Source organism: Giraffa tippelskirchi, chromosome 11 (genome assembly GCF_054371585.1).
Source record: "Giraffa tippelskirchi isolate mGirTip1 chromosome 11, T2T-mGirTip1v1.2.pri, whole genome shotgun sequence".
Classification (NCBI taxonomy): Eukaryota; Metazoa; Chordata; class Mammalia; order Artiodactyla; family Giraffidae; genus Giraffa; species Giraffa tippelskirchi.
In genome coordinates this window covers 117,401,100-117,522,995 of record NC_137285.1, presented here as the reverse complement: position 1 = coordinate 117,522,995, position 121,896 = coordinate 117,401,100, and the positions used below count along the sequence as shown (strand labels likewise).

General features: G+C 37.7%; 2 protein-coding genes and 3 non-coding genes across 17 annotated transcripts; all 5 read left to right on the top strand.

The window, feature by feature from the left end:
* The first annotated feature begins 288 nt into the window (after positions 1–288).
* Positions 289–44,842, top strand: IPO7 (importin 7). 2 transcript variants are annotated; one of them, XM_081540692.1, is made up of 25 exons: positions 289–484; positions 13,839–13,920; positions 15,855–16,008; positions 17,758–17,916; positions 21,206–21,362; positions 22,528–22,617; positions 24,824–24,918; positions 25,069–25,153; positions 27,056–27,190; positions 27,870–27,969; positions 28,748–28,824; positions 29,212–29,328; positions 31,919–32,008; positions 32,411–32,576; positions 32,734–32,894; positions 34,440–34,568; positions 35,544–35,610; positions 35,694–35,819; positions 36,273–36,370; positions 38,007–38,102; positions 38,554–38,774; positions 38,867–39,072; positions 39,843–40,049; positions 41,768–41,884; positions 42,699–44,842. In XM_081540692.1, the coding sequence occupies exons 1-25, from the start codon at positions 401–403 to the stop codon at positions 42,794–42,796; spliced, it is 3,117 nt and encodes a 1,038-aa protein (XP_081396818.1). In that variant the 5' UTR covers positions 289–400; the 3' UTR covers positions 42,797–44,842. The 2 variants fall into 2 exon arrangements, with proteins under 2 accessions (XP_081396818.1, XP_081396817.1); XM_081540691.1 differs by having other exon boundaries at positions 28,748–28,836.
* Positions 26,215–26,327, top strand: LOC145527991 (U5 spliceosomal RNA). The gene has a single exon (XR_014070071.1). It is a non-coding gene; the product is annotated as a U5 spliceosomal RNA (small nuclear RNA).
* On the top strand, positions 32,145–32,329 carry LOC145528068 (small nucleolar RNA SNORA23). Its single transcript, XR_014070140.1, has one exon. It is a non-coding gene; the product is annotated as a small nucleolar RNA SNORA23 (small nucleolar RNA).
* Positions 44,843–49,510: 4,668 nt separating the features above from the next.
* Positions 49,511–105,974, top strand: ZNF143 (zinc finger protein 143). 12 transcript variants are annotated; one of them, XM_081540705.1, is made up of 17 exons: positions 50,415–50,480; positions 60,608–60,715; positions 63,054–63,172; positions 63,488–63,580; positions 64,422–64,505; positions 65,040–65,120; positions 66,389–66,585; positions 67,640–67,714; positions 78,404–78,523; positions 79,747–79,822; positions 80,746–80,871; positions 82,574–82,753; positions 89,232–89,459; positions 92,510–92,658; positions 94,189–94,350; positions 104,212–104,358; positions 105,220–105,974. In XM_081540705.1, exons 3-17 carry the CDS (start codon positions 63,061–63,063, stop codon positions 105,301–105,303), a joined length of 1,914 nt encoding a protein of 637 aa, XP_081396831.1. In that variant the 5' UTR covers positions 50,415–50,480; positions 60,608–60,715; positions 63,054–63,060; the 3' UTR covers positions 105,304–105,974. The 12 variants fall into 12 exon arrangements, with proteins under 12 accessions (XP_081396828.1, XP_081396827.1, XP_081396831.1 ...); XM_081540699.1 differs by having other exon boundaries at positions 65,037–65,120; XM_081540698.1 differs by having other exon boundaries at positions 50,415–50,631; positions 65,037–65,120.
* A 5,481-nt stretch (positions 105,975–111,455) lies between these two features.
* On the top strand, positions 111,456–111,562 carry LOC145528007 (U6 spliceosomal RNA). The gene has a single exon (XR_014070087.1). It is a non-coding gene; the product is annotated as a U6 spliceosomal RNA (small nuclear RNA).
* Positions 111,563–121,896: the final 10,334 nt, after the last annotated feature.

Sequence of the window (121,896 nt, the reverse complement as noted above, 5' to 3'; positions counted from 1 at the left end):
ACACATTGCATCAGCCTTACTTTATGGTTACCAAAGGTATATTATTGTGTGACATGTTTGTAATTGATCGTTTTAATTTTCTTTCTGAGAAGTTGGAACTTTTTTTTTTTTCAATAGCAAGTACTGTCTGTAGGAGCGACAGCTCAGGGCCACGTGGGCTGCGGGTCGCACAAGTGGACTACATCTCCCAAGGTGCTCCACCGGCGCGCCGACAGGAAGTGGCCGGAGCATCTCCCGCCTCCACGCCGAGGAGGAGAGGTTCTATCCGGGGCCTTGGCGCTTCTCTTTCCTTTCGCGCCGGTTGCCGCTGCGGAGCGCGGCGGGTCCATGTGCGCAGTGAGCGGCGCTATTCCTGGCCCAGTAGCACCCGAACCCCGGCTTTGACCGCGTCCGCGCTGCGATGGACCCCAACACCATTATCGAGGCCCTGCGGGGCACCATGGACCCAGCCCTGCGTGAGGCCGCGGAGCGCCAGCTCAATGAAGTAAGGACGCCGGGGTGGCGGCGGCGGCGGCGGGCGGGCGGACTGTGGCAGGCCGGGCCCTCCCGGCCTGGCCAGAGGCGCGGACGAAGTCGCTGAGGGGCCCAGCTGGAGGGATGGGGCGGGGACCTGCCGACGAGTGCCACGCCGGGGCCCTTTGGCTGCTGCGGTAGTGGTGGCGCCGGCCACGCTTTGCGTCGGATCCTGAGCTGGGCCTCTGGCTGCGGTGGAGGCATGAGGGGCCGGCTGAGGCGAGGCGGGCGTGACGGGCTGGACACATGGCTGGCTCGGGTGGCCGGCCGCCCTCTGGCTCATTCCCAGCTTGTTCTCGCGCCCAGGAGGGGGCGAAAGTCACTGGGAGGTTTTCAGACGTTTCCGGGAGGAGTCTTGCTGGCGCCGGATTTGGAGGGGCTCCTGGGAATGCAGAGCGGGTCCACTGGAGGCTGCGCCTGTCAGCCTGTCCCTTTCCTGGGCTGATGGGTGACCTGCACAACTTTCTCCTCCCCGGCTGAGTTCCTAGGGACAGCTTTCAGAGGCGAGCCCCCACTCCTTAGGCAGGGTGAGGGTGGTGCGGGACACCCACAGGAGTCTGATTCACTGCTCTTCTACTCTATTATTGCCTCGCTGGGAAAGTGTCAGGTGAAGTGCAACCTTTTAGGTGGAGCTACACCACTAATTTCTGAACTGACCTTGGGCAAGGCACTTAACCTTTCGATGCTGAGTTTTTCCCATTCATAAAATTAGGCCAGACGGTCTGCTGAGAGGTCAAGGGAGACGATGTAAACAGTGCTTTGAAACGTGCCAAGGTCCATATCAACTCTCTGAGGATTGATTTATTTTTCTCCCCGTATTTTTGGAAGAGACCACTCTTTGGAAAGCAGCCTTATTATGTGGGTATTTAATTGTACTCTCTTTCGTTTCATTCTTTGTTTCTAAGTTTCTGCAACTTCTGTTGGAGTATTTTAAAGACTTTAGAAAGGATCCCTGTCACTTCCTGTGTCTCCCTATGAATTTGTCCAGCTTTAGTGGGGTTTATGTCTTTATTTTTAAGGTAGAGAGAATTCCTCTTTAAAATAGAAATTCAGTTAGTTTATGCTCCTCTTAGCTGGTAGGTAAATACTTCAAAAATTTATATTGACTAATATGAATTGAACATATTCCAGTGTACCATGCTGTTTAGAGATCCCTGGGCTCAGTGAACTTAAATTTTAAAAAGTTCATCCACAGAATTTAGACAAATTAAGTGTAAAGTTATTTCAAAATAAAAAGTTAAATCTATTTTATATGGAAGATCATTAGATCTTGCCAAAAATGACACTCAAATTCTTAGGCTGAAAGTCACCTTGGGAGGAGGATAGATTCCTTTTGGATATAAAATAGTGAGTTGAAAGAATTTCACTCTTTAAACCATTACTAAACTATGGAGAGAGTTATGAATCACTTTTTGATTTGTTTTGTGATAGACACATGTTAAGATGAACATTATTTTGTTTGTGATTTGCTAGACACACTACAAGTTCAGTCATAGTGATTTCTACCGTGACTTTGCCCTAAATCACATTATTTTGACTAAATATACTTGTGTGTAATTATTAATTTAAAAAGTTGTTATTTGAAAGAATTGGTTCCTTTGTAGGAAAATTGGGTAAGTAATACTTCCTGAAAATTTGAAATTTATTTATTCCTCAAGTAACTCAGTTCAGTTGTATGTACTAACACCTTGTAATAGAGACCTGGGGTAAGTATTTAACAGGCTAGTTTTTAGAAGATAAACAATCAAAGTAATATTCAAAACATTTATTACTTAACAGTTAAGCTGCTGTTAGGGTTTTGAAACTTTCTGGAGTATGAACACTGCTTATCTTTTCTTTCAAAAAAGATAAGCCTGTATTTCTGTAATTGTTAGCTACTTACATTTTGCACTTTTCTTTCACTTATTACACCTAGATTTTTTAGTAATTTTCCTAAGATAACTTTTCTGTTAATTAGCATATTCTAATTTCCAGTCTTGCTTGTATTTGAATACTTTTTGCTTCGACTTTCTTGTGGCAGAACCTTGATTTAGGAAGAAATAAATCCCAGATAAGTCTTGAAGAAGCTTGACTACAGTAAGAACGAGCAAGTAGCATCTTATTTCTGGCAAGCTCTTCTTGCTTTGGATGAAATAGGGTAAACCCATCATTCCATCATGATGATGGCTCTTTCAACTGAAGCTACATATTGGTTCATTTAGTTAGAAGAAAAAGATCATTGCCATTTGAATGAATCTCTTCAGCTAAGTGAAGTAATCAATAACTCTAAACATTTTTAATATTATCAAAGTAGATAGTTTAAAAACCAAACCAAAAGTGTCCCTATCTCAGAGATTGCACTTGACTGTTCCATTTGCCTGGAACCCCTCTTATTTGCCTCCCAAACTTGTTCTCTCACTTCCCTCTATCACTGTACCGCTGTGTCCATATCCCTAAGGAGTGACTTGACTACCATGCTCCCTGTCTCCCTTTACTTGTTTATTTTTCTCTATGTCACTGATTTATCATATGTATTGTACTTACTGTTTCCCCAGTATAATTTTTGAGTTTCATGAGGTCAGGAATTCTTATGTCTTGTTACTGTTCTTCTTTGGTTGTTAATAGTAGGCTTACTGACTTCCTGTTATAGTAGATAACAATATAGGCTTTAGGTTTCTTATAAGACCTCCACTTCAGGAATTTTGAGGGTATTTATATGTTTTTTATATTACATATCAAGTTCCAATAGATTGTTAAAGACCACTGTATGGACAGTCTTTTTGACAGATATTTTCAAAATAAATATGATTTAGTGTTCCTCACTTAACTCTGTAGTATGTTATGAACGTTGATCTTTTTTGAACCACTGTATAATTTGGAACCCATTGTTCATTGCCATGTCTCAGTTTGAAATATGTTCATGTAACAAGCTTTGCCTCAAAGACTAGAGAAAACCATTTTGATTTTTTTTTAAGTACTGAAGATTTCTGCACTAGCTGGAGGGTATTAATTTAACCTCTTTTTAAGCATCATTTTCCTTATGTTATTGTGGTATGTCATTGTGTTGTGTGGGTTGAGCAAAATGATGAATGTAAAAATTTTAGAACTACTAAGTTCTCTCCAGAGTATTTGAATTACTGTTTAAGTGCCAATTGATCAACCAATCCAACACGCAATACATTTCATTTCCTACCTAAGTTAGTAGTTGCTCATCTCAGTGGCAGATGATCAAAACTGATGGAGAGAGAACACATAACCTGTTATTTGGGCACTTAGCTCACTAGTGGATAGCATTATTATATTGCAGCATGAAAACTGGTACTCTTATAAGCACAGTGCCTGGCACATCGTAGGCTCTCAGTAAATATTTGTTGAATGCAAAGAGAAATAAAAACTTGAATAATGGAAATGTTAAGAATACTCATCCTTGAATTGTTAAAGTAGACTTGTGTTACAGGGATCTTGCAATTCTCATTTAAATTCTATACTATATAGTCGAATATATCTAGAAGTGCAGTTAAAAAAATTTGTTTAGGTTATCTAAAATGTGTGCATTTGGTATTCATTCAACATTGTTTCTTATATTCTAGAGACTATTTGTTTTTGAATACAAAGACTGTTCTTTCCTATCTGTACACACACACACTTAGAAATACTTGTTTTTTCATTTTCATTTGCAAGATAAAATATGTCTGAAGGTTTTTGGCAGATTATTATAACAGAGGACAACATCTCTGCTCTCTTACTTTAGCTGTCAGTGTTCCTCAGTGGAAACCTTTCTGTATGCAAATTTTTACTCATGCTGCTCACCCCTCTTGTTAAGCTCTATCACCTACAACTAAAGTTTTTCCTAACCATGGTTTAGTAGCTAAGTTGTGTCCGACTCTTGCGACCGCATGGACTGTATGTAGCCTGTCAGACTCCTCTGTCTATGGGATTCTCCAGGCAAGAATACTGGAGTGGGTTGCCATTTTCTAACCATAAATCTCTTTTCAGTCTCTTAAACCCACAGTTCCTAAGCTTAATGTGCTATCAAATAGTTATGTGGGCAGAAATGTTGCTTTTCACATGCTTTATGTGAATAAAAAGTAAGAGGACGTAGCTTTGGTAAGTTTCTTTTTTTTTAAAAAAAAGGTGAATTTCTTGATATTTTGTGTTTATCTTTAAAATTTATGAACTACCTAAGTCACATCTGGTATCTTCACAGATGGTTACTATTACAACTGTAAGTGATATATTTATTTATAATTGTTTATTTTATTTTATTTTATTAAAGGCTTATGAAATGTTTAAGGAAAATTTTAGGTCTGGAAAAGTGCAAAATGACAGCAGTTTGGCATGTCTAAAAATTCAGCAAATATTTTTGAGACTATGGTGTATATTTTTGGAAGATGGAATAGTTTGTAGTCTGAGCAGGTAACATTCCTTAATTAGGAATGTCACGAAGTAGGTACTGTTGTGAATTTTGTAGAGGGAAAGTCCCTGGATTCTTGGACTGCTAGACAGGAAGTTATTCAGTGACATAGCATGTTAAAGATCTGAAAGAAAAATAACAGTGTATTAGTAATACTTGTAAGAAAACTACTTTCTTTTTCAGAATTAGCGATTCATGCATATCTGTCAGTGGCACAGTAATGATGAGTTTGATTTAAAATTTGGCTTTCTTCTGTAAATTTTTTTTTGTCACTGAGAATTTGTAATTACGTTTTTTAAAACTTCTTAATTGGAAAGCATTACCACTATTTAATGAAAGGCAGGAAGACACAGTTAAGACCCTCAACCTGGTCCTGATTTTACCACTACACTGACTTACCGTTACTATGCCTCATATTTCATATAGGTAAAATAGATACAGTATTTGCCTTTGTCAACTTCTTTAGTAAAGCAGAGAGGGAAGAAATTCCTTGGCTCTTGAAATTATCTGGCTGTATTCAATTTATGTAAACTCTGATGTCAGAGTGCCCTTAAGACCTTCTCTTCCTTGTAAATGATATAAAGTACAGTAACTGAAGGTTTGTTTGGTTACATTCCAAAATGGCAAGAAATAATAAAAAGTTACCTATTAAAGAGTAAGCTTTAAAAGAGACTGACATTGGGTGATTGCATTGGAAAATGTGGGTCTAGAAGGGAAATTGACATTGAAGAAAGCAGGACTAAAAAGTTTTGTCTGATTTGAGGAGCAGTAAACCCCAAGGAGAAAATGTCTAGGAAGCAATTGGGAATGTGGAACTGAAGTTCAGGATAGAAGGCAGTAATAGAAAAGTTATTTTTCTTCTGCAAGTGAATTGAGAGGAAGGGAGTGTGATTCGGAGGTGTGGGGTGAACTGGAGTGCAGCACACACTTGGGCCATGCTCATTTTGGGGACTCTGAGAAACATGGAAAAGGAAATGGGAGAAATGTTCAGAAAAGTAGGAGGAAGGCAAGAAAAGGAATTTCAAGTAAGAAGATTGGTTTCCTTTTTCCTTAAATAAATTTCAAAAATTTTCTACCAGTGAGCATGAATTCCTTTTGCAATAAGTAAAAAGCTATTAGAAAAAAAAGATTGTTGACATTTTTAAATGAGAGAAATTAAAGGAAAATGAAGACTTTGCTGGGAGAGTCTTTTATTTTGACGTATTGATAACCTTGGAGAAAACAATATTTGATTACAGGATTAGTGGGTGAAATGCTAGTTCAGTTCAGTTGCAACTCTTTGCGACCCCATGGACTGCAGCATTCCAGGCTTCCCTGTCCATCACCAACTCCCGGAGCTTGCTCAAACTCATGTCCATTGAGTTGGTGATGCCATCCAACCATCTCATCCTCTGTCGTCCCCTTCTCCTCCTGCCTTCAATCATTCCCAGCATTAGGGTCTTTTCCAGTGAGTCAGTTTTTCCAGTGTTCTTGCCTGGAGATTCCCAGGGACAGAGGAGCCTGGTGGGCTGCTGTCTATGGGGTCGCACAGGGTCGGACACGACTGAAGCGACTTAGCAGCAGCAGCAGCAGCAGCCAAAGCATTGGAGCTTCAGCTTCAGTAGGAATAAGTTTGTAGGTTAAAAGGGTAGTAGGGTAAGGGGAAATGTGTTTATGTGATATATATGTCTTTCCTTTTTTTTTCCTTTTGTAGTCAGACTTATTTTGAGGAGTAAGGGAGCTGCCTGTGGAGTAGAAGATTTCAGGCTTATTATTAGCTTTTATAATGATAGTTTTCTGTCTGTAATGTTTTATAGTCATCTATCCTAGAATTACATCCTCATACTGCTTCGTGACCTTATCTTCCTACAGGATAGACCTGATCATGTAAAAACTTTCAAAAATAAGCTCACACTTAATAGATCTTGATGTGATCACAATTTGCCTATTCATTTTTGTCTTTCACTGTTCTCTCTCATTCTCCTAGTAATCTCTTTAACATAACCTGTACTTCTTTTCCTTTTAAAAATCTTTTCTTCTCGTTTCTGTTGGTTTAACTGCTTTAGGGTCTAACTGAAAAACTTACCTGTCAGTCTAATTAGAATTAATCTCCCACCCTACCTTGAAGTGGTGATCTTTTATCTCTATAGTCTATGGCACGTTGTGAAGTACTGGTAAGTGGAGTGGAGTTAAAGGAGATGGAGTTGAAGGAATTTTGTTGAGGTGGGTTAAGGGTGAATGTTGGTTATCTGTATTGATGACAAATAATGAGAAGGTAAGTAGTTGTCTAGAAAGGTAGTTCTGTGTTATGGTGAGCAGCTTTTAAACCTGAGTATTAGCAGGTTTAGCTGCATGATATATAATAACCTATTTGTTGCTTCACTTCTTCTGGTTCTCTGACTGCTGGATGCCAGGAGCTTGAGGAGGGCCCCTAATTAGTGTCAGCATCCAGAAGTTAAATTTATACTTAGACTCATATAAAAGATTTATTGTAGCATCTTCTGAAGCCTAATCAGTTTTTGCCAGACTTTGTGATTAAAGTTGATGCTAGTGATATTTTTACTTAAATTTATTTTTTATAGTATAAAATATAAAGATGTTTAAAATTTATGATAGTTAATATACTAATAGTTAACATGTGATAGAAATTCTTCTAAATATGTGATAGTTTGCTATATCCAAGAATCCAGAAAGTTGTTAGAGATTACCCAACTCTTGAAAGAGTTTTTTTCCTAACTTGTACAGTTAGTGTATATCTTTACTTGTTTATTTTATAATTGTACAGATCTGTGCATTTTTTCCCCATTTTTAAACTTAATTGAGGTATAATTTATATACTACAAAATTTACCTGTTTTAAGTGAAAATCAGTGATTTTTAGTAGATTTGAGTTGTATGGCTATTACAACAATCTAGTTTTGGAACCTTTCCATTATCGCAATGAGATGCCGCAATTCCAGCTTATAGTTAATCCCCATCCCACCCTCCAGTGATGATGAACCTACTTTCTGTCTCAGTTTTTTTCTTGAGAACCTGATGTTTGATATTTGGTACTAATTTAATTGAGACCATTTGGTACTTTCTTTGGGAGAAGATGACAAGGCTTCCTGCACTAGAGATTTCAGATGGATGGGACCAGTAGATGGATGTCCGAGGTGGAGATGGCTTGTGCTATTCCTGCTGATAGAAATACCCCTTCTTTCTTAACCTTAGTCTAGCTTAGTTGTCTGAACGTAACAGTTTTTTTGGTCAGTTGCACTTTTTGGATTTATGCTGGTGTGTTTCTGAAAGCATTCAAAGTGACAAAATAATAGAGTGATAAATTAGTAAGTAATTATTTTCAATGTTTAGTTTTGCTGGGTTTTTAAAATAATAAATTTATTGAATTCAGTCACTTTAGTATCCAGTTCAGGGGTTTTTTAGTATATGCGCAGTTATGGATCCATCACCACAAACTTTAGAGCGTTTTTATCACCCCAATAAGAAACCCATACTATTAGCAGTCACTCCCTACTTCCTCCTATACACCTCCAGTCCTCAGCTACTTTCTGCCCATAGATTTACCTATTCTGGACATTTGATGCAAATGAAATCATACAATCTGTAGGCTTTGGTGACTGGCTTCTTTCACATAGTGTAATGTTTTTAAGCTTCATACGTATTGTACTGTGTGTCAGTACTTCATTCTTTGTTATTACTGAATAATGTTACATGAATGAATGGATATGCTTACATTTTGCTTATCCATTGAAGGACATCTGAGTTGTTTCCACTTGTTTATGAATAATGCTGTGAATGTTCAAGTAATCTTGATTTTTTTTTCTTTTGAGGGATAATTTATATATAATACAAAGCTCAAAAATACGTACAGCTCAGTCAGCTTTTACCTAGGTACCATCCTCTGGATTAAGATAGATAGATAGATAGATAGATAGATAGATAGATAGATAGATAGATAGAGAAAACAGTTTCATTGGCCTTGAACTTTCCCTTGAGACTCTTCCTAATCAGTACCTTTCTTTAGGTTACTGTTACTCTGATTTCTATTAATTGTAGTTTGGATTCACCTGTCCTGAAACTTCATGGTAATAGGATCACATAGTATGATATAGTCTGGCATCTTTCTCAACATGTTTTTGAGATCTGTGTTATTGATTTCATAGGTTTGTTTTTTTTTTTAACTTATTGTATAGTATTTCATGTATGAATTATACCACAGTTTGTTTATATAGTCACATGTTACTGGACAGGTATTATTGTGAACATAAGCCCTTATTTCTCTTGAATATATAAGGGGGAAATTGCTAGGTTATAAGTGCATGTCAGATAATGCCAGTTTTCCAATATGGTTGTACCATTTTATATATCTACCAACACTGAATTCCATTTTTTTTCCCCCCTTGTCTTGATCAGTGCTTTGGTATTGCATATATTGTTTTGGGGTAGCTTTGTCTTGTCCACTTGATGTGTGTGTGTGTGGCCATGCCATGTGGCTTGTGGGATCTCAGCCTAGGATTGAACCTGGGCCATGGCAATGAAAGCCTGTAATCCTAACCATGAAGCCACTAGGCAACTCCTTGTGCTAGTTATTTTGTAATTTGCTTGCACATATTTGCTGATTTTTGTTTTGGAGTGATTAACACTTCCTCAAATGTTGAGATATTTTCCTTTTTTTTTTCCCTTCAACATTATTTATACCAAGGCAGGGCTGAAGCCTATGAAGCTTTACTTTTATCTACCTGGTACCAAAACTGTTTCATGTCTTTCACCCTTTAAAATGTTAGGCTTAGGTTTTCTCCACCAAGATGATAAAAATATTCACCTTGGTTCCCTTCAAGTACTCTTAAGGGTTTCTTTTGTATTGTTTAAACCTTAAGAAGTTAGAAATTGATGAAGGTCCTTTATTATTATGACATATAGTACCTATTGTGTTATAGGAAGATACACTGAGTGGCACATGCTCGCTTCTAACTCACATGTAGCTGTCTGTGTCCAACCAACAAAAACAGTGGACGTTGTGTGGTGGTTTTTGTTGTTATAAAGTGACTCCTAAATGTAAACCAACAACCTCATTTGGAGTTGCAGTCATAGAAAGCAGTCTTTTTCTACTCAGAAAGATAAACTGCAGAATTGGGACCTCAGGAGAGTGTTATATATAAATGAAACTACATGTTGTATTTTATGAGTGATTTAATGTACTGAAAAGTAATTTGGCAAAGTCAATTTATGCCCTACTGACTTTAGAACATACTTTCTGAGAAAGATGAGGTGTGGTTTTGTGTGTTTTGTTATTGTTGTCGTTTTTTTGCCACACTGCGAAACTTGCAGGATTCTTAGTTCCCCTATCAGGGATTACTCTGGCCATGGCAGTGAAAGCCTGGAATCCTAACCATTAGACCACCAGGGAACTCCCTCTTTGTTATGTTTTGATGTTTGCTGAAATACTTTTCCTGTTATGTCCTTATGGCTATCCTGTGAAGTAGATTTTGTTATACTGACTTTGTAATTAAGAATTAGATTTGCTGCAGACTTGTATATACTACTATATATAAAAGAGATAATAAGTACCTGCTGTATAGCACAGGGAACTCCATTCAGTACTCTGTATTGACCTATATGGGAAAAGAATCTTTAAAAAAAAGTGCCATAAATATTTGTTTAATAAAATTAATCTTCACAATAAAAAAATTAGATTTGCTGAATTAAACTTGTTCAGGAGTTAAAAATGTAGGACATGACATCACTTAGGTTTATAACCAGTACTGTCTTGAATTCTAGCAGTTCATTCGTAGAGTTCACAATTTTATGCAGGAGATAAGATATATTGCTGTAATATTAATGACTTAAGAAGTATCATAGTAGTGGTCTGTGTGTGCTTGAAGTGAAGTGAAGTGAAGTCGCTAAGTCGTGTCCAACTCTTCGTGACCCCATGGACCGTAGCCTATCAGGCTCCTCCGTCCATGGGATTTTCCAGGCAAGAGTACTGGAGTGGGTTGCCATTTCCTTCTGCAGGGATCTTCCCCACCCAGGGATTGAACCCCGGTCTCCCGCATTGTAGGCAGACGCTTCTACCATTTGAGCCACCAGGGAAGCCATCATAGTAGTGGTCTTTGTATGCTTACCAGTCTAAAAATACAAATTTGCTTTTTTGCTCCACACAACCTCTGTGTGATCACAACTGCCTCTAAGGCACCATTTGTTAATTCATTCAATTATTCTTTTAATAAATTTGTTGATTATCTTGAATGCCAAACATGAGGAACTGGATATAAAGATAGTGAAGTCTTTACTCCTAATGTATCTTGAGTCTAATAGGAGAGGCAGATATAAAGCCAGTCTACAAATATGTAATAATTATTATGAAGTGGAAAAAAAAACCTTGGAGCTTATAAGAGTAATTGGAAGCCCTACTTAGCCCTAGTGTGATCAGTGAGGAAATGCATCTCTAAGGAAATGTTTAAACTGAGACCTAAAGAATATGAAGGTGTGGACCAGGTAACTCTGGTGGAGCACTGGAGAGAACAGTGATGTAGGCAGAAAGTCACAGTTTTGTACAAAGACTCTGAAATGGGGTAATGTTTATTGTTACAAAAACCTAAGGTGGGGCAATGAGGGGGATGAGAAAGTTTCTTTAAGTGAGGCTGAAGAAATAAGCAGAGCAAGATAAGACAGGGCCTTTTAGGCCTTAGGAAATACAGTAGAAAATTGTTAAAAGATAGGTTTTAAGGGGATTACTTTACAATTTTAAAGATTATTGAGTACTAAATAGAGAATAGTTGGGGAGGCAAATGGTTACATTAAGAGATGATAGTCGCTTGGACTAGGTTGGTGTTAGTGGGAATAGAGAAAGTGGATATATCAACTATACAACCATTTTGGCTATGCAGTTGATAGGGTCTGATGTATTGAATTGGGATAAAAAGAGGAAAGTGGACTTCCCTGGTGGTCCAATGGTTAAGAATCTGCCTGCCAATGCAGGAGACATGGGTTCAGTCCCTGCTCTGAGAAGATTGCACATACTAAGGGGTGAAAAAGCCGGTGGGCAGCAACTACTGTGCCAGAGTGCCTTAAAGTTTGTGCTCTGCAACAAGAGAAGCCACTGCATTGAGCAGCCTGTGCACTGCAAGGAAGAGGAGTCTCTGCTCTAACGAAAATACGTGCACAGCAACAGAGACCCAGCACAGTCAAATACAAATAAATTAAAAAAAATTTTTTAATTTTAAAAGAGGAATGTATTAAAGATGTCATTCAGTTTTCAGATATGAATAACAGAGGATAGTGATGACAGGTTGGGAGGGGTGGTACAAGGAAGAGTCACACCTTTTAGGGAAAAAAATTATTTCATCATAGTAAGTCTGAAAATCCTGTGAGATAATGGAGGTAGGAATGTTAAATAGGTCTGTTAGTGTGTCCTGACTGGAAACTACATTTGATTTATAAAGATGGTATTTAAAGATAGTTGCATGAAATCAGCTGGGGAGCAGAAAAGATGGCCTATGACCGAGTTCTTGAACCATGTAGACAGAATGAGAAACAACCAAAGGAGCCTGAAAAGGTACCAGGAAAAGTGATGTAGCAACAATTTAGATGGAAGGGTGTTTCATGAAAGTGATAATGGTTAACTGTTCAGATCTATTTAGAGTACTGGGAAGGGTAAATTCTTCCCCTTTATCTATTTAACTGCTCCTGTCCAGGTCTTAAACTTAAATACTACTTCTGGGTTAGGAGATTCTACTTTTGATTCTTCTGTTGTGTTTTCTATTTCTTCCATTATATTGATACTTTATTACAGTTACCTGTTTGGCTATCTTGTTTTTCTTCGTTGTTCATTTTCCATGAGGTCGTGAAGACTTACTGTCTTGTTCAACCTTGTGTTTTCAGGTCCTGGCATAGTGTTTTGCACCAAGAACAACTAAGTAAATAATTTTTGGAGTGACTGAATGAGCAGAGTATCTCTTTGGGTCTTATGTGGAAGACATTTTATATCTGAAGGGAAATTCTTCTGTTTCTAAGAATGTGTTTGTAGAATGCATGGAAAAGTCTGTAGGGAGGAAACTAAAACTCACGAGTGTCCATGTGAACATGTGCAGAAAAATACTAAAACTTGGGCTGGAAGGACATTATAGGAGGTGTTTATATTGCGGAAGAGGGAATGAGAATACATAAGAGATTTCGGTTCTTTTTTAATAAATCAAAAGCAAATATGACAGATTTAGGAATTAACTAACTTTTTTGTGTTGTTAATGAAAGTAATCCAGGATCATGGCATAAAATTCGGCTAATAGAAAACCTCTATAATCCTACCTTCCCAGATATAACTTATTAGCATTTTTGGTGCATTTCATTATTTTCTGTATGTGTTGCATTGTATATTCATGTAAATACATTTACTAAGTCATGCAGTTTATATCCTGCTTTTGTTGTATGTTCAAAGCTATTTTAAATATAGCATGGATACAGAAAAATCATGAGGATACAGTTGATTAATTTTCACAACTTGACATGCTTATAAAACAGCTGTATTAAGATATAAAATGTTATTAGCACCTTGGAAACAACCCCCTCAGGTTATTAATTTTTGCTCATTTCGTTTTTGTCTAACCACTTAATAGAATATCCCTGGAGAAATTATTACTGAATTGAGGAAATAGGTATCACAGAGGAGACCATTTGTGAGCTGCTGCCACCAGTGTGGTTAGAAGTTCAACAGTATGTAGGCAAATGCAAACATGTGAGGGTTTTAGGAGTTAGGTTACTGCATTGTTGTGTGTGTGTGTGTGTGTGTGTGTGTGTGTGTGTGTGTGTGTGTGTGTTCGTGTGTTCCTTATATGTGAGTGATAGGAAATACTGGAACCAACTAGTGAAGGAGAGCCTTTTGTGCCAGCCTAGTAGTGAAATAAGAGTACTGAGAATATTTATTTGCAGAAATTTAAAATACATTTTTTTATTTGTAGGCACACAAGTCTCTGAATTTTGTTTCAACGCTGCTTCAGATTACTATGTCGGAACAACTGGATTTACCTGTGAGACAGGCAGGCAAGTTTCCTGAATTATTTTCTTGGATATATGTAAATAATGTTTGAAAGGTTCATAGTTGAATAGCAGAAGTGTCTTGGGAAGATCCTTCGGTGATTTTCTTCCCTGAAAATTGATCTGCCCCCCTTGTGTTTACTACAAACTGTCACAAGTACGTTGATATCTGGTGGCAGAGTTTAAAGGAATGTGATATTTCACTGAATTAAAAAAGAAGCTGGAAAATTGATGAGGTTTACTGCAAGATTCTCCATATTCTGTTTCCTTCCATGATGGATGATTCTAAGATACAAACCTCCAGTTATTTGCTTTTACTGTTTTATTTTAACCATTTAAAAGATACTATTGTTTAGTCCCAGTTTCAACAAAATATTAGTATCAGAGTCTATGAAAATGTGGCATACTACTTCTGATATTATCTGTTAGTCAGCAAAGTAATGGAATTTACATCTTTAATGCTTGTTATTTATTTGCAGGTGTATTTCTTATATGACATATAAAGTCCGAATAACTTTACTGTTCTGGAAAAACCACTTATATTCTGGAGTTACTTTTTGTTGTTCTTTTTCCTTACACCGATTTTGTTTTTTAAAAAAATTTTTCCACTTACTTTATTTAATGTAAACACACCCATTTTCTCTACATAGTGTTAATCTTAAAATTTATATTTTAATGACTAAATGATTTACCTTAATGTTCCGTATGCACTGAAACCTTTCTCAGTTGTTGGAATTTAATATCAGGTCTGTATGGTTAACAATTGTATTCCTAGTGCCTAAAGAATTGCCTGATACAGTGAAGGTACTCAGTAAATGAATGAATGAATGTAAGTTATGACTTTTTTAAAATTGGCATATAAATAGCACAAATTAAATGGGACTTTTGTGTCTATAAAATACAGTAATTTCACTGAACCCTGGTCAACAGTAAATCTTTAAAAAATTTTTCTAGTTAAATAGGAAAAGGTTGGTTTGACTATTTTAACTGTCATTTCTCTTTTCCTCATGAAGTTGATGTTTTCTCCTTTGGCTATTTTTTTAGATAAGAATCTTTGCCTTTAAATCTCAAAATTTTTATTAAGATGTTGAAAGCCTTTAGATTTAGGAAGGACCTTAAGCACATTAGAAACTTGATTATGTGTTTTAGCAAAATTAAATTCTACTAGAAAGTTTTTTTTAGTATGTACAAAGCCAGAAGCAACTGAACTGTGGAACTGGTCCTGATTTTTAAAATATCATCATTACTTTAAAATTTACATCCTTGTAATAACTGAATTATATTGTATAGTGCATGGTATATGGTGGTTTCATTTGTTAGACTTTGAAAGATACATTTACTATCTTTGTAGTAGATAGAGCTCAAGCATTCTGGATGGAGTAGAGTGAATCATGAGGCTCTTGCAGTGCAGTTCCCACTTGTTTATGTGTTTTGTTTGACCAAACACTTTTTAAAATACTGAATCAAAATTGTGCAAATAAGTACATACATCCACTTCTTTGGTGCATTATGATAGAAAGAAATACTCAGAGGCTGATTCTCCCAGTTCTGGAGTCCAAGATTAAGTAGAAACTTTATTGGTATGTGTATGCAGTTTCGTTTTTTAGAATTTTCATTTAGAAAAGAGACTTGGTAAAACAGCTTTCCTACAGAAAATAGGGTGAAAAGTGCTGTGTAAATGCATTGTAAAAACAATTTTGTTTTTAGTTTGCAGAGTTACTGCAGACTGTATGTTTAATAATGACTTTGTGGGTGATTACTGTAGCCAACATTAAATTTTTAGTGCTTTGTCAACTTTTTAAATTACAGAATACAGTATTTTAATTTTAAAAGGATAGCTTTACTAGCAGTGGTTGGTCTGAAAGAAATAAACTGAGGTGTAGACACAGGGATGGTTACAGTGCTTTCACATTCTTTTGTCAAATTGACCTATATTTTAGGTGTTATCTATTTGAAAAATATGATAACGCAGTATTGGCCTGATCGGGAAACAGCACCAGGGGATATATCCCCTTATACTATTCCTGAAGAAGATCGACATTGTATTCGAGAAAATATTGTAGAAGCCATTATCCACTCTCCTGAGCTCATCAGGTATGTATGTATTTTAAACTTAACCATTATTGAAGGTAATAATTTTCAGGGTTTGCAGAAAAGGGGATCTTTCAGAACATAAAAATTGGTTGTTTTGGAGACTTCCCTGGTGATCCAGGGGTTAAGAATCCACCTTACAATGCAGGGTGCGCGGGTTCAGTCCCTGGTTAGGAAACTTTGATCCTACATGTTGTGGAGCAACTAAAGCCTATGTGCCACAACTCCAGAGTCAGGGTACCGCGGTTGAAAGATGCAGCAAAGATCCCTAATGCTGCAACCAAGACCCAGCGCAGCTCCCCCCCCCCGCCAATCTGTCCTTTTTGAAGCGCAAAACTTAAATGCTGTTACAGGAAAATTACTTTTTTGTTGTATTTTCTCACTGCAGTTTAATTTTACATTTATTAAAACCCAAAACTTTAAACTTCATGTCAAATTTGTGAAACATACAAGATGAAAGGGAGCATAGAAAATCATACAATCCTGTCATATACTTTATATTGTATTGATGTTCTAAATGAAACCTGTCAGTTGATGGGGATGAAAAAAAAATACAATTACCTGCATTTGTAACATTTGTTGGGTTTCTTTTAAATCAGTAGTAATAGTTTTTGCTTAGTGACTTGTTTTTTTAATTTATTTTTGGCTGCACTGAGTCTTTGTAGCTTTGCTCAGGCTTTCTCTAGCAGCAGTTGGGGGCTATTTGTTGCGGTGTGCTGGCTTCTCATTGTGGACCACAGGCTCTAGGTACTCAGGCTTCAGTAGTTGCAGCATGTGGGCTCAGTAGTTGGCAGCTTGCATGCTGTAGGGCGCATGGGCTTCAGTAGTTGGGGTGCACGGGCTTAGTTGCTCTGCGGCTTCTGGAATCTTCCTGGACCAGGGATCAAGCCTGTGTCCTCCACATTGGCAGGGGAATTCTTATCCACTGCACTACCTGGAAAGTACAGTTCAGTCACTCAGCTGTGTCCGACTCTTTGTGACCCCATGGACTGCAGCATTCCAGGCTTCCCTGTCCACCAGCTCCCGAAGCTTGCTCAGACTCATGTCCATTGAGTCGGTGATGCCATCCAACCATCTTGTCCTCTGTGGTCCCCTTCTCCTCCTTCCTTCAGTCTTTCCCAGCATCAGGGTCTTTTCCAGTGAGTCAGTTCTTTGCATCAGGTGGCCAGCGTATTGGAGGTTCAGCTTCAGCATCAGTCTTTCCAATGAATATTCAGGACTGATTTCCTTCAGGATTGACTGGTTGGATCTCCTTGCAGTCCAAGGGTCTCTCAAGAGTCCTCTCACCACAATTCAAAAGCATCAATTCTTCAGTGCTCAGCTTTCTTTACGGTCCAGCTCTCACATCCATACATGACTACCAGAAAAACCATAGCTTTCACTAGACGGACCTTTGTCGGCAAAGTAACATCTCTGCTTTTTAATATGCTGTCTGAGTTGGTCACAGCTTCTCTTTCAAGGAGCAAGCGTCCTTTAATTTGTGGCTGCAGTCACCATCTGCAGTGATTTTGGAGCCCAAGAAATAAAGCCTGTCACTGTTTCCATTGTTTCCCCATGTATTTGCCATGAAGTGATGGGACCAGATGCCATGATCTTAGTTTTTTTAATGTTGAGTTTTAAGCCATATATATATATTTGGCTGCTTCGGTTCTTCTTTTGGGCATGTGGGATCTTTCCATTGTGGTGAAGGCTTCTCTAGTTATGGCATGGCTTAGTATTTCTCCCTTCTTATTGTTTATTTTTGACTTTCAGAGTACAGCTTACTACATGCATTCATCATATCATCAAACATGATTATCCAAGTCGCTGGACTGCCATTGTGGACAAAATTGGCTTTTATCTTCAGTCTGACAACAGTGCATGTTGGCTAGGAATTCTTCTTTGCCTCTATCAGCTTGTGAAAAATTATGAGTAAGTATCTCTCAATTCCTGTAGTTCTGAGAAGTAGAAGAAGCTTGGGAAATTTAAGCTAATTGGTTTGAACAACTTAAAATTTCATTTGATCTATATACCAAAGTTAGTGAATTACATGTTGATTTTAATTGTGTCTTCATTTTGAAATAGCATTCTTGCTTTAATTCTGCAGTCTCTTCTGTTGATTCAGCTGTGAAACTCCTTGTGCCCTTTTTTCTTAATCATCTGTTTCCCTATTCAAAACCTAAGTTATCTATAACTCCTCTATATAGACTCCTTAATTTGTGCTGATAAAAGGCCTAAGGATAAGCTCTTTTTAAGATATGAAAGGGGTCAAAATACACTGAGCTTTAGAGCTCTTTTTCTGGCTTTCTGTGAATTTTTATCTTAATTTGAGTTCTTGCTAAGTTTCAAGAACCTACCTCTAATTCTTTAAGAAGAATGTGTTAGAAATTTATTTGATCATTTTTAATCATTGTGTTTGAAGGATTCATAGTCACCTGCTTCAGTGTTGGTGTATTTGAGCAAATTATAGTCTGTGTAAGTACTTAGTATCAGTAAGAAAGATTTAGGGATCATTTTAGACCTGGGTTTAGGGATCAGGAAAAAAAAGTCTAACCTTGCGAAGTTGAGGTATAGCACTAAAAGTAGTAAGCTGAATGTTGTTGAGGTTTTTCTCTTAAGTGTGTGGTGAAAATAATGAAATTGGTAGGCACTTGAAAATTTTGGTGTTAGAAAATTAAAGAGGAAGAAACACTACACCATGATGGTGGCTTTATTTCTAGTCCTAACAGCTACACATTGTGAGCCCTCTAATTCTGGGGCTTGTAGTTAGCCTCTGATATCCTTTCTGGGTCCCACTCAAAGTAGCTGATGAACTGCTGCTTTTGTTCTGAGCAGGAAAGAAATATACCATTTACAGCATTGGTACTGGTGTTTTCTTGTGTTCCCACCAGCTACCCATCTTCCTGCTAAGGGATGTTCCAGCTGTTGCTCCAACCTCTGTCGGAGTGCCAGTTGTTGTAGTTCTGGTAAGTGAGTGACTGAGAGAGAATAACAATAACAAGCTGTCATTGAGAAGGTTCAAGTCTCTCCTGCCCTGTAATCTTTAGCAGGAGAAAGTATGATAGGGATTTTTTAAATGGAAGACATAGGAGACTGCTGCAGTGGTGGAATTTCAGTTTATTTTCAGCCAGTGTTTGTGGAGTTCACAAGGGATCTGTGTGGACTAAAGCTTTTCTAAGAAAATGGATGCAGAAATTGAAAGTTGTGACGGCCTTAGGAGCGTGGATCCTCAGGAAGTGCTTGTCAGTTGAAGGAGCATAGAAGGAACATTTGAAGAGAAAGGCATGTCACACCACGTGGAGTGAGCAAAGAAAGACGTGGAGGTAGAAATGAGACACTGTCTTTACTGGGTAGTGAGGAGACCACTGAATGGTATGGATAACTTCTATTGAGAGGTTGGGGTTCATTTTAAATTAGTAAATTGAGACCTTGTTAAAAGAGGGTTTTGAAAGCCAAGATGGGGAATTTGCATGTGATCTTTTACATGCAAATTGACTTTTTTCTTTTTTTAAAGAGGAAAGTGATTGGCTAGTTTTTGAGAATTCTCTATGAGTATGGTTCATCAGATTGACACTGGTAGTAGGCTTTTATTTGTGGCAAGAGGTGAGCTCCACATCCTATTCCTCCACCATCTTGATCGCTCCATAGGCTTTTATTAGTGTCACATTTTCATGCTTTCAGGAGCTTTCAGGTCTTATGGAATAGTATTTGTATCCTTCCATAAATTATTTTCATGCTCATTTGGATATTGTACCATCCAACTTCCAGGCCACCACTCAGTTTAGAGAGGGAGTTAGGAGAGAAGAATGTCTTAACATGGAATGGGTATTCAAACCATCATACTGTGGGTGATCACCTGGGTTGGATAATGGAGAGAGGGTTGCATACTATAGTTCTCATCTTTGTTGTTATAAGATAATATTGTCAGTAATTAATATAGCTTGTCTAATCAAATTGGAGAGTGCAAATGGCTTCCTTTTGTAAATTGTTACTGTTTTTATTGACTCAAAGAAATGTTCAGATAACCTTTAAATGTATACTAGGTGTAATTTCTCAGCATATTAAATAATATTTAAAATTGTCAGTTAATTGTTTAATCTCAAATCATTATTAGCATGAACATTGCTCTTGTTTTAATCTTGGCAGTTTACTTTGCTTCTCATTTCACCCAGTAGGAAAAACAATCCAGCCTTTTAGGAGTGTCTACCTTTACCTTTAAAAATGTGCTAACACACTCAATTCTTAGATACATTTTCTCCCTTTTGAAAAGCTACTGGTAGATAAAACTGGGGTCTGGTAGGGGAAATCAGTTACTTAAAATTAAAAAAAAAAAAGCCAATAGACCTTTTAACAGTACTGTTAAAATGTTAAAGATCTCTATGGGGGAATGTCTCAATTAGTGAGCACTTCTTTACACATATCTTTGAAGCAAAATGTAATTCAGAATTCAGGATTTTTCAGTTTAGAAAGGTTTAACAAGGTTCACATAATATATATTCTATTTAAATCTGTACCAGTATCCAGGAATCAAACATTTTTTATATATGCTATAAATGTATGAATATTTAGTCCAAATGGGATAAACAGAGATCATCAATATCCTGTTGAGGTCAGGCTTTGTTGCCAGAAAGGTTACCAAAGAACTTCTGATTTATAGTGCTTTTAGAAATAGAATATTTTCTGCTTTACAGATGCCATTTCTTCCTTAATGCTTTTGGTGTGTAAATCACTTAAGGATGGTAATACATAATTATTTTATATCAATAAGCTCCTAAGGTTTAAAAACCAAATCATTGTAGCTCCTCAGTTGTATCAGTATTCTCAGTTAGTGATAACATAGTGAAATGGTTAAAGGGCAGATCCTGAATCTGCTAAGGTTCATACCTAGATATATATATTGGGGAAAGTATTTAATTTCTCTGTACCTCAGTTTCCTCAGCTATAGAAGTGAGAATATTAATGAGGCCTTGAAAGTTATTTACCTCATAATAAATGCTCAGTAAATTTTAGATGTTCCGTTGTTATTTGAGGTTTTTCTCAAGTTGCTGTTTGCCTATGGTTTAATTCCATAATAGGTTTTTCATCTAGAACTATAAAATTGCTTAGAAAATATTTTGCTTTTATCTGTATAAACAGGCAAGTAGTTTAAATTTATATCTCATATTTATAAATAAAATTGTAAGTAAATTCTCACAGAATTAGTTTGTATTCCTACCCAAAGGTATAAGAAACCAGAGGAGCGGAGTCCATTGGTAGCAGCAATGCAGCATTTCCTGCCAGTTCTGAAGGACCGTTTCATCCAGCTTCTTTCTGATCAGTCTGATCAGTCTGTCCTCATTCAGAAACAGATTTTCAAGATCTTCTATGCTCTTGTTCAGGTAATTTTATAAAGTAGTTTTTAATATATAAAGTCAGCTATCATTTGACACCTTAAATGATAAAGAATATCTTTCCGCTTAAGAATTCACAAAACTGAAAATCAGTTCTTAGAGTTTACATCTAACACGTGCTTTGTCATGCCATATATGTGTAGGTTGTCCCACTAATTACAAAACCTATTCCTAAGCTTGACACAAAATCATTAATACTGTGGGTTTGACTTTGTATATTCTAAATCTTCCTGGGATAAAAGACCCAACTAAGGGAATGGTGGTATCTGTAGTCTCAGTGGACTGTAATTACGTATGAAACAGAGTTTTCAATTAGGATTAAAATTCTTGCTCTTCTTGTGCCACATGGCCAAAGAAAGATTTGTCTCATCTGCCAGGATCTTTGGTTCAATTCATACCATTACTTATTTTTTATAAATCTCATTTAAATAGACCTGTGACTTTATTTCCACTAAGGTTAGTATAACTGACTCACTGCCATTGTTTGGTTAGATTGTTCATGCTATTGCTAGATCTTTAAAGATAATCTAATATCTTTCTAATGACTCCTTATATAAATTTTAAAGAAATGAAAGTTCTTTTTATAAGTTATTCTAGGGCATAGAACCCAACTGACTTTTTGAGACTAGCATACCCTGAAATCAAAATATAGTACTGGCTCATTTGTGAAAATAGAGGTCCTGAAATGCTAAATAGGATATTGATTTTATGCTCCTATTAAGTGATATGATTTATCCCAGAAACATCAGAATATCAAGAGTGAAAAAGCAGTTTTTGTGATTAAGTTTTATATTATGCAAAAAGACCTGTAAACAGTCTTTAAGGATGGTAGATAAAGTATTTGATAAAATAATCATTTCTGCTTTAAAAAAATATAATAAGTATCCTCGAATAGAAATTTCCTTAACTCAATAAAAGATACCGTACCTTATGGTGAAAATTAGTAGAATAAGACAAGGATGCTCACTATCTTTGCCACAGTTGACCATTGTACATAAACTAACCAAATCAGCCAGATGAAGAATTTGCCTATCTACTAAAAGAGGAAATGTGGATTGCATGAAGTATGTTTTTTAGGTTTTATAAAGAATAAAAGGAAGTTGGATTTTCTTTTGTAAAGATTTTAAAATATTGATTCTTGATTTTAATTCAGTATACATTACCACTGGAGCTGATAAACCAACAGAATCTGACAGAATGGATAGAAATTTTAAAGACTGTTGTGAACAGGGATGTACCTAATGTAAGTGTATTTCCTATATCACTGAACTTAAATATTTAGTTACCTTTTGAGAATTGTAATTGATATTTCCTAAAACAGTTTGTGAATTTATGTATTTTGTGATGCAAATTTTTCTAAATACACGTCTCATTTGTTTATATATGTGAGTATATTAAGGAAAAATTATAAGTGCTTATAAAAAAATTTAAAGTGCTTATATATAGCTTGTTTTTTCCATCCTAATTCTCTGTTTCTTCAGTTTTTGAGCTCATAAAATGTATCACCTGACATAGTTAGAAATTTTTTTCTTGTAGTGAGAACTTTTAAATCTACTGTCTTAGCAGCCTTCAGATAAACAATATTTTTTTGTTATTTATCAAATCTATAGATACCATGTGCCCAGAATTTATCTATCATGTAACTGGAAATTTGTACCTTTATACCATCTTCCAAAACTTACTGTAGTAAACATTTTGCAGTTTATACATATATCAAATTATTCTGTTTATACCTTAAACTAATACAATGTTAGATATCAATTATATCTCAAAAAGAAACAAAGAGCCCATAGCTGGATTTTAGCCTAGTGATTTGTCAGACTTGGATGAACTGAAGGGGAGCTTGATTTACAAGTTGGTCAGACTTTGTTGTTAGTTATATTACTTGGTTTTTAAATAACAACCTCATAGAGATCTAACTCAAATACTATAAAATTCACTATTTTAGTGTACAATTCATTGGTTTTTTAGTCCCAAAAAACAGAATTGTCCATAAATAAAAAATGTTATTTTTTTCACATTTAATAACAATTTTTTAAATAACCACAATTTTTCTTTATAATCTAGTTTTCTAGAGAGGTAGCGAATTTTCAATTCCTGAATCCCTATTGTGTTTTAAGTACTTTTGCATACCTTGCTTATCTAATCTTAAAAAAAAAATCCTGAATTTATTTTAAACAGAGGAATAGAAGGGTTATGTAATTTACCAACATAATTCTTTTTAGTGGGATAAGTGAGACTGATCTCCTGTTTTGTAATTTATTGCTCAAATTTTTATTTTAAAAATATGCCAAAGAAGTAAATAGGACCTTCCTTCCACTCCATAGAAAAGTGATTTGATGTGTTATTTTCTGTATACATTTAAAAGGTATAAAATATAACTTTTAAGAGTTTTCATAACTATATTCTGCACCTTTTTTGGTATTATTTGTAACAATAAACATGCACATATAAGTAAACAGTTTGAGTTATAATAGTCATATTCACTCAAGTAACAATCACCTAGAATATTTGCTCATGGCTGGATCTAGTCATTCTACCATCACTATTCTAATTTCTAGCACCATATATTAATTTTGCCTGCATAGAATCTAATAAAAGGTGATTTTTTTGTATCTACTTTTACTTAATATACTTATGATGCATTCATGTTGTGTTACAGTAGTTATTTCCTTTTTATTGACAAGTGGTATCCCATTGTAAGGATGTACTATATTTATTTACAAGTTAATGTGTATCTGGGTGGTTTCAAGATTTTAGTGTTACCAATAAGGCTGCTATGAATGTGTATGTTTAATTTTATAAATAACTTCCAAAGTAGTTGTATCATTGCTGTCACTGGCAGTGTATGGAAGTTTTGGTTGTTTCACAGTCTCATTTCTTTGTCTTTAAAGATATGTCATGGCTGTCTTAGGTTAGTAATATAATGAGCCAGTTCATTCTTTCAATGGTTGTGTAGTAGTCTGTTAATGGATGTTCCATAGTTAAACATCTCCTTATTAATGAATGTTTAGTTCTTGGCATTTTTCTCTGTTACAAATAGTTTTGTAAATGAATATTTTCATCTGTTTATACTTTTGTATTTAAACTAGTATTTCTGAAAGTAGATTTTTAAAATGGAGTTTTTTTGTGCCCTTTTGATTTGTGCCCTTTAACTATACTGGTTTTAGTTAAGCTGCTTGCCCAGGCCTTGATTTGTATTATTTGGATCATGACTAAAATGTTTTTGAGTTTAAACTTTTATAAGACTTTGAAAAAGCATGTCCTTTGTAACTAAGTAGTGAAGCAAAACGCCTCTTATAAACAAAGGTTAGTACTTTTCCAAGTATAGCCTTTTATAATGAAAGGCCAATGTTGGAGGAGCATTCATGTTTTTGTGAATCTGTTCCGAACTCATACTATTCCTTTTAGATTATATTGTCTGTCATTAAATAAACGTCTCTTTAAAGGAAACACTTCAAGTTGAAGAAGATGATAGACCTGAGTTACCATGGTGGAAATGTAAGAAGTGGGCTTTACATATCTTAGCAAGGCTTTTTGAAAGGTAAACACTTCTCATTATGTGATAACTTAAGTTGTTTTTTTTTAATCTTCATGATTTGGGGCTTTTTTAATAAGTGCTGATATAAAACATTGTAAAGACATGATGGGCATTTTATTTTTTTTTATGATGGGCATCTTAATGTTCTTTTAGGTATGGAAGTCCTGGCAATGTTTCCAAAGAGTACAATGAATTTGCTGAAGTATTTCTGAAGGCATTTGCTGTTGGTGTCCAACAAGTAAGTTTAAGATAATTTTTCCATGTAAAAACATGGTGCTGTTAATTTATCTTGCTTATTTCTAGTTTCTTTGTCATCCAAAGATTGCATGTAGCAGTCTTTAACGTCTTGAACACTGTAGTTAGCAAATGTTTTGGTCTCAGGACCTCCTTACAATCTGGATTATGGATTATATGTAGTGATATTTACCTTTTTAAAAACTGAGACAAAATTTAACAATATTAATTTATTTAAAAGTAATAGCAAACCTATCACATATTAATAGAATACATGCTTTTTGTTGTTGTTGAAAATAGCTCTTTTCCAAAATGAAAAATTTTTAGTAGAAGGAAATGGCATCGTTGCACATTTTTACTAATATCTTTAATATCTGCCTTAACTAAAAGGTAGCCATATACCACATCTACCTCTCTATTCATTGTTTTAATTTGTTCTAATGGAAGTAAATAAAGATAATTTGATCTCAAAGATAAGAAGTTGAAAAACGAAAGACGGATTTAATATACTTTTCACATAATTGTGGAAATTTTTTCTATCATACCAACATTTGACAGTGGTATTTTCTTAAAGGTTAACTGCAATGTAGAGTTTGAAACTATAGCAATAAACATCTCATATTCCGTTATATTAGCATTCATTGGTTTGGTATTGTACTTTCAATGGGTCTTTTATCCATATATGATTTTATAATCCTGCCTTGGTCATTGGAAAATATTGACTTAGTGGGTCAGTGGCAATTTTCTGAATGTTAATTGATTTCATTATGTAACTTTAAAAATTTTCATTCATTCATATCACCATTGATCTTATCAGAAGTGTCTTTAAATATTTAAAAGCTGTCAAGTGGAACTAAAGTGGTGGGTGTAAGATTTTGAGAATTCTAGTTTTGCTTGAAGTCTCGGATTTTAACACCAGTAACATATTCTCACTTCAGTGAGAGGCTCATTTTCATTTTTGAGGGAAAAAAAAATTGCCATATACACAAGTCTAAATAACCATAATTTATCAATCAGTTTTTCTTTCAAGCTTATGATATTTGTTGGAAAAAACTTTTTCAATTCTGACTCTTGTTTCTCTTTGAAATGAATCTTTCGCCTTTTACTGAAGGTTCACCTGGGGAGGGGTAGGCAAGTGTTGCTTCATTTTTTTTGAGGCCTTGTGAGATAAACAAGGCCCCCCCAAAAAAGCTGTTTCCACTTTTCTTCCAAGGATTGTACTTTGGCATGTAGCAGAAGTGCTGCATGTATGCTTTCCATTTATTAATATTTATATTACTGGTTCATAAAGGACATTCTTAGGAAAGTTTGTTCTGTGATGATGCGGCTGTAAAGAACATGATGACCCGTTAGTGTGCTTCAGGGCCCCTCTGTTGACTCATGTTGGGCACCTGAAGTTTCACCACCACTGTGTATCATTGATGCAAGTGTCAACACAGTAAAAAGGGCAGATAATGTCTGAGCATTATTATGGAAGTAGTTTTGACTTGTCAGACCCTCCGAGGTCTGTGGACCATATTTTAACAACTGCTATTCTCAAATATCAAAGATGAATTAGAACTCTTAGCAGTCATTAATTGCTTTAATGGTCTGGGTAAGCTTTTCCTAAAAGCTGATTTTAACAATGTAGTGCTGTCTCAGTGGTGTGTTCATAAATAGCATATGATTTTCTCTTCTTGTATTTAATCAGAAACTCATCCTTTGATGTACAATGTTACTTCAATTTGTTTATTTTACTTTGGGAATAAATATAGTTCTCCAATACATAATTTTAAAAATTACTTCCTCTTTTAATAAAATCTGGTGGTTATTTTATGATGATCTGGGTAGTGTCAGATGTTTTTGCTAGCTTGTAAATGGTTAAACTCTGTTTAAGCTTTGGTTTTGATCAAAATTTTTTTCAAAGGTTTTATTGAAGGTGTTATATCAGTACAAGGAGAAGCAATATATGGCTCCCCGAGTTTTACAACAGACGTTAAATTATATTAACCAAGGAGTTTCCCATGCTCTCACCTGGAAGAATCTGAAGCCTCATATACAAGTAACAATTTTCTATCTGAACTATTTTTCTAGAAAATATTTTGGCAATAACATTAATTACCAAAAAGGATGAAAAAAAAAAAAAAACATTTTTTTTATGTGTGTTACTTGGTCTAGTTCTGGTAGTTTTATATTAGAAAAATAAAGTAACACCCTGAAAAACTTCATAAAAGGTATTTTGTGAATATTCATATTATTTGTTTAATCTGAAACTATTGCCTTAAAATTTGCCTTTAAGTTCTTACTGTTAGATCATGATTAGTTTAACACGACTAGTTAACATGTAATTTGGAACAGACAAAGGACTATTGCACCAAATTACTTTTGAGGCTAATTGGCTTATATACTCTTTCCAGTGTATTTGCTTTGTTTTTAACTGTACGGTTTGATGGACTAAAATTTCACTTTGTATTTTCTAAGAATACTTAATTGCTATCTATGTATACATGTCTTATTTTATGACATGTGCCTTACCCTTGTTGCACAGAGGGTAAGAATATACACGTTGGTGGTTGATCTGAGAATGCATTTTAATGCATTTATTTATATTTTACTGAAGTTTGATATTAAGCTTTAAAACACGTGCTGTAGAGTTATTTTTATTTTAGTACTTATTAGAAGTTTGAAAGTTTAAATTTGAAAACTGAATTAAGGTTACTTTTTTAACTTTTAAATTGCAGGGCATTATCCAAGATGTTATTTTTCCATTGATGTGCTATACAGATGCTGATGAGGAACTTTGGCAAGAAGACCCTTATGAATATATACGCATGAAGTTTGGTGAGGACATTTCACTTTTTTAGAAGCAAAATATGTCAGTAGTTAAGGTTCTATATGATAAACCTTGAATGTTAAGGCCTCACCTTTGGAACTGAAAAATCTTCCATTATTTTAATATAATTTATCCATTGTTAAGTCATTTGGGAAGCTTTTCATTAGTTTGGTGATTTGATAATGATAATTCTCATTTTTAGCAGCTGTAAATACAATAGTGTTAGTAGGTTATGACTGTTGGATATACCTCTGGCACATGCCAAAATTGTTAGAAATTCAAGGGTACACCCTAACACTAAGTATCTAAACTGCTTTTGGATCCCACGTCGGTCATCATGTATATGGAAATTGAGAAGATGCGTACTGGAAGCTGGAGTCATACGGAGTCTCTGCATGGAACTAAAGAATTGTAATTTGGCTAATGTTGAGTGTTAGTCTTTCTTCCTACCAAAATCTTATGTACTTTCAGTAGTTTGTATTTTTGTGACCCCATTGTGAAAATTCTCAAAGTAGTGAGGTTTCTTATGATAGAAAATAATCATTGGGAGAAGTTAATGGATTAAGATTTAATTTATACAGGAAAGACAAGGCATTAGGCTTTTGCAAAATTCTGTGGAGATCTGGGTTTGTTTTGATGCTCGTCTTCTGTGAAGAATTAGCAAAAATTTAAGGTCTTTTTTTGTTATCACTGAGCATCATTTGTAAATTATATGAAAATGTTCAATGAAAAATTTGACAGTACTATTTTTCTGTATTCTGTATTAATTTTAAACTTATTCTCCAGATGTATTTGAGGATTTCATCTCTCCTACCACTGCTGCCCAAACGCTCTTGTTTACAGCCTGTAGTAAGAGGAAAGAGGTAGGTTATTTAGTGTGTGGATAACTTTTGCTTTAATATTTAAAATATATTCAGATACACACTTAGGGTGTTTTTTTTGTTTATTTTATTGAAGTATAGTTCATCTACAGTGGTAATTTCTGCTATTCAGCATAGTGATTCAGTTATACATGTATATGTACTTTCTTTTCCATATTCTTTTCCACTATAGTTTATCATATGATATGGAATATATTTCACCCTGCTATACAGTAGGACCTTGTTGTTTATCCATTCTGTATATAATAGTTTGCATCTGCTAATCCTAAACTTTTAGTTCTTAATGGTTACTTAAGATCATCTTGTCATCAGTGTTTTAAAAGGATTTTTGGATATCCAGTAAAACAGTACTTTTCTCTCTTAATCTAGGTACTACAAAAGACTATGGGATTTTGCTACCAGATTCTCACAGAACCAAATGCCGATCCTCGAAAAAAAGATGGAGCCCTGCATATGATTGGTTCTTTAGCTGAAATACTTCTGAAGGTATTTGGGTGTGTGTGTGTGTGTGCGCGCGCACACGTGCATGCAATTAGTTTGTTTTAATAGTGGCAATTGAGATAAAACTGAATTGAGGTACAGTTTATATGCCAGGGAACCCCCTGTAGCTCAGATGGTAAAGAATCTGCCTGCAGTGCAGGAGACCCAGGTTCAATCCCTGGGTTGGGAAGATACCCTGGAGAAGGGAATGGCAACCCAATCCAATATTCTTGCCTGGAGAATTCCATGGATAGACCATGGGGTTGCAAAGAGTCGGACACAACTGAGCAATTTTCATATACCATACGGTTTGTCCATTTAAAGTGTACAGTTCGGTAGTTTTTCTTATAAAGAGTTGTGCCACCATCAACTCTAATTCCAAAGAGTTTTCATCATCCCCAAAAGAGACTTTTAGAAGTCACTCTCCGTTTTCTCCCAAATCTAGTCCTACCTGTAATCTCCTTTATGTCTCTGATATGGATTTTTCTATTCTGGAAATTTCATATGAATGGAATGATAAAATATGTGGTGCTTCCTGAGTGGCTTCTTCGACTTAGCATATTTTCACAGTTCATCCATGTTATGGCACGTGTAAGTCTTTATTGCCAAATAATATTCCATTGTATTGACGTGCCACATTTTATTTATCCATTCATCAGTAAATGGACATTATTTTCTACTTTTTGGTTATTATGAACAATGGAGTTGTGAACATTTCTGTACACATTTTTGTGTGGATGTGCATTTTCATTTCTCTTATGTAACTGAATTGCTGATCATATGTTGGGAGACTGCTGGACGGTTTTCCAAAATGGCTGTACCATTTTTATATATTAATTAGCAGTGTGTGACAGTACCAGTGTCTGTGTCTTTATCAACACTTGGCTAATGTCTGTCTTCTAAAGTTATAGCCATCCCAGTTGATATCAAATGGTAATTTTACTGTGGTTTTAATTTACATTTCCCTCACGGCTAATGATACTGAGAATCTTTTTTTATGCTTATTGTCTGGTCTTCCTCGGAGAAATTTCTGTTCAAATCTTGTCCATTTTAAATTGAGGTATTTATCTTTTTACTGTGATTTGTTAGAGTTCTGATATATATATATATATAAATTTTTTTCTTTTTTTTTAAATCTAATTTTTTTGGCCACAGTGGGTGGCTTGTGGGATCTTACTTTCCCAACTAGGGATCAGACCTGGGCCCTGGGCCATGAAAGTGTAGAGTCCTAATCTCTGAACCACCAGGGAATTCCCTGTATTCTGAATGCTATGCTAGAAAGCTTTCAAATACAGTTGACCTCTGAACAACACAGGTTTGAACTGTTTTTGGGTCCACTTAATATGTGGATTTTTTTAAGTAGTAAATACTACATTTGGTTGAATCCACAAATGGAGTTGATTGAATCCAAAGATGCAGAATCACAGATATGCAGGGCTAATTGCAAATTAAGTGGCAGATTTTCAACTGCACAGAGAGTTGGTGTGCCAACCACTGCATTATTCAAATCAGCTGTATATGATTTGCAAGTATTTTCTGCCATTCTATGGATTATCTTTATCTTTTCACATTCTTGATGGTGTCCTTTAAGGTACAGTTTCTTATGATTTTGAAAGTGTCTTGTATATTTCTTTGTTATTGCTTGTGCTGAAGGTAATTCTTTTTGCATGAGTTATTTTCTTTTCTTAGTGTATTATATTGTAGTGTTTTTTTCTTCTCAGAAAATTGGTTTTGCCGGAAATTTGTAAACCTGAGTATATCCCTTCACAGCCTAGAAACATCATGTTTTCTTCTACTAAAGAATGAGTGATTGGATTAGATTTATGTTTAGAAACCTCACCTTGTACACATTTTGTCTGATAATTTGTGAAGTCAAGATCTGAAGTTTGTTTTCATTTTAAAGTTAATAAATGATAACTATTTCCAAATGTACGTAAATAATTAGATAGAGTTCATCCAACTCCCAGAACCTTGGTCCATATGACGCTCCATTGAGTTAATCACCATTAATTTGTGGGTGTATTTTGTGTATCTTTCAGTTTTTATACATCTCTTTGCTCATTCTTTTAGTTTATAAAGGGTAAATTAAGTGGTTATTTCTTGTGTAGAAGGCTGGGAATCTTGAGTGGGTTCTCATGGCACTTTCAAGTTTCTGTTTTAACTTTATATTTTAAATTTTATATGTAGAAAAAATTTCAAAAAAAATAATTCCCATTATTACCTTGAGAGCAAAATATTTCTCAATCTATGCTGTATTGTTCATGTAGAACCTTTCCAGAGAGGTTCTTTCATTATAATTTTATAAGAGAAAAATGTTTTGTAAGATAAGGAATAAAATTAACCATTCTTCTATTACTTAAACACCACTGGTGTTAATGTTTGACATAATTGCTTTGTAAACAAACGATGTAAAAAGATTAAAAAATGTATAGTGATTTTGATGTTAATGTTTGAGAATAAGAAAATTGGATATGGATCTTAGGGTTCAAAATTCCAGAATAAATATGTTTTGACATCATTAGTCATTTTAAGGATTTGTGTCTGTTTGACATTTGAGATGATTATATTTATTTGTTATATTTGTTTATTTTTACAGAAAAAGATCTACAAAGATCAGATGGAATACATGTTACAGAACCATGTATTCCCTCTCTTCAGCAGTGAACTAGGCTACATGAGAGCCAGGGTATGTTTTAAAGCTGTATTGTACATTTATGTCTTACAATGAACAACTGCTTATGTGGACTTTTATATGGAAGCTTTTAAATGTTCACTTTAAAACCCTATTTTATCCTAGACTTTTGTGTTTCTTTAAATGGCTGCTCATAATGTGTGCATAGTTTTCATCTGTGTCTGATAGCAGCATCTGTCTGTGTTTTGCATTCAGATCTTGCGATCCACACAAACATCATGCAGCCAAAGAGTAAGTTGGGATCATAGTACTGGTCTAGTGTTGTCTCTCTTGACTTTATCTACCACTGGCCAGCCTCCAAATTCCCACACAAGAACTTTGGCACTAGAAATATTGTCACATGGTAGAATTTAATGTAAGACACCTGTAGTAACTCACTGCACTTTTGTTTTAAAGGCTTGCTGGGTCCTTCACTACTTTTGTGAAGTGAAGTTCAAAAGTGACCAGAACTTGCAAACAGCTCTAGAACTGACCCGAAGATGTCTGATTGATGATAGGGAAATGCCTGTTAAAGTGGAAGCTGCCATTGCACTTCAAGTGCTGATCAGCAATCAAGAGAAAGGTAAAAGATTTGTATATAGAAGACATAGTCCTAGAAACTTGACACATTGTTTTCCTTTTTATTTGAAGTTATTTGTTTACTCTTTGGTATTATTGATTCAGGTTTTAAGGAGTTTTAGCTGTTAGCACCAGAAGTTTTTTCCTCTTTTCTCTTACAGCTAAAGAATATATCACACCATTCATCAGACCTGTCATGCAGGCTCTTCTTCACATTATAAGAGAAACAGAAAATGATGATCTTACCAACGTAATTCAGAAAATGATCTGCGAGTATAGTGAAGAAGTTACTCCTATTGCAGTAGAAATGACACAGCATTTGGTATGTTATTTGATCAGTAATATATGCATTACTTAGATTACAGCAGATATTTCCACAGAGCTTACTGTATATCAGGCACCATTTTAAGTTCTTGATACATATTTTAACTCATTCAATTCTCGTACAGTCCTGTGTGAGGAATATTCCTATACTGAAAGAAAATGTGAGTTATAAAAAGGTTAATTAACTTGCCCAAGTTAGAGGGGTGGGGCTGGGATTCACACTTGTACTGTGTGCCTCTACAGCACATAGTTGTTAACATGTACTTACATTGCATCATGACTAACTTGTTTGTGTGGTTTCCTAGAATGCTTTGCACCAACTTAAAATAGAAATACTAGGTATAAGTAGATTTTTAAAGTGAAATTTGTTAAAATAGTTATTTTATATTTGAACTTTGTGTACAGTACATAGCTCTGAACTTCTGAGAATTAACAATGTAAATTATTTAACGGTAATAGAAAATATGGACATGTACCCAGCAGCAATCCGTTCATATTCCCTATACAGTGATATATTTGGTGTAGTTTATAGTCTTGCTAAATATTGAGATTTGAAGAATCTGACTCTTGTTACTTGCTGTGAATGTTCTTAACAGCTGATTTTGAATTGGGTAAAGACATTTGAGTAAATATAGTTGTTGTTTAGTCGCCAAGTTGTGTCTGACTCTTTTGTGACCCATGTACTGTAGCCCACCAGGCTCCTCTGTCCATGGGACTTCCTAGGCAAGAATACTGGAGTGGGTTGCCATTTCCTTCTCCAGGGGTTCTTCCTGGCCCAGGGATCGAACCCGCATCTCTTGCGTTTATTGGCAGGTAGATTCTTTACCACTGAGCCTCCTGGGAAGCCAGAATAAATGCAGTAATGTTCATTAAAATAATATATTGCATTTATAATAAGCTGATTATTAGCTGTGATTCCTCATAATTAATAACTTTGCTCAGAATATTTTCAAAATGATTGAATTCTGTGGCAACAAAAACCTTGGTGACTAATATTTGATGATTAGTATTTGAGCATTGTCAAATGTTGAGCTGTGCTAAGTCACTTTAGTTGTGTCTGACTCTTTGTGATTCCATAGACTGTAGCCCACCAGGCTCCTCTGTCCGTGGAATTGTCCAGGCAAAAATACTGGAGTGGATTGCCATTTCCTTCTCCAAGGGATCTTGCCAACCAGGAATCGAACCCTCGTCTCTTAGTTCTCCTACATTGGCAGGCGGGTTCTTTACCAGTATCGCCACCTGGGAAGCCCCAGATGTCAGCCAGTAATACTAATGTTCATAATATTAAGCATTTTCTATGCTTTGCCTCATTTAATCCTCACAGTATCTCTATGGAGATGTCAGGAAAAAGAGGTCAAGTAGTCTGTTGAAAGTGACCCGATAAATGGTAGAGCAGTACCATTGACTGTATAATGTTAATTGATTTGGAAATGCCAATCAGTTGTGTTGTCTCAGTGAGAACATTTTAAAAACTATGTTTTAAGACAAAAATGTGTTTATACTGCTTTAAGGGGAAAGCTTAATTATATTCTCTTCAATGTAGGCAATGACTTTTAATCAAGTAATCCAGACTGGGCCAGATGAAGAAGGAAGTGATGATAAAGCAGTTACTGCTATGGGAATCCTGAATACCATCGACACGCTTCTTAGTGTAGTTGAAGATCATAAAGAAGTAAGAAAATAATCCAGTGCTATAAAAGTTTTAGGGAATTTCAAGCCATTCTTCATCAGTTCTGTGCTTTGGGGGGAGGTTCTGACATATATTCTTTGGTCATCTTCTCACATACCTTGATTTTTGCTATCTTTTAACTAGTAGTACCCTTTTCATAGTACCTTATAAATATTTTAGAAGGAATAGGAGGGAGATATTTGTATCTTTGCCTCAAAGCTCTGAGTTTGGGGTTACCTTTCTCAGATCTAAAAGTATAGTGTTTCCTAGGAAAACTTACTTTTGCTAGTTTTCCTTTTTAATAAAAAATTTTTTTAGTTAGGGTATAATCCATGTAACATATACCACCTTAACCATTTTTAGGTGTACACTGTATGTATTCCAAATGGATATCCTGCTTCTGTATCTGATAAGTAAAATTTTATCTCATGTTCGTCTCCTTCCACTTTTTAACATTATGATGACTTTTAGGAATTTGGGATCCAATTGAGGATCATACTGATAATTAAAGGGGAATTTGTATATTCTGTCTGTCTTGTATGACTTGGGTGCCCTACTCACTGTTAGATAAATGGAGCTGACTTAAAAATTACTGGGAGTGGTAGGATTAATGCCTTCTTTTAAATAATTTTTCAGTAAGCTATTGATTTGTATGTCAGCTAACTTCACTTACGTCTGGCTGAATTACACACAAGATTTTAGTCTCTGCAGAATGATGTGGCTCCATTTTTCCAAGAAATTTTTTTTTCTTTATAGTAAACTGTACTTGTTATTTCTTGATTGTCTGATTGTAATAGTATTGCATTAAGTTTCATTCCCAGATTGATTCACAATTTTGAAACATTCCATTTTGAAACAAAGGCTTAAAACAGTTTGTTAACAATATTGACTTTACATTTAAATGTATTGAATTATTATATATTATTTAATAATTCACTCTGTGCTGCAATTCCATATGATTTTTTTCTTCTCTTTTAGATAACCCAGCAGCTTGAAGGAATCTGCTTACAGGTCATTGGAACTGTTTTACAGCAGCATGTCTTAGGTAGGTACATCTGATTGTTCTAAGAATATCCTACTATTTCATATGAGCAAGCATTGTTCTAATGACTTGGTATTCTCTTTTAGAATTCTATGAGGAGATCTTCTCTTTAGCACACAGTTTGACATGTCAACAAGTGTCTCCACAGATGTGGCAGTTACTACCTCTGGTATTTGAGGTTTTTCAGCAAGATGGTTTTGATTACTTTACAGGTAGGTCAAATCATCATAGAAATACTTCGGGTTCCCCTTGTTTGTATTCAGTTTTAGTATATCACATGAACACAAAGTTTTGCGTATTCTTATGTGCTTCCTTGTTTGGATAAGTTATCAGTAGCAATTAATGCTCAAAAATGACCCTAGCATTGATTTCCATTATCCATTTTGATTTAGTTATCACTTGAGATTTTTTTCTTTAAAACATATTCTTAAGTTCCTGTTTCCTGTCAGTCTTCTTTGTATAATCTTTAACATAATCTTTATGTTTACTAAATATGAAGGCATGTACTTTAATAATAGGCTCATTTTTACATTTAATTACAAATGAATAATTAAAAGTGAATGTTAGGGACAAAACATTCAGACTTGCTTCTTTTTCTTAGATTTTTCAGAAATACAGCATTTATGTTAGTAAAGATATTTAACTTACACTTTTTATTAATACAGATATGATGCCTCTGCTTCATAATTACGTAACAGTTGATACAGACACACTTTTATCTGATACCAAGTACCTTGAAATGATATACAGTATGTGCAAAAAGGTAGGTCACCCTAATACAAGAACATGTGAGGCTTGTGCTATAAAAAGTACAAAATTGTGAAGAGACATGATACTACAGTATGGTAAACATAGTATCATATGAGTTTGACATAATAAGGGTTATTTAAAACTTATCAACAAAATGGCTTTGATTCCTAGATCTCTCATTGATGACTTTGACAAGTATTTATGTCTACCTTCTGGTATTTAATTAGAGCTACGTTTCTTGATTTTAGTGCCTGGATCTTAGCTTAGCTTATGCTCTGCTAAGTTTTGAATCAAAAGAAGAAAAGACCAGAAATGATTAGCGATGTTTTATAAAGAACATTCTCAGACTCAAAGACATAGAAGACAAACTAATGGTTACCAAAGGGGGAGGGAGGGTATAAATTATGAGATTGGGATTAACAGATACAAACGACTATGTATAAAATTAATAAACAACAAGCTCCTACTGATGTTCAAATAAATAATAAACCATAATGGAAAATAATATGAAAAAGAACATGTATATGTATTTATGACTTCCCTGGTAGCTCAATTGGTAAAGAATCTGCCTGCAATACAGGAAACCCAGGTTCGATCCCTGGGTGGGGAAGATCTGGAGAAGGAAATGGCAACCCACTCCAGTATTCTTGCTTGGAAAATCTCATGGACAGAGGAGCCTGACAAGCTACAGTCCGTGGGGTCGCAAAGAATTGGACACGACTTAGCGACTAAACCATATGTATGTATAAGTGAATCAACTTGGCTCTGCACCGGAAACGAATACAACAGTGTAAATCAACTACTTCAATAAGGAAAAAAAAAGAAAGGAACTCCTTGGAGGCTGTGAGTTTATGGTTGCTGTACAGTATTAGTAAGTAGCAAGATTGTAAAATCTGAAGGTTCATTTTTAAAAAGTCAAAAATACCAGGCCATTTTTGAAAAATCATAAGATACATATACATGGTGAATGTTGCTTTTTTTTCCTCTTAAGAAGTAGGAGATAAGTGATTGATTGGGGTTCTTTGATGTCATAGTCAGTGTAATTGGTAACATGAGTTCCTTACATTATTTGTTGAGAGCTCTCAGTCTGTTTAAAACCAGACATTAAAAAATGATTTTTCTCCATGAAGTTTTTAGATGTGTTTGTCATCCTCATTCTTTCTGAACACTTAGTTGCAGAATAATCATCTAGTTATGTTATTATTTATTGCCAATTGTTTATGTTGATGTTCTGGGAACAGAGATAGCTATGCCATCTACACTCCTATTCTAAAACACTTATCCTTAACCCTTTGATTCCTCTAGTGCTAATGAGCATGTGAATTACATGCTTTTATTTCTTCTCTGGGGACAACTTCTGCCATCAACAGACTGCCTTTTCATCCTGCTCATCTCACAATCCATTGCCAGTATTTTTTTTTTTTTTAAGACATAGTGGTTGTCAACTTGTTACGGTGCAGAATGGCACAACAGGGGAAGTCCTTTGATTATTTAGACCAATGTTACAAACAACTCCGAATCCTTATAGTTCTTTAGACTGTAGTCTGTGCAATCACTCATATTTATTTATTAGACTATCTTAATACTTCAACAGTTACAGACTGATTTAAAGGTTTTGAGACGCCTCCTTTATATTTTGTGTTGATCAGGTTCTTACGGGAGTTGCGGGAGAAGATGCAGAGTGTCATGCAGCAAAACTGTTAGAGGTCATCATTCTGCAGTGTAAAGGGCGTGGCATTGACCAGGTCAGTGAAGCCATTAATGATTCAGGTTGGAGGATTCAGAGAATCTTTCCCTCCGCTTTTTGTTTTGGGGCATTTGTTATATATATATTTTGTATGTTGTTTATTATGACACCAAGATAACATGTTAAAATTGCTTAAAATTTAACCAATATTTAATAGTGATCATATATTTAATATGTATGGAAATAACAAAATGATTACCACAATAAGGTTAGTTAGTAGGAATATTTTGAATCCATGATTGCTGTTGTGGTGGGGCTCTCATATCTCAGTGAAGACTGATTTTTCTCTAAAGTTGGATTTCCCACTGAAATGCTTCAACAACAAAAAATTATTGGATCATTTAATGGAAAAGGGTTTAGTTGAGGAAATCAGAAAATTAATATGGATAGGATAGTTAATGCCTGCTATAATTGACGGTTTTGAAATGTTTTCCTATCTTTCTCTATAGTGCATTCCCTTATTTGTGGAAGCAGCTTTAGAGAGGCTGACAAGAGAGGTGAAGACAAGTGAACTTCGAACAATGTGCCTGCAAGTTGCCATTGCAGCTTTGTATTATAATCCACACCTACTTCTCAATACCTTAGAAAATCTTCGCTTCCCTAATAATGTTGAACCAGTTACAAATCATTTTATTACACAGTGGCTTAATGATGTTGATTGTTTCTTGGGGTAAGTGACATGTACTGGGTCTTTGTTTATATAACTTTGTGAGGAACTCTGCAAAATTTTTTTTAAGAAAATATTTATTTTATTTTTTTCAGGCTTCATGACAGAAAGATGTGTGTTCTGGGCCTATGTGCTCTTATTGATATGGAACAAATACCACAAGTTTTAAATCAGGTTTCTGGACAGATTTTGCCAGCTTTTATTCTTTTATTTAATGGATTAAAAAGAGCTTATGCCTGCCATGCAGAACACGAGAATGACAGTGATGATGATGATGAAGCTGAAGATGATGATGAAACGGGTAAGGGATTTGCAATGTAGGAAGCCAGTCTTATTACCTAGTTAGAAATATCACTGGACTTACTCCTTTAGCCCTTCTTCTAATGAAAATGTGGGATCATAGCCAAGTATTTACATGTTCATTCATTCATAGACTTTCACCAGATTCCCACTATAGAGTATAAGGTCCCTGAGGGCAGGAACTTTCAGCTGTATCTCCACTACATAAAGCAGTTCTAGGCAAAGATGATTTTTGGTTTGGGGTTTTTAGTGTTTGTGAGCATCTAATACATTTCACCTGTGAGACACTACAGCCCACAAGAGTAAAAATAGATGTTGTTATTGTAATGGTTCCAAAATATGATAATTGCCATTTTTGTCTTTTATCATATATTATCTTAGCCAGCCTTTAAAAAAAATCTTGTAAAAGGTATTCCTGTGGAAATAACAAACTGTTACTTTACTATTGGTATTTATTTGGTTTGGTAAATACCATAAGGTTCAGAGCATGCCAAGTGCTGGTTCTCATTCAGTCCATTTTCCAACTTTAGAATCTATATATAATATTAGAATACTAGAAATCTAGATTATTAACAATTGTGGTTAGTTTTATTAGATTTCTTTGAGAATTTTTTTCTATTTATTGCTGAATGTGTATTTAAACACCAATTCCTGGAACTCTCCCTTGAATTTATTCAGTTGTGATTTTCCAACAGTGATGATTGTCAATGAGTTACAGTGAGTAACAGAGTATTTCAGTGTTAACAAGAGCACCTTTTTATGACTTGGCAGAGGAACTGGGCAGTGATGAAGATGATATTGATGAAGATGGACAAGAATATTTGGAGATTCTGGCTAAGCAAGCAGGTGAAGATGGAGATGAGGAAGATTGGGAAGAAGATGATGCTGAAGAAACTGCCCTGGAAGGCTATTCCACAATCATTGATGATGAAGATAACCCTGTTGATGAGTATCAGATATTTAAAGCTATATTTCAGAGTAAGTTGACTTGTTCTATGTAATTCAGATAGTTCCGTATGACTCATTTTCCTGAATCAAACTATTGTTCTTTATGTCTGCCACCTAAAGAAGAGATTGGGGTATATCAAACCCAAACTAGAATATGATTTAGGATTGTTAGGGAAAGTAACCAAAGTTACTTCTCCTATTGCCTTAGAGAGTCAGAGTATTTTCCTCATCCTATTATTTTACTTTTATTTAGATCATAATTTTGAAATAGGCACATCATAGGAAAATTGTATACTTCATTGTAGCCTCCCAGATTTCCCCAGACGTATCTACCCTTAAGTTTCTTGTGTTTATGTATTTGTGTGTATTTCTCCCCCTGGCTAAACCTGTGCTTACCTATCTGAGAATTTGACTTTTTTTTTTCATGTATAGTCTTGGGAATCTTTGTTCTTTTCTCCTGCTTCACAGTGTGTGGCTATAGACTACTAGGTGCCAGTTTTTGTTTTTGATCATCATTTACTTGGATTTCAACAAAAAACATCAGTGTTCTTTAACCTCGCTTAAGAAATTTAATTGACACTATATTTGAACCTCTTTTACTTCCAGTTAACTACTTTGCTATTTTATCATTCCTATGCATTATGAATTTTGATGTAGAATAAATTCTCTGATAAGCAAAGCATTAATCTTCTGAGCCCACGACAAAGCAATTTTGATGAAAGGTTGCAGAAATGCAAGTAATTGTTTTGGGGCTATGTGGCAGGCTGTTAAAATTGATTGAAGTGCCAAGAACTGACTGGCTTTTGTCCTTGACTTTGTATTTTGTATACTTAAACACATGTTAATTCCTAAAGGCTGGTTTATAATAGAAGGCTCATGCACAGTAAAGGCAATAAAGTAGAAGTAGAAGATTATGAGGAATCAGTTTTCATTCTTGGGAATTTCTCTGTAAAAAATTTTTATTTTGTGGAAAGCCTTTATAGAGAACATTTTCTCTCACTCACCATACACACACACCCCTTTCTATAGCTAATTGAAACACAGACGTATGTAGTTAAACTTGTTACCTTTATATATCAGCTTATCTAGTGCGTGTTTTCATTAAACAGTGAGATTTTTAACACCTGGTCTTGTGACATGCTGGGAAATTTTGTTATTCCTTCTTACGGGTTGTGTTTGACCATAATTTAGACTATAATATAAAAATATGTGAGTATTTTAAGTACTGCAGAGTACCTTTCTATGGAAAGACTACATATATTTAAGAAAGATTTTTGAATAAGAAATGAAGAAAAAAATAAGAATTTATTTTGTACCATTCATCTCTTTTTTAAGGTTTTTGGGTTTTGTTTTTTAATGTAGGAATTTGAAAATTATATCCAGAATGTGGGAATATGTCCGTTTTTAGGTTGCTTTAACTCTGAATCTGCTAAGGAGTTTGATTAACTTTATTTCTAGTGTCCCTACTTTGTTACCTGTTAGATAACAACTGATTTAGGCTCTTAAGTTCTTATTTACTAAAGGTGAGGATTTTGAGCATGATTAGATTTTTGAGGCATAATGCTAAACCAGAAATTTTTCTCCTATATGTTTTTCTCACAAGCAATTTAAAATACTGTAGGTAATTATTGGGAAAATATAAACTAGATCAGAATTTCAGTACTGGAAGTAGAGTAGAGGGAACAGAATAGTAGAGAACTACCAGGACTCTCTTGTTGCCCTTTTTTACCTTGTTTTCTTTTTGATAGCTATACAAAATCGTAATCCTGTGTGGTATCAGGCTCTGACTCATGGTCTTAATGAAGAACAAAGAAAACAGTTACAAGATATAGCAACTCTAGCCGATCAAAGAAGAGCAGCCCATGGTATGTTAATTGACCCTCTTTAATGCAATTAATAACTTTGATACAGCTTTAAAGTTTAAATTAAGTGATTTAAAATTATGTAAAAGCTACAGTTGTTGGAAGTGATAAGAAATTCACTCTAATCTGTAGGAATGAGATTTTGGTTTTGGCCACAACTTCTTGATTTTAAGTGTAGTTGAAGACTATAATAAGGTTGCTAAATCTCATGGGGCTGGTTTGATAGTGGAAAATACTGAAAACTGCAGTTTCTTAAAAGTATATTAAAGACATACATCATTTCTTTTCATCAGTAAACATTTCATGCTTAACAATATATAAATGCTTTTCAATATAGGATATTTTAGGTAATACACATTCCAACAGTTTTGTAGGTCTTAATAACTGTGAGTCAGACTAGTTTTATATTCAGAGAGGGTCCTCCTTATAAAAAAGGAAGTATTTATACCTTCTTTCTAAAGTATTTATGTTTGAATTGGCTTGCAGTAAATTCATTAGCTGTTACTACCTTTGGAATTAGATCCTTTTGATTCAGTATTTGACTCAAAATAGGGTATTTAAAGATTTTTCTTTTTAAACAATGGGAAGTGAAAATTGGCTAAGAAGTCTACAGCATGCAAGAAAGTTCATCTTCTCTACATATTACGCACTTCTCTTCTCTTCTTTACGTATGGAGGGAGAACAGAGACCAAAGTTTGGAACTTCCTGGCTAATATTGGTGGTTAAGCTGTTGTTAAAGTCTGTTAGTTCCTTCTGTTCTCCAAAGTAGTAAGCTGATCGAATGCTCTACCAAATGTTTACTTATTTGTTTTTCTAGAATCCAAAATGATTGAGAAACATGGAGGATACAAATTCAGTGCTCCAGTCGTGCCAAGTTCTTTCAATTTTGGAGGCCCGGCACCAGGGATGAATTGAGTTACCACTTTCCTTCCTGCAGTGTGATTGTAGTGAAGAGCTTGTGTTCCTCCTAGTAGCGGTTCCAGAACTGGTTCATGTTATCTACTCTAAACTAATTGATCAATAGATGGACAAAGAAACCCCAGAAGGTGGGACTTGATCATGTAACTTGGCACTGAAAATGAAACCAGAGGGATTTTGGCCGGGGAGGGAGGTAACTTGGGGGTTAGGGAGTATTTTCTTTATTTTTTTGAAGAAAGTAAGGATTTGACTGAAAGTTCAAGTGACACTGTGGAAATCTGCAACAGGAGGGGATGTCATGAAGGCAGCTTTTCTTTTTCTGAGGAAAAAATAGGCATGGGCTACAGGACTATTTAAAATGTCTCATTTACAGTATAAGCTCAAAGGTAGATGTAATTTTTACACCTATGAGTATTTGTCCGATTTCTGTCTCTCCTTCACCATTGGGTATCTATTCTTTATATGTAAATAAGATAAGGTAATCGATAGCCTTATTCAATCTTCATCATTTTCATTCATCAAAGATTGTTCCTATGTAGATTATTGGACATTTATTGTAGCACTACATAACTGATTAAAACAAAATCTGTAAATGAATTAGCACTTTCATATTGAAACAAGCCTGCTAGCCTATGTATAAAATAGCAAAATGTTTGCTGTTTATAAAAAGAGGGGATGTAATGGGGTGGGGGGCAGGGGTAATTTCAAGTTATTAATTTAAAAATGAATTAGGAATTTTGTACCTGGTGACTTTGTGGTGCACTCACCTCTGATAGTGACTTGAATTCGGTATGTTAAAAGGGGTTAGTGATATTTCATTGCTGCTAAAAATGGCAACTCCCTCTGTGTCCTGTTTTTTTCTTAAAGCTCTCAGTGTACAAGTGGATATTTGGGTACAAGACCTTACTGTAACAAAGAGGAAAGGTGATATTTGAAGCATGTAAATTGGATATAAAGTTCTACTCTTAAAGAGTTGATCAAAGAGTATGACTAAACATCTATATATGCAATCTATTAAAAGAACTTAATTCGGCTCTTATGTCTTGATTTGATTGCAGTTTTTTTCTAATTATAAATTTTTTTCCTCATTGATCTATTTTTATTCTATAACTAGAAAGAATAGGAAATGCACACTTTTAAAATTGACATCTAACACCTGCCCACTCCCTTTCCCATCTCCTCTGCCCCTCTTTGTTGATGCTGGTATCTGATAGGCTGAAGGCACAGGGTTCCCTCCAAAAACCACTGTTGATACCACTGCAAAAACAAGCCAGCAACAAGACAACTTGGAGAGGTTGACTTGCTTTCCTCTCTTCTAATTGCATGTTCAAAAATAAGCTTTTATTGATCTTGAACATCTGTCAGATGAGTCATACATTGGGTTATTTTTTTATATACATGTATACACACAATATTTCAAATTGAAAGCAACATCTCAATGGATTCAAAACTATTGAGTGCTGTTGTCTATAACAGACTAGAAAATTTGTAAATGTAAAAATGAAACAAATGCACATATTATTTAAAATGCATAATGAAAACCCGTTGGTGTTGTGTTTTTCTTGTATGCCAGTAATTAAGCCACTACTGTTGGCATTGTTTGGTTTTCTATTTTAACACTGAAGGAGTGAAAGTATTTCCTATATTTATGAATTTACTATGAAAATCTTGGCAAAAAAAGAAAAAAATGTTTGTCTGAAATGTGTGGGTGAAAATTGTTAATCAAGTGTGTTTCTATTTTTTCGCCCCAAGTTGAACACCATCTGTAAACCCTAGGTTGCTTCAGGGGATTTCATTATTATATAAAAGTCATAAAATTAAAATGGAGTAGTTGTATATATGCAACATTATGTACAGAGGGGAAGTGTTGAATAGTATTAAACATTTTCGTCTTCCTTTACCTTTTATCCCCTACCTAATATCTAGTCTACTTTTTTAAATTTCAAATTTCACTGCTCTTTGAATTGATAATTTCAATTTTCACATTGTTATTGGAAACCATATTAATAAAGGTTTTAGTTATTCCCATGCACAGTATGAAAATTCTCGGTTGCTGAGGTTTTGTTTCAAGAAAATGTATTGGCATGTCTTTGAGATAAGTTTTATTGTCTCCTCTGTCATACAATCCAAACTAATCTACATTTATGAATTTTTGACTGAAATGAAAGACCTTAAAATTAAACTATATTTAATATTAAATACTGTTCAAATGGTAGTTTCTAATGCATCAAATATACCTCAATTATTTTCAGTATTTCCTTAAATATAACATCAACTTAGAGTTTCTTATAGATTATGAATCTTGATAATGTATCAGTGTTTTTAAATAAGGTTATAGGACTTTTAGATAACTTTTTGAGAGTAGTATTTATAAACCTGTAATTAGTTGCATGTGCATTTTATTTATTTAACATACAGCGTTTCCCAGTTTCACTAATCTATAACTTATTTTTTAATTTATACAATTCTGATTTTGTTTGGGTTTCAGTATGTCTTTTTTAATGGCTGACATTAGCATAAAATCTTCACTTTTTTGTAAACCTAAGCCATCCATTTTTATAAAAGCTATTCATTTATCAGTATTAAATAAAAGATGTTAATCTATTTCTCTGCAGGTAACAGAATGGTGATTACTAATCTACATGCCTTACCAGAATAATGACTGTTATGTTCACCTCTGGAAGAGACCAGAGTGTAGAGCAGGGGTGGCCATACCACAGTACTATGGCTATGTTCAGTCCCAGATGTAGTCCCTGAAGCAAGCATTTAGAAAAAGTTATTAGGAATTATATTAATATACACCATGTCTTTGGGGGGGGATGTAGCACAATGACTTAAGCATAATAGGTATCCCATAAGTGTTTGTGAAATAAATGACCTAAAATTACATTAAAACATTGGTTATAAAAATGTCAGTTCTGTTCTATGTAATTTTAAGGTTTCGTGAATGTTGATCCCTTCTGAAGTTGAGGTTTTACTGTTGATGAGGTTGGCCACCCTTGCAATAATAGCACTTTACTTTGGTGCATGTGGTTTTTACAAACGGAAACTATATATACAGCTAGAAATCCAGAATTTTGTAATTATGAGAGGAATATCTTTTAAGTAACTTTTTGAGAGGTAATTCCCCCTCTAGTTTTTTTAAAAAGCACCGGTGATAGATAGAAATTTGTCAATTATACTTGGTGTCTGAATCCTATATTTAAGTGCTTCCTACCAGTCTTTTTTAAAAGTTCCTTTTAACATCCTTTTAATAAACTCAAAAAGGAATTTCCTCAATCTGAAAGAAAGGCTAAAACTAATGGACTTAATAATGCAAGAGTAAAAACCCTTCCTAAGATCAAAAATGCCTCCTGTTGCCACTTCTATTTAGCATTGTACATAGGGTTTTGTTCATTGTTGTCGTTCAGTTGCTACTGTGTCCAACTCTGACCCCATGATCTGCAGAACACTAGGCTCCTCTGTCCTCCACTTTCTCCCCAAGTTTGCTCAAATTCATGTCCATTGAGTCAGTGATGCTATCTAACCATTTCATCCTCTCCTTTTGCCTTCAATCTTTCAGTAAGGGTTTAGCCAGGGCAGTTAGGCAGGAAGAAGTAAGACATCCAGTGGGAAAGGAAGAAGTAAAATGTATTCTCAGATGACTGATGTCACAGAAAACCCTGAAGAATCCACACACAAAGAGCTTAAAATTTGCAAGGCATAACATTAATATACAAAAATCAGTTGTATTTCTATACAGCAGCAGTGAAATTAAGAAAATTACATTTACAGTGTTTAGTCACTAAATTGTGTTCGACTCTTGCCACCCCATGGACTGTAACCTGTCAGGCTCCTCAATCAATAGGATTTCCCAGGCAAGCATACTGCAGTGCAGTGGGCTGTCATTTTCTTCAGGGGATCTTCCCAACACAGGGATTGAAGTCTGCTGCTTGGTTGGCAGGTTTCTTTACCACTGAGCCACTGCCTAGTAAGAATAGATAAACTTTTTTTTTTTTCTTCTCTTTTTTTGCTGTAACTTCTGGCTTCTGGGATTTTAGTTCCCCAATCAGGGATTGAACACATGCCCTTGGCAGTTAAAAGCAGAGTCCTAACCACTGACCACCAGGGAATTCCCAAGGATAGATACCTTCTACTGACCAAAGGAATAAAATTGATGTAGATTTCATCAAAACTTTGTGCTTCAAAGGTTACTTTGGAAAAGTGAAAAGACTCAAGAGGATGGGAAAAATATCTGCTAATCTTGAGTATATTCAGAACTCAACAAGAAAACCCCAATTTAAGAACGGTAAAGAATCCAATTAGACCCTTCTCCAAAGAAATAAATGGCCAGTAATTTAGGAAATGCTTAACATCTCTAGTCATTCAGTTCAGTTCAGTCACTCAGTCATGTCCAACTTATGCAACCCCATGGACACCAGGTTTCCCTGTCCATCACCAACTCCTGGAGCCTGTTCAAACTCATGTCCATTGAGTTGGTGATGCCATCCATCCATCTCATCCTCTATCGTTCCGTTCTTCTGCCTTCAGTCTTTCCGGGCATCAGGGTCTTTTCCAGTGAGTCAGTTCTTCACATCAGGTGGCCAAAGTACTGGAGTTTCAGCTTGAGTATCAGTCCTTCCAATGAATATTCAGGACTGGTTTCCTTTAGGATGGACTGGTTGGACACCTGGAATCTTCAAGGGCTTTAATTGATAAAATTTTGTAAATAGAGTTTATTTTCTCTTAGCTTGCCATTAAAATAAACCAAACATGGGGCAAGAGTTTCCAAGACAAGTGACACATCTAACAGCCACAGCTTCCAATGGAGAGCAAATGACTAGCTTGTTTTTAAATTCTTCAGTATTTTAAGAAAAAAAGAAAAATTAAAAATTCTTCAGTGTTTGAAAATCAAAGTCGCTCAGTTGTGTCAGACTCCTTGCTACCCCATGGTCTATCCAGTCCATGGAATTTTCCAGGCCAGAATGCTGGAGAATACCAGAAAACTGGTTAGCCATTCCCTTCTCCAGGGGATCCTTCCAACCCAGGGATGGAACCCAGGTCTCCCGCATTGCAAGAGGATTCTCTACCAGCTGAGCCACCAGGGAAGCCCTCAGTGTTTGGGGGAAAAAAAAGATTGTAGATTTTTTCATTGTTTTAAAAAATCTACAAATTTAGGGCAAAGATGTATTAATAAAGCTATTACAGAAATAATTTAGTAACTCAAAGTCACCTTCTCCTAGACATAGTTACTTTTAAGAGCTGAATGCATTAATTTTTTTTGCCCAACCAGCAGCCTTGTGGGATCTTAGTTTCCCCACCTAGCCCTCAGCAATGAAAGCATGGAGTCCTAACCACTGGACTGCCAGGGCATTCCTTCCATGTTTTTTCTATACATATAATACTTTATTAAAGTATATCAGTGTGCAAAAATATGCCCAAATCAACCAATTTTCCAGAAAATTCTGAGTTAAATGTTTTTAAAAACAATAGTAACAGTTTTTGAAGGAAGCTAGAAGTTAGCTAGCCTGTTTAGAAAACTGGTGAAAAGGTTCAGCTTTGTGGAAAAGCCTGAACTAACAATGATTGGCAGTTAAATGTTTTCAAGCCATTAATTTGTTAAGATGTAATAAGAGATGAAGAATAGGAGGTGATTTAGGGAAAATCTGGATTATGGATGGCCCTAAATATTACAGCATTCGAACTCCGTTCTGTAGTCAGTGGTAAACATTGTAACACAAAGTTCTATTATCTGTGACAGTATCATTAGTGTATCTTTGCAAATTAAAGTAGAATTATAGCATCCTATTCACCATTATCATTCAATGTTTACAACCACTTAGTAGGTCCCAAGGATAGAAAGATGTCGTGTAACCAAGATCCACAATTACAGGGTGATTTTTAACTTCCTTTTGAGATTCTGTATTACAATGTTTTAACAGACTAAAGGTTAGTGACTTAGTAATAAATGACTAAATTCCATAAAAATATTTTGATTCTTTTAATAACATTTCTGATTACAAAATATAGATGTAACATCTGGAAGCTACAGAAAGTATAAATTAGAACGCTTGTTTGTTATCTGAAACCTCTCCTCTGTGAAAAAAGGAGTCTATCCATTGGGAACAAGACTGGAATGAGCCAATTCCTCCAGTTTCAAGCAACTTAATCCAATCTACGTGTCCCATGTTTTATTCTTATAAGGGAATAAAAGATGGTAACTACTTTAAACTTCTAAACATCATGTATTCAAACGACACTCAAAAGTCTCTTCCTTCCAATGGCGTTTGGGCACCAATTAGGCAGCTATACCTTGGTTAGGGTCAGTCTGCCCGTCACTCCCTCCCAAAAACAAGGTAACACTAAAATCTCAAACTAGACTCAAGTGTAAATAAATTTACACTAAATTATCCTGAGGCCAGTCCATAATCACCTGAAAGACACTAAGTAAAAGATTATCCAGCTTTCTCCAATTTTTGTAAGCATCACACAAGTCTCCAGTTACAGCGGCACCATCCTCTTCATTCTTAAGTAACTCAAATCTACACTTGGAACGCCCGATTTAACACACTTTATCTCATCTTTATTCAGCTTCGTTGCCAAAGCACATGAATACATACTGAATACTCCTCAAATGAGACGTGTATTTCCAATAGCTTAAAAAAGTTTGGGTTAAGAGCTACGAGAAACATTACCTAAACTTCACAACTAACTTGTATCCAATCTTAATAGGTACAGGAGATCCACGCAGTGCTCTCCCCACCTTTTTTGACTTTAATTCGCGACACACACAAGAGGGAAAGTAAAAAAGAAGTTAGCGACACCATTAGAGACGACTTCAAAATCTGAACTTAAACAACATAAAGCGCAAAGCATCCGCAATGTCTCCCAGCAGAGTCCAAGACCACCGCCTCGTTGTCGAGCTTCGCCTGAGCTTCCGCTGAAGCAGGAGGTTCATCCTCCTACCAATGATGATACCCCGACGACTGGAAAAGCAAAGGTAGTCTTGGCAGCCAGTGACAAGGATACGGCAGCTCTCAAAAACCAGAACCTCCATCCACGAGCAAAGGCCTCAGCTGGCACCAAGAGCCCCCAGGGAACTGTGAGCCGTCGCATCCCGTCTCACCCCACCCTACCGACGGGGCAACACTCAGCAATTGCTAGGCAAAGCGCAACCGATCTCCAGAACGCACTCCAGCAAGCCCACCGGGAGAGCCAAGGCCACCTCCTAGCCCCTGTGGGGAAAATGGCGCCTGTCAACTCTTCTCCCTCCCGGCTAGTCACAAGGACCAGCCTCCCTCCCTCGCTACAAAATGGCGCCTCCTGCGGGGGCCCCAGAATAGGCATAATTCACTTGTCAGCGAGGCGTTGTCGCGCTGGGATGAGCTGTTCTGTCAACCAGTCAGAAGCAGGAACTTTGGTTCCGCACTTTGGGTAAGCCACTCAGCCGCTGGCTGTAAGGCCAGGCGAGGCTGACGTCAGGTAACGGGGCGTGGATAAGGCCGTCTTCTTTCACGTCGCCTAAATTTGAGCCAATGGCAAGCAGGAAGCGTCCAGTGAGTGACGTAATGACAGCCCAATGGAGGCTGGGGGCGGGCCTCAGAGCTACTATGCGGGTTGCGGGGCTTGGGGGCCGGGCGGCTGTTTCCTGTCCTGGTGCATGGTGGTCGGACGAAGGAATTGTTGGAAAATTTTCTCGGAGGTTCGTATATAAATGTGTTTTTACCCAGTGTGCATTATTCTCCGCCCGGCCGCCGCCCTCAGCGCGGCGGCGCGGGCCCGCTTGAGCCCGGACTCTGGCTCCTGCTGCTCAGCCTCCACCTCAGGCCTTGCCGATCCTACGGCCGGCCGCGGTAGTTGCGTCTGGGCAGAAGCGGAGTTTATTAATAACCCGCGGCCGCCACTCTGGGGCGGCGGAGCTTTTCTCTCTGAGGACGCAAACCACCCCCCTCCCCCTAGTCTCGTCGCGTAGCGCCCCGCCTGTTCCCCTCAGGGGACCGCCGAGGGGAGGGAGTGAAAGAGGGGAGGGTGGAGCCCTCGGGAGCCTGGCGGCGCTTCTCGGCCTGACCTCCGCGCGGAGCGAGTCCCCAGGCGCCGCCGCGGAGAAGCTCCTCGGGCTGGGACGCTGGGCCCTGATCTGCCCAGGCCCCGGCTGGGGCGCCGGCGGCAGAACTGGCCGAGGGCCCGATCGGGATCCCGCCTGCGGATCGCCCCCAGTATATCCTCCTCCTCAGACCATGCACACATTTCTTGTTTCCCTCACTTGGGGAAAAAAAAATTGGGGTCGTTGAGCCTAATATCGAATATTGGAAATTACTGATTTATAGTTCTGTTTTCTCGATTTTGGTAAAAAGAGTGAACGAATCCTTTCGTTACTTTGTAACATTTATTGTGGAACGTCCATCAATATTCTCTCCCCTTTTGCTCTTTTTAACATTGTTTACTCGTTAAAGAAATTAAGTAAAAAGTGATAAAATGATTGCCAGACTGATTATAAGTTTAAGATCAATTTAAGCTTTTGGAAGTGTGTCTGTAGTCAGCTGGTATAATCTAGTGGAGATGTGAAAAATTGTAACTTCGAGGTTGTCTCCTTTGTCCTGAATCTTACTAGAAGCTGTAAGCGTCCAGTGCTGTAGTTGACAAAAATCCGTGCAATATTTAATATTTTCCCTTGCTGATGGCATAGTTTCAGTTCGTTATTAAGTGTTTAGTAAGAGACTAGGTAATGAAATCCGAAAGTTTCGGTAAGATAGTAACGAATTTTACCCAAGTGTATTTTGATTACTTTGGAAATTATTTAGTGTACAAATACTTTGCCTAATTTTTCCATAGCCACCTTTTAGTTTTAAAAAATAACAGCTTTATTGATAGAGTATACAGACCTTTACAATTCACCCCGTTAAAGTATGTGATTATGTAGGTTTAATGTTTTCACGGAGTTGTGCAACCATTACCAAAATTCTAAAACACGTTCATCACCCCCCAAGAAACTCGGTACCCACTAAGTTTCTCCCGATTTCCCCATAACACATCTCTTTTTCCCAACCACTAGCCTACAAGTTTGTCTGTTCCCAGTGTTTCATAAAAATGGAATCACACAGTATGTGGGCTCTTGTGACTGGCTTCTTTCACTTAGCATGTTTGCAAGGTTTATTCATGTTAGAGCATGTGTGAGTACTTCATTTCTTTTTATTGCTAAATATTTCATTGTATGGACATAACAGCTTTTATTTATCCGTTCATCTGTTGTGGACTTTCAGGTTGCTTTTATCTTGTCTATTATGCATAATGCTGCTATAAACAATCACATAAGTTTTTGTGTGGGCATTTAATTTCTGACTTGCATTTTCCAGTGGCTAATGGTGTTGAGCGTTTTTTCATGTGCTTATTGGTCATTTATATATTTTCTTTTTAGAAATATCTATTTGGATCTTTCTCCCATTTTAAAATTAGATTATCTATTATTGAGTTCAAAGAGTTTCTTGTATAAAGGTCCATTATCAGATATATGATTTACAAAATGGCCATTGCCCTTTGCTGCAAGTTGGAATATTGCTGTGAAGTAAAGATTCATCATGTTATTCATGATCTAGCTGGACTGGGGAATCATGCCTGGATTGAAGAATAACTGTTAGGTTAGCTGGCTTTTTAAAAATTTGTTTGTTGTTTTTTTTATTCATTTGGCTCCTCTGGGTCTTAGTTGTGGCATGTGGAATCTTTTAGTTACACCATGAACATGTGGAATTGATTTCTCTGACCAGGGATCTAACCAGGGCCCCCATCATTGTGGGTGTGGACCCTTAGCCAGTGGACCACCAGGAAGTCCCCTCTACTGTTAGTTTAGTTGTTATTAAATATTTATAATGTAGTTACAGTTTATGATTACGTGAGAACTTTCTGAGTCCTGATGTTCTTATCATAACTTAATTTTGAAGTTCTTATATAGTTTCTGTTTTTATATATGTGTTAAATTATTTCCTTGGCTGCCCTGGGCCTTAGTTGCAGCATGTGGGATCTAGTTTTCCCATCAGGGATCAAACCCAGGGCCCCTGCATTGGGAACTCAGAGTCAGCCTCTGTACCACTAGGGCAGCCCTTGTTTTTATTTTTAATTTGAGATTTTACCCAACTCTTAATCTTTTTGCACTTGGCTTTATTTCAGGACATAGTGATTATTTAAAGAGTTGAGTTGTTTGTGTCATTGCTGATTGCTGTGCTTAATTTGCATTTTAAGGGGTAGCTTTTGTAAGACAGTGTATTTGTACTATCAAAATGATTTTATTTTTAAGATGGATCTATACTGAACATCTCCCTCCCTCTTCATAGAAATAAAAAGTTGGAAACAGAGATACACCTTTCTTCATAGTTTCCCATAAATTTAATCCTATTTTAAAACCGTGCCACCGTGGGAACTCTTACTCTGTGGAAATAACTTATCCATTAATGTGTAGACACAGGCATTTAACTCCAAACTACATTATTTTTGTACTTAAAATACCACTTTATGGGAGTTCCCCGGTGGTCCAGTGGCTAAGACTCCACATTCTCAATGCAGGGGACCTGGGTTTGATCCCTGGTCAGGGAACTAGATCCCACATGCTGCAATTAAGAGTTTGCACACTGCCACTAAAGAACCTGTGTGCTGCAACTAAGACTTGGTGCAGCCAAATAAATACATATAAAAAAAAATACCACTTTATGGAAATTTCCCAGTGGTCCAGTGATTAGGACTTGATACTTTCACTGCCAGGGGGCCCGAGTTCAGTTCTTGGTTCAGGGAACAAGATTCCACATGTGGCAGCTCTGCCAAAATAAATAAGTAAATATATATTTTTTAAAGTCAATTATTTAAAATCATCTTCAGAAATTAATTTTGTTTTCTTTTTGAGGGAAAAAAGCTTTCATAAGGATAAGGAAATTTTTTTCTCTTTTTGTAAATTGAAGTATAGTTGATTACATTTTACTTGTTTACGGTGTATAACAGTGATTCAGTATTTTTATAAATTGAAATTTTTTTATTTTTAGCTTTAAAAAAATTTTAATGGAGGAACCTTGAAAACATTTAGTTTAAGTGAAAGACGATAGTCATGAAAGACCATATACTGTGATTCCATTTATGTGAAGTGTCCAGAATAAGCAAATCTGTAGAAATAGAAAGTAGATTTGTGGTTACCACTGGGTTTGGGAAGGGGGAGATAGGCTTTTCTTTTGCTGGTGATAAAAATATTCTGAATTCAGGTTGTGGTAATGCTTGTACACTCTAAATATACTGAAGTCATTGACTTGTACACCTTAAATGGATAAATTTTATGGTATGTGAATTGTATCTCAGTAGAGGTATTTTCAAAAAGGAAAATTATGAACAAGAGGAAAGTTTCTCTTGAATAACACATCTCTGAAACTTTTTTTGTTTTTTTCCTCCTCTGGCAATACCACTTGACAGAAATTCCCTAAAAAGTCCAGTGGTTAGGACTCAATTCTTTCACTGCCTGGGAGCCTGAGTTCAGTCCCTGGTCAGGGAACTAAGATCCTGCATGTAGTAGGTGAAACGAGTGACTAAGACAGAGACATTTAGCTTCTCATTTAGCTTTAAACTACTGATAAGCAGCTTAGTCACTCAGTCATGTCCAACTCTTTGGGACCCCCATGGATTGTAACCCGCCAGGCTCCTCTGTCAATGGGGATTCTCCAAGCAAGAATACTGGAGTGCTTTACCATGCCCAGGGATCGAACCCAGGTCTCCCACGTTTCAAGTGGATTCTTTACTCGCTGAGCCACCAGGGAAGCTCATTAATAGCAAACATACATGTAATGCCATTTGCTGTTACAAGCGATTTTTATTTGCGGTACCTCTGTGAAGTACCTGCCTTTTACAGATAGAGAAACTGTGGCACAGTGTGCTTAAGTAATTTGCCCAAGGTCACAGATAATGTGTGGTCAATGAGAGTTTGAAGCAGGCTGGCTCAGGAGTCCTTCCTCTTAAGCTATATACCATGTCTTGTAACTATTCCTTCCTAGGTATAACCCATACTTTCTAATCTATCAAGAGGGGAGTCCTCCTTAGATATTACTGTATGTTTTAGTAGCTGGTTGCTGTAAATATGGGCTTCTCTGGTGGCTCAGCGGTAAAGAATTTGCCTGCAGTGCAGAAAACCCAGGTACCGTCTGTAGGTCGGGAAGATCCCCTGGAGGAAGGCGTGGCAACCCACTCCAGTATTCTTGCCTGGAGAATCCCATAGACAGAGAAGCCTGGCAGGCTACAGTCCATAGGGTCACAAAGAGTCAAACATGACTGAAGCGACTGAGCACGCATGCACATGCTATAAATACACTTCTTCTACTCGGGAGAAAAACAGGTAATTAAAGTATACTGTGGTCAGTGTTATAAGGGTATGGACAGAGTGTCTTGGGAAATACAGGTAAAGCATTCAGACCCAGTTTGGGGAGTTGAGATAAAACTTTCTGGTGGAATCTGAAGAATTTAGCCAAGTAAAGAGAGAAGACAGAGAAGGCAATGGCAACCCACTCCAGTACTCTTGCCTGTAAAATCCCATGGACGGAGGAGCTTGGTAGGCTGCAGTCCATGGGGTCACTAAGAGTCGTACACAACTGAGCGACTTCCCTTTCACTTTTCACTTTCATGCATTGGAGAAGGAAATGGCAACCCACTCCAGTGTTGTTGCCCGGAGAATCCCAGGGACAGCGGAGCCTGATGGGCTTCCTTCTATGGGGTTGCACAGCATCGAACATGACTGAAGCGACTTAGCAGCAGCAGCAGCAAAGAGAGAAGGAACGGTATTCTAGAGGGAATGAATGGCAGTGTTCAGAGCCCAGATGCAAGAAACACCTTGGGCCTGAGTGGCTCACGTAAAAGTTGTTGAGCCAAATGGTTAGAGGGTGATTTTACCACTTATGTTGTGAAGTTAAGGACATCATTTAACCTGAGTTTCACTTTCTTCACCTGCGAAATTGTGATAAAATGATACTTAATTCATAGGATTACTAGAAAGATTAAATGAATTAGTAGTAATGCCTGGCATATAGTATTTTGGAAGGGTAAGTTATCATTAATAAAATTTTAAATTATTAATATCAATATTATTATTAAATGATACTAGTATCATTAACTACTATAATTTTAATCAGTGTTGCTGGAATGTAGAATGTGAGATTGTGGTAGAATAAGACTGGAGGATAGAGTGACCAACTTGTCTTGATTTGCTGAAAGTAAAAGTGTTAGTTGTTCAGTCATTCCAGTCTGTGGATGGTTTTACTGTGTTAAGAACCATGGAGAAAAATAGTTACCTCCTTAGGAAGGAGCAAACTGAGAACAAAGTAGGATATGCCTGTGTATACACACATAAGCACATTTTAGAGATTGAGTTCACACCAGTACCTCCAATTCCAGCTCATCCCACAGAGCTCTTTCTTTTCTTCCCTTATTCCATATTTGCATTTCCCTTCTTCCTTAATGAGAGCTCTGGCTTCCAACAGCATTTACACATTTATTCAATGCTCAGTCTTTTGTTATGTCTAAAATACTTTCCAAGTTGTTTTGCCTTTGAAAGTGTTAGTCTCTCAGTTGTGTCTTATTCTTGCGACCCCATGGACTGTAGCTCGCAGGCTCCTTTGTCCTTGAAAGTCTCTAGGCAAGAATACTGGAGTGGGTAGCCATTCCCTTCTCCGGGGGATCTTCCTAATAACCCCAGGATGGAACCTGAGTCTACTGCATTGCAGGCAGATTCTTGACCGTCTGAGTTACCAGAGAAGCCCTTGCCCAAGACTATTCCAGTTTTTTTTTCTTTTTTATTATTTATTCTTTAATATATATATATTTTTTTATTGAAGTGTAGTTGACTTACAGTGTTTCAGGTGCACGGCAAGGTGATTCAGTTATACAAATATACATATATTATTTTTGAAATTATTTTCCATCATAGGGTATTACATATTGACTATGGTTCCCTATGCTATACAGTAAACCTTTGTTGCATATCTATTTTTTAATTAGAAATCTAGTATTCTATTCATAAGTCAAACAAGTGGAATAAAAATGTCATAATTTTTTTAACTAGGCAAAAATGCATACCTTTTAAAATACATATATAAAGTATACATATTTATATATATGTATACAAAAGCTTTTCTACTACACTTGATAAAGACTTGAGAAAGAACATCAAGAAAAAAGGAGATGGAGAATGTAAACTAAATGAAATGGGAACACTGAATATGATATATAAAAAATGAAGCAAACTAGATAAAAGTAAAAGTTCATGTAGTCCAGTTTTTAAACATGACTGCTCATTAGAAACATGAAGCTGTGGAGGTAAAAACAATACTTGAGCATTTGTATTTTTCAAAAAATTTCAAGGTAATTCTGTTATGTATCTGGATTTGAAAAAGTGATTACAGATTTTTCTGTTAGATCCTAGTTTTGGTACTATGGTAAGTGGAAGTGCATATATGCACATGTTTTCATCCATCCAGCAAGTCTATGTTTTTTGGCTGGTGCATTTAATCCATTTACATTTAAGGTTATATTATGATCCTGTTACCATTTTCTTAATAGTTTGGGGTTTATTTTCTGTAGATCTTCTTCTTCATTTGTGTTTCCTGCCTAGAGAAGTTCCTTTAGCGTTTTTTGGATAGCTGGTTTGGTGCTGCTGAATTCTCTTAACTTTTGCTTGTCTGGAAACTTTTGATTTCTCTATCAAATGTGAAGGAGAGTCTTGCTGGGTAGAGTATTCTTGGTTGTAGGTTCTTCCCTTTCATCACTTTAAATATATCATGCCATTCCCTTCTGGCTAGTAGAGTTTCTGTTGAGAAATCAGCTGATAGCCTGATGGGAGTTCCCTTGTATGTTATTTGTTGTTTATCCTTTGTTGTTTTTAATATTTTATCTCGGTTGTTAATTTTTATCAGTTCGATTACTGTGCGTCTCTGTGTGTTCCTCCTTGGGTTTATCTCTCCTGGGATATTCTGTGCTTCCTGGACTTGGTTGACTATTTCCTTTCCCATGTTCGGAAAGTTTTCAGCTAGCTCTTCAAATATTTTCTCAGGTCCTTTCTCTGTTTCTTCTCCTTCTGGGACCCCTGTAATGCAAATGTTGGTACATTGAATGTTGGTGTGTTTAATGTTGTCCCAGAGGTCTCTTAGGCTGTCTTCATTTATTTTCATTCTTTTTTCTATATTCTGTTCTGTGACAGTGATGTCCACTGTTCTGTCCTCCAGTTCATTTACCCGTTCTTCTGCCTCAGTTATTCTGCTATTGATTCCTTCTAGTGTATTATTCATCTCTGTTTGTTTATTCTTTAGTTCTTCTAGATCTTTGGTAAACATTTCTTGCATCTTCTCAGTCTTTGCCTCCATTCTTTTCCCAATGTCCTGGATCATCTTCACTATCATTATTCTGAATTCTTTTTCTAGAAGGTGCTTGTTACCACTTCATTTAGTTGCTCTTCTGGGATTTTATCTTGTCCCTTCATCTGGGACATAACTTTCTGCTTTTGCATTGTGATTAACTTTCTGTAATAATGGTTTTTATTATAGCTGCTGTGAGTCTGTGCTGCTTCTTGTTTCTTCTCTCTGCCCTCTGATGGATGAGGCTAAGAGGTTTATGGCAGCTTCTTGATCAATGGGAAAAACTGGGTCTTGCTCTGGTGGGCAGGGCCTTGCTCAGTAAAGCTTTAATCCAATTATCTGCTGATGGGTGGGGTTGCACTCTCTCCCTGCTAGTTGTTTGGCCTGAGGTGATCCAGCCCTGGGGTCTGTAGGCTCTATGGTAGACTTAATGGTGAACTCCAAGAGGCTTATGCCAAGGGGGACCTTCCAGTGCTCCTGGTCCTGGCCGATGCACGCTTCCACAGGAGGCCCTCTAACACTAGCAGGTAGTTTTGGTTGTCTCCTGTGTGGTCACTGCTCCTCTCCTCTGGGTCTTGGTGCACGCAAAATTTTGTTTGTGCCCTCCAAGCTTGGAGTCTCTGTTTCTCTCAGTCCTCTGGAAGGCCTATAATCAAATCCTGCTGGCCCTCAAGGCCAGATTCCCTGGAGATTTCCAGTCCCTTTGTTGGATCCCCAGGCTGGGAAACCTAATGTGGGGTTCAGAGCCTTCACAACAGTGCGAGAACTTCTTTGGTATTACAGTTCTCCAGTCTGTGGATCACCCGCCTGGTGGGTATGGGATTTGATTTTATCATGATTGTGCCCCTCTTACCATATCACTGTGGCTTCTTTGTCTTTGGATGTGGGGTATCTTTTTGGTGGGTTCCAGCGTTGTCCTGTTCATGGTTGTTCAACAGCTGGTTGCAGTTTTGGTGCTCTCGCAGGACAGATGAGCACACACCTTCTACTCCACTGTCTTGAAACTATCCCAATTTTAAAACAAATTCCCCCCAGAGAAATAAAACAGAAATGAAAGTTCCATGACCTGGGAAGCTTGTCAGTGTTGGGCAAACCAGGATGATTGTATTGGAGAAGTTAGTAGAACCCCAATCATGGTATTTGGACTTTATGGGTAAGTGGGAAAGTTTTGAATTTTTTTATGACAGAGATATCCTCTGATTGGATTTGAAAGCACTTGGACTGTGCTGTGGAGATCAGGTTGGAGGAGGGTAAAAGTGGATTTCAGGAGGCTGATGTAATGACCCAAGTGGTGATGGTCACCTGAATTAAGACTGCCTAGTAAGAGAAGTGAATGCATTTGACAGATATTTAGGAGGTAAAGTGATCATTTTTGGTTATCAATTGGAGATTAAGGGGAATTTGACTACTGGGTAGGTGATTGCATTTATCATTGAGGTAGAAAATACAAAAGTAGAATTTTATGGCAAGCTGTTTTGAGATGGAGGTAGCTGTGGGCCATGAATGTCATCAAGGCCAATAAGCAGCTAGATAAATAGATTAGGAGCCATTAAGAGGAAAGACTTGATAGTTTTAAAAAGCTTGTGAGTTCTAGAGATCTTTGAAACCATGGGAATGGATATGATATTCCAAGAGGAAGAGTGCATAAAATGAAAAAACAAAGGAGGATGCAAACTCGCAGGTTCTCAACATTTAGGAACCCATTGGAGAAATGGGAAAGGATTGGCTAGGAAGTTGGAGGAAACCAGGAGCATGTAGATGTCATAGATGCCAAGGCAAGAGAATATTCTAAGAAAGAGATAAAGGTCAATGGTATCAAAGACAGAAAAGTATCCATCACATATTTTTTTTTAAGTTTGACTATCAATATTATAATGTCTGGTCATTTAAAAAAACTTTTTGAAAATTTTGGATATAATCATCTATGTTCAATTTGAAGAGTTTTGGTGATTGTATACATCCAGATGATCTTCACTCAAAAGAAGATAATAGAACATGTCCCATCACCACAGAAAATTCCCTTGTTCCCCTTTCCAATCAGTCCCCTAACCTTGCAATCACATTTTATTCTAACACTGTAGATTAATTTTGGTGTTCTTAGAAGTTATCTTAATGGAATAATATGTATTGCTCTGTATCTGTCTTACCCCTCAGCATAATAATTTTAAGATTCATCACTGTTATTGTTATATACTGTTATGTATGTGTATATAGTTTGTTTCTCTTTATTGCTAGGTAATAATCTTTTGTATGAATTTATCAAAACTTTTTTTTAATCCTTTTATTGTTGGACATTTGAGTTCATTCCAGCTTGGAACTATTATGAATAAAGCTGCTATGGACATTCTTGTATAAGTTTCTTTGTGGATGAATGAATATTTTCATTTCTCATTCATGCCTAGGAATGGCCATTGAACTTCATGTTAAAATGGAGATCAGTGACCAACCAGAGAGTTTCCGTTCTTAGGGACAGAAATCAGATGGATGGCAGTGGGAAATCAGGAAGCATTCTTAGTAACAACTATTAAGGAAATCTAGCTGTGATAGGAAAGAGATACAAGTAGCTGAGTCAGAGGTGAGTTGTTTTGTTTTGTGTTTGTGTTTTTTAAGTTATTGATGGGAAGAAACTGGGGGAGAGAGGGAAATTGTTTACAGAAGAGGTCCGTGAAATCCCTGTGGAGGAAAGACAAATGAAATGGAGAGTACAGGTTGAAGAATTGGTCTTACCTTGTAGGAAAGTAATACGGTAGGAGAGAAGGAAGAAACATGCAGAAATGCAGTGAAGAGAGGTTTATTGGCAGAGAATTCCTCTGATGACTTATTTTCTGTGAAATTGAGGTCTGATTAATTGAAGTCCTGAAGGAGACAGAGTAGGGGGATAGCAGAATACGGGGTGGAGGTTTGAGACAAATGGAAAATATTTAAATAGTTGCCATGAGGAAACAAAGAAATACGAGTTTTCTGGACAGGTTTGGGGATTCAGAAGAGGCTGGAAGAGCCCAAGAACTTTTATGTCCCTTTGGGACTATTCCATGAAATAAGTTTTTAGATCTGAAAAATACTTTGTAAATATGAGACCTATACAAAGTTATTTCTGACTAGAGGTATATGTTTTTACTATCCATGTGTAGTGTCCTATTCCATGTACAAAAGTACAAAGGATCTATTTTGTTGCAGCTGTATGTCAGGACTGCTCTATGTAATTTTTATAATTGTCTCACAATGTTTTGCTTCCCTTACCTATGACAAGATGAACAATTTGGATAATAAAATATTAACATATAGTGTTTATCTTGAGGGAAATAAAGTACAATCTAGGTCACAGTCAGAGGTGGAGTTTGAATATATCAGAATCTCTCTCCTGCTACTTACTTCCTCAGACTCCTTAGACTCCGTGCAGGCAGGCCAGGGCATGCTGAACTATGCAGGAATGCCCTTATCAAGCCCTACTGTTAGTACCGCATTGTTGAGGTTTGAGAGAGATTTTTTTTCTAGGTTCTTTTTCATATCAGTGGTTCAGTTAAGAACAGATCATCACCAACATTGACCTTTCTGATGACTAGACCTAGGTGTCCATCTCTAAATTCTTGGCTCTGTTCTCACAGCTTTTTCTCACACATATTTTAGTTTTACTTCTCCAGGCCTCATCTCAACTTCTTGCCAGTCTGTTGTAAATCTTTCGTTTCTGAATGTTCCTGGAACTTGGTAAATCTTTCAAGTTTCAACATTTCACCAACCCACTAGAATATCCTACTTCTTTAAAATTGGTAGTATAAACTCTGTCCCTCCATTTTACCCTTTAGCATTATGTACAGCCTATGAAAACTACCTCATTTTTTAGCACGTTCTAACTACTCTGTGCTTAACTGAATTACATTGCATCCATGGAACATGCTTACTCCCTGGGTGTATCAATATTTAAATGAAACTGAAGAGATTTAAAGACAGTTTTCCACAAAGGTTGATCAAAGCAGTGTAACTGAATCAGCAAACTACAAAGTTACAGAATAGCCTGCTATTTTTATGTTGCTCTACTAAGAAACTTCCTCATTCCAAGGTAGGAGATGTCATAAAATGCAGCACAAATGACCATGCTTAAATGAAGAAGCACTTTGTATATTAATGAATTTATAAGGAAAATGAAACCACCAGGAAGAATGTTTCAAGCAGAAGGAACATCAAATGTAAAGGTCCTGAGGCAGCAGAGCATCCACCATGTTAGAGGGAAATCAAGGGCACCAATGTGGCTGAAATGGAATGAATGAGATGTAGAGCAGTAGAAAATGGGGGCAAGATCATTGGCCTCACAGGCAAGCATAAGGACTTTTGGCTTTACTCTGATGAGAAATCATCAAAGAGTTTTGAGAAGAGAGACAAGATCTAACTTTTCCCTTCAAAAAGGGCAGTCTGACTACTGTGTTGATAGGGGACTGTGAAGGAGGTCACAGAAGAAGCAGGGAGACCGATTACGATGCTGTTGCAGTAACATCTCAGAGTAAGAGATGGTAGTGGCTTGGATCAGGGAGGTAATGGTGAAGCTTGTGAGAAGTGGCCAGATTCAGGATAGATTTCTGAAGATTATCAACAGAATGGACTCAGTAGATTCATGGATTCTAAGTGGGAATATTCAACCATGTTAAACCCAAAGAATGCTATTACAGGAATTTGAGACATGGTACAAAACTGGTGGGCAAGACTTGTCAGTGTGCTCAGTAATTTTCTGATGAATTATTAAAAGCATGCTCTGGACTTTGGGCTAATACTCTTACCCTGCATATTAAGTGAAATTTCAGCTTATTTCAAAACACTCTTTAACTTCCTTAGCAGTTTTTTGTAGTTCATAAATATTCTCTGTAGATTTTATTTCGTAAATACATTGTTTTTTGTTCTCAATGCCTGCATTTTTCTTCAAGGTAGAAAATGTTGTTAGCCCAGATAAATCGAGATTCTCAGGGAATGACAGAGTTTCCTGGAGGAGGAATGGAGGCTCAACATGTTACCCTGTGCCTGACAGAGGCAGTAACTGTGGCAGGTGAGCAGTTTTATTTGAAGGGATCGTGTGGGTTTGGAAATATTTATCTTAAGGGAAAATGGAAACTCACAACTGTAATTACTTTGTTCCTCCTCCCTTAGCTAAAGGCAACACAAAGCTAAGCCTTTTTATGAGTATTTTTACATTGATGTGGATGCTGGGTACAATAGGGTGTGGAAATATTTTTTTGTAAATGCTATAAGAAAGTCCATTTGAGTCTAAGTTAAGCAATCTGCCTTTTGATTAATTTTTACTTAAAAACTTAAACAGCATGCACATATGATAGTTAAGAAAATAACTTTTGTTTTGTAATAGATGGTGACAATTTAGAAAACATGGAAGGTGTAAGCCTGCAAGCAGTAACACTTGCAGATGGTTCTACTGCTTATATACAGCACAATTCTAAAGGTATGTGCTTCATATACAGCCCATTGGTTATTACCAGCAATTCATAACCTCAGAGTTGGAATACCTAGCATTTATACTTTTTCCCAACCCCTCGTAAAGACACTGTATGTTGCATGTGGTAATTTTAAGTCATTTCAGTTTAACTTAAATTTTGTTTTGATAATTTGAGGAAACCTTTCGAGATATTTGGCACATACTCTAGGCTATCAGAATTAGTGAGGAAAGGGAGAGGGGAGTAGTGTCCTTGACCTATTATCAGTAAGACCTTTATCACTTCAAATTGTTATTTAATGTTTTTACAAGATGTGCATAAAAATAGACATTTGGTTTTGCTTTTATAACATTGTTTCTAAATCAATGTTTACTTTGCTCCAAGAAATAGCTTAGTTCTCAAATTTCTTGTTTTTATGGAAACCTGAGCATACGTATGCATAATCAAGGGACTTGTAGCCCCCAAAGATAAGAACGATAACTAGCCTCGCATGCACTGACATATCTTTCTATCTTCCCAGTTTCACATTTGCTGTGGTCAGGGTGACTATTCCTAGGTGGCTCTGAAAGGTATATGGAGGTTTGACTCATGTAGCTTGCTGTGATGAGCCACTCTTCCTCTTGAACTAATTGAAAATTGGAGGGGAAGAAGGATGGCTGAGGGAGGATTTTCTGCTTTCTGTAGGATCACTGGATGTGTTATTGAATTGCCTCAGAACATTGAGGGAAGAAGCAAGATGAACATGATCTTAAGTAGTGTATGTTTTTATAGTTGATATCATTTTGAAATTGTATGAAGTTTAAAATTTTTGCTTGTGCTAATTTATTGGCTTAAATCTTTTGTTTCTAGATGGAAAACTCATAGATGGTCAGGTCATTCAGTTGGAGGATGGTTCTGCTGCCTATGTTCAACATGTACCCATACCTAAAACTAGTAAGTATTTGATACTCACTTACCTTCCTGATTCTCATACTTAAATATTTTCTGCCTCCAGCTGCCTCTTACTACTTTAACTTGGTCCTGATCTCTAGTCCTCCTTCTGAAAGGAGAGATGGATAGATGTCAAAGAGAGGATCTAAAGACTATTTTAACTTGAGACTTTCTCTCAGACATAATAGAAGAGAAGTTACTAGACTGTACTCTGGAGATAAATGGGCAACAGTTTTAAGTGAATATTTCTATTAGTTGAGCTAAATCCTATGTGTCTTCTTATTTTCTTCTTTCTTTTCCCTTCTTTCAATTCTCCTTATCCCCTGGTATATATTCCTCAGACAGGAATTGTAAATATCTTTTACTTTTAAACACTTATTCAGAGCAGCTTTGCTGAAATTATTTATATTCAAGGATCCTTAAAGCAAGCGTAGGTTTGTATGATGTGTTTAACGGTTTCTTGACTCTGTTGCTGCTGAATTATCAGAATATACTTGGATAACATGGGATCTAAATGTAAGCATTGTTTTTGAGCAGGGGACAGTTTGCGTTTAGAGGATGGGCAAGCAGTGCAGTTAGAAGATGGAACTACAGCATTTATTCACCATACCTCCAAAGGTAAATTATCTCTGAACATTTGAATAAAACAAGAGAGAAGTGGAGTGTGGGAAAAATAAGACCTTTATTTAGTTGCTGAAATGGTGTTACGTAAAAGAAGACTTCTTCTCTCAAATGTAAGATGGCAGATTTTGACACAATCTAATATAACTCTTTTAATAATTTGAGTCGTCCAGTAGCAGTTTGGACTAGCAAAACCCTGGTTCCTGGGAAGACTTCAAATAGAGGCTGCTTTTAACATATGAAATTAAAACATTTGAAAGTTAAATTGTTGATTTTTTTTTTTCCTTTTAAATGTAATGTCTTGAGCAAGGTCGTTTGCCCCTTGGGTTGGTCCTTAAAACTAAATAAAAAATTTTAAAACTGTCTAAAGTAAATATGGCAAAATGTTCATGAGTATTAACTTTGTGTAGGGAAGATCAGGGGATTGAGGTGAAATGCATAGGAGCAATAAGCACAGCTCTGCGGCCAGACTATCTGGGTTCCAGTCTGGATCTGCTGTCTTTCAGCTGTGTGCCCTTGAGCAAATTATTTACCCTTCTTGTGCTTCAGTTTCATCATCTGAAATGAAGGTTATAATATACATCCCCATCATAGGGTAGTTATAAAGACAAAATATACAAACATCTGAAGCACTTGGAACAATATTTGTCACCAAGTAAATGATCAGTAAATATTAGTTGCTGTTATTACTTTATAAAATATTTTATTATAGAATGACTGTAAATGTTTTAAAAGACTGTTTAGTTGTGAAACCAAAGAAAGAAACTTTTAAAAATATAGAATATTTTAATTTGTAAGTAAATTTATTAAAGTTGAGGAAAAGTCAACTCTGACTTTTTTTTTCTTTAGCAGTGGAAGTTGATTACAGGTTCACTGTAATTGGCTAGATTTATTATTTCACAATGCTGTGTGCATCTTGGTACGGTTATTTAGAGGGAAAAAACATGGAGTCATACTGACATGAGTTCAGATCCTAGTTTCTCTGCATAATACTTTTGACTGTTAATTGTTAGTTTTTTTATTTCCTGGGTCTTAAGAAAGTATTTCTTTACTTCTTCAGGCGTCAGTTTGCCATTTGTACAATAGGGTGATAAGTATACCCACCTCAGAGAATAATTGTGAAGATTGGGTGAAATACACACACAAAGCACATGGGCCCTGCTCATAGTAGCTGCTCAATAAAGCTTCATTCCCTGCTTCCTTTAAACATGTAATTGTTTATCACACTACCTTTAATTTAATGCCATTCTCTTCCACTCCCTCAGATAGTTATGACCAGAGTGCATTACAGGCAGTTCAGTTGGAAGATGGCACCACAGCTTACATCCACCATGCAGTGCAAGTCCCACAGTCTGACACCATCTTGGCAATTCAAGCTGATGGGACAGTGGCAGGTCTGCACACTGGGGATGCCGCCATTGACCCTGACACCATCAGTGCTTTGGAACAGTACGCAGCAAAGGTATAGCATTTTACAATGTCAAGAACATCTCAGGTAGAGCTGCTTTTGTTGTTGTTCAGTCACTAAGTCATGTCTAACTCTTTGCAACCCCATGGACTGCAGCGCATTAGGCTTTGCTGTCCTTCACTATCTCCTGGAGTTTGCTCAAACTCACATCCATTGAGTCAGTGATGCCATCCAACCATTTCATCCTCTGTTGCCCTCTTCTCCTCCTGCCCTCAGTTTTTCCCAGCATCAGGATCTTTTCCAGTGAGTCGACTCTTCATATCAGGTGGCCAAAGTATTGGAGCTTCAGCTTCTTTATCTTTCTTTAAAAGAAAAAAAATAAACTAGAAATCTCAAAGTCAAAATGCTGCTAAGTCACTTCAGTCGTGTCCGACTCTGTGCGACCCCATAGACGGCAGCCCGCCAGGCTCCCCCGTCTCTGGGATTCTCCAGGCAAGAATACTGGAGTGGGTTGCCATTTCCTTCTCCAGTGCATGAAAGGGAAAGGGAAAGTGAAGTCGCTCAGTCATGTCTGACTCCTAGCGACCCCATGGGTCTGCAGCCTACCAGGCTCTTCCACCCATGGGATTTTCCAGGCAAGAGTACTGGAGTGGGGTGCCATAAATCAAAATGAGACTGCATCAAAGAGAAGATCAGCATTTATCCTAAAAGAAGTGAAGGGTAGAAAGAAATTTTTGAATAAAAATAAAGGAATGAAGTAAGAGCTTATAGAAGGGAAATGGGTGGCAGGTAATTCACAAAAAAATTCAAGGATGAGTGCCATAAAAGAAACAATGAGGTATATAGATGGAACTGCTTATGAATTATGAAGTAGACATTAGAGATTGGAAAAGGTGAAGGAACATCTTAAGTTTTACATTAGAAGGGCTGTGATTTCTCCTGGCATTGAAATTATATCATTTATATAGTTTAAAAGTCCCCCCTACTTTTTATCATGAAAATTTTCAAACATACGCAAAAATAAATAATGAATCCCCATGTACTTATCTCCCAGCCTAAACAGTTATCAATATGTAAAAATTTTTTTAACTTTATTTTATTCTCATAGGTGTCCATTGATGGAAGTGAAGGTGTAACAGGTTCAGGAATGATCGGAGAAAATGAGCAAGAGAAAAAAATGCAGGTGAGCAAGAGAAAAAAATAAGGCTACTTTTTTATATTTGAATCTCTTTCTCTTAGCATTTCTGGACCCTTTTAGGGATGAAAGCAAGAATTGGGAACTTAACTACCTCTTAAGGGAAATTTTTACCAGTTCAGAAAAATAGTGTGCTTTGGGCAGCAGCTTTCTCCAGCTACCTCAGGTCTCAGAATTCATGATCTGGTTGCAAGTGGCACTAAAGAAGTAGAAATATCACAGAAATCCGGATGAAGCCTGTGTTCTGGAGTCCAAGGCAGTTTTGGAGACCAGGTGGTCTTCTGTCTGCCCCACCCATGGCAGTCTGTGAATCCTTTTTCTGGGCCTTCACCCTTCCTGTGATTAAACTTTGCTACTTTGGTTGTTATGTCTTTTTGTTTTTTCTGCTTATAATTGATTCCTTCAGTACTTCCTTTTTCAGCTTCTAGAAAGAGGGTCTAGCCTAGCTAATTATCATTGTTCCTTCTGGTCAAAGCTATTTCTACCTCTTCTACCAGACACCTTCCTGGGCTGCAGATGGCCGAGGGTCAGCTGCCCTTGATTCAGATGCTCACCTTGAGTCCAGTCATTGGCTGTCTCTTACCAAGCTAATAGCCTAGAGCAGCAGTCAGTGCCTCCACAAGTACTGTAGTTTAAGTACAAAGTAGTCACAGAAGCATTTTGGAAGCCCTACAAGTCAAAATTCAAGATTCTGTTTTGAATTTATGTGTTTTTGTGTTTGAGGGTAGGTGTTTGTGTGAGTGGGTGTTCTTGGAGTTTATATAATCATTGTAGTATATTCTTGCTTTAATGCTGCTCCTTTTTGTTCTTAGCAGTTAGTTCTAATGTTTTATTGACTGTTCTCTCATAGCAGATTTTTTGTTTTTTTTTCTTTCATTCTTCCAAGAGTTTTTATTATATTTAATTCCTAAAGTTATTGCTTCAGGGCCACACTTTTTAAAAATTTATTTATTTTTGGTTGCTCTGGGTCTTCATTGCTGCACGTGGGCTTTCACAAGTTGCAGTGAGAGGGGCCTACTCTGTTGTGGTGCATAGGCTTCTCATTGTGGTGGCTTCTTTTGTTGCGGAGCACAGGCTCTAGGTGACTGGGCTTCAGTAGTTGCAGCACGTGGGTTTTAGTAGTCATGTCACACAGGCTCAGTAGTTGTGAGGGCCACACTTTTTAACTTGAGCATGTTGTTGCTACTGAGCACTGGGAATATAGCTAGTCACAACTGGCATGTGTTGTGAGTCTAAAATATTACCAGATTTCAAAGACTTCTAATGAAAAAAGAATGTAAAGTATCTCTTAATAATGTCTCCTATTGACAACATGTTGAAATGATAATATTTTGGATATATTAGATAAAATAGTTACTAAAGTTAATTTCACCTATTTCTTTTCACTTTTAAATGTAGTTAGTAGAACATTTTAAATTATATATGTGGCTTGCATTTGTGACTCATATGTCTGTGAAGAGCTGGACAAGAAGTTTCTGAATCTTCCATCCTCTAAAATAATTGTGTACCATAGTTAAGCTTGAGGCCCAAGTACATAGTATTAAAAGGTCAAAATGTCCTATAGGCTTTTTGTTAGAGTTGCTTAAGAGGTTGTAACTCTGTGCCTGGCTAAACTTTAAAGAGGTCTGTACCTAACACAATAACTTTTTTTTTAGAGTCTTGTTTTAAAGCTTTAGTTTTTTTTCGTTATGATGTTTATAGTGTAGAGCTTTTTCTTTCACCTATAACATAAGCATACTAGTTGTGCTGCTGAGCTGACCTCTAACTTGAAATCAGATTTCATAGGACAGCAAAGACCTAGAGTATTGAAAGCATCTGCACTCAAGGGAAGGTGGTTTTGCCCCTAGGGGACGTTTGGCAGTATCTGAAGACAGTTTTGGTTGTTACAAGTGTGGGGCATCTGCTGGGTAGATGTCCTGCAAGGCATAGGACAGCCCACCAAAATAAAGAATTATTCTGTTCACAATGTCAGTAGTACTCAATGTGAAAACACTCATCTATTTAAAGATGTCCACGTGTTCAGTTGTAAGAACTGTAAGGATGATGGGATGTGTGTGTTTTGCGGAGGCTATAACTGTTGTCATTACCCTCATGCTGCACCACCCTTAGTTAAGCAGAAAACAGCATGGTATTAAAGTAGTATGTAATTTGTAATAAAAAAAAGGTCTGAGTCGAGCTTCCATCTTGCTGTGTAGTAGCCGAGTGACTGTGATCAAATGACTTAATTTCTTGGTATCTGAGATTTCTTATTAGCTAAATGAGAATAATAGTCTTTGCTTTACTCATCTCATAGGGTTATGAAGACCAAATGAGAGTTTCATTTGATTAGTATTTTAGGTAATACATGAGAACATGATTTGTATATGTGTAAGCATTATGCAGCATTGTTGATGCCTTTACATGTTCTATAAGAACCCAAGGCCCTTGTTCATGGTTTCCATCAGTTTTGACTTCATTAAAAACCAGTTTTATTTATATTGGAGATCAAAGTCCTTTGGCTTGGCAGCTTTTTGTTTGTTTTAAGCCACACCATGGAACTTGTGGAATCGTAGTTCCCTTACCAGGGGTTGAACCCAGGGCCCCTGCAGTGAGAGCCAAGTCCTAGCCACTGGACTGCTGGAGAATTCCCTGACTTGGCAGTTTTAATCAATCAAAGCTCTAAAGAAAGCTGAGTGCTGAAGAATTGATGCTTTTGAACTGTGGTGTTGGAGAAGACTCTTGAGAGTTCCTTGGAGTGCAGGGAGATCCAACCAGTCCATCCTAAAGGAGATCAGTCCTGGGTGTTCATTGGAAGGACTGATGTTGAAGCTGAAACTCCAATAGTTTGGCCACCTGATGCGAAGAGCTGACTCATTAGAAAAGACCCTGATGCTGGGAAAGATTGAGGGCAGGAGGAGAAGAGGACAACAGAGGATGAGATGGCTAGATGGCATCACCGACTCGATGGACATGGGTTTTGGTGGACTAAGGGAGTTAGTGATGGGCAGGGAGGCCTGGCGTGCTGCGGTTCATGGGGTCGCAAAGAGTCGGACACATCTGAGTGACTGAACTGAACTGAATAGCTAGATAACACAGAAAGCCCATCAATATAGCTCAAGAAAAAAAGAGATACGTTGTAAGAAGAACATATCTTATAAGAAACTAAGAATTGGAACTGCTGAACAGCTATACTTCACAGGAACCAGAATTGCAAAGGAATCAAGACTGGAGGCTGATATCACTCCTCCTTTTTCCTTCTACCCTCTTCTATGGCATCTCTGCTCCCTTCTTTTCTCCACAGACAGGCTTCCTCTGCATGTTCATTGAGTGTGCATTTGGTTTCACCACAGCCATGCTTTCTCAGGTTTACTACCCACAAGCAAATCAAGATTTCCCTGGAGAATTTGTGGACTCAGCTTGACTTTTTAAGCCAGGCCATATAAGGTGTAGCTCATTGGTCAGTCTTAGGTATGGCATCTTCCCCGATTATCAAGGTCTATGGCTAGGGTGGCAGATTCTCCCAGAACATGGGTTGGATAATTCCTGCAAAACCCATTTAGTATAGACAGTTTGAATGTGGATCACATTTCATATATATTTTCTGGGGACTTCCCAGGTGGTCCAGTGGTTAAGACTCTGCACTTTCAGGGCAAGGGCACAGAAGTGATTCCTGGTTGGGAAACTGAGATCCCATATGCTGTGCAGGGTGGCCAAAAAAAAAAAAACAAACACATGTATGTTCAGTACTTTTACCTAGCTATGTGATCTTGAGCAAGTGAACCTTGTTTTTCTAAGGCTCCTTTTTTTCATCCCTAAAGGAATTTGATCACCCGTTATTAATCAAAGGCCAGCATGAGTTTGAGCTGTGGGACTTTTGCAAAATAACCCAAGACTAACTTCCAGAGATTCTATTGGTAGGTTTGGGATGGAACCCAGGATTTAAAAAAATATATATTATTTTTAGTGGGTTTTTTTTTTTTTTAATCAGAGACATACAAAGGAAAAAAAAAACCCAAATGAAGACCATTATCTTACTCTACAAATAGCTATTGTATACTTTTTTTTTAAGTAATCATGGTTTCATGTTTATATTTAGAAATCCAAAAAGTAAAGAGACATAAAAACAAAAAGTGAAGGACCTAGGTAAACAACAAGATCCTGCTTTAGCCTGGGGAACTATGTTCATTATCTTGTGATAAATCGTAATGGAAAAGAATGTATCTGTAGATGTAGGGTTGGCCAAAAAGTTCACTCAGGTTTTTAGTTAACAGTGTATGGAAAAAACTGAACAAGCCTTTTGGCCAACCCAATATGTATAACTGAATCACTTTTGCTATACAGCAGAAATTTATGCAGCATTGTAAATCAACTGTCCTTCAGTAAATTTTTTTAAAAACTGAAGGACCACTACCTCGTAGAATTCATTATATAAAACCAGTGAAGATTTTTTTTATTTTTTAAAATCTTCCTGGCAATGCTGACGTGTCCCATGGTTCCCTAAAGATCCCTCTGTTGCCATACTTCTAGTATTCCTTTCTTAAAAGAGAACATACTTTTTAAAATACTTCCGGTTGCTTTCATTTTGTTCTCCCAAGGAATATATTTACATCCTAATATGCAAATTTATATACAACAAAAAATAAAAACTGTATCTGCTGTGTGCATTAGGCCATTATTGTAAATTGAATTTTACTGAACCAGGCAGCAAAAAGTACCAGTTATCCTCTGTCCATCGCTCTACAACTACATAAACTCTGCCAGCAGCAGCCAGAATGCCTTTATCTGATTTACACTGTGTAAATGAATGCTGTGTGAGATTTCATCTGACAAGGGAGTTTGACTCCTTAAAAAAAAGTTTAAGAAAGAAAAAATACCACTGATTTCACATAATATGTTCCTTTTAAAAACTTATTTATTTTTAATTGGAGGATGATTGCTTTACAGTGTTATATTGGTTTCTGCCATACATCAACATGAATCAGCCATAATATATTCTTTATACAGAAAGGCAAATAGGCCCTACATAACTTGCACAAGGTCACATAGTGAATTTATGGCAGAGCTAAGGTTATCTCAATTCTCAGAACATACATTAAGCATAAAATAGTAATGAAGTCATTTTCTGTAAATGGTTTTAGAAGCTAATTAGTATTCACTGATAATAGTTTCTAAATGGCCCTTGAGACATTTCCCTTGTGATAACACATCATCAGGTGGTTTTTCTTTTTACAAGGACCACTTAAATACCTGTTATAAGTCTAGTTTATTAATTTAGCTTTTGAATTTTGAATTCTGTCCATTTTTGTCCTCAAAATATCCACAGAATCATGCATTGTGTTCTGTTCCATTAGTCAGTTGTCCTGGACTGATTTTCATCACTCCATAGTTACGATTATACAAACTTGTTTTAGTCTCCTTGCTTCTTTTGTCTTTCACTGTGTTCTGCACCATTACCAGTTTTCTTTTTTGAAACACAGAGCTGATCTTGGTCAATCCCTTGCTTTAAGTTTTTTAATGTATTTTACTTTCATTATCTAGGTTTGCACTTCAGAATGGCACCTAAAACTCTTCCCAAATGTGGGCCTAAAGTTCCCTTCCTTTTTTATGGTATTAATTCTATTATATAGATACAATGTTCTTATATTAAGTTTCCATTTCTTCCAGACACACTTTCATACTTTTGGTCATACTATTCCTACTGCCTGGACTGCTCTACCTACCCCTCTTTTTCAACCTCCGGATTTTTTCTGTAGACAGCTTGCCCTAACCTACAGTTTTCCCCTCTTATGAATTTTGTCCCTGTACAACTTTGCGTGGACTGCCGTGATAGCAATTATATTCTATTATTGTCCTTCATTTATAGGACAGTTTAACTAGCTAGACTGAGAGCCCTACCAAGGCAGGGACCATATCATTTATCACTGTTGAAGTAGGTACTTAACCAGTCATTTGTCAAACATTTATTATTTCAGAACTTCTGCCATGGTGGAGTCAAAGGTGAGTGGAAAGGGAAGTTAGTATGGAAGTAGGATAAGAAGAGAGTGGTAGACATAAAGCAAGTTCCAAGAAGAATAACAGTTTGAGAACTGAAAAGATAAACGTTGGTTGGGATTGAGAGATAAAGGGTTTTATAGGGAAACATTTCCAGTAAAATAGGAGAGGCTTCCTATTCCATTCAAACATTCTATACATGGAGATAAAAAAGGTTTTTGACTGTATGTCCGTTGGCTATTTGGAGATTTTTCCAGATGTTGTTGTTTAGTCTCTGAGTCGTGTCTAACTCTTTGCAACCCCATGGACTATAGCCAGCCAGTCTTCTCTGTCTATGGAATTCTCCAGGCAAAAATACTGGAGTGGGTTGCCATTCTCCAGGTGATCTTCCTGACCCCATGATCAAACCCGAGTTTCCTGCTTGGCAGGCAGATTCTTTACCACTGAGCCACCTAGGAAACCCATTGTATGTTATATTGCATAGATATTTCAATGGTTTTCTTTTAAGAGGTTCATTTTGCTAGTTGGTGTTGCTATGGGTACTCATCCTACTGTATTTTGCAAGAATGCCTTTATGCCAGGTCTGTTTTGGATAATTAGAGCTACTAGTGGAAATAGTTTTGTTGCAAATAGTGCTTACTAATAATTCTCATAATATGTCAATGCTAGTGACTTCAGTTGGTTTAGAAATAAAAAATACTGTTACCAGTCTCACTTCTGCCATGCTGACAGAGACTTGAAGTCCTCAGTAGTTCTTCCAAAACTGAGCTTCTGCCCCTTATGTCACCACCCCTGAGCTCTCGAAGCATACAGTGTGGACATTAGGATAGGAGCAGAAACAAGTACATTTTTGGAAAACATTCTCAGTCTTCCTAACAGGTTTTAAATTCAGTCTTAACTTCATTGTTTTGGCTTAATTAAATTAAATGCCAAGCCTCTGATAATCTGTTTCATGCCAGAATTAAAGCTTGGCCTACGTGGGAATAACAGAAAAGATTCAGGCGTGGGCCCTTCCAGTATAAAGAGCTGCCACCACCTGGTCTGAAGGTGAGGGCTGTCGGGCTTAATTTTCAGACCTGGGAGATGATAAACTTCTTGGTGCTTTTAGAAAGGAAGAGGAGGAAACAGCAAGAAGAACTCTTTCCTCATGATTTGGAGTCCCATGTTCAATTAATTTCTGCCTTTAGAATTTATGTGAAGCTTAATTCCAGTTCTACTAAAATAAAACTTATACTCTAATATATATATAATATATATTTTAAAAATGCTAAATAGAAGCAAACCAAGATATTAACAGTTATTTTTTGGATGCTGTAATTATAGCTCACTTGAACTTTTTCTCTTTACTCTTTGCTGTGGTAACCAAATTCCCCCAATGTGTATGTGTTACTGTCATAATCAGAAAAAATAATAGTGAAATTTTAAAAATTATAAGGGATTCACAGAGACTCTTCTGGTTCTTGCAAATGAGAGAAATTTTCTTATTCCAATTACCATTTATTTCCTTTTAATTTTACTAATATATATTTCATGCACTATACAGTTCACCAGTTTAACGTGTGCAACTCAATGGTTTTAGTAGATTCACAGAGATGAGCAGTTATCACCACAGTTTTAATTCTAGAACTTTTTTAACACCCCTCAAAATATTTTTAGTCCCTTTGAATTATGCTCATATAGTTAGTGGTATAAACCCTTTACCTAGCACTGTGAGGTATGACAGCATATATGATATAGACTTTGACATTGAGGAACTGCTAGGCCAATAGGGAAGAAAAGGAAATACAGATTCTTTAAAATAAGACAGTAGCATCAAGTGCCAAGTCCGTGATACAAGCTAAGTATTACAGAGATGCTGAGGATTTGAAGAATCTGCTCTGTTTGGAATGATGAGAACAGGCATCATGGATTTAGAAGGATGGAATTTCCTAGGCAGAGAAGATGTGGAATTATATTATCTTTTGTTTTTTTTTTGTAAAGATACTTTCAGGCTTGCACCCATTTGGAAGTGTGCCCATATTTTATCTAGATGTTTTAACAACATAAGCCTACTTTTATTTAGAAAATTGTGCCCTGCAACATTTATTACTATACCACAATACATGAACATAGATAATTACTAGCTTGTAATTCAGCAATGACAGTGAGATCCACTGCTTTTTTTTTCCTTTTTTTTTTCTGATTATGTATTTTTTATTGAAGGATAATTGCTTTACAGAATTTTGCTGCTTTCTGTCAAACCTCAACATGAATCAGCCATAGGTATACATATATCCCCTCCCTTTTGACCCTCCCTCCCATCTCCCTCCCCATCCCACCCTCTAGGTTGATACAGAGCCTCCATTTGAGTTTCCTGAGCCATACAGCAAATTCCTCTTGGCTCTCTATTTTACATATGGTAATGTAAGTTTCCATGTTACTCTTTCCATACATCTCACCCTCTCCTTCCCTCTCCCACTGCTTGTTTTGTAATTGATTTAACAGTTACAAGGAAAAGCCTAAGACAGACTCTGTATAGCCATCCGTGTCCATTTTGTAAAGACTGAACCACATCTTCTGTACTTTTATCCTCTAATGTGGGGCTCTCTCGGTACCCCCAACCCTTGTAGCTCCTCCACACTCCCACCCCCAACCCTTGTAACTCCTCCACACCCCCACCTCCCACCTGCCACCATTTAAGTGTGTATTGCTGTAGTAGATCATTGCTCAGAATGATGAAGACCTGCCATTCCCACTTAGAATGATAAGGACCTGACCATTCCCAAAGTTTAGACAGCTCCATTCCAAAAGAGCAGAATGTGTTTTAAAAGTTGTTTTGTCCCTTACAGTATGGTAAATAAATTTTTAAAATTATCTACTCTAGAAAACTTTAATGAATAAATGAAATGTATTAAATCATAGTGTTGTGCAGATTTTTAAAAATATCTAGGTGAAACCTGAAGATGGAGGGAACACATTATTTAGAAGCTTAAATATTTAGCAATATAAATAAAATTAATTTTTATCAGTTCTCATACCAGAATCAGATTCCATGAAGCATATTCATTTCCTTCTACACAGGGTTTATAAATATTAAAAAAGAAAAAAGAATAAGAATAAAAAGCACCAGACAATTGAAAATATATTTATGAAATTTTTATTTACCAAAAACTCCATGTTGACATGCAAGTGATATGGGGTGTGACAGAACCTCTTTTGGCACCGAGAGTTCTCTTTAATAGAAACAAAAGAGATTCTAACAGCTCTTTGAAAAAGGCTCCATAGAGTAACCTGTTTCACTTTGTTGTGTCTTTTATTTTCAGATTTCTCTCTCAGCTTTTAACATCTGTTGTATCTCATCAGTCATGATGATCTTTGCTCCATTATTTTGAAATCTTTACAATATAAAACACTTTCAGCAGAGTTATTTTTGAGCCACATATGACAATCTGCACAGATAGGATGTGGCAATGCCATCACCACATGCCCACAAAGTAGAAAGTCATTCTTCAGGTTCCATGGTAACTTAATTCTAAAATAGGTCATCATCTTTAAAAAACATCTGTGGCGATTTAGTTGCTAAGTTGTGTCTGACTCTTAAAACTCCATGGACTGTAGCCCGCCAGGCTCCTCTGTCCATGGGATTTCCCAGGCAAGAATACTGGAGTGGGTTGCCACTTCCTTCTCCAAAAAAGCCTCTAACATCAGTGCAATTGTTTAAAGTCTTACGGTGTTTGGTTCCAGAGAAGTGATCTTCTAAAGTGAAAGTGTGAAAGTGTTAGTCACTTAGTTGTGTCCAGCTCTTTGCAACCCCATGGACTATATAGCCTGCCAGTCTCCTCTGTCCATGGAATTCTCTAGGCAGGAATACTGGAGTGGGTAGCCATTCTCTTCTCCAGGGGATCTTCCTGACCCAGAGATCGAACCTGGCTCTCTTTCTGCATTGCAGGCAGATTCTTTACCATCTGAGCCATTCATTTTTTTTCTCACAGACTAGCATCATATGGATTCTAATGTCTCCCATAGGTGACTCAGATGATCTAACCCCTTCTTTTTCATTGCTTTTGAAATTGAAAATGACTTTTACATTGTTTTTAGAACACAGGTACTAATATATACATTTTTAAAACCATTATTTTATATATATATTATATTTTAATGGAGAAGGAAATGGCAGTCCATCCAGTATTCTTACCTCAGGAATCCCATAGACAGAGGAGCCTGGCGGGCTACAGTTCATGGAGTCACAAAGAGTCGGACATGACTGAAGCAACTTAGCATATTATATTTCCAAAAATATTATTTTATATATATATATATTATATCATTGTTAAAATTTCAAAATTTTTAAATATTTAAAAACACACACACACACACACACACACACACGCACACGCACACGCACACGCACACGCACACGCACACGCACGTATGTCAAGGGACAGCTGCATACAGTATATCAATGTATGCTGCCCGGCTTAAGTTTTCAGTTGCCAATCTCTGAGTGCTGATTATGCCCCCTGGTGGATCTCCTGTTGACTTCTTCCAGAGCTGCTGACTTCAGCTACATAACAGAATTAACCTGACTGGCTCAGGATGATAGAATCTTCATAAAATGATGACCTGAGTCTGGAAACCCACATTTTATCTTTTTGTTTCTGAAAATTGTAACTTCATCTACTTTATTTCTGTGTAAATACTTTAAATTGTACTTTTTGTTTCATATAGATTGTCTTACAAGGACATGCAACAAGAGTAACTGCTAAATCTCAACAGAGTGGAGAGAAGGCCTTTCGATGTGGCTATGATGGATGTGGGAAATTGTATACAACAGCTCACCATCTTAAGGTATATACGAAGGAAGGCTGTGTCTAGTTATGAGCATACCTAGGACATTAAATGCCAACTTGATGTACTTGTAGCATTCAGACACCATTTTTCTCCCCCACTTATTGAGATACAAATGCTCACACTCATATACACACAAAAACCTATGCAGATTTTAGAAATAAACTCTTTGAGGACTAGGACTATGCTTTCTTCATCTTTGTCTCCCTCGTGTCCAGCATATGTCATAGCACATGATAGGTACTCTACATATTTGAATAAATTTTTCTCAAATGTGAAATTTATGTAATTATATGGGAGATATGGATGTAATCACTCCGTTAACAGTGATTTGCTGCAGTCCAGCAAAAGTTGGTGTTGATTTGTCCTGTCTGTCAAATACACAGGCCAAGTATTTTGATTGAAGCTAAATACAATATACCATCACTCCATAAAAAATAATAGCTAACTTTTATTGAATAACTTACAGTGTGTCAGGAAGTATGCATTTAGCATTTTTGGAATAGCAGCCTCAGAGTCCATCTCTGCTGCCTGTCAGTATGTAACCTTGACATGTTACTTGACCTCTTAGTACCTCATCTTCCTTATCTGTAATATTGGACCATAAAGATTATATACCTCCCTCAATGAGTAGCTGTGAGAATTAAGTAAGTAAATTCTGTGCCTGTAAAGTACTGAAGAGAATGAATGGCCTGGCAAGTGGTAAAGGTTCAGTAGATATTGGGCATTGTCATGAGTATTCATTTGTCACAGCAGCCCTCTATGGTAGGTACTATTATGCCCCCATTTTACAGAGAGAACTTTGAGGCTGAGAGAAGGCAGATGCCACAGTCACACCACTAGTCAGTGGTGAAGCCTTGCTTCAGATCAAGGCCCCTGTGGCAGCAGCCTCCACACTCTTAACCTTACGTTGTGTAGCATCTCCTTGTACTCCTGGCTTGCAGCAGGTACATGTTGCATACAGACACCTTTGAGCACTCTAGGAAAGCTCACGCCTCCAGTATTCCTAGTCCTTCCTTAAAAGGAGTACATCTTAACATACAGCATTTGGTCTATATTGAGAATTAGTAGTTTTTGAGAAAAGTTATCTTCTGTCTTTCAAAAATAATATACAAGCAACAAAATAATTCAGCAGTTGGGGCGCGAGGAGGAAGTCTTTGTGGAGACCATCTACCTGCAGAGTGCCTCGAGGAAACAGACTGATGCTTTTGTTTTAATGACAGGTCCATGAGCGGTCACACACAGGAGACCGGCCATACCAGTGTGAGCATGCAGGCTGTGGGAAAGCATTTGCAACAGGTAAAACCTTGAGTTTGTTTCTTGGTTCCACTCAGGAGTCAAGCAGAAACAGGTCAGAGGAAGGAACTGACCGCCTGCCTTGGTCTGAATTAGTGGGCATGCAGTGACTAGTTTTCCAGTCTCTCCCTTTCTTCTTTTTGTCCCACTTGGTCTGTTCTCTTTGTGTTCTCATTTTTCTCCTCAGACCTGTTTCTTCCTACTGTGTTCATATTTCACTCCACACGCTACTTTGTTTTAGCAAGAAACACAAAAGCTGAGCATTAACACTGACTCAGAGTTTAACATTAGGACAGACTCTAGGGGGAACCATGAAGATCTGGGGCTTAGCAGTGGGATGGGTCCTGCCCTGGGACACACTCAGCAGGGCCAGGACTGGTGCCAGGCCTCCTGACTTCTGCCCTGTTCTTCACTCCGTGCCTCCATTCTGCTTCAAGATTTTGGAGTATGAGTCAGTTCAGTTCAGTTCAGTCGCTCAGTCGTGTCCGACTCTTTGCGACCCCATGAATTGCTGCACGCCAGGCCTCTCTGTCCATCACCAACTCCCAAAGTCTACCCAAACCCATGTCCATCGAGTCAGTGATGCCATCCAACCATCTCATCCTCTGTCGTCCCCTTCTCCTCCTGCCCCCAATCCTACCCAGCATTAGGGTCTTTTCCAATGAGTATGAGTAATGCACATGTAATAAGATGGGGACGCTTTAAAAAAAGAAACACACAGTCTCTTCTAGTCAGAGATGAAACTGTTGAATTTTCAGCAGGACAGTCCTGAGCTGTCATGCTCTAGTACCTGTTTAATAGTTATTCTGTTGTGTTTGCCTATTATTATATTCTTGGTGTTTACTGTATTTTTCAATAGCTTAATCTCAGTGGGCGTGCTTATAGGAGTCTTGTATAATTAAATTTCTTTTAAATTTTTCTTAAAGGTTATGGATTAAAAAGTCATGTCAGAACTCATACAGGAGAAAAGCCATATCGGTGTTCAGAAGATAATTGTACCAAATCTTTCAAAACTTCAGGAGATCTACAAAAACATATCAGAACTCATACAGGTACTGGTGTGAAGAAATATCTGTCTAGGCCAGGAGTTCTTCATCTGCAGGGAGGGACTTGGGGAAGTGGTTTCCAGAAGCATTTCAGGGAGTCAGTATCAAGGGCTTCTCTTAAACTCATGAAACTCCATGTAGTTTGCCATTTGTGCATGTCTGTTTTTTCCAGGATGAGGGCCTGTAACATTGTTAGATTCTCAGTGGGTTAGTTACATGTTCCAAAAGATTAGCGGTGGCCCTAGACCACCAACCCTCTCAGTTTTCAGGAATTATCTGAGCAACAGGCTTATTTACTTAGGATTATATGTCCACTTAGTAGCCCAACTGAGACCAGCCCCACAGAAAGAAAGGCTTGTTCCCTTCTTGTGATCATCTTTCCTACCCTTTTAATTCCTTCTCTCCTTTTCCTAAGGGGTACTTTATTCAAATCTTCCTTCCCCTCCCCTCCTCTCCTTATACTTGATTATTTGCAGATTGGTGTTATAAAGGTAATTATTTGCTTTGGATCAGAGTTAGAAGAGTTTCAGAAACTGTTGATAAGAGATGCCATTAAAAAAAAAAAGAGAGAGATGCTGTTATAAACTGTTGACTAAGTAATATATTGATAGCATATGGTCATTTAGTTTGAGATTTTACTGCAGATGTTTTAAACAATCTTATCACTTTGTCCCCAGATATTTGTAAGTATTCTGAGATAGTTTAGCAAATTTTCATGGAGGATTCTTCCCGTCATCAGCGTTTAACTTTGAGTTCAAATATGATTCCAAATCGGCTTTACAGTGTTCAGGAGCAAAGCTGTAGGTCCCTGCTTCTATTTCATTCATGCTCTTACTGTTATATGAAAGGCAGGTGTTTCTAAGCTCCTGAGAATAATTAATATATTCAGTGAGTATTTTTTATGCATATTATGTATGAGACACTAGATTTTTTTTTTTTTTAAATACATAATTCATTTATTCTTGGGTCTTTATTGCTGTGTGGGCTTTTCTCTAGTTTCAGGGAGAGGAGGCTACTCTGTAGTTGTGGTACGTGGGCTTCTCAGTGGTGGCTTCTCTTATTGTGGAGCACAGGCTCTGCGGCACACGGGCTACCGTAACTGCGACTCATGAATTCTAGAGCACACGCTTAACAGCTGTGGCTCATGCACTTAGCTGCTCTGTGCCACGTGGGATCTTCCCAGACCAGGAATGGAACCCGCGTCTCCTGCACTGGCAGGCAGAGTCTTTACCACTGAGCCACCAGGGAAGCCCTAGACACTAGATTTTAAAAAGACCAAAAATCTTTTTCTTTAAGTATTATAAAATAAATAAAGGAGGAGATAAGCTTTTAGGGGATTCCAGGGCTATTCTAACTTAATCCTTATTCTTGACTCTGTTTTTCTTTTGTATTTCTTTGTGATATGTAGTTCTTTGTCGCTTATCTCAGTTCATTTTTCAGTATGCCTTTCTGGATGACTCCCGTCTTGGAAAGTCATGTAATCAGTGATGAGTTTTGAATACTATTCAGGTTTTCCTATGTAAATTTACATTTGGAGTAGACAATGCTGTTTGCGGAAAAAGAGAAAACAAGAAAAACAAAGGGAAGCTCAATACAAAAAGGCTGTAGAGTCTGAGCATGAATGATCCTAAGCAGAATTAAAGGGTAAGACATTTTAATTATCTGTGTATTTTTGCACCATTTAATGTATTTCCCTTTGTGTTTTCAGGAGAAAGGCCCTTTAAATGTCACTTTGAAGGCTGTGGTCGGTCTTTTACAACATCAAATATTAGAAAAGTGCATATTAGGACACATACAGGAGAAAGACCTTATTACTGCACAGAACCAGGATGTGGGAGGGCATTTGCCAGTGCAACCAATTATAAAAACCACGTGAGAATACATACAGGTAACGGTCTCTAGTTCTTGGTCTTCTGTCTTTCAGGGCTCAGTTTTAACTCCTGCCTCTCCCATAAACCATTTGCAGGTAATCTTTTCCCTCCTTCCTACCACACCAGTGGATTACATAACTTGAACAAACTTCACCTTAGCATTTATACATTTATTTATGCAGTAGTTATTGCATGTCTGCTATGTGTTCCCCTGCCAGGCATCAGAAAATGCAGAGATAGACAAAACATTGTCAAGGGCAGTTGATTTAGGGAGGGGTAATAGACATAATTGTTGCAGAGTATCTATGTATATATTTTTTACCAGCTTTATTGAGATGTAATTCATACACTATACAATTCATCCATTAAAGGATATGATTCATTGTTTTTTTATTACATTCACAAGGTTATACAATCATCACCACAATCCAATTTTTATAGATATTTTCTCCTGTTCTTTTTTTTTTACTTTTTGATGGTGCCATTTACAGCACAAAAGCTTTTAATTTGATGTTCCGCTTTGTGGTTGTATTTTTTTTTTTTTTTTTTTTGGTTCTACCAGTTTATTGCTACCAACCCATCTCCCTCCACCCTCATGCACATGTGTTCAGTCATGTAACCCCATGGACTGCAGCCCACCAGGCTCCTCTGTCCATGGACTTTTCCAGGCAAGAATACTGGAGTGGGTTGCCATTTCCTTCTCCATGTATTTTTTTTTTATAGTTGAAGTATAGTTGATTTACAATTTTGTATTAGTTTCAGATGGTTGTATTTTTGATGGGAATGGAGAGGAGAATGAGAGGATACATTAGTTTTATAAGAAATTTTTAATGTATTGTTTTTATTACTCATATTAAGAGTAAACTTTTGATAATTCAAAATTAAAAGACATTTAGAATGGAATGTTAGTTGTGTAAGGTAGTATTTCTCAGGCTACATGCTACAGACTCCTGGATATTTCTGGAAATATTTTCAGGCATCTATAGCAATCCTTTTACTTTGAGAAAGGTACATTAATAAGTTTGGATACTGCTTGGGAATGGTACATCAATAAGTTTGGACTGCTATGGATAGAGAGGAAGGAAGATTTAAAGAAAATTTACTTTTTTAGAAAAAAATTACTCTGTCAGTGCTATAGAAAGAAGTTAAAGGGAGATGAGGCCATAAGCAAGGAGACTGATTAAGGGCCATGAGAATATTTGAAGTGAGTGAGATGAAGAAGGATAAAAATGAAAGACATTGAAGAAGTATCAGCAAAAGACCTGATGACCAACTTAGTCATGAGGAATGAGAAGAACTTGTCATTCTGGCTTGTGTGACAGGCTCAATGATCATGCTAAGATGAGGAAGACCAGGTTGGGAAGGGAAGATAATAGTGTGGGTTTGCAATATACAGCTCTCTGGGTTTCCCTCACCACCTGAACTCGCACCATCTGTATATTTGCTGTAATGGTTTGTAAAATTTTTACTCATAATTTGATTCAAATTGAAACCCCACTATAATGAATCCACTTGATACATGCATTTTTCTATAAAAGGAAAAGATTTTAAGTTGCATATGAATCTGAATGAGAGAACATAGAATACACTGCAGTCATATTTCTGATACAGTCATATCTTATATTCACATTGTATATTATACATTACTTTTTTTTATTATACATTATTGCCATCATCTTGCCTACATTTTTGTGTTTCCTGAGAAAGTGGAATATCCTGTGAAAACCTCAGGGGCCTGGAAAAGAAGGCTGTAGATTAGAAAAAAACATTGTCTTTTGCTAATATAATCTGCATTCCTTTCTATCTTTAAGATTTGTCGTTCAGTTGCTAAGTTGTGTCTGACTCTTTGCAGTCCCTTGGACTGCAGCAGGCCAGGCTCCCCTGTCTTCCACTATCTCCCAGAATTTGGTCAAATTCATGTCCATTGAATCAGTGATGCTCTTGAACCATCTCATCCTCTGCCGCCCCCTTCTTCTTTTCCCTTCAGTCTTTCCCTGGCTCTTTGCATCACATGGCCAAATATTTTTATGATATTTCATTTTAAACTTATAGTACATGTTTGTGGTGTAGAAAGAAAACAAAATTTCTATTTGATACTATGCTATTATTGTGTATTACACATAAACTTATACATGCTACTGAGTTCATAGTGTTAGTAATTAGATAAATGGTTTTTTAAGTGCTTCATATTATGCAGACATTCTTGGTGGGTTAAGAGCCTTTTTGTAATATTTGGGGGAAATGGTTGGGATTTTTAGATGGATTGGGAAAACTATTTTTCCCATCTAACGTAATGGAATATAGACTCATTATCTGAAAGTTAGCCATTCAACATGTTTTATGGGCAAATTAGATTACAGTCAGAGGGATGCCTGCTTCCCAAGTGGCTCAGTGGGAAAGAATCTGCCTGCAGTACAGGAGATGCTGGTTCAATCCCTGATAGGGAAGATCCCCTAGAGAAGGGCATGGCAAACCACTCCAATATTCTTGCCTGGGAAATCCCACGGACAGAGGACCCTGGCAGGCTACAGTCCATGGGGTTGCAAGAGAGTCAGACACGACATAGCAACTAAACAACCACCACAAAGAGGGATGCCGATGTTAAGTTTGGCCATTATGATCTTTGGAATATGCAGGTAGAGTAGTGCTTTCAAATGTGGCTGTACATCGGATTCACCTTTTTAAAATAGACTGATTCCACACCTCCTGTCTGCAAAGATTCTGATGTAGTTTTATTGAGGTGGGGCCCAGGCATCAGTATATATTAAAAATCTTCCAGGTCTTTTAAATGCATACATGGTTAAAAGTCACTAAAGTAAGGATATCCAGTGGTGGTTTAGTTGCTAAGTCGTGTTCGACTCTTGCCACCCCATGGACTGTAGCCTGCAAGGCTCCTCTGTCCATAGGATTTTCCAGGCAAGAATGTTGGAGTAGGTTGCCATTTCCTTCTCCGGGGAATCTTTGCAACCCAGGGATCAAACCCGGGTCGCCTGCATTGCAGGCAGATTCTTTACCTATTGAACTATCAAGGAAACCCCCTCGAGGATATCCAGTAGGTAGCTGTAAATGTTGGCCTGACCCAGGAAGTAGGTCTGAGTTGGAAGAAAAGATTGGCTGATGATCATCAAGTAGATAATACAATAAAAGCCCACATTATGTGTAAGTGGAGCATAAGACTCAGCTGTGTAAAATGCAGTCCATTTTGGAAGGATGATCAGATGACTGACCCAGTTGAGACTGCAGCTAGCCATTAGGGAGCTCTAAAGTGCAACTCAGATCCGTTTATGTCTCCATGAAAAGATGCTCAACATTGCTATCACCTGGGAAATGGTAATCAAAACCACAATGAGATATCACCTGTCAGAATCTTATTGTGGTAATCAAAACCACAATGAGATATCACCTGTCAGAATCTTATTGTGGTAATCAAAACCACAATGAGATATCACCTGTCAGAATGGCTATTATCAAAAAGATAGTAACAAGTGTTGATAAGGATGTGAAGAAAAGGGAATCCTCTTGCACTGTTCCTAGGAATGTAAATTGCTACAGCCACTACAGAAAACAGTTTGGAGTTTCCTCAAAAATACCATACAATCCAGTAATTCCACTTCTGGGTATTTGAATGAAGAAAACAAGACACTAATTTAAAAAGATATATACACCCCTGTGTTTATTACAGCATTATTTGCAATATCCAGGATATGGAAGCAACCTAAGTGTCCATTGATAGGTGAATGGATAAATGTGATACACAGACACATACATAACAGTGGAGTATTAGCCATAAAAAAGAATGAAGTCTTGCCATTTGTGACAACATGGATGGACCTAGAGGGCATTAATCCTAAGTGTCAGAGGAAGACAAATACTGTATGATTTCATTTATATGTGGAACTTTAACAAAACAAATGAATAAACAAACCTAAAGACAGACTCATAGATAAAGAAAACAAAAATGTTAGTTGGCAGAGGGCAGTGGATTGGTGGATAAATAAAATAGATGAGGGAGATTAAGAGGTACAAACTTCCAATTATAAAATAAATGAGTTATAGGATGTGCAGCATAGAGAATATAGTCAATAATATTGGAGTAACTTGGTATGTTGACAGACTTACCATGGTGATGATTTTGTAATACATAAAATTATTGAGTCACCATGTTATACACCTGAAACTAATATAATATTGAAAGTCAGTTATACCTCAGTTGTAAAAACTATAGTTTCAAGACAAGACCAAAAAAACAATGCCAGCCCTGCCCCTCCCCCCGAAAAAAAATTATTTATATCTTGACTGTGGTTTGGTGCCACATAGTGGCAGTTACTGCTCAAGCCTGAATATGAATAGGGCTGGTTCTCTGAGTTGGAATTGCCTGACATTTTCCTGCCTGGTCTTGCCCTCATCATGTCTCCTCCACAACCATTCCCCAAGATAAAAACTTCAACCCGCCGTATTTTGAGAATGTGGGCTGGGCAGAGGACAAGACATAATCTCAAATACTTAATGTATAAGATGTATATTACAGATTACATTAGTGATTTTACTATTTGTGGGTGGTTTTACTGTGTTTAGAACCACTATTTGTGGGTGGTTTTACCGTGTTTAGAACCGTGAAAAAGATGGAGTTACCCTAGGAAGGTGTAAAATGAGAACAGAGTAGGATATGCATGTGTTTACACACATAAGCACATTTTAGAGATTGAGTTCACACCAGTACCTCCAATTCCAGTTCATCCCACAGAGCTTTCTTCTTTTCTCACATTTCATATTTGCATTTTCCTTCTTCCATAGTCAGAGCTCTGGCTTCCAACAGCATTTATACATTTATTCATTATTCAGTCTTTTATTATGTCTAGAATAGTTTCCAAGTTATTTTGCCTTTGAAAATGTTAGTTGCTCAGTGGTGCCCGACTCTTTTCAGCCCCACGGACTGTAGCCTGCCAAGCTCCTCTGTCCATGGAATTTTCTAGACAAGAATACTAGAGTGAGTAGCCATCCCCTTGTCCAGGAGATCTTCCCAACCCAGGGATCAAGCCCTGGTCTCCCACATTGCAGGTAGATTCTTTATTGTCTGAGGCACCAAGGAAGCCCCATTTTGCCCATAGTATTACAATAAACAAACCTACCAAGAAGAGTTAAATATTTGTTTGTAGTTTTCCCTATTCCAGCATAGTCCAAGACTGAGACTATTAGATACTGTGTATATGAGTTACTTTAGCTTCTTTTCCCCAACCCTGGCCCCCATACCTTTTCTAAGTGGTTAAAAGTGTTCATTTAAACTATAGTTAGGTTAATTTGTTCCAGTTTGCTTTCTCCCACAGTGTTAGATCCCTGCGGCACCCCCCCATGACATACAGTGTCTTGATATTGTGATATTAAATAATTATTGATAATTTTGTTCTTTATAAAAAGCATCCATCTTTTATACAGTCAGAAATACTTATGGATGAGATGGAATGTACATGGAGTTGTTTCAGAGGGGGCAAACGTGTGGTGAATAAATGAAACTGTATTGGCCATGAATTGATAGTTGAAGCTAGATGATTGCTTTATTGCACTGTTTCTCTATACTTTTGTGTATGTTTGAAATTTTCTATAATGAAAAGTTCTAAAAATATGTGCACTGCCTGTGTTATTCTCAAACTGTTTCATGGAAAAAGAATTGCTTTGCATTGAATTGTTTTTAGTGAATATTTAATACTCTTGGTTGCAAGAAGTCAAGTGAAGTTAATGTGAAATACGTGTCCAGACTATATCTCATACACTTTTTAGAAAATGTTTGGTTTTTATCCTTATAAAACCCTTAGGATAAGCTACATACATTATACTAATAATTGCATTTATTATTTTTGGCTGTACTAAGTGGCTTGTGGGATCTTAGTTCCCAGACCAGGAATTGACCCCAGGTCCTCTGCAGTGAAAGTGTGGAGTCCTAACTACTAGACCGCCAGGGAATTCCCTACATTTATTATTTCCATTATTAATATAGTATCACTATTGATATCTAGATTATCTAGTTATAAGTACAACAACAGTTTCATCAATGCTTTTTTTTTTTTTTTTGGCTGCTCTGTGTGGCATGTGAGATCATAGTTCTTCAGCCAAGGATCGAACCCATGCCCCCTGCAGTATAAGTGCCTAATCTTAACCACTGGATTGCCTGTAAAGTCCTCATCAAAGCGTGTAGCTGGGCAGTAACTATCTCCATCCTTATTTTTCACATCTCTTGAAATTAAACAAAAAGTGGTATTCAAGTGTGGGGTATGACTCAGGGTGCAGACCACCTTTTGAGCCAAGTTGAAACCATAGTCAGAGAGTCTTTTCTTATGCTGTGCCTTACAGCAGGATAGAAAGGGACTTGACAACCGTTTATTTTTGCTACTAGTGGTTTCCCTCCCCCTTCATTCCCCGTCCACCTCCTAGAAGGTATGGAATGATTATGCCTTCATAACTGAAAATTGTTTTTTTTTTCTGGTGCCATTCTTTTCTTAGGGGAAAAGCCATATGTTTGTACAGTCCCTGGGTGTGACAAAAGGTTTACAGAATATTCCAGTTTGTACAAACATCATGTTGTTCACACGCACTCCAAACCATACAACTGTAATCACTGTGGGAAGACATACAAGCAGATCTCTACACTGGCCATGCACAAACGAACAGCACACAATGACACTGAGCCTATTGAGGAGGAGCAGGAAGCCTTCTTTGAGCCTCCCCCAGGTAAGGGTTTTTTCCAGTATTTTTATGTCTGTGTTTGAAAATCAACAGTTATGAGCATAATGTATGATTGAAAGCATTGTCTCTAACCATTAGGTTTCATTCAAATAGTCACACAAGCATACCATTTACAACTGTGATAATTGCTATCAAAGTAAGGTACTTAATGTTCTGGGATGTATAAGAGGGGAAATTAACCTAGTCTCAAAGGTCAGAGACAACTCCCCTGAAGAAGTGATTTTTGGAGAGATCATGGGTTCACTTGGTGTACAGGCAGAGATGTGCAAGGTTTGGGGGGTGGGGTGGTAAACAGGGAGCAGAGGCAGGAGAATGTTCCAAATGGAGGGACTGGCACATGCAAAAAGCCCTGAGGTTGGAGAGAGCCAAGTAAATTGGAGAGACTGAAAGAAGCCTGGCCAGCATGGCATTTCTGCCTGGGAGGGTGGTGTGAGATGAGTATGCACAGCAGGGCAGGGGCAGCTAGACTATTTGGGTGTATTGGAATGTTGGTCTTAATCAAGAGTGGTGAAGCATTCCCAAATAACTTAATTGATTCATGTCTATTCAGTAGTGTTGTGGGAGACAAAAATATTCACTTCAGTAAGGATAAACTCTTGAGAAAAATATCTTAGAGAATTAGATTCTATGATTTCAGTTAAATAACACAGCATAGTTAAATAGGTAAAATGAAATAGGTTTTTCTGAAACAGAACAAAACATACATTGTCCTGTTTCATTGAGTAGTTCCTGAATGAAGTAAGTTTGAAAATTAAAACATTCTTACCCAATCTTAAAACTAATATTAAAGGATTGAAAAACATATAGGTAGGAAAAAAAATGGAGAATAAGGAAAAGAACAGATCATTCACTATCTACTCAAATAATTCGCTGTAATTCTAATTTATCTTTTCAGATATTAGTCATGTGATAGTAAGAAAATACGGAGAAGGAAATGGCAACCCACTCCAGTATTCTTGCCTAGAGAATTGCGTGGACAGAAGAGCCTGGTAGGCTGCTGTCCATAGGGTCGCACAGAGTCAGACACTACTGAAGCGACTTAGCATGCATGCATGCATTGGAGAAGGAAATGGTAACCCACTCCAATATTCTTGCCTGGAGAACCCCAGGGACAGAGGAGCCTGGTGGGCTGCCGTCTGTGGGGTTGCACCGAGTTGGACATGACTGAAGCAACATAGCAGCAGAAGCAGCAGTAAGAAAATAACAGTTCCTTCACTATTTTTTAAAATTTTTGTCCATATCACAAGGTTTGCAGGATCTTAGTTCCCTGACCAGGGGTTGAACCCAGGCCCCATCAGTGAAAGCACCAAGTGCTAGCCACTGGACCACCAGGAACTTCCCAACGATTCCTTTACTCTCGAATGCTATGCTATTTTCTAGCCAAAGCACCTAAGTGTGCTTGGTTAGATGTTAACAATTGCTGCTAAATCCTTGCAGTTATAAAGTAGACTTTAATGATGTCAAACTTAGGTTTAAGACTGTTCCCTTTTTAATCTTCCTCAGTCTCTTCCTTAAATGTTAACATTTCATATTGTCAGAATTTCTTGTGTTCTACAAGATAACCTATAATATATTTTATTTAAAAAAAATTAAACTAAGATTGTTTTTCCAAGAATAAGAATGGGTTTGTGTTCCTTTTCTTCCATATGATCCCCTACGTTTTGAACCCCATTGGAGTAGTGGTATAATAATAAGTATAATAAATGGCCGTGCGTGTGTACTAAGTCATATCAGTTGTGTATGACTCTTTGCGACCCTATGGACTGTAGCCTGCAGGAATCCTCTGTCCATGGGATTCTCCAGGCAAGAATACTGGAGTGGGTTACCATACCCTTCTCCAGGGGGTTGTCCTGACCCAGGGATCGAACCTGCATCTCTTATCTTCTGCATTGGCAGGCGGGTTCTTTACCACTAGTGCCACCTCAGAAGCTCATCTGCCTGTGTCTTGTCTGTGTGCTCAGTCGTGTCCAACTCTTGGCGACCCTTTGGACTGTAGCCCACTAGGCTCCTCTGTCCATGGGATTTTGCAGGCAAGAATACTGGAGTGAGTTGCCATTTCCTCCTCCAGGGAATCTTCCCGACCCAGGGATCAAACCCACATCTTCTGCATTGGCAGGTGGATTCTTTACCACTGAACCACCTTGGAATCCATGGAACAGAACAAAAAGAAATGAAATAATGAGTGTCATAGGGATTACACCATGATGACCATAGCTGTATGAGTGCAGGCATCAACCATAACTTTGAGAAGTACTCTTAAATTAGCATATAAAGTCCTGTGAATTAAAAAAAAAAAAACTACCCTTTTTCTGGCCTCATGAGATGTGGAAAGCAATAGAAGAGAGGGATAAGGAATCTTACTGGTTTCCAAGTATGGCAGTAATGGATGGTTGAAATTGCTGTTTACTTGCTGATTTTTTGTGAAATAAAAAAGTATTTGGGAGTTCCTGTTCATTCACTTATGAAATTATTAACCCTACCCCAGATTATATTGTCTACACAGTGATGTCATTGTGTACTAATGACTTGCAGTCAGTCACTCTCGTTAAAGAGTAAGTAACTTGTTAGTACATTGTGTTTACACACTGTTCTGGTTTTGGGGTTAATATTTATGAATATTGTCTTATCATTTTAAACAGCTTGAGTGACTGCAAGAACTTAGCGCATATTTGCCATGTTAGAAGGGTTACTTGCTAGTTAGTCTCCCTGTACCGTTCCCCCACTCCTAACCCCAGCACACATGCACAGTGTTACATAATTATGCCAACTGAGGGAGTAAGTGAGGTCTCTCAAAATTAGAACAGTTACTCTTTATGTGGGAAAGTTTAGTTCAGTCTGCTTGGATTTGGTTTGGCTTTGCAAAAGAGCAGGTGGAGAGATCAGCAGGAGGTGTTAGAAATCATTTTCATAATTTAGAATTCAATATATATGCCCTTTCATTTTTGTCAGTTTCTCCATAATATTTAAAATATTCTCTCTGTTTTCTGAACAGCTTGGTAGGTTGATCAAATAAATGATTCATTTGTTTTAAACAGGTCAAGGTGAAGATGTTCTTAAAGGGTCCCAGATCACGTATGTTACAGGTGTTGAAGGGGATGACGTTGTATCTACACAAGTAGCCACAGTAACCCAGTCTGGGCTGAGTCAACAGGTTACACTCATATCCCAGGACGGGACTCAGCATGTAAGTACCCACCAAACCCCAGACACATTAAATAATATTTCTCTGAGCCTGGGCTTGAAAGGCAGGTTGGGTCCCAGTTGGGGAAAGCCTTGAATTGGGGCACAAGGTTTGGAGTTTAGCTTGTGAGCAGTGCTAGATTTCCTGAAGAAAGAGACTCGTCTTGCTGAAAGAGACTCCATGCAAGGAGGTCTGTAAAGAGAGAAGGTTTGTCACTCTGTAGAATTCAGGTGGTGGTATGGGTATCTTTCAAAGGTAAGGTGATGAAGGTCAGAAACACAGTGAAAAGTAATGGGTCCACGTGAAACTTGGAAGGGATAGGTTGGGTGGCTAATTAGATCCCGGAGATAAGATTGAGAAATCAGCAGAGGTTTGGCTGAGGTGATGAGGACATCATTAAAAGATCTGGGGAAGTCAGTGATGGGGAAACCTGTAAAATTTCCAGGGTGTGGCTTTCTCCCTACTTGGAATCATGGGAGTTCACTTAACTAGCTTCAGAATTAATAGGAAGCTGTCTTGATTTCCTCAGGAAAAGCAATATAAGAGTTGTTCGACAGTCAGACTTGTCATTGTTTTCTAGATGCCACTATCCTAAAATAATTCAGACTTGATTTCATTTTTAAGCCCTCGCTAAGGTTGTCTTAATACCTGGTGGAAATAGATGCATGAGGTTCTTTATCCTCCAATACTGCCGCTTCCATGGAGAACTTTCTCTTTACCCATCTCTTTCAGAGCTTTACCTCCCATGGTTAATCTGCCCTTTGAATTGGTAACTCTTAAGGTGCCAGTGTTAGCTAGAAGCAGAATGGATTCAGGATAGGAACGTACAGAGCACTTGGACCATCCCATTCATCCCTCTCCTCCTCACTTTTGACATCAGTAATTCCACACAGTGCTCTTTGTCCACTGATTGGCATATAAGATTAAACAAATTTACTAACAGTTTTATTCTGGACAGATAGGGTGTCACTGGGGATTTGAGCAGGGAGCATAATGAAATTTGTTTGTTTTTTAGCAAGGTGACAAGGTTAGAGGATGATTAGGGAAGGGTTAGATAGCTAGAAAGTTGTATTATTGCCAAAAATTAGATGAGAGAAAAATAGAAGTCTAAATTGGCAGTAGAGATGGAGAGGAGGAAAAAGTATTTAAGAACTACTCAGTTTTTCTGATGATCTCTTTCTAAAAGAGTTTATTCCATTGTAAAATGATTATTTGCTCCCAGAGTAGACTTATACAAGACTTGCATGCGTGCATGCTTAGTCGTGGCTGACTCTTTGCACCCCCATGGACTGCAGCCTGCCAGGCTCCTCTGTCCATGGAATTTTCCAGGCAAGAATATTGGAATGGGTTGCCATTTCCTCCTCGAGGGGATCTCCTGATGCAGCGGTTGAACCTGCATCTCCCGCATTGGCATGCGGATTCTTTACCACTGAGCCATCTGGGAAGCCATAGGAGGCTTAGGCCCAGTCCTTAATAAAACTGACCAGATAAAGCAAGAAACATTGCTTGATTGTAAAATTCATTGTGTTGCAGGTCAACATATCTCAGGCTGACATGCAGGCCATTGGCAACACCATTACAATGGTAACACAGGACGGAACTCCCATCACAGTACCTGCTCATGATGCAGTCATTTCCTCAGCAGGAACACATTCTGTTGCTATGGTTACTGCCGAGGGTACAGAAGGGCAGCAGGTAATTGCTTTTTTCTTTTATATCAATCAGAACACATATCAATATCAAAATTGTTAGTCATAGATGTACGGTGTGATATTGTGCATGCTAAGTCACTTCAGTTGTATGTGCCTCTTTGCAACACTATTGACTGTAACTCACCAAGCTCCTCTGTACATGGGATTCTCCAGGCAAGAATACTGGAGTGAGTTTCCATGCCCTCCTCCAGGGCTCAAACCCATGTCTCTTATCTTTACCACTCACGCTGCCTGGGAAGTCCAGTGGTTAAGCATATAAACCTCAGATTGAATCTCAGTTTTAAAGCTTCTTAGCTACACAGCACTTTGAGTCTCAGTTTATTCTCATTTGTAAAATAGAATTGATTTTTGCATATACCCCATAACAGCCCATGGGATCACAAGAGTTAGATACAACTGAGCGACTGAGCACATGCACACACAAATAGTCATCTTCCCCCACCCTTTATATGGTAGTAAACACTATACTGTTTTTCACCTCCTTGTTTGTCTTTTTTACTCTTAATAATACATCTAGGACATCTTTCTATTTCTTTATATAGAGAATTTTCTCTCTTTTTTTTTTTTTTGGTAATTCTGGTGGTGCCACATGGTTTGCAGGATCTTAGTTCCCAACTGGGGATTGAACCTGGGCGCCAGAAGTGAAAGTGAAGTGTCCTAACCACTGGATGCCAGGGAATTCTCTCTCATTCTTTTTCTAAGCTATATCATGTTCCACTGTATGGACATGCCATAATTTATTTAAAGTCTTTGCGTATTTCAGACAACACATAATCTTGTGCACATGGGATTTTTTATGTGTGTGAATATATCTGCTGCTAGATAAATCCCTGGAGTGGAACTGCTGGCTGAAAAGACATACACATTTGTAATTGTGATAAGCATTGCCAAACTTCCTTTCTAGGGTTGTACACATCTACATTCATATCTGTAGCCTTTGAGAGTGCCTCCTCCCCTTTTGATGGTCAGCACAGTGGTACCAAATCTTATGTATCTCTTTGTAGTTTAATTTTTCATTTATCTTAAATGATTTTGGTTAATACATTTAAAAACTGTTCTTATGGGGTCTTCCCTGATGGTCCAGTGGCTAGTACTCTGTGCTCCCAAAGCAGAGGGCCCCTGTTTGGGGAACTAGATCCCACATGCTATAACTTAAAGATTCTGAATGCCATAACTGAAAAAAAAAAAGATCCTGCATGCTGCAACTCAGACCCAGCACAGCCAAATATATCAATAAATAAAGTTGAAGACATTACAACAACACACACACAAAAACTGTTGCTGTGCTATGCTGAAGACAATGCTAAGTTTCACTGCAGCTACTGTACCCTGTTCAATGAAAGGGTCTGTCAAAATTCATAGCTATTATTCTTCCTAAATTCATTTATAGATTCAGTACTATCACAATCAAAATTTCAGAAGGCATTTTTTAAGATATACATAACCCAATTCCAATATTTATATGAAAATGCAAAGGACCTAAAGAGAACATGGAAAGTCCTGAAAAAAAGAACAAAGTTGAAAGTCTTCTGCACCTTGAAATACAGGAATCAGAGTCATAAAGCTTCTAGAAGAAAAGTGAATGTTTTTGTAACCTTAGGATAAAAATTTCATAGGATACAAAATGCACTAACAATAAAGTTTTTTCTTTTTGGATAAATTGGACTTCTTCAAAATTACTTCTGCTTACAAAAGACAATATATAGAAAAAGATTAGGTAAGCCTTGAACTGGAAAAAAAATGTTCACACTTTATCTGACAGTGGACTTAAGTATTGAGAATAATATGAACAACCCATTAAAAATTAGCAAAATAAATAAAAATTGTAAATGAGCGAATCATTTGATTGCTTATTTGATCAGATCCCTCACAAAAGAAGATACATCAAAGGAAGTAACACAAAAAAGTGCTCAACATCTTTAGTTATCAAATAAATGTGAGTTAAAATCACAAAGATACCATTTCAGACACAGGGAAATGGCTAAAATAAAAAAGACTAATAGAACCAAACACTGGCAAAGATGAAGCAACTAGGACATTAACACTCTAGAGAGTGTAAAATAATACAACCAGGTTGGAGAACTCTTTGGCAGTTTCTTATAAAGTCAGACATACCTCTGCTCTATGACTCAGCAATTCCATCTAGAATACATACCATATGATTCCACTTAAATGAATGAAATCCAGGAACAGACAAGACAAATCCATGATGATAGAGATCAGAAAGTGCTGCTTGGGCTCAGGGAGGAAATTGATGGAATGGAATATGAAGGAACTGTTCAACATCTTGTTTTAAGTGGCGATTTCATGGTTGTATCTGTTAAAACTGAACATCACACCCAGGATTCATGCATTTTTGTTGTTTGCTAATTATACCTTATGCCAAAACAAATAAAAAATGTAACCACTAGGCCGTCTTTTGGAATCGTCCCACCTAATCGCTTTGCAGTCATGTCCATGGCTCTAGGATTCCTGGATGGGTTTATAGCCCAGCTTAAGTAAATATACCTGGTATGAGTTACAGTTGCAGGTCTAAAAAGATAGTGATCCTAAAGCAAGCATTCTTATATAGCTTATCTGCAGCCTATGGGCCAGAAAAGTTCTCAAGAGAGAAGGCTTTGAGGGCTAGAATGAAGCCAGTTTCCAGCAACTCAGGATATCACAACAGGGGGTTTTACTGGAGGACCTGCTGCTGCCATGACTCCTTCTGCTGTAGGAGAAGGAGTGGCCTACATGTAGGCCACTGGGCAATGTTGGGTATCCGCTGGGTTGTTTGCACACCCCACCCCTACTGCCGTGAATTATCTGTAACACTTAAATAACTATTTATTTTTGTACATGGGAAGAAAATAGTCCTTCCCTAAGTCTTTTTCTGTGTGTGTATAATTAAGGTAATTGTATTTCTCAGATTTATTTTTCCAGGTGCCTCTGGAAGCCTGGTTAGCAGGTACAGACTGAAGAGTTAGTGCTTTCTATCTATTTTAGCTAATTTCAGATTACAGAAGTAGTACACATTCTCAGTGGAATAAAATAAGAGAGTCTAGAAATAAATCCTCACATATATATCAACTATATTTTGACAGTCAGAATTTTACCATTCAGTGGGAAAGGTCTTTTCAACAAATGCTGAGAAACCTGAATATATCCACATGCAAAAAAAAATGAAGTTGGACCCTTACCTTATACCATATGTATAAAAATTAGCTCAAAAAGGATTTAAGAGCGAAAACTATGACACTCTTAGAATAAAACAGGCAAAAGTGTTCATGATCTTACTGCTTATGTATGACACCAGAAACACAAGCAGTGAAAGAAAAAAATAAATAAATTGGATTAGGAGATTATTGCTTACATATGACACCAAAATTATAGGAGATGAAAGAAACAAATTGAACTTCTTCAAAATTAAAAACACTTGATAGTTCCCTGGTAGCCTATTGGTTAGGATTCTGGCCTTTCACTGCCATGGCCTGGGTTCAGTCCCTGGTCAGGGAACTGAGAATCCTGGAAGCTGTGAGGCACAGCCAAAAAAAACAAAAAAATTTAAAACCACTTGTTTTAAATTTTAAATTTTAAAAAATTTTAAATTTTTTAAAACAAATCGAAAACCACTACCAAGAAAGTGAAAAACAGTCTATAGAATGAGAGAAAATATTTGCAAGTCATATCTGCTAAGGAATTAATATCTAGAATATATTTTAAAATAATAAAAATAATATTACAAAGGGAAAAATAGACTATATAAAGAATTCCTATAATTCAACGAGAAAAAAATAAGCAACCCAATTTAAAAATGAGCAAGGAACTTGAATAGACATTTCTCCAAGAAGATTTACAAATGGTCATTTAGCACATGGAAAGGTATTCAACATCATTTGTCATTAGGAAAATACAAATTAAAATCTCAGTGAGACCCCACTTCACCCCCATTAGGATGACTCTTATCCAAAAACAGAAAATAACAAATTTGGGGACAATATAAAGAAATTGAAACTTCTGTGTGTTGCTCATGGGAATGTAGCTGCTGTTGAAATCAATATGGTAGTTCTTTAAAAAGTTGAACATAGATAGATTTACATATGATCCAGTAATTCCACTTAAAGGTATGTACCCAAAAGAATTTGAAAATAGAGACTCAAACTAAAAATCAGCTATAATTCCTTGAGGTTAAAATAACTAGTCTCAACATTTAGGACTATTCATCTTGTTTTCTGTGTATATGCATGTGTGAAGAAAGTTAGGATTATATTACAATTTTGTATGCTTGTCATCCACTTAACACTACATCCTGAGCACTTTCTCATAATCAATTAAATGGTCTTTTAAAAGGATTTTTAATATTTATAAAATAATCCATCAAATGGATATACTATAGGGCTTCCCTGGTAGCTCAGTGGTAAAGAATCTGCCTGCAATGCAGGATATACCATCATGTATTAATGCATTCCACATACACAGATTGTTCTGCAAGTCTCTGATTATTTTCATGGGAAACAAATTCTAGACATGGAATTATTAGATTAATGGTATGAACTATGTTAACCTTCTTCTAAAAAGAATATTGCCAAATTCCTTTCTGGAGAGTTTTAATAATTATGCCATGGATCTAAAAGTATTCTTATTTCACTGTACTCTTGGTAGCTCTGAGGATTTTGTTTTTTACATTTGCATTATTCAAAAGCAAAAGATAAGTTATATCAATTGTCAGTGAGGTTGAACATGTTTTTCATATTAGCCTGCAGTTGTTTTTTCTTCATTGAGGTAAAATTTATATACAGTGAAATGCATAGATTTTTTTTTTCCCCACATCATGTGGTTTGCAGGATCTTAGTTCCCCAACCAAGGATCACACCTGGGCTCCTGGCAATAGAAGCACAGAATCCTAATCACCCGACCACCACCTGCACAGATCTTAAGTTTACAGTTTAGTGAGTTGTTAAACATACACACCCATCCCATCCCAAACAAGACCTAGAACATTTCTATCACTCCAGAAAGTTCTCTTGGTACCCCTTCCAGTCAGTCTCCACCTAGTTGTTCTGATTGTATTATCTTGTCTGTTCTTGAATTTTGCATAGTGAAGCCAGAGTATGAACTCTCCTGTGTTTTTTTCTTTAACATAACATTTTGGAGATTTATCCATGTTTTTGTTTATAACATGAGTTCCTTCATTTTTATTGCTAAGCAGTATTCTGTGGTTAGGAGTGTATCACAATTTGTTGATAGATTCTCCCTTTGATGAACAAATATTTAGGCTGCTTCTAGTTTTTTTTTTTAATTAAGAATTAAGATGGTGGTAAAAATTCTTATACAAGTATATTTGTAGATACATATTCTCATTCTCTGATTAATAACCTGTTAGTGGAATTGGTGAGTCATCGGGTAGAGGTATATTTAACTTTATATGAAAGTGTCAAGCAGTTCTTCAAAGTGGTTTGACCCCACTCACACTAGTTCTGTTTGTTTCATATCATCAACATTTTGAGTTGTTGCTATTTAAAAGTTTAGCTATTCTAGTGGATGTGAAATAGTATATTATTGTGGTTTTAATTTGCACGTAGGTTAATTTCTTGAAAGAGAAAATGTTAGTTGCTCAGTTGTGTTCGACTCTGCAACTCTAGACTGTAGCCTGCCAAGCTCCTTTGTCCATGGAATTCTCCAGGCAAGGATACTGGAGTGGGTAGCCATTTCCTTCTCCAGAGAATCTTCCTGACCCAGGGGTCGTACCTGGGTCTCCCACATTGTGGGCAGATTCTTTACCATCTGAACAACCAGGAAAGCCCTGATAATTTCTTAATATCATATTTGTTCTATCAGTTACTAAGAAAAAGTAATTAATATCTTCAACTATGATTGTGGATTTGTCTCCCTTTTAGTTGTTAGCTTCTTTTTTTACTTCCAGGTTTTTGAAACGCTGTTATTAGATGTGTACATATTTCATTTTAATTCCTCAAATGACTTCATAATTATACCCTTTGTTACTTTTCTGAGGTTGCCCCAGGGATTAAAATGTGCATCCTTAAGTTATTGTGGTCTACTTAGACTTAAGATTGTTACTACTTTACATAAAACCTTGAAACAGTATATTTTCATTTATGTCCCTACTCTTTGTGCTGCTGTAATTTATTTTATATTTACAGATATTAAAACCCTCGCATGGAGAAGGAAATGGCAACCCACTCCAGTATTCTTGCCTGGAAAAGTTCATGGACAGAGGAGCCTGGTGGGCTGCAGTCCATGGGATTACATGACTGAGCATGCGTGCATGAGGGTGGAGGGAGATGGGTTGGTAGCAATAAACTGGTAGAACTTAAAAAAAATAAAAACCCCGCAGTGCAATATTATTTTTTAGCATAAGCTGTTAATCTTTTAAGTAAGTTACAAGATGATGGGAAACATAGTATTTTATACTTATCTGCTGGTTTATAATTTCCAGTGCCTCTTATGCCTTTTTGTAGATTTGAGTGTCCATATGACATCCGTTTGGCCTGAAGGATGTATTTTATTTTTTAAATTAATTAGTTCATTTTGGCTGTGTCAGGTCTTAGTTGTGGCACACAGGATCTTTCCATGCGGTTCATGGACTCTGGTTGTGGTGCAGGCTCCAGAGTAAGCAGGCTTCAGTAGTTGTAGCATGTGGGCTCAGTAGCTGCAGCACTTGGGCTTAGTTGCTCTGCAACATGTGGGATCTTAGTTCCCCAACCAGAGACCAGACCTGTGTCCCCTGCTTTGCGAGGCAGATTCTTTATCACTGGGCCACCAGGAAAGTCCCCTGAAGGATATACTTTAGCATAATTTGTAGTGCAGATCTACAGTGACAAATTCTCTGGTTTTGGTTATTTGAAAACATGTTATATTGCCTTTCTGTTTGAAACATATTTTTGTCTTGAAGGATATTTTTGCTAGATATAGAATTGGTGGGTTTTTTTTTTTCTTTCAGCACTTTAAATTGTCTCTGTCCTTCATTGTTTCTGATGAGAAATCAGCCATCTTCATATCATTGTTCCCCTGTATATGATACACCAGTTTTTCCTCTGGCTATTTTCTAGACTCTTTATATTTGCTTTTTAGCAATGTGATTATGGTGTGGCCTTCTTTGTGTTTATCTGGTAGGTTCCTTATATGTAATTGTAAGACAACACATATAATATTATGAAACATATAATAATGTTTTTTGTAGAGGAGGGTGTTTTTTTTTTTATCAAATTTAGGAAAAGTTAGGCCGTTATTTCATCGAAAGTTTTTATTCTGCCTCATTGTTTCTCTTTTACTTCTGGGTCTCTAAAGTATATGTATATTAACTTGGTGTTTTCCCACAAGTTTCTGGGGACGCATTCTTTTTTTTTCTTAGTTCTTCAGATAGATAATTCTTATTGCTGTTTGAGCTCACTGACCTTTTCTTTTAACATCACCATCTTTAACAGTAATCTTTTATTAGGCCCATTTAGATAACTTTGGATATTGTCATTTTTGACTGTAGAATTTACTTTTTTATAGTTTTCATTTATTTACTGAGACTTCCCTTTGTGTGAATTCCATAAGCCTTGACTCTGGGTTACATTTTCCTCTTCTCATGTGTTGTAATTTTTTATTGTATTCTGGATATTGTGGATGATACATTAAGGGGATTTTTAATTTGGTTATCTTCCTCTGAAGAATATTGATTTTATCAAGTAGTTACTTGTGGAGGCTGGGTTTTGTACTTTATTAAGGTAGGTCTGTTTTGGTTTTGCCATTTGGTCTCAGGATGAATCTTTAGTCCTGGGACAAAGTCTTTACTCTGAAAGTGTAGCTCTTAAGGTTTCAGTGGAAAGCCTGAGGTGTTTTCCAAGCCCTTAAACTTGGTGGGGTTGAAATTCTAAATTCTCTCTGCCCTGTGGTGAGTGTCACTGAATCCTCTTCTCAGCTTTTTAGCCTTCTAGCTGTTGCTTTATTCCATATTTATTGACACCTCCCCAACACATTTGCAGTTCTGAGGTCTTAAAGAATTGAGAGGAACTTATACACAGGTTTGGGGGGTTCCCCTTCCTCTGGTTTTCTCCTTTCTAGGATATCCCTTTCAATATATAGCCATTCTGGCAGCCCTGGACCTCATTATCTGATACCATAAGTTGCCTACTCTCAAGTGGAAAAGCTGTTGAAACCGATGTGACCCAGTGTGGTTCCCTTCTTTTGAGAATCTCGTCCATTTCCGGCCTGCTTTTCACCATTCACCAATGCCTTCAGATGGTTGCTTTTTCATATTTTTTTTGACACTTTATGATTGTTACCTGCAGGAAAGGTTAGTCGAATATAAGCTACTCCCCTGTTGTTGGACTGAAATCTGTTGCTGGACTATGGACCAGTACTGGGATTGATCTAAGCTAAATATCTATTAGCACTAAAATCTAGCATTCTTACTGGATTAAATGGCCAAGTAAAATAGTAATTTCAGTTTTTAACTATTCTTTCTCTAAGTTTGGCTGAACAGAATTCTTAAATATCATATGACATGTAGTTGATGCTATTTTCTATGTTATTATCTACATAGAAAAAGCTGCATTCGAAGTTTAAGAGCCACAAAAGCACTTTTAACCACTCTGACTAGATGCTTCAGGAACAAGATAGAAAGATTCCATGGGATCTAAAAGAGGAAGTGACTGTGACAAAATATGTTGCTGGGAATTAATTCCCTGGTAATCCAGTGGTTAGGATTCCATGCTTCCACTACAGGGGTCATGGGTTCAATCCTTGGTTGGAAAACTAAGATCCCTCATGCCGTGTAGTAATGTTCCTGGTACTTTGTTTTCCCAGTTAATGGAAATGCTTTTTTTTTTTTTTTGGCCATGCTGTACAGCTTGCTGGGATCTTAGTTCAATTCCCTGACCAGGGCTGGAACCCAGACTCATGGCAGTAAAAAAGCTGAGTCCTAATTACTGGACCACCAGGGAATTCCCAGTGGAAATCTAATTTTATTTTTATTTATTTTTAATTTTAAAATATTTTTATTATTTAAAATTATTTTTAGTTTTAATTTTTTTTGTTTAACTTAAAAAGTTTAATGGAACTCTAATTTTTTTTAAAACCTTTTATTTTGTATTGGGGAATGGCTGATTAACAAACAATGTTGTGATAGTTTCAGGTGAACAGCGAAGGGACTCAGCCATACCTATACATGTATCCATTCTCCCCTAAACTCTCCTCCCATCCAGGCTGCCACATAACATTGAGCAGAGTTCCCTGTGTTATATAGTAGGTCTTTTTTGGTTAATGGAAATCTAATTTTTAGTGCAACAGATAAACAGGAGAAAATAGTGTATCTACCACTGATCCAAACTCAGGAATAAATAGACATTTCAGGTATAAATTAATCCACGTGTGTAACTTCCCAGGCAGCTGCCTAGGGATATTAGAATCTAGGCACAGTCACGTCTCTTCTGTTTAATGGAACCTGACATAGCGAATCCACTTTCTCAGTGTCCTCTATCCTGTTTTGATATTGGCTTGCTTCATAACTTTAGATAAGTCCCTTCTTTCTGAGTGTCAACTTTCTCAAAAAAGAGGAGTCCATGGGAATTCCCTGGCAGTCCAGTAGTTAGGACTCTGCTCTCACTGTTGAGGTCCCGGGTTCACTCCCTCATAGGGGAACTAAAATCCCACAGTCTGGGTGGTTCAGTCAAAACAAAAAAGAGAGGAAAAAAAGAGTTCAGAATAGACAATATGTAAGATCTTTTCCAGCTTTCAGCTTCTACAAGTCTATGGTCAGAAGGGAGGATTTCCTTTTGAATTTGAAGACAGTCCCTTGCATTAAATGGATTTTAACCTATTTAAATCATAGTTATAATTCTTCTGTGTATTTTTTAAGGTTGCAATCGTGGCTCAGGACTTGGCAGCATTCCACACTGCATCATCAGAAATGGGGCACCAACAGCATAGCCATCACTTAGTAACCACAGAAACCAGACCTTTAACCTTAGTGGCAACATCCAACGGCACCCAGATTGCAGTTCAGGTGAGTACAATGGCAGCTGTCCTCTGTCGACAGCAGTGCTGTTCAGTCCTCAGCCCTGTCGCTGTACTCTGATGCATAACACTCACAGAGGCAGGGCACAGAATAATCAATAGTACTTAGCTCCTTTAAGGAAATTGCTGTGTTTGAAATAATTTCAAATTGACTAAAACTTTGTTTGCTACTATCTTTGCATATTCTAGGGGAATTTATAACAAGAAGTATAAAGCTCCTGGTATATACATCCCTGTGTGTACCTGACCAGGCATCTTTACTGTCAGAATAAAAGTTTAATTAGGCAGGATTCTATAAAGCATTTCAGAGTTATTCCTTGGAAATGAGCCTCCTGTAAACATAGACTCCCAAGTTAATCCTCAAAAAAGTCCCTGCACAACAGCTGTATTTTATGGTGGGGAATGTCAGAAGACTATGAAGAATACATTCTCTGGGAAGTCACTGCATTCAGAGAATCTAGAATGTGAGGTGTAGATTACCTTTCTTTGGGAAGTTTGTTTTGTTTTTTTTTAACATATTTACTTGGAAAAGGGTTAGAATGCACTCAGGAAAATGCCAGCTGTTGGTTTTAATTTAGTTTATGGGCATGAAGATAAAGGCTCATGAAGCTCTCTATCTCCAACAGAAAGGATAAGCATCTTTTTGTTCCTTGCCTGTGTGAAGATTTATCAAAAGCCTATATAAAGAAACTGCATTATTCTCCCCAGCAGGAATTTTTGTGTTTTGTGGATGAGCATTAGTACTATAACAAGCCCAGGTGTTAGAATTATAGAGAGAAATTTTACTTCTGGCATATTATATTTCTTTGGCATTATCTTGACTGTGGCTTTGTGTATGTTCCTGTTTCAGCTTGGAGAACAGCCATCTCTGGAAGAAGCCATCAGAATAGCATCCAGGATCCAGCAAGGAGAAACGCCGGGGTTGGATGATTAATCCTCAGAACAATGGAGCAATAAAGCCAGAGAAGCCTTTCATCTTCAGGCAGCAGAGATCCATGAAGCCCAGACCCAGGAAAATTAGAAATTTTCCATTCTCGAAACACTGTACACATTTTTATGCAAGAGTGGAGAACATTTTATTCTTGACACTTTTGTGTATATAACCCTTGGAATAGATTTCCCAAACTGATGTATTGTGTACAAGGAAGTATGAAATTAGGGCAATACAGTTAATTTTTTATGTTACTCTTTTATCAGATTGCAAACTCCTAGAGTCTACGTGCAAGACCAGTGAAGTCTTACGGAGTCTTATGATGGATTTTTAACTTACTGTGAAAAAAATAAATAAATAAAGGCTGTATTGAAAATGTCAAAGGTTCTATACGTCAAACAATCATAATTCCAAAAGCCATCATGGATAATAAAGGATGTAAAGCCTTCAGATATTTCCCTCAGCTAGTAGAGTGTCTGCAGTTTTTGTTCTACTGTATACTTGTCCATTTTTATTTGTATTAAATATCTCACGGTTTGAAGACTATTCATTACAGTTTTCCACCCCTGTTAAATACCAGCTCTGCAAGCTGAAGTGCTAATTATATTAGCATTACATTGGATTATGTATAAAATTACAAAGTTTGGTTATTTAAAATTAAAAAGTTAAATCCAGTGCTTCTGTTTTGTTAAAGATGATTTCCTGAGTGTTCAGTTTTTTGTTACTGTTTCTTAAAAATAATGAACTATCAAAGCTTGACCACAGGCTGGAGCCCAGAATAATAGTGCTATAATTGGAAATGGCTTTACTCTGAAAATTAGGTTAGTGGGTTGGTGTAAATTATTTATTTTTGCTTATGTACTTTTGTTTTAAAGCTTATTTACCCTAAAGTTTATTATTAATTTTGAATACAGCAATTTTTAAAATGTTACCTTTATATTTGTTTCATTAAATTGGTATGGGGTGGGGGGAAGAGTAGAAAACACCACTAATGTAATAGGTTAAAATACAATATATATAGAGAGAGTATATTAATGTATCAAGCACAATAAGTACTTTTCCATACATATTTATCTGCTCATAACAGGATTTTGTGAGATATGTAAGATTTAATACCTCTGTTTGTACATGAGAAAGCTGAAGGTTCAAAGAAGTTGTGTCTTCCCAGGACTGTGGTGAGGCAAGGCAAAGACTTGAGAAGCCAGACTGACTCCCACGTCCAGGGTGTTTTTTTTTTCACCACACCACAACTGCCTTCTCAGATGATAACTTGTGGCAGAGATTATGTATATGAGCTTTGGTGATTTCTTTTGTTTTAATTTCTGGTGGCATGCCAAATCTCAGTTCCTTAAACAGGGATGGAACCCATGCCCCCTGCAGTAGAAGTGCAGAGTCTTAACCACTGGACCTTCAAGGAAGTCCCAAGCTTTGGTGGGGATTTATGATTGCCCAGTGACCGGATGAGCACCTGAAAAACCATCTCTAATGTTAGAGATTCAGTGTAGGGGCCACCAAGTTCCAAAAAAGGTGGGGGGAGGGTGTGTGAGGGTTGTCCTGTAAGAATCACTTCTCTGCTGTTTTCACCATGCTTTGTTGGCCAGAGAGCTGAAACAGGGCTGTTTTTCATTTCAAGCTTTACAGTAAAAAAGGAAAAATGTTGTGCTGTTTTATTTAATATAAATGTTATCTTTGATCAGGTTCTTTGAAGTCTTGCTAAGAAAGGTCATGACTTAGTCATTTGAAATGGGAAACCCGGCAGGGTTGGGCAGGGGGGATTGGCTGCTTCCTTCAAAGCTCTTCAAAGATATATAACATTAGAAAGGTCTTAGTCACCCACAGTCTCAGTCTTCATTCTTGACAGAGACATTTAAATACACAAGTCCCAGCTGAGGCTCAAAAAGGGGTCAGTATGGGGCAGGGGCAGGGGTAGGGGTGGGATAGAAGAAGAACAGGATCTTGAACTGTGCACCCACCTTCCACTCCTCCAGGGACTGGCTGCCAACCCGGAGGTGCTCCGCTGAGCCCAGCTGGGTCTGCTGTGAACGAATACCCAAGCCTTCCTAGGCTTTGCCTTTCACCTGCCTTTGTTTAGAATTGAGGGTGTTCATCCCTCACGCCAGCTCCTCTGCCTGGATTGGAGAGAGCTGAGCTAGATGCTGCAGGTGGGCCTGATTTTCCCTCAGCTCAAAAGAAATTGCCTTCCTAATAGCACCAGAGAATAGGTCAGGGGGTGCTGCTGGTTTGTCCCCTGACTTCCTGGGAAAGGAACTCAGGAGCATAGTGTATTCCCCCAAGGGAAGACTCCAGCTGATGCACTGAGAGTTGCAAGTAAAGCTGCTGTGGGGTTTCTTCTCAGCCCGCCAAAGTTGAAGAGTCCCCCCAAGATACTTGATGAAACTAGAGTACATCTTTTTTTTTCTCCCCCAGCTGCCCCACGACTCGCAGAATCTTAGTTCTCTGACCGGGTATTGAACCCAGGGCCATGGCGTTGAAAGAGCCAAGTCCTACCCACTGGACTGCCTGGGAACTCCCCCAGGGTACATCTTAGCAGATGTAGCTAGTTGGAGCATAACCCTCTGCAATATGATCCAGACAATGCTCAAGGCAAGCCTTTCAGTCCAAGAAACCCGCCCCCACCACGCCAACTCAATCCCAGACACAACTTGAAGCCACTACAAAGAAAAAGTACATTGGCTACAGTCTGCACTCCAATTTAGGAAACAGAAGGATTTGGCTTCCTTAATCCTCTACAGGTGGCAGCTACGCAGAGGGCCACACTTCTCCCTGTGCCCCTGCACTTGACCCCCAGGTCATTAGGGGCAAACTAATGGACAGTCTCACATCATGCCCTGGGACTAGGGAACTTGGGAAACCATGCACTCAGAGATGACATGAGCTGGATTCCATGTCTCATCCCAAGGAATTTACATCCCAGTGTTTCCTGGCTCGGACAAGTTGTAGACCAGTCGACCAACAGTGGGTGGGGAGTGGGAGGGTGAAAGGAAAGGGGTGGAGCTGGAGTCTATTGACAGAAAGAAATGAAAGGGAACAGGAAGGACACGAGGCTAGGCTGCCTCAGCCCCTCCACTGTAAGCACTTCTACAGTTAACTAGGTTTCCTTCAGGAATGAGGGGGTCTTTCAAAGAATACTCCAGCCAAACACACTCTTTTCTTTGGCCTGAGGAACAGGGTGTGTGACTAGTACTGTTGAGGGCCCTGCACTTGGGGCTAAATGCACTGTGGTTGCAGTCTTAAAATTCTTAATCATTTTATCTTTGATTTTGTGTCAAGGGAAGTCTCCCGGAACCAACAACGGAGCAGGCAGGCACGGCGGTGGGGGGTCATCCTTGGAGCCTGACCTTACACAGTCACATTCCCTACGGCCGCCATGGGTGGGTTCTCACTGCTGCTCCCCTGCCTGGCAGGGTCTGATGCCAGTGCAGGAAGGTGGGTGTTGGGGGCATGGTGGTGGCCATCCCCACCTACTGAGCTCATCCCAGCTCTGAGTTCTAATGATGCTTGGCAGTAGCCTGTGTGCTGTAGGCTGGGGTGGCAGGACTGTGGAAAGGGGAAGCTGGCAGCTGTTAGGCCAAAGAGACCACCCCCTCAGGCACCCATGAGGTCCTATGGCCTGGAGGGCTCTTTCTCCAGGTTCTGTGCCAGGGGGATCCTCACCTCCTTCCATTTTTACAGACCTTGGCTCTTGTTCTTCTCTTCTAGCCAGGTCAAGGTAACCTGGAATTACACAAAATTCAAGTTGTATAATTTCAGTGATTCCAAATACAAGTTAAATACTTTGACATTTTCATTTAAAATTGGTATTGCATAAAATAAAAATGAAGAGTAAAATTGATGCTAAAAATTTTTCTTTACTTAGGATGACATTAAATAGCAAAGAAAAAACACCATGACAAGTCATAAGAGAGTCTGTGAAAGAAGGAAAAAGTTTATGTATTTCTTATGCTTATGTGGGCGAGAGGTGGAGGCTAAAATATACATAATAGAAAATTTACCATTTTAACCATTTTTGAGTGTGCAGTTCATTAAGTAAGTACATTCACTCTGTTGTGTAAACATCACCACCATCTGAAAACCTTCTCATATTCCAATACTGCAATTGTACCCATTAAAAACTCCTCCTCCCCACTCCCTCCAGCCCCTGGCAACCGCCATTTTTTCTCTTTCTATGACTCTAACTACACTTGGTACTTCACAGAAATGGAATCACAGACTATTCGTCCTTCTGTGTCTGGCTTTATGTATACCATTGACAGCCCTTTTTCTCCTGCTTTTTGACCAAGAGTCCCCATTATTTTCTTTTTCTTTTTGCACTAAGCCCCGCAGATTATGTAGCCTGCCCTGCCTAGAAAAGCTCTTCAGCTCTCTTTTTGCTGTCACACAGGAGGTGTGACTCGTGTTTGGGGAATATATGCTTCTACTTTTTAGGTTATGGGCTCCCATAGGGTAACTGGGAATTTCTACTTCCACAGAATTCTAGACTGCAAAGCAGGTCACCTCTAGCTTCTAAACTCACCTGCCTTGAGAGACACAAAGAGTTCTCAATCCTTCATGCAGAAATTTCATGTTGCTTCCAGAACTCGGCTAAAATTGAAAGACAGAAAGCAAGTCTTGTGAGAATAAAGCATGCTCAAAAATCAAGATAATTGCATGAATAGTTAAGATGAAAATTAGCTGGCAAAAGCTTTTTCTTTTCACTTTTCTGCTTTTGAATGATAGAGAACAGGATTCTTGCTCTAATGTCAATCCCAAATTTCTCCTAGTTTGCTTCCTTTCTGCAGAGTTTCCCTGGACACACAGGAGGCATCCAAAAAGAAGACAGAGCACCTTCACTAATCTGTCCAGAAAGCCAGCTGCGTAAGAAAGGATGCGGAAACACAGCTCTAATCTGAGTTGCAAACAGAGTTCCAGAGCCCTCCAGATAAATTCTGCAATTTCTAAGGAAAAAGGTAAAATCTCTGCTGCCACAAGGGAGTTGCCTTATCTTTTTAAATAGGGAACTTTTGCTCCAAGCAAGTGATGGCACTTTTATGCCGATGAGGACCCTGGGAGGGCAGTATGTCCCAGTTGGGAGCAGCTGTTACACTCACCAGACCTTTTACCCAGACAGAACTCATCAGCTAAGCAGTTTTCCCCACTGCCTTAGAGCTTCTCTAACATTCTGAAATTACTGAATGTTCTTTGAAACAGAAAATCAGGAACATCAGAAATGTGGACCATTTTTGGTGTGCAAAGGTGATCTTCACTATTGTGAAGCTGGTGAAACCTTGTGGGTGTATTAAAGTCAAAAAGAATGCAATTAGCTAAGAGATAAAAGGCTCTGGTGAGCCTTGGGGTCAGCCACCAGCAGGAGGCACTAAGTAGGTCCAGGAAGCAATTGACAGCTACACACAGCTTCACCACTTCCTTCTGGAACAAATCAACCGGCTGTGGCTGGATGAGGTCAGTCTTTTCTCTAATCTCAAAGGAAGTCATTTCATGCTAGGAGAAAACAGGGTTAGTGATAGGAAGAGAAGAACCCTGACTGCCTCCTCAGGTCATGGCATTTGACATTAGGACAGGGGTCCCCAACCTCTGGGCTATGGACCGCTGTGTCCTTTCAGATTAGTGGTGGCGTTAGATTAGAAATAAAGTGCACAATAAATGTAATTCTCTTGAATCATCTAGAAACCACCCTTACCCCACCCCAGTCTGTGGAAAAATTGTCTTCTGTGAAACTGGTCCCTGGTGCCAAAAATGTTGGGGACCACTGCATTAGAAAGAAATGCCCACACCAGACTTAGGAGACTAGCTTTGTCTCTTGGCTCAATCTCACAATCACTTCTGGCTTTGTAACCAGTGTTGACCAAGGAAATACTTCTGAGCGCATCTGAGATTTAGTCCTGAGATGCCAGTTGCAATTCTTGTGTCTAGAAGGTGCTGAGGACTAAATACTGTTTTCAAGCCTGCACTTACAGGGCAAATCTCTGCCAGGCCTAATGGGTCCCAAGTACTAGTCACTTATTCTACCAATGTTCAACACTCCTCAGCCCAGTCCTAATTAACGTATGGGTAGGTTGTTGGCAGTATTGATTAGTGGCATCCTGCATCCCTGTATGGGCTTCCCTGGTGGCTCAGCACTAAAGAATCTGCTTGCAGTGCTCGCTTCGGCAGCACACTTACTAAAATTGGAACGATACAGAGAAAATTAGCATGGCCCCTGTGCAAGGATGACACGCAAATTCATGAAGCGTTTCATATTTTTTCAGAATGTACACCTATGGCTGATTCATGTCAATGTATGGCAAAAACCACTATAATATTGTAAAGTAATTAGCCTCCAATTAAATAAGTAAATTAAAAAAAAAAATAATCTGCTTGCAATGCAGGAGGCCACTTGCAATGCAAGAGACGCATATCCAATCCCTAGGTTGTGAAGAAAGGAAATGGCTAAAGAAGGAAATGGCTGCCCACTCCAGTATTCTTGCCTGGAGAATCCCACGGACAGAGAAGCCTGGCAGGCTACAGTTCATGGGGTTGCAGAGTCAGACACGACAGCAACTAAACCACCACCACCACTATCACCCTGCAGCCTCAGGGGAAGGTCTATAGGGCCACTTTCCTCCATCTTCACAGAAAAAGTCACTTGCTCACTCAAAGGCAGACCCCAGTTCAGGGCCCCATAGTCAACCATGACTGGATGCAATAGGATGCTGAAGCTCCTACCCAACGTTCTTAGCAACCATTGGGATGAATGCCCTTTGCTGCCTTACCCTTGGATTTGAGTCTAAGAAGTAGGCTCTGACTGGGGACTTCCCTGATGGTTCACTGTCTAAGACTCTGCAGGGGGCCAGGGTTCGACCCCTGATCAGGGAACTAGATCCCACATGCCGTAACTAAGAGTTCAAATGCTGCAACTAAAGATCTTGCATACCACCACTAAAAATATCCCACACTCTGCATAGACAAATAAAATAAACATAATTTTTTTAAAAAGTAGGCTCTAACCTTGTTGCCAGGGTTTGCAGCTGCTACTACTCTGGAGATGTTTAAAAAAAAATGTTAAAAAAAAAACAAAAACCTGTTGCCTTTAACTACCTTCTTTGGCTAGCTTTCTTCCTTTTTCTTCCTTACTGGGTATCAGAAGAAAAGGAGGAGCTTACTCATACTGTATGTGCAGTGACACATTCCTCATTCAGAGGAAGAAGAGCCTGTTTCTAGCTCCACCTCTGAAACTAGGAAGTTAGAACTTAACACTCAATCCCTAGGAAAAATTTTTAAGCTTTCCTAAATGACTCTTCAATCGGTGACAAACCAAAACTAAATTATAAACTAGTTTTAAGCATATAGCTGTGAGAATGTATGGTCTTCAACTGCATGTGAAAGTATGAATGATCGTCATAAATCTAATGTTGAGCAAAAGAAGCTGGATGCAAGAGTATAGACCAAACTATTCTATTTGAAGTCAGGACACTGACTACCTCTGGTAGGGAGAGGGGGCTGAGGACGAGAAGAGAGCCAAGAGGGGAGTCAAAGGGCCAGCTTCAGGGGCATGTGTATAGGGCCCTGTGCTTTGAAAAACCCCACAGTTGATTTCAAGCTCTGCTGTCACCATCTTAAAGTTCTTAAAAGACTGGAACATTGCATCTTCATTTCTCTTTGGGCCCTGTAAATTATATAACTGCTTCTGGGTATTGGTAATGTTTTCTTTCTTTATTTTTGGCTGCACTGTGTCTTCATTGCTGCGAAAGGGTTTTCTCTAGGTGCGGCAAGCAGGGGCTACTCTCTAGTTGTGGTGCACAGGCTTCTCACTGCAGAGGCTTCTCTTGTTGCGGGGCATAGGCTTTAGAGCCCAGCCTCAGTAGTTGTGGTGCACGGGCTTTTTTGCTCCGTGTCATGTGGGATCTTCCTGGGCCAAGGATTCAACCCTTGCTCCCTGCTTTGCAAGGTGGACTCAACCATGGGACCACCAGGGAAGTCCATGTTCTTTTAATCTGACTATTGAATTTCTGAATATTCACCAAACTGTACATACCTTGATATGTTTGCTTTTCTGGGTGTGTATTATACCTCAATATAAAGTTTAAAAAACTGAATTATAGATTATTTTAAAACTAAATCAATGAAACATTACGTACGGAACACAGCCAAAGTTGTATTTACAAGAAAATTCATGACCTTACAAACTTTTATTGCTAAAGAAGAAAAAAAAAAATTTCATTAACAAAGCAGACAACATAGGAAATTAGAAGAGGAAAAAAGTCACAGCAAAGTAGAATTTGAAGAAAGCAAAAGGAAGAAATTAATAAAGATAAAAGCAAAATGAATTATTTCAATAGCAGAAAAGCAATTGATTAATAAATCTAAGATCTAGTTCTTTGAGGTTGGAGGAAAGCAAACAATAAAACTGATAAACCACTAGCTAACATGATAAAAAAAGACAAAATAGGGAATTCCCTGGTGGTCCAGTGGTTAGGACTCTGTGCTTTCACTGTCAAGGGGGCAGGTTCAATTCCTGGTTGGGGGCCAGGATTCTACAAGCCTTGTGGCGCAGCCAAAAAAACACAACAACATATAAATATACAAATTAGGAATGAGAAAGGGCTTATAAGCATGGGTAAGAGGAAATAATGAGAAATACAAGTGAAAACTTGGCCCTATTACAATTTAAAATCTGAAAGAAATGGATAATACTCAAGGAAATATAAATTACCAACAGGGACTCAGAGATGGTAGAAAATCTAACCAGACAAATAATCATGGACAGAAGCTGTCAAAAGCTATACCTCAAACAAAAAATGCTGAACCCAGACACATTAATGAGCAACTTCTTTCAAATTTCCACAGAATCAACCATTCTTATACTATTAAAGCTGCTCGAAAGCACAGATAAAGAAGCAAACATTCCACTATTTTATGAAGCCAAAATCTTATGAAGATTGTATGACAGAAAAACTATGGCTCAGTTGCATTTATAAATATAGATGCAAAATGCCTAAATAAACATAATTTTGCAGTATATTTTGAAAGCAGCTTGACTATAGTTTATTTCAGGAAGGATAGAGTGGCACAATAGAAAGAAATCCATTAATCTAATTCACCACATACATAATTAAAAACAGAAAAAAGACTAATTAAGAGAAATGCTAAAAATGGGGTATAATGGAATATTCATTCCTCAAATATTCTGACGAAAGAATACGTCTCTAATATAGCAGATATAAATCAAGTCTACATGTACATATATACATATCTTATCAACCAATATTATTCAGTTCAGTTCAGTCACTCAGTCATGTCCGACTCTTTGTGATCCATGGACTGCAGCACTCCAGGCCTCCCTGTCCATCACCAACTCCCAGAGTTTAGTCAAGCTCATGTCCATTGACTCGGTGATGCCATCCAACCATCTCATCCTCTGTTGTCCCCTTCTCCTCATGTCCTCAATCTTTCCCAACATCAGGGTCTTTGCATATGAGTCAGTTCTTCGCATCAGGTGGCCAAAGTATTGGAGTTTCAGCTTCAACATCAGTCCTTCCAATGAACACTCAGGACTGATCTCCTTTAGAATGGACTGGTTGGATCTCCTTGCAGTCCAAGGGACTCTCAAGAGTCTTCTCCAACACCATAGTTCAAAGGCGTCAATTCTTCAGTGCTCAGTTTTCTTTATGGTCCAACTCTAACATCCATACATGACTACTGGAAAAACTATAGCCTTGACTAGACGAACCTTTGTTGGCAAAGTAATGTCTCTGCTTTTTAATATGCTATCTAGGTTGGTCATAACTTTCCTTCCAAGGAGTAAGTGTCTTTTAATTTCATGGCTGCAGTCACCAATGTGGTCTATTGGAGAAGGGAATGGCAAACCACTTCAGTATTCTTGCCTTGAGAACCCCATGAACAGTATGAAAAGGCAAAAAGATAGGACACTGAAAGATGAACTCCCTAGGTCGGTAGGTGCCCAATATGCCACTGGAGATCAGTGGAGAAAAAACTCCAGAAACAATGAAGAGATGGAGCCAAAGCAAAAACAACACTCAGTTGTGGGTGTGACTGGTGATGGAAGCAAGGTCTGATGCTGTAAAGAGCAATATTGCATAGGAACCTGAAATGTTAGGTCCATGAATCAAGGCAAATTGGAAATATTATTCTTAATAGCCCCATTAAAGTCAGGAGCAAGACAGGGATACTCTCTACCTCTCCTACAATTAGCACCATGCTCTAACTGAGCTAACCAGCCATTGAACACCTCTCCTGTTACTTAATACTGTCCTGGAAGTGCTAGTTAATGCAATTAGACAAAAAAAAAAAATACCAGCAAGAAGGACAGAATGATCAAATATATGAATTTTTACCTAGAAATCCAAAACAATCAACTGAAAAATTGTTAAAAGTAATATAGGAGCATAGAACATAATTTGTGTATTTATTTCATCCTTGCCATATTTCTGTGCTCTTGTTGTTTCTAACTACTGGTTGATAAACATACAGACAGACACACAGGGTCCTGGAAAGTCAGCAGAGCTTGGTCATGGTGGGTGGGAGTGGGGACAGGCATCAAACACAAGACTTGGCTGCTTCAAAAACCTTTGACGTCAAACCTGCTTTGACATCAAACCTGCTTTGACGTCAAAGCAGGTGATCCAGTCAGAATTGGCAGGAGCATGTGTGAGCTACCCTATGCCCCAAACTGAGTTCCTGAATCAGTTAAGTTCCGAAGTTGGTTACTAGGGACAAAGTCTTTTATTCTGCACTTAGAAGTGAGACTGTAATAAATCAAGAGGGCTCCTGGAAGCCCCTTCCTTAACAGCACTCACCATAGACGGCAGGCAGAACACAGAGCTGCTTGTCTGAGACCAGCCAGAAGACCAGTCCAAATGCAAATAACCAGGCTGAGAGAACCGGAGCCCAGGCTCCTTCCCCAAGAGCAAAGCCAGAGAAGGGAGACAGGGAGGCGGGGACACGAGGAAATGGAAGGAGGGCTGGGGCATCAGTGACCAGAAAGAGTGGAGAGCTACAGGATGTCAAAAAAAGCAGGGTGTGGGTCTCCAGGACCTCTGCCATATTCCACCTGCCCCATCCTGTTTTAGAGCAATGTTACAGCTTTTCTCTTGGCTCTCTCTTTAGTTCGTACCCACGCATTTTGGAAGTGAGATTTTTTTGATAAATTTGTATATTTCTCCAGATGGTAAATATTTACCACAGTAAATATATTTACTGTAGGCTAATTTTTTTAAATGGAATCATTATATAGTTTTGCAAAAAGTATATCTTAGTATACTTAGTATACTAAGATAGATATCTTAGTATATTCTTAGATTTCTTTTCATTTTGTATGAATAGCTCTATCTCATCATTTGGCAAACTGTGGTTACTTAATATTTAATGGACATTCGGGTGGCTTCCAATTTTTGGTATTATACACCATACCTAGATCACAAGTCTCCAGATATCCATTTGGCTGATTCCCTCACTTTATTCAGATTCCTGCTCAAATGCTACTTCCGCGAAAGGCCTTCCTAGATCACCCTATTAAAATAGCACCTCCCCCCAACCCTCTGGGGCTTCCCTAGTGATTCAGAGGGTAAAGAATCTACCTGCAGTGCTGGAGACCCAGGTTTGGAGCCTGGCGGGCTATAGTCCATGGGGTCGCAAAAGAGTCGAACACAACTCAGCAACTAAACAACAAACATTCTTTTACATATTTTTGCAGACCTGTAGAAAGGTTTAGTAGCATTGCTGAGTCAAAGATGATCAATATTTAAATTGCAGAAGAAACAATCAAAATGATCTTTTAAAATGGTACCAATTTACACCCACCCCCATTGTGGATAGGAATTCGTTTCTCCAAACCCTTTGCAACACACCAGAGTATCAATCTTTGTCATCTTTCCTCTTGATTTTAGAATTTAAAATACATGTGGGTTTTATGGTATAACAAAAAGGCAGAGGTGCCAAGTATGACTGTCTTTGACACCCATGACCCTCCACCGAGTCCTGCTGTCCAGACTCTAGCAGCACACTGTCCATGGTGGGGTCCTGTCTTCAGCAAGTCTCCCAATTAGTTCTCACCCTCACCTTACCCCATCCTTGTTGGGGTAGAAAGAGCTAGTCCGGAGAGCTTGTTTGAAGGTTCTAGCAGAGGAGTGCAGCTATTCCAATACCCTTTTCGACGAGCTCGAGCTTGCAGCTTGAGGAGGGACACACATGAAGGGGTGATGCAGGAAGGAGACACTGGCCCAGTCAGCCAGATCAGCTGAGTCAACCCTGGTGATCAATGGGGTGATGTCACAGCTAGATCGCCCTCACATGCGAAAGAGCTAGTCTTGAAGTCAGTAGTGACACAGTCTCAGTAATACCGGCTCTATGACTATGTGATAGAGGCATTTAACCTAGCTGGGTTTCATTTTCTTCATTTGTAAAAAGTGAATTAAAATACCTCTCTATCGCTTCTCGGCCTTTTGGCTAAGATCAAGTGTAAAATACCTCTCTCGGAGGATTCCTATAAAGATTAGATAAATATGGAAAGCATCTGGCTCAGTGCCTGCCATATATAGCCGGCACTATAGCCTTCCCAGCTCCCTCCAAAGCACCCCAGCTTTTTGTGGCACCTAGGATATTTCCCATACCCTGACTTGTATAAAGGTAAGGGGCAGCAGGTAGGACATGGATTGTGCTTGAACATGGCACACACTCAATAGAAGATGACAGGTAGAGTTGATTTCTGCATTCAGGAACTAATTCACCCTCATGGGTATTTTTTTCCCATGTACATATTTATGCCACCAATCAGCTGATCGTACCTAGTACTACTACTGGGTACTCTCCACCCAGCTAGCTACTGGATGAGCTCATCTCTCAATCCAGTCTGAGCTGGATTTTTACAGAACTTTAAAACTGACTCACCATTGAGTCATCAAAACATAGCAATACCCAAACACACCCGTTGCCACACAAAAGACCAGCAAGGGGTGTCTGCCTCATCTCCTTTCCCTCTCCTACTGAGACAGGGCCCCTTGTTTCACTGGAGAGGTGTCATCACATCTTTTGTGCTGCAGTAATCTGAACAAAGCTGGTTCAGCTAATCACAGTGTGGCCACAGAGACTGGCAGTCCTGTAGTCCTCCAGATCATTTCCTGTGTGTGTCACTAACCCAGGAGGAGAGGCAATTAATCAATTACCCGACTGTGTATTTAGCACTGGTGTTCTGTTGGTCACTCACTCATGATTCCTCCTGTTTATAAGATTCCTGTGACGTTACCTTTTCAGTTACTGAAACTCATTAAGAATTTAGAGAAAAGCAGCTCTTTGCAAGTATTAACAATCCTGGAGAAAATGGGACTACTTAGTTCCATTCCGGTAAAAAGGAATTTTAAAATAGCAGATAGGAAGCATGATGTTTTGGCTGCCTCACAGAGCTATAATTTTTTTTTTTAATAAATTTATTTATTTTAGTTGGGGGCTAATTACTTTACAATATTGTAGTGGTTTTTGCCATACATTGACATGAATCAGCCATGGGTTTACATGTGTTCCCCATCCTGAAACCCCTCCCACCTCCCTCCCCATCCCATCCCTCTGGGTCATCCCATTGCCCCAGCCCTGAGCATTTGTCTCATGCATTGAACCTGGAATGGTGCTCTGTTTCACATATGATAATATACATGTTTCAATGCTATTCTCTCAGAACATCCCACCCTCACCTTCTCCCTCAGAGTCCATAAGACTGTTCTATGCATCTGTGTCTCTTATTCTGTCTCGCTATAGGGTTATTGTTACCATCTTTCAAATTCCATATATATGCATTAGTATACTGTATTGGTGTTTTTCTTTCTGGCTTACTTCACTCTGTATAATGGGCTCCAGTTTCATCCATCTCAATAGAACTGATTCACATGTATTCTTTTTAATGGCTGAGTAATATTCCATTGTATATATGTACCACAGCTTCCTTATCCATTCGTCTGTTGATGGACATCTAGGTTGCTTCCATGTCCTGGCTATTGTAAACAGTGTTGCGATGAACATTGGGGTACACGTGTCTCTTTCAATTCTGGTTTCCTCGGTGTGTATGCCCAGCAGTGGGATTGCTGGGTCGTATGGCAGTTCTATTCCCAGTTTTTTAAGGAATCTCCACACTGTTCTCGATTAGTGGCTGTACTAGTTTGCATTCCCACCAACAGTGTAAGCTATAATTTTAAATGTTGGTTGAGAACTCCTCTCTTATCTAGGAATGATATGTCCAGTGGCCAGTATTGTCTCTTGGGAAAAGTCTTAAAGTTAGTATTATTGCCACAGGCCTTACTGAGGTGCAGTGGACTATCAAATCTTTGAAGATTAGGGGGGCTATGTAAAGTCTTAGATAACTGGGAGTAGGCCTGAAGGCTTCTTCCACTAACAAAACTGGTTATAGCCGAGGTTTTGTGTATGTACACATACAATTGTTTTTTCTCTCTTTTTGTTTTGGGCGTGCTGCCAGGCATGTGGGATTTTAGTTTGCTGGTCAAGGATTGTGCCTCCTGCAGTGGAAGCTTGGAGTGTTAACCACTGGACCACCAGGGAATTCCCCAGATACAACTTTTAAGCACCCTAGCACAGTCTTTCAGTGTTGAAATCCCCAAATACAAACTCAATGAGAATTTTAGATCCTCAAAATTTTCGTACATAATCTATATAATTGATATAATTGTATGTAATGGAATCTGCTCTTGATCTTGCATAAATGTTAGAATGATAAATGAAAAGAGTATGTTGGTAATCCTTAAAGATTAGTTAGACACGAAAATAAAGTATGTTCATTCCATTAAAATACAAGCTTTCAACTGGTCACTCTTTCCTAGCTATACTTTTCAAGTTCTTATTAATACTATCTCTGTTCTGATTTGATCATCCTCACTGGCTGTACACAGACTTAACTGTTTATTCACATTGTGTGTTTAGTCTCTCAGTCATGTCTGACTCTTTTCGACCCCATGGACTGTAGCCTGGCAGGCTCCTCTGTCCGTGGGGATTCTCCAGGCAAGAATACTTGAGTGAGTTGCCATGCCCTCCACCAGGGGACCTTCCCAACCCAGGGATCGAACCCAGGTCACCCAGGTTGCAGGCGGATTCTTTACCCTCTGAGCCACCAGGGAAGTCCTAAGTTTCATGTTAGGCAAACTTATTTTGAGGACACCAGGAACCACAGGCTGCATTTACTGATTAAAGCCATTAACAAGTATGATTATTCTCAAATAACAATGCTGTAATTAAGGACTTCCCTGGCAGTCCAATAGTTAAGACCTTGCCTTCCAATGCAGGGGGCACAGATTCAATCCCTGGTTGGGGAGCTAAGATCCCACATGCCTCGTGGCCAAAACACCAACACATAAAAACAGAAGCAATATTGTCACAAAGCCAATAAAGACTATAAAAAATGGTCCACATAAAAAAAAAATCTCTAAAAAAAATTGCTATAATTAAAAGTACACACAAGATTTATTGAACACTATTTGTAAGGGACAATGCTAGTCTCCCATTTAATCTGTTGAACAACTAAGGAGGAACTGGATTTGATTATTCTGTATCAGAGTGAGCTGATGAACACGTGGTGAAATGGTCAAACAATGTCATCCATCAGAGGGTATTAAGGCAAGTTGACAACGTACAGAAATCTAAACTACACTTGAGAAGTAAAATGGGAGCAGGGGTAGGGGTATCACACTCTAGCCTGAGAACTGGATTCTGGAGCCAAACGGCAGTTGGTAACAGTTAGAGCTGGGTTGAAGTGAAGTGAAGTTTGCTGAGAGAACCAGCAGAAGAGGATAGGTACAGACATCAGGAGGATGAAGAAAGACAGTTGAATTTTTCAAGCATATTATTTGGTTTTTAAGTGAAAACAGTAGGCTTGTCTTTAGAAAAAGTTATTTCTCCAGAATAGAAAGCATAAGCTAGAAAGGATTCAGCTGTGGGTAAAAGCAGGCTAGTCTTAAGAAACATTCCTAGACTTTACATCACTGTGAAAAATTAGTTCCTAGTTCTCAATGACCTTTCATTCAAAAGTTCATGGCTTATGTTTACGAGAATATGCACATATATTTATGTGCTGTATATATTAAAAGTATTTGAGAAGGTGATTTAGGACTCTCAATTATAAATTTCCAGGGCAGGAGACTTATTTTGCTGCTAAGGCAGGTCAATGGGCCAACAACAGTGGAATGAAAGTCTTTTACTTGCTAAATCATCAGTGTAAAGGAGAGAAACAGGTTAAGTTTGTTCTCCCAGAGGCATAATTTTTACTGTTATTACAACATTACCACAGGATGCAAAAGCTGCCTAGTAACATTACAGTTAAAAACAACACAGGGTAGGGTAAGGGCAGGAAATTTGAATTAGATATGCCCTGGGGCAGGTGGGCGTAACCTTGTCTCTCAGTACAGTGAGTGCTGTACTCTGAAGAGCATGAAATTTAAAAAATCGGAACAATCATTTAGAATTTCAGTTAGGATATTGCTGCAGTTAAACCCATAACATTGTGCCATGTTCTCAGCTGCAGGAGGCAGGGACCAGGTTTCTTACTCATTTTGGCACTTCCGTTTTTTAAAGAACACTACATTTTAA

Bases quoted from the DNA above. Each gene is read 5' to 3' on its own strand.
- IPO7 (XM_081540691.1), top strand. From the start codon at position 401: ATGGACCCCAACACCATTATCGAGGCCCTGCGGGGCACCATGGACCCA. The intron at 485-13,838 runs GTAAGGACGCCG...TTTTATTTGTAG, and splicing joins CGGAGCGCCAGCTCAATGAA to GCACACAAGTCTCTGAATTT. The intron at 38,775-38,866 runs GTAAGTGACATG...TATTTTTTTCAG, and splicing joins GATGTTGATTGTTTCTTGGG to GCTTCATGACAGAAAGATGT.
- ZNF143 (XM_081540696.1), top strand. From the start codon at position 50,439: ATGGTGGTCGGACGAAGGAATTGTTGGAAAATTTTCTCGGAG. The intron at 64,506-65,036 runs GTAAGTATTTGA...ATTGTTTTTGAG, and splicing joins TGTACCCATACCTAAAACTA to CAGGGGACAGTTTGCGTTTA. The intron at 67,715-78,403 runs GTGAGCAAGAGA...TGTTTCATATAG, and splicing joins AGCAAGAGAAAAAAATGCAG to ATTGTCTTACAAGGACATGC.